The 144,179-nt window shown below is 36.3% G+C and overlaps 1 protein-coding gene and 2 long non-coding RNA genes across 3 annotated transcripts; 1 reads left to right on the top strand and 2 right to left on the bottom strand.

Annotated features, from left to right (window-relative positions):
• Nucleotides 1–11,685: 11,685 nt before the first annotated feature.
• Nucleotides 11,686–16,033, top strand: LOC128862518 (uncharacterized). The gene is made up of 3 exons (XR_008454490.1): nt 11,686–11,892; nt 14,833–14,996; nt 15,066–16,033. It is a non-coding gene; the product is annotated as an uncharacterized LOC128862518 (long non-coding RNA).
• Nucleotides 16,034–39,455: 23,422 nt separating this feature from the next.
• Nucleotides 39,456–70,826, bottom strand: LOC128861143 (myrosinase 1). The gene is made up of 6 exons (XM_054099061.1): nt 70,300–70,826; nt 55,239–55,428; nt 46,148–47,032; nt 43,189–43,336; nt 40,076–40,166; nt 39,456–39,878 (listed from the first exon to the last, which is right to left on the bottom strand). Exons 1-6 carry the CDS (start codon nt 70,365–70,367, stop codon nt 39,602–39,604), a joined length of 1,659 nt encoding a protein of 552 aa, XP_053955036.1. The 5' UTR covers nt 70,368–70,826; the 3' UTR covers nt 39,456–39,601.
• A 7,548-nt stretch (nt 70,827–78,374) lies between these two features.
• LOC128861142 (uncharacterized) lies at nt 78,375–135,327 on the bottom strand. Its single transcript, XR_008454341.1, has 3 exons — nt 134,886–135,327; nt 94,211–94,596; nt 78,375–78,456 (listed from the first exon to the last, which is right to left on the bottom strand). It is a non-coding gene; the product is annotated as an uncharacterized LOC128861142 (long non-coding RNA).
• Between the last annotated feature and the right edge of the window lie 8,852 nt (nt 135,328–144,179).

Here is a 144,179-nt window from a genome sequence, read left to right as displayed (position 1 = left end):
ATTAGACATGTATGGAACGCACCAAGTGGTGCAACCAATTCTATGATATTTGCCTATTAGCATAATAAGACTTGCTTTTCAGACTGCTAAAGGAGATGGGATTGAGAGTTATTTCTGTTATTTAAGGGTTTATGTGCGTATTGTTATATGTTATATGTGTTATTAAAGGGGACTTATTGTGTCAGAAGTCTGTTATTGTGGAATGTGGCAAGCTTTTTTATTTCTTCAGCTATTGTGAGAAATTTGATATCACGATGTATTTGGGCATTTGCGATGTAATTGGTGCGTTCTTAATCATTCTTAGGGTTTCTGACTGGAATCTTCAGTATTTCGATGTTAGAGTTAGCTGCATTGCTTCAGAGTTGTATGCCATAGGTACATATTGGTTTTAAGATAACTGAGTAGAGTAAGTGTTTACTTTTGAGAGAAACATGAACATTTCGATTAAGCAACCAGTATAGGTTTCGGAGTTTAATTCCAAGTGCTTTGCGTTTGGTGAAAATATGTGTTTTCCATGTAAACTTGCTGCCGAGGTGCATATCAAGAAATTCTGTAACATTATTTTGGGGAATTATTACATTATTGATTTTAACGGACGGGAAGTGTTTCGTTTGAGTGCAAAGTGCAGAGACGGGCAGATTTTGTCTCGTTAGTTTTTGTTTTCCAGACTTTAAGCCATTGAGCTATTTTATCAAGCCCTTTATAGAGTTTGAGGGAAACCACTTCGGGGTGGGAGTCTATAGCAAGTAGGGTGGTGTCATCTGTGAAAGTTCCGAAGACTGTTTTCATTGTGATTGTAGATCTTGTGTATAAAGCAAATAAAGTATTGGAATAGTAAACATAAGTATAATGGGTATACTGCCTTGGGCTACGCCAGCTAAACTTTAAAGAGTTCAGACTGTTCTTCATTTGGTTTAAGAAAGAAGTGTCGGTCTTTAAGGTAGGACTTAATAAAAGTATAGAAATGAATGGGTAGGCTGAGTTTTATTAAAGCTTGAGATGTGTCGAGAAATGCGGCCGTGCAATACTCCTTAAGCTCCCAAAAGCTTTGTGAATACCATTTACGAGTATGTGTACATCTTCGATGGTACCGTGTGTTTTTCTATTAATTCCGATTAATTTTCGGTCTTCAATTATGTGCATCATTCTTTTGGGAAAAAGGTATTCCATAACTTTAGGCAATGGGTAATAAGCTGATCGGACGATATGATTCCACTTTTTCTGCGCCTTTCCCTAGTTTAAGGATCATTTTTATTTGTGCGGCTTTCCATTGGGGCGGGAACAAAGCAAATTAATCTGATAGCATTGTAGATATACCTGAGAAAAGAGATTCCTTTATCGGGCAGTTGTTTGAGTAGTTCTCCAGTGATGTGATCATATAACCCTTTCCGACCTATGGCAAATCTAGCCAACCAATTGGTATGCATTTTTGGTCCCTATCACTTTGGTCAGTGTAGAAAATAGCTAAAAAGTTTATTTCGCCGAATCTTCTGTGTATCCTTTATTTCCAGGATACGCACAATTGTTGCGTTTCGGCCTGAATACAAATAAAAATCTAGAAATAAATACAAATGCACGTTGCAAGGTATGTTAATTTATTTTATTTTTATTAGGCACTTTTATTATTTTTCTGTATGATATTTCGCAAAACAATTTTGTCTTTTATTTAAACACAAATAAACTTTACATTTGGTACAAAATAAACGTGTGCGGGATTTACAACCAACACGCCTGCAACATCTTGCTAATGATAAATCATGCTCCTCTGGTATATGATTGTACCTATCAAGCTTCTTATCAATGCATGGCTGTTCAGATGGTCGATACTTTTTAGATACACTTGGAGTTTCTTCTTCTTCGGTATCGGAGATATACTCTTCACGTGGCCTTTTCGCAACAGCTATCAGTTGCTCAGCTAATGCTAATCTAAAACTTAGTAAGTCATGAGAATCCGCTCGAGATTTCGAATTTATTTTGCAAAGTTCTCTGTACTGTAGCCAAGAGTTGCAGCATGCAAGATCAATAAAATGAATGAAAACCTTAAACGTCCACTTACGAGTTTTGAAAAACGAACGGTATGCCTCCATTAATTGATCACATATATCTACCCCTCCCATAGACTTGTTGTATTCTCGCACTATCCTTGGAGCCGGTACTTCAGCATACCTCTTTTCCTTTTTTTCCCAGCGTTTTACATTGGAAACAGGCCCGCAACCATAAGCTGATGATGCCAAGATTACCGCTTTGGAATCCTTCCACTGGACCACGACAATATTATCCTCGCTATGACAAAATTCTTCCATATCACCCCTTTTCATTTGCCTTTCCTTGGTAAGGTGGATGTTTTTTATTCTGTTCCTCATTATAGTCCCTGTAGCATAAATACCACGGTTTAGTAAAGCCTGAAGGAGTGGTATTGTCGTAAAGTATCGGTCAAAAAACACTTTTGAACCTTCTGGAAGTGTTTCAACCAAACGTAAAACGAAGGCTTGACCTACGCCTAATTTCGTATTGGAAAGTGGTGTCGTCTTTCCTTGGTAGATTTCAAAATCGAGTACCAGCCCTTCAGATGTCGTTAATACTTCGTTCTTTAATCCCACTCCTCTAGGTTTGTTAGGAAGGCTTTGTCTCACGGGGCAACGACCAGTAAATGGGATCATTTGCTCATCTATGGAATAATTATCTCTTGGCTTATCTAGGAATGCTCCGACATGCCGATCATACAGCTTCAATTAATGGATTAATCCTCCAAAAAACATTTGATTGTTTCCCTGCTTCTGTCACTCCATTTTCGTCCATAACATGGAGGCGCATTCGCAATAGAAAAAAGCGATCAATGGACATTGTATCAGCAACAATTGGAAGCCTCGTTTTGGTCTCCCAGTACATGCGCAATCTTGGATAACGTATGCAGCCCATCGCAATATTTTTGCAAAAGAAATTCTTTATTTCACCAATTGTAGTCCCCAGTGGTTTTCCTTTCGAAAACATATGGTATCTGTTTGTGTATTCCGCAATGCGTTTGAAAAAGTCGTCATTAAAATATTTATAAAAATAGTATTTAACTTCCACAGAAATGGAAGCACTCTTTTCCAGATTTATTTGAAATGGTCTTTTCCTCCAAATTTCGCGGCGATTGCTGTTTTCATATGGTGGTTCCTCAGTACCTTCGCCATTCCCTTCGTCACTGTCATCACTTTCATCATTTGCTGATTCACTGTGTGCGCCAGGTAACTCCCAAGTAGCATCTTGAAGGTCATCATCGCTACTAAAGTCCTCCAAATCCGAGTCTAATAGTGCACCCAATATTTCGTCTTCAGTCAATTGCTCTGAGTGAAAACAAAAGCAAACAAATATTTCGTTAAATAAGTCCTAACACGCACAATTGTGTCACTTCAAACTAAACTGGCTGTACATTAATTAACGTCACAAAAATATACTTAATTTCACTTTTTAATTAAAACTTATTTTGTTCTTTTTATGATAACACATTTTTTAAATATAAATTTCTCTGTTTACACAATTTAAATAATTTTTCTAACTTACTCTTTCGATTCATTTTTGCAAATGATTGAAATGACACATCAAAATAGCAAAATTCGCGAAAAATAACAGACACCAATAACTGTTCGTTGTGTTTTTATTAAGAAAATAGCTCGCAAAATTGTGTATATCAGGTTGAATTGCACTAGTGCAGATATTTTTGAAAATATTAGGACTTAAACTTATACGCACAATTGTGCGTACACGGTCGGAAAGGGATAAGGGAGCTTTCTTTGTTTTGAGCCTTTTTATTGCTGTTTTTACTTAGTTTTCCGTAATTTTTCTTATGAGCGGATCCATTTGGATGAGTTCCAGGGTGTCTTTGACTTTTTGGGCAGGGCTTAGCAAGGGTTCGACTTCATATGGTACAAAGACTCGGGATAAGTAACGAGGAAATGTATGAGCATTTTCCAGATCCGATTTAGCCTACTTATTTTTTTCCATTTTGTTGAGTGATTGTGTTAAAATTGGTCTTTTGAATTTTTTGGCTGCTTTCTAAAGAGAGCATTCAGAGGATGGGAATGCATCGAGGTTACTGAGGTGGTTTTGAAATTGAATGTTACGTTCTTTTTCAAGGGGTTTTGAGTTCTTATGCGAGCGAGTTCAGAATTTTTTTGTCTTTAGGGTGTCTGTTTTGTTGCCATCTTTTTCTCGCCTGGCGTTTTCTTTTAGCTTTTTTTGAACCACAATATTCAGTTATGTCTTTATTCAATTTTATCAATACTGGAGAGGGATTAGAGGTTAATTCGTCACATGACTTACAGGTTATTTCACTTTCTGGAATACCTTTCGCAACGCAAAAGTGAATGAGATCGGGGATTTTGTTTGAGTCACTAGGTCAATAGGTCGATTGTGTCAATATGTTGGAGAACTTGAGGAGGTTGTGCTAAAGTTCAATTCTTTGATGGCGGTCAAGAGTTGCCGACTTTTCGGAGTAGAGAGATGGGATCCCCACTGCGTGTGTTTCGCGTTATAGTTGCCTCCAGCTTGAAATCTATTTTAAAGAGTTTTAAAGAATTTTTTGTATTCCTCCGTTTTGATAGACTGGTTGGGTGCGCTGTATATAGAAAAGATTGTGAGGGGACTGGGTAAATTCTCAACAACTATGCTTGTGGCATTTATAGCTTCCGTACAATATAAGTTAATAATGCAGTGTTTCATTCCTTTTTTTATGAAAATAGCAGAGCTTTTTATCGGAGTGCATTGTGTGATAAATGTTGTAATTTGGTATTCGAAAATAACTTTTATCGGTGAAATGAGTTTCAGATATAAAAAGGTTATCTATGTCATGGGATTTGATAGATTTCCAATGTGTGTTTTGATAGCCCATTGTCATTCCATAGGAGAATATTCATGGGTTTGAAGGGTTGAATTTTTGAGTTGTGAAAGTTATCAGCAGATTCATCATTGATGAGACCTCTTTGCAACAAGCTTACTTAAGAAGTGCGATCATTTCTTTCATTTCACTTGGGGACTCGGATATTGTTTCTTTGGACTGAGAGCCTGAGGGAGCATTTGTATTTTGTGGAATATTTTTAACTACGATACTTGTGAATAGGAGGGTGAGTTTGAATTGTATTTGGGTGGTTGTAGTTGAATTGTAGTTGGACAACAGGAGCAAATATTTCATTATTTCTTCTTACTGGCGGATATTTCAGTTTTTGCAAATTTTTATATACCATGCAGCCTTTGTAATTGGCTGGGTGATTGCCTTCACACAAAGCGCACTTAACGGTGTCACTTTTCATCTTACACGAATAGTTTACAGATAAATGAGCTTTAGCGCATTCTATGCAGACTGGTCTCTTTTGACAGAAAGATTTAGTGTGTCCATATTGCTGGCAGTTAGCGCATTGAGGGATATCACGTTTCGGATGTGGGGCCTCAAATATAATTTTTGTATATAGAAGACACCGTAAATATCCTTGTTATTTGGATCTTGTTTTAATTTAATGATGCAAATTGAGAGAGGTTTTTTAGTTGTTCTGTGTTTCATATTATACATATATATTTATTGCCTTGTGACCGAGATTTGCGAGTTGAAGAGAGATGTCTTCTGTGCTTGTGGAGTGATGCATGTTTTTTGAAATAACTTTAGAGATCCTTTTGTGTTCAGGCTTGTAAATATTATTGTATATAAAATTTTGTTTGTTTTTCTTCTAAAAGGTTTACTATAGTTTTGTAGACGTCGGGTTGAGTTTTAGAGCATACGAGGCTGGAGCTTTTTCTGTTAGGAGGTTCATCTATGGGATGATATTGTTAACTTAGTCAACTAGTATTGGGGGAGGTTTTGGCATTTTTTCCTGGGGTTTGGGATTTTCATCTACCTCCTCGATTTTTAATGGAAAGAATCGATTCTCTGTTGTTTCCGAGCTGCCTAGCCAATACTGGTCAAGTTTGGCTTGCTTTTGGTTTATTTTGAGCTTACCTGGGCTATCACGGGGTGCGTTTTTTTACTTCTACGGATTTGCAATCACTACCTTTAGAATTGTTGATAAAGCGGATGCAGTTGCTGCTGCGTGTTCAACGAATTTGGGGGCTGTCCCGAGGTAGATGGATGTTGCTTTTGCACATGCCTTCTTTTGGGTGGGGAGTGACCAATTGGCATGTTTATGTTTTTTTTTATAGGTTAAAAAGTTCTTTGCCAACTCTTACCAGAAACCATATAAATGTTTTGCATACTTTTAGGCCGATTTTTTCAGCTGGTGGGGTTGAGCTCACAGATGACTTGGGGTTTTGTTGGAATTTTTTTTGTGCACTATTCACTGCTCAGATTTTGAACGCCGATTTTTTATTGCAGCAATAACTGCTTTATTGGCCATAAAATTGGATTGGTTTTATGCACTTCCGATAAATAAAATTTCTTTCTAACGGAATAACACGATTTGCAAATTAGTTTCGCAATAATCACTATATTTTTATAATATGATACTATATTCGCGGTTGTTCTCTCACTTTCTTTTCAGTTCAAGGGCTAACAAGATTATTTAGGCTCATGTAGGAGTCCAAAAAGAGCTCATTAATGGCATCTTTTTGAGGGAAGAACTATGATATAAGATACTCTTAACTCATGAAAGAGTCCTTTAGTATTCTTTTGGCTTGCTCAGTTGCTTTTGCTTACTCTTCCTCTTCTTTTTGCTTGTTTATTTTTTGTACTGGCGTGATTATTTTACTCGGGGCATAGTGAAGGTTTGATTCGTTCATGAGTGCGAAGGTTTTGAGCAATAATTTCGGAGGCAAACAACTCACGACTGGGCCCAGCCGAACATCGAGAACACATGGAATTATTCAACTGGTCGCTACAAATTTGTACGATAATCCGCATCAGTACGCGCGCAAGAGAGCGGATGCCCTGGACTTCCAAAGCTATAGTGTGTGCAATATTTTGGCAGGATATTAGACTTCACCCCTTCAAAACTCAAATCGAATAAGCACTTAAGTTTTATGATTATAATTTACGTAAAAAATTATGAGAGGCAACTTTTACCATTAGTAAATCTTTTTTTAATTTATCTTTTGAATCTTATGGCATAAGACAGAAGAACAGAGTAAGCAAATGTTCGCCAATAATCTTTAAACGAGTAAAAACAGCGAATAGGCAGAAGATAATTGAATTATTGTACTATTTGCAAAGATGTGATTATGCATACTTCGCAGCAATTCGCATAAATTTTGAACTATCAGATAAACGTCTGTTGAATGTATTTTGCATATGTCCAGATTATCCAATTAACACAACTTACGAAAAATTAGCGATCTGTTGAATTTTAATTTTGTTAAGTAGCATTTAAAATACAGTAATAGCAATAGCAATATTTTTACACATTTACATAAAGAGCATATTTTTACATGAATTAATATAAGAAACTTGTTAGTATAATATGATTATTTTTTTAAGAAATCCTGATTTCTTTATATGATTGTATGCGCAGCATAATCAACTTTAAGTTCTCTAAAGTAATGCGAAGTTAAAGGCAGCTGTGCAAAGTATGCGTAATCAAACCTTTAAGAAGCTAATTTATTTATTTTTTATTTATATGAAATTAACTTAAAGCATAAATCATATAAACTAGTTGTGTTAGGAGCTAAAACAGCTAGACCTTACACTCAATAATTACATACAAATATATTTCTATTCTTAAATATAGATAATTTTTATTTCAGAACATTTTCTCCTCGAACTTCCCTTCCCGGACTTGTCAGTTTTGTGGAGGGCATGTCTCAATTCAACACATCCTAGACCTCTAACCACCAAACGGACTACTGCATTTGAAACTATGATACCAACCACTCTATTAAATAATGTTACCTTTGACAATGTGATTAAAGTATACAATTATATGAAATGTATTAATACATCAGACCATATCGATGGCTTAATATAGAAAAGGCGTATCTACATTTTTTTCGAAATCGCGTTTTTAATGTATTGTGGTAGACCACTGTAAAATACACCTCCCCTTAAAAAATTATGATCGCAAATAACGGATTTATAGTGTATACAAAAAAGCCCTAACTCATTCGAAGTTTTTTTTGAAAGAAAAAAGCCCTAAGTCATTTAAAGTTGAATTTAAAATAGACACACAATCAAAGCCACAACATTCTTATTGTTTTGCTTTTGTATTTACTTTAAAAGGAAAAGGGATTTCCCCGAGTTTGTCTAGCACAAGAATATTTTCTGTGCTAAGCGCGTTCGTCGGTGCGTTTTTGTTTTTTGTGTCAGTCCAATTAACGTTTTTGTGTTGGAAACAGTTTTTTTATTTGAAGTTTTAATAACATGAATTGTGCAAAAGAAAATTCTGATTCAGATGGTGTTCCAAAAAGGAAAAATACTGCTAACAAATCCGAATGGAAACAAAATGAAAGTAAAAAAAAAAGAATGGAAGGCGTGGAATATATGGGTATATCAAAAAAAGAACTTTATCAAAAACCTTCTAGGCAATTAGGAGAGCCATGTTCAGCACGATTTTGTGTAAAAAGTGCGGTGAGAAAGTGTTCGACGTTTAATGAGTCCACGCGAAAAGAAATGTTTAGTTTGTTTTGCGAGATGTCCTGGGAGCAAAGAGGCAGCATGTTGCAGGTCTTACAAGCTTTTCTGAAACAAAAAGGAAAACGTCTGAAAATTCGAGACGGAATCAGTCCATATCATTTCTTGAGTCATAATTCAAAGCGATTACAAGTGTGCCGTGAAATGTTTTATTCAACACTAGGAGTAAAGTAAAAGATGGTTCGAAATTGGATTAACAGTGGCGGTAAACACGGTACTCAATGCAGTCCCGATAAAGCTTTAATTTTGCGCAAAACTGCTAAGCGATCATCAGTTATAGGTCAGCGCAACACAAACCGACGTGACTTTCTAAAAAAATGGCTAGAGGAGTTGGCAAAAATGGAGTCACATTGTTGTCGAAAAGATAGCAAAAAGTTTTACTTCGAATCGGATTTTTCCTCATATCAGGAGATTTACAAGCTTTATGTCAACGAGTGTGAATCCGAAAATGAAAATGGAGGCCTAAAATTGTCGTACCCAATATTTACGCAATTAAGAAAGGGATTCAATTATTATATTTTTAAGCCAAAAAAAGATCAGTGCAATTTATGCGTATCACATAAAGCTAATAATGTTTCCGATGAGCAATACGAAAAACATAGAGAAGAAATCGGAAAAATGCGTGTAGAAAAGCAAAACGATATCAAAAATGCTGAATCCGGACTATGTGCAGTATTCTGTATGGATGTCCAGGCAGTTAAATTAGTGCCTCAACTAAACGCGAGTGCTGCATATTATAAAATGAAGCTTCAACTACATAACTTTACGCATGAATCTCAATTTGTTCAACTCATTAAGGAAGCTAGAAAAGTTCCAGCACCTCTATAAGCGCACCATTTGCGTTATGATTATTTTTTAAATTTCGAAAATATTTCAAAGATATACACGTCAATACAACCAGGTGAATATTGCACACTGAAACAACTCTTTAGATATATATATTTAAGCTTTTCTTAAATTACAGGCAGGGGCATTGGAGATCATACAGTAAGCATGCCTCGAGCCTTGGCGTATGATTCGTCAGGATCAATTTATTTTAAAACAAATGTTACAGATGAATATCAGTTACTCCCACAGAGATCGAAGTTTCCGATTAAAAATGTGTCCCCCGATTGTCTTTATAAAGAGAAAATAGCCATATCTAAAAAAAAGTGGGACCATTTGAAAGATGTAAAAAAATTTCTTCCAGCAGATTGCCACCATTTTTATGATAATTTACCTTATAAAACCTAATTTGTTTTCAGTATGATAACATCTGCCTTCAAATATGTATTTTAGTTTTAATTATTTATTTATTTTACTTCAAACATGAATTATTATAATAGTTTGTCCGAATTTAACTTACAACAAAAAGCCCTAACTTAAATTTATTTTGAAGGAAAATAATAACAAAAAGCCCTATCTCAAATAACTTCAAAGAAATTAAAAATAATAACAAAATTATACCAGAATTGAATTTGTTACCTGTTTTGAATAAAAATTGCAATAGAAATGTTTTTTGCATCTTAAGTTTTTAAGGTTTTATTCAGTTTTTTCCTTCTCCTGAAAAGTAACGAAAAGTGTAGATACGCCTTTTCTATATTAAGTCATCGATATTTTAAATTGTACAGTTAAAATAAGTCATTTTGTAAAAGTCATTAAGCATTGAAGCATTTAAATTGAGTTTGTGTTAGTAAATGTTTGTTCTAAATAAATGTTGTTCTAAGTAAATGTGTTATGCAGGGCGCATACTGTGAGATATCTGTGTTTGTGTTATTCATAAGATGGCCGCGTGTTATTTTCGTGTATTCTAACAGAAGGCGTCGAATTTTATAATGTCTGGTCGTGCAGATGTATTTTTTTTTCGATTTTTGTAGTCTGCTATATGGGGCTTTGTGCAGTTTACGTCTTTGTACCAGTAATGACTGGTTAGATTCCGTTCGAGGCGCTTTTGTCGTAGACGTGTTGTTGAATATGATTTCTAATATCGAGTAAGCTGAAATTGTCTGTGCTAGTCGGCGAGGTTGTTCCCAACAATATTTCTTTGTAGTGACGCCCATATTAAAATAATTTTTGGGTAGTAAAGTTTCTGATGTTGGTTGCGCAATAACTGCTGTTATTTATATCGTGAGCCTGAGCATACGCAACCTTTTTCTCCTGTGTTTTACTAGGTTTATTGCTTCAAATATGGTTATAATTTAGCCGATTATACAGAACTATAATATGGAATAATTGATATTTTAATAATTTCATTTTCTAAGGTATGCTATATGAAGTGCTGGGATTTATGTTAGATCCTTCAGTATAGTTATGCTATTTATTTGCAACTTTGTTGAACATTGCATGCTATTGAATCGGGGTTATGTTGTTCTTCTTGAGAATATGCATTGCATTATCAATTGCTTTTGGATTAAAAACCCATGAGGAATAGTAATGGGTATCATATTTTGTTGGCTTTAGAGATATATCTTCTACTGAGCAAAGTTCTATGATTCTGCTTATACCAGGCTGTATTTTAAGGGATATTTTCTTCTTTTTTAGCATATTGACGATACCATAAAGCGGGTTATCATGAGAAAAAATATGTCACGTTGGATCACATTTGATTCATAATGTAATACGTTTGAATAGGTTGATAGAGTCATTACGGAAATGCGTGATTTTTCTTCTTTTTATAGTTTTCGGCCCAAATGACGCATTTGGACTCAATGTAAATGTTTCTTAGATCGATTTGATACCGATAATCTGGAGTTTATACTGCCACTTAAGCCTTTATGATTGACCGGAAAACCGGAAACCGTTAAAAAGGTTTTGGAAAATTGGGTAAAAATCTGGAATACCGCGAAGCCAGCCGAGTCAGCCAATGTATGTGCTTCATAAATAATGAAAAAATGTTTTTTTAATAATAAGAGAATATTTTCGTTCATCTTTAAACAGTTACCTATATTTGCACCACCCTGTGCAACCTTATTTGCTTGTGCACTGAGATATTGAAAAATGTATATCTGTACGCTTGGATGTGTTTACTTATGCATTTTACCGAGCGGTAAATGTCAAAAAGTGAACACGATTTTTATAAAAGAGCCGCACGGCAGTTAGAAAAGCCGCAAAAACGAAAAAAAATTAAACTCGTAAAAATATACATACGTTCCGCAATATGATATTAAAATTGCATCAGCCTTTTCATAGTTTTTTTCTCTGTTTTTTACCTTACTAAATGAAGTTAGTCGATCATTTTTAATGAAGTAGTGATCGTTTGGAGCGCACGGAACAACGCATATAATTAAGCAGCAAACGTGAACACAACAACGGCGTAACAGAAAGTAAACATAAATTAACACTAGTTGGCAAATTTCCCATATCTTGAGATACGTAGATACATATACACATAAATATGTATATGAATGCATGTGTGTAGACACTTTTAAAAAATTACTTGAGATAAAATCAATTTGTTTGGCAAGTGTATTGATTGAATGAAAGAAATTATGCTTATATCACTTAATTAACACATCAGCTCAAAATATAGATCAAATTATGTTGTATGTGTCGCGAAAATCTATTATTTTCTACTTTCCGCGAGACGGTCACAAGTTCGCAAAACGAGTTAGTTACACTGTCGCTAAAATGAACTTTGTTGGGAGAAAACTTGACTATCAAAACCAAAATCTGTACTGCCTTAAACGGTGATGTGAAAAGTATTCGGATAAATTAATCTCGGTACGTGCGTTTGCATAGTCAATATCCAAATCAATAAAAATGTATAAGTAAACGACAATATTCACATTTTCATTGAACTCAGCATGTATAAGAAACTCTGGCTTTGCATATGGTTGGGGGAGTACTGTCACTATGGGTGCATATGACTTGGAATGAAAGCTGGAAGTGTCAGATTCATTTAATGGACAAATAACTGAGATAAATGGCAAATATATGAAGCTTTTGAACCACAGCTGGAATATTTTCAATGGAAATAGCCCCTTTCAACAAAATAGTGGTCCTAGGCATACTACCAAAACTAAAGAGTTTCAAGGAAAGAGCATTTAGATATAGATTAAATACCGCAGTGTATCGATCTTCAGTTTAAGAAGTTTTAAGCTGTATAAGATTGTTTTTAATTTCTAGAAAACCTCCTTAAATAGTGGGCTACGGAAGAAATTATAAGAAATCTATTATTTTTCTGAAAATATGTCGTAACACGAAAACCGTGCCGTACATGGCCGCCGCAGCCGATTGGTTTGGTGTGTGATTACCATTACACCAAATGATAGAAACGGTTTTTTCCTTATAGCGGTGGCCTCTCAGCAAGTAATGACAGTATTTCTGGAGTGTATTTCTTCCCTGAAAAAGGTCCCCAAAGCTCCTCATAAAAACCATCTGCCACTTGGTGACGGCATAAAACTGTAGGTGTGGAAAAACATTAAGGCGCACACACCAAAGAGGAGGAGGAGCCCGGCGAAACACCCAACAAGGCCAAGCATTTGTGTAATTTATTATATCGGAGAGTTACTGGAACTTGAATGATGAGGCTCTTGCTTTATCAAAGGTTTATCGGGCTCATCAATTCTCGACCTCCATATCAAATCCTTCAAAAAATATTCTTTCACTTTGCACAACTTAAAATCTGCTTTTAAAATTTTAAAATCACTTTCACTTCATTCTAAACTGTTTCTGGGTTAAAATAAAGTTTACTTTATTTATGAATATTTGAATTTTGAAAAATCTGACGCAACTTATGACACAAAACACCAATATAAAACCAACTTTTGAAATTTAAAATCACCATCAATTAACTTTAAAGGTTGTTTTAGTAGTTAAACCCGTTTTGACTTTTTCCATAACTATGAACCCTTGCTTAAGAATGTTATAATGTGCGTTGATCTATTCTACCAGATAGTAAATAATTAGTTACAAGTACTTTAACTAAAAGTAGAGGTTATACGTGTTTTTTTTTCCAAGCTTGATTTTTCAACTCGGCCGAACTAATAACGCGAACAAATATTGACCGATTGACTTAAAATGTTAACTATATATTTTCGCCGTAGCCGACTGGATTGCCGAGGCTACCATTTGGAAATGCCCAGGTACGAAACTTGAGGCATGAAACACCAAATGTAAACAAGAGTTTTTTTCTAATAGCGGTCGCCCCTCGGTAGCCCATGAAAATAAATTGTAAGCACATTTTATTCGGTCGCAGTCTCTTAAAAAGGCTTCATTAAAGCAAAACTGTGCAGACGCCATTTTCTTTCATACTCGTATCATTCGGTGGGTAAGTTGTATCAGTTGATTTAGAGAGTCAACCGGCGGTTGTTTCGGGAGCTTTTGAATCAAGGTGGTATGATTAAATTCACTACTTATGCACTGGTAAATGTTTTTTAGCTTGATTTAAAAAAAAAATTAACAAAATGAATGAATGAATTGATTCATTTCTAAATAATAATGATCCAGTTTTCGATTCAAATTAATTTACACTCCATAGTGGAAGTAAATTGCAACCAGTTTGTCTAAAATTGAAGAGCTTTTATTTGAATAAAATTCTGTAATAAAGGATCGATATTTAAAAACTTTCGAGATCCCGGAATTTCTGGGACCTGAAAAATAGCGGAATCGGCATTTGTAGTACATCTGCAGCTTAAAAAAAAACCGAAAAACATTTGCAAGTATATTATTTAAAAATATACAATGTTTTATTTATATAATTTATACAAAATTGCTTGCTCCTTTCAAGACACATTAAAAAAGGCTTTCTCCCATTATCAAGTTTCTGGACCCGCCAGTGTGCTTTGTAAATACCTACATAGATACATACAAAAATATTCCTCAGCATTTAAGTACATACATTTTTTTAATTTTATCCCATCTTCAGGGCACTCTTAAGTGACTTGAGTTAAGTATATTAAGTATATAAGTGAGTGTGTTTACATCATTTCTTTAAATTTAATTGAAGTACAGTAAAACAAATACTTTTAAATAAGTAAACTCTATATAAATTGTTTGAAATTTTGAGGAATCACATACTTTTTCACTATAAAATTCTTAGGTTAACACTTTCTGAGAAAGGTACAACAATCCGAAGAATAAGAACTTGGCATATAAGAAATTTAACCAAAAACTATTAAAGAAGAGACTAACGCCTTCGATACACTAATACAACCCTCCTCTATGCTCACTAATACAACCCTCCTCCAACTTTCCATTTTTCGAAACAGTGCTGTTTTCTCCTTTCAATCCAACGAACTCAAACTCATTTGCTTTTAATCCAGGTTTCATTTTAGAAAGCAGATAGAAATCGGGCATTGCAAGCGTCTGGTGAGTAAAGCGAGTGTTCTAATCTGGAGCGTTGTATGTGACTGAAAACCTCTTGGCAAACAATGTGCAATAGCATTGCCTTGGTGGAGAATTCATGACTTGCCCTCTCACAACAAACGTATGTTTTTCCTTCCACAAATTTTAGCAAGAACGTGAAAGTAATAATGCCTAATGGTTTAACTTTCAGGAAATCTGTCAAGGTTGCAATTCGAAACGGATTACCAATGTTTCTATATATATTGTCAACGGTTTTTGAAGTTGCGATTTGTGGAACATCCTCGAAGTCTTCTCGGCCAACTTGAACAACTCAAAAATACATTCACGCCACAAACCTTAATTTTTATTAACAACTATTAATAAATATCAATGCGAGTTTTCCAAGCTTCATATGAAATTTCACAACAGTTCGTTCTATTGTTAAACTCAAAATTTTTCTGGCGAAAGAAACCTATCAATGTAGCCCGATTTATTTACAGAAGCGAAAGGTACTGCATTTGAAAGCAAGTGATTTAGGTTGAACAACTGGTAATCGCTGGCGTGTGGCACATGCGTACTTTTTTAGGAAGATTTGTAAGTTTTGCAAATGGCGTCGCACTTGTGAGTTAAACAGTTATAGTATACAAACAGACAATCAATGGAGCGCATAAAGGTAAATAAAAGATAAAGATTTCCCACTCCCGAAAGCATTCTTCATGACGATCAATCGTTTGAACAAATTTTCGAAGTACTTTGTCCGATCTCGTTTCTAGGGAGTTTTTTAAATTGTGTGCTAAACAACGCGAACAAAGGAAAACTAAATCTCACGATGTATAACATAAAGGTTTTGCTCAATCATTTCGTGCACATCAACAATATTTCCTGACACAAAAACTGGTTTGGACAAGCTTCAGAAATTCGGTGACGTACCAACAGCTACCACGAGAAAGTTCATCGTACCAGTTTTTTACGGTGCTAAAGACAGCTGCTCCGTCGGAATGAGCTAGTGCGTGACTATCATTCGATATTGCCCGGATTCGAAACACCGAAAACAGCAGGTCGGTGGCAAAGTTAAAACATATATTTGTGTTCTTTCATGAACTTTATTGTTGTGGAATATGTGCAGTTTTTTTTTTTTTTTTTTTATTATGTTATATGTTATACCTACGTACCAAATTAGTAAAAAAAAAAAAAAAAATCTTAAAACTCACACAACTCTTTTAATTTTAATTCAATTACAGTCAAATATAGCTCATTCGACGCAAAATTAAATTTATTATAACAATATTGTACTAAAAAATCCTCAATATCGGATAATATCGTAAAAATTATATCAAAGTTGAAAAAATAGAGAAAAAGTAAAAAAATTCCAAATACTTCCGTCTACAGTCTCGTCAGTTGTCATTTCAAAAAAATTGTCAACACACTGTCAAAAAGGCTTGTTCTTGTTCTTTCGAACTAAAAAAACAAATTCGAAATCGGATGGAAATTGGCGAAGTTAGGAGTGATTCTTCACATCAACCTACTGAAAAACGGTTTTATGGCCATAAAATGAGATTTTGGGGGTGTATTGGAAATTTCTGCTATACCATTTTGTTTAGTTTTTCTATAGCCATAAGTTGTGCTAGGTCTCCATAAAAGTATAAAATCACTGTCGCACAGTGTTATGAAAGTAACCAATATATTTCCTTGGTGTATGTGGTGCATAATTGTGAGGAAGGTGAGTTTCGCTTAAGAGAATAATTGCAGGGGAGTAAGAATTAATAAAGATTTCAAGGTGAATATATGTAGTTGTTGAAATAGCCATTGATATTCCATTGTATAATTGGGAACTTAAGGATAGGAAAAAAGAAAAGTGAACTAAGTAGAGAGGAAGATGAAGTTAGACTTTTTTTTTTTTTTTGTCGGGACAACTAGCAAGTGCAGCACTCAGACATTAATTGAGTCCATTGTACTACACTTGGATTCCCTTTTAATTTTCTTTAAATCTACCCGATCTCCGAAGAAATCTGAGTAGATCTTGTGGTGCCAAGCAGCCAAGATGGTCGCTTCTTAACACATCAGTGCCAAAGACCTCAAACCTGATTCGAGCGAAGGCGGGGCAGACATACAGGAAGTGGTCCGCCGTCTCATCCTCCTCTTCACAAGTTGGGCAGAGTACACTGTCTGAGATGCCCAACCTTTCCATGTGCTTTGCCCACAGAAAGTGGCCCGTCATCAGTCCAACCAGCCGTCTGCACTCCCCTCTGCCTAATGACAGAAGGGTTTGCGACAGTCGATCGGACATGACAGATAACATCAGTTTTGTCCATCTGCAGCCTCTCTCAGCCTGCCAAGCTCGCTTGTGGGTGGTAGTTACCCATTTGCTCACCGTGGCCGTGATGGCCGCAGAGGGGAGTGGCAAAGCGGGCTCTGGGCCAAAGAAGTTGGCCTCAGAGCCCATCTTAGCTAAGGAGTCAGAGGTCTCGTTACCCGTGATACCCACGTGTCCCGGGGCCCGTGTTAGCATCAGGCTATTATGTCTACCGACATAGTTCAGCCTGGATTTACAGGACTTCACTACCCCTGATGTGATTGGAGGGCTGTCTAAGGCCATAAGCGCAGCTTGGCTGTCGCTGCAGACACATATAGATCTGCCTCTCCACCGTTTTTCACAACAAAGTTCATCGCTTCTTGAACTGCATACACCTCCGCTTGAAACACAGATGCATGCATTCCAAGAGCAAAGTGCAGTTTTGTCTCGCTGGATTCCACGTAGACCCCAGAGCCAGAGCCATGCTCGGTCCTGGAGCCATCCGTAAAAATGCGAAAACAGTGTTTACCGGGCTCATTTTCTGAGTCTCCCCACAACTGAGCCTCTGGTAGCACTACACTAGTTAGACTTGATTACGTACCAAAGTTCTTCGAGGGAGAGCTAAGAGAGTCGTCTGAGAAAGTTAATCTAAGTTGACGTATGGTGAAATGTCATTTGCCTTAGTGAGAACTGAGACAGTAGACATTTCGTCATCATAATCTGAGGTGAGATGTGTCTGAGAAACGGAATCATAGTTGTTATTAGAAATTGGTTTAGTATTAAGAATGTTGAAAACTGTTGAATTTATATTGTTAGAATTGGAAATGAATACAAAGGGGGATTATCGCTCTTAGTACTTGTTTTTGCTATGGAGTCAGCTGAGAAGCTGGTCTTTAGAATAGGGTGTGCTAATGGAATGAAAGAGGTAGTAGAAACTATAGAAGTAGAAGATTGGGATGCTATTGAATTTTGTGTTGCTGTCGATTCTTTACGAACAGAGACTTTCATCCAAGCGACGACGATTTTTTCTGGCAGAGAGTAGCTGTGGAATGATAAAAGTACTGCGCCAGTTGGAATTGGAGTGTATTGTGACTTCTTTTGGAATTTGTATGCAGCAATTAAGCCATGCATTTTTAAGCTATTAACGATTTCTGAATCGGTTAGGTTGTTTAAGAAAGGTTGCATTAATTAAACATATATCGGGAAGAAGTTTTGAAGACATGAATTTCTCAGCGATTTTTTTAATCTTAGTAAGCACTACGAGACTTCCATCACGCAACTCATAAATAGGGCAATTTAAGTTAATTTATTAATGTGTTTATGTAGGTAAACGAATAGGAATGCAAAGCGAGTACAACTACTACACAGCGGAAGAGATAGTGACCGTACGAATGTTAGTCGGTGACTCGTCCGCAAAACTAATACTGCTATGCAAGATGACGTTGCTCAATACCAGCAGCGCCTCCAGAATTGGGAAGGACTTCTCCGAAGCGTTTGATACCAAACGAGGTTTCAGACAGGGTGACTCGCTGTCGTGTGACTTCTTTAACCTGATGTTGGAGAGGATCGTACGAGCCGCAAAACTTAATCGCTCAGACACAATTTTTTATAAGAGCGTGCAATTGTTGTGGTATGCCGATGATATTGACATCATCGGCCTTAACAACTGCGCTGTTAGTTCTGCCTTCTCCAAACTGGATAAAGCGGCAAAGCGAGGACAAAACGAAGTACTTGCTGTCATAAAACAAACAGTCGGCGCACTCACGTATCAGCACCCAATGTGGTGGACAATGACAACATTCGATGAAGCGACGCTTGGAGTGTTTGAGAGAAAGATTATACGCAAAATTGTTTGACCTTTGCACGTTGGCAACGTCGCATATCGAAAAAAGTTTTGGAAAACAATATTGGACATTGTGTTGAAGTTTCAAAAGCTTACTTACAACTAAGCTGGAATCCAATTAGTTTTAAATATTTTATGTAAGTCATTTTGTACATCTAGTCTGTAAGCCATAGACTTAATAAATGAAACAAAACTGGCCCTCGTATTATTGCAATCTTTGCAATCTGTATTACTTGGGTGTACCGGTATGCTTTCTCAATCACGGCGACGTTTGCTTTCACTTAATTGTTGAGAAATATTAGCACCGTGACCACTGTGCAATGAATGACGTGGTCGACGAACTTTAATTGTGTGCAAATTTGCAACTTCAGACACTCAATGAGACAAAGTACGTCTATGTATCCTACGTCACACCAGATACATGCATATATTTAAATAAGCAGAGCAAGAACTAAGAGGGGGCACTTCAAGCATGCACACAACGACTTTGTGATTTACAAACAATCAGTTTAAGCAGATGAATGTGGAAAACTCATTATCGCAGGTGGAATAAGGGACAGCAGCACAAAAAACAAGTAAACCAAAACATGGTACTAAAATAAATGCAATCTACATGCGTATAAACTTATTTATATACATATACACGTAAGCATTCTATATAACCCTGACAGTTTTAGGCGGGGTTTCACTGCCAATTTATGTTATACGTCTGGACTTTCCTACAGTTCCTGTAATATTTTGCATTCGATTATTAAGTGAGAACTTTTTTTCATAGCATAAATGCAAGCTGAAGTTGTCATTACCAGTCGAAACGTGACCGCTATTAGAAACCACTATTTTTAACATTTCCTAGATTGATTTCCGGAAAGTTGGCAACGAACCCAAAACCCTAGCAAATATGTCACGCACATGTGTTTCTCGGCATGAGCGCATGAATTTAACTGCATACGTTTGTATAAATATACTATGTACTTAAGTAAATAAAATATTGTCGGCAACAGTGTAATGACTCTTGCTTTATTGATTGGAGGAGCTACTGCCGTACGAAATTTTTTTTTACACCTTTCACCGTACAGTGGAGGTAGCGCTAAACAACAGTTGTAAATATGCAGCAGGTGCTGCTCACGGAACGGCCGACGAACCGGAGGTTTTGCCGCCACAGCCGTCTGGGCTGCCGGTGATGTAATTTGTGAATATCTAACTAATTCACGAACTTGTTTACACAAATACTTGGATGCAAAGAATCACACTTGGATAAGGCAAATCCATACAAGGTGATAGCAATAGTACAAACACAAAACTTACATATAAAGGGTTTTTCAAAAGTGACGTCTAGATTTCATTTTTTATGTCATCTTTGACATTTATATTGAAACTTATTATGAAAATGGTCTATCTTTAAGAACAACACGTCGCACAATTCGTGACTTTTTGGTGAAAATAGTCATCCGAATGAGTCGACAATTCTAAGGTTGGTGATAAACTGTCACGAAACTGGTTCTGCCGAGAATAGAAAAAGGACTGGCAGACCTAAAACTGGACGTTCTAAATAATAAGGTATTCCTGAATCGACTGTTTGGAGGATTTTACCTCTAGACGTGCTGATGGTGAGCATTTAAATGATGTCATTTTCACATAAAATTGTTAAGCCGTATCCAACTCGTATAAAGCTATACGACTTTGTGGGAGTTCAATTGCGCTATCGGTCATGAAAGAACTAGGAAAATCTCCATTTAAAAGTTTAGTGTTCCTCTGTTTGTTTATTTTTATGAATCAACGATAGTTTATGTCAATACTGCCATAGCTGAGTTAAGCAAGTTGTAATGTTCTGTTGTAAGTCATGTACGAAATAATACAGCTGTGATTGGAATGTCAAAATATTATTCAGAATGTTAACAATCAAACTAAACAACAACACAACTACAAATCACTTAGATCACAAATCAGCTGCCCTAGTAACTTCACCTTGTATGAACTCGCCTTCGAACTGCACTTACTGCATGTAGATATACCCATACATATGCATATGTGTATGTATACATTAAGGTGGCCGGACGTACGAAAAAATCCCTTGAACTGCGATTAAGGGACAAAAATGGCAGGGCTCTTACTCTGTTATACGTTGCGAGTAGAATATTGTTCGTATTCTCAAAAACTGGTACCCTTAAATATTACATTCGGTCAAAAATTGTCAACTTTCGCGTCGCATTTTCTCTTTCGTAGCACTCTGTTATTCGATAGTAGCTGTCAAACTTTTTTTTTATTGCTTCGAAAAATATTACACCTGTCTATATTAACAATAAGTAATTTGTTTTAAAGATATTTGGATAGTTAAGTGATACTGTAAGGCCATTGCACTTTAGGATCATTTAGAAATATGTAGTACATTTGTAAAATATTTGCTATAATAATTAGGCATACATATAGTATAAGCATATTTCTTATTATTATATTACAAGAGGTCTATTGGGGTTTCTCGTTTTAGTCTCTTTTTATTGAATTTTTCTTCAGCAGAAAGCTTCCTCATCGTCGGATTTTTGTCTCAGAAATCTGCTAATGTGTCTGCTCGCAATTTGTATTGCTTCGTCAACTCTGTCGATGTTTAAGTCGCGGTGAATGTCAGCGTTTGGTATATACCATGGTGCATTTGTTATTGTCCTGTCAAACTAATGCGACATTTGCATTTTTCTCTTTACAATTGAAAAAAAAAAACGCAACAATTAAAAATTTAAATCAAATGCAAAATATTAATATTAAATTACTTATATAAATACTCTTTTATTTAAAAATTATAGAGAAAGTACTATAAGTAAGCAGCAGATACACCAGAAGCAGTTCATATATTTGCAAATTTCTGCAATTTCTAAAGTGCAACCTGATATGGTTTGTTGCGCCAACCCTGTGGGTCGATTTCGACCAGTAGTTTGTTAATATCTGCCTATGGCAAGAAATTTTAAGGTGATCGAAAGTTTCACTATATCAGTGACTGTATTTCAATTCACTCTTTGTACAGTCCAACACGTACATAAATGCTCAGCCGAAAACTTTGCGCATACTTCAGGCTGCAAGTTAAAATTTGTATGCAGAGTAGTAAACGCCAATATTTGAAATCAACTTTCTTCATTCATATACTGGCTCTTACGCCCTTCACGTTTATTACAAATGAAGGGAACTCCAGTTTTACGCCGCCTTCGAATAGCAGATGGTTTTTTATGGTGAGCCTTTTCCTGCCGGAAATACACTTAGAGGTTTGCCATTGTATGCATTGAGGGGCGACCGTTGTTAGAAAACACTTTTCAATTTGTGTTTCGTGGCCGGTGTTTCGAATTTATGCGCTTTCGAAGCCATACAGGCAATGTTTTGTATAATTTTCAAGTAAAACCACATTTGACTGCTGAATCAAGTTTGAAGCATCGGTGCCTGATTTTAATCTGCAGTTTTTATGGAAAAGAAAATTGATCTTGCGGAACGCCTAGGGATAGGTCAACGTATGTAGCATATTTTCCACGCTGGTCTGATCGACCTTATAGATGCACGCCTTTGTTGTAGTCACCCTAATGTATGTATAAGTATGTAAACTCGCTAGTAGGCGTTATGAGTTTTAGAATTTCGTTTATATTTTTTTTATTATTATATTTTAATTTTTGCATTTATAATTCTGACTTGCCACAGGTGTCTCGCCACCAGGTAATTCTTTGCCACAATAAGTGGTAATATCGTGAGCGGAAAATCTCGAATTTAGAGCTTTTTAACCACAGCCACTCAACATCTAATTAACTTCATAAGCGCAGTTAATCAATAGTTTAACGTAACAGCTGTGATTAAAAATAGTTATACAAGTACATATAAATAAATAAACATGTGCGTGCATTTGAACCTGACTTTGAATATTCATGGCATTGAAAAAAAAAAAAGAATAAACACTATCCGGGTGGCACCTACTCGATTTGCTGCTCAAACGTATCAGAGATTTTGATTCATTTATAATAAAATTTACATAAAATAAAACCATTTCAGATTTTTGCATGCTATTATCTACTTTGAAAAGTGTAAAACAAAATCCTTTATATTTATAAAATTTATAGATATTTTCTTGAGCTGCACTCCATGGTTTTAAATGCCGTGCCGGTGGCCTTTCTTTAAAAACTTATCGGAAATTGTTCCAGTAAGAAACATGAATTCCGTGAAATTACGCGCTTCAGCGATTGTGAAGTGTCAAATTATTTAAAAATGTTTCATAAAACTTGTGCACAAGGGTATTATAAATTTGTTTAGACAATGGTTGTAAGTAACAACATAAAGAAATCGGGATAGCTAAAGACATACACTTACTCCCATAAATTCTGTTACAAGTTAAGTCCGTTATAGATATGAAATTATAATACTTTTCTTAATGAAGTTAGTTTTGTTTAATCATGTAAATATAAAAAAAAATTAATTTTCATTTGATATGGTCACTATTTGCTTATACACAAGACTTAAAACGATTACGGCATTCAGCTATTTAAGCACACATGGTTTCCATGGGTATTGACGTCGCTGGTCGAAATAGAGGTTGTTTAAGACTCTTCATATTTCTCGAAATTTTGAATTTTTTCAGCAATTCCTGAATCTCACTTGCACTTTTACCACATTTATGAAATGCAATCACTGCAATGCTTAATTGCTCCATTGTTAACAAGCGAAACTGATTCTAATTTAGGAGTAGTCAATGCATATGAACAAAAGCAAAAAAACGTAACTTTTTTCTGCGAATTTGTTCTCGCCGTATACATTATAAAATTGATCACAGAATTTATGGCAAGACTAAGTACATATATTTCATACCATCAGATGATGAGAGTAGTAGATTTAGCTATGCCTGACTGTTCGACCGTCCGTATGCACGATAACTCGACTAATGAAATTTGGAGCACATATCTCTCTTTGTCCAAGGTAGTTTGGTATTGAGAAAGGATGAAATGATGAGTTTTTTTTAGGGAAAACATTACATAAGTGCGGAACTGGTTTTGTTTAGCTGTATGTATATTAAATTGTCATGTATGTCAGTCTCATCCGCAAATATTGCCGATGGTATGTCGTGGGTATATAGAAGATGTAGCAGAGGTCCTCAAATGCTTCCCCATGAAACGTCTGCGTTTATATTTTTTAGAGACGAATATGTATTTTCGTTTTTTACGCAAAAGTGCCTATCATTCAGTTATGATTAGATCACCTCGCAGTATTGTGTTGGCTCAAGTCCACGAGCTTTGGAGGAGCCCTTCGTACCACATACTTTGTCGAAAGCTTGCTTTACATCAAGAAAAACGGCTGAGCACTTTTTTTCTTTTCTGTGTGCTTACGAATCTGTCTTTGATGGAGTATGTTTTCTACAATCAAATTGGCGAATGAGAAGCAGACGTTTACTTTTAATGAATGAATGTGAGTAAATGCATTTTTTCAAAAAGCATCAACATCACTGGTAACAGAGATATTGGCCTGTAAGAAGATACTTCGTTAAATGATTTACCATGCTAAGGAATAATGGAAACTTCGGCAAATTTGCAATATTTAGGTACGTACCTTGTTATATAAACTGGTCAAATAGTCAATTCAATGTTTTGGCAGATTACGAAGGACTCCAGTCGTGGCTTTTTAAGCTTCCTTTTGTTTATTTTCTTACCAACTTCTTGTGATGTAACTGGAATAATATATTCATCTCACCCAGGGCAGTTGCCAATAGATTCTACTTCATCAGTGCCTGCATTAGGGCTGAAGACTTTTTCCAAATGCTCAGCAAATATATTCGCATTCTGCTCGCTTGGCTTAATCCAGTTTCTCTCGTCAATTTCAACAGGACCGCTGTAATATATATATATATACATTAGGGCGGGTCGATTTAAAAATCGCTCATTGCTCTGTGAAAATCGTATTCTAGGGATCAAAATAAGAAACTTTGCCTAAGGAACCATACCTCTAAAACGAATTCTGATATCCCCCAATTTCAAAATATCACCATTTTTGGCCTTTACATGAAACAATCAGCTAAATGGCTATGTTTTTTCTTTATTTTTATTTATTTATAATAATATTTATTATTTATTTATAATAATACCTATTTTTTCTCTTAAGAAATTTATTTAGTCAGAACATATGTAAATGAAAAAATTAATTGAAGTGAGTTATAGAAAAGAAACTAAAAAGTTGGACCCAAATTGGGGGACATCAGAATTCGTTTTAGAGGTATGGTTCCTTCGGCAAAGTTTCTTATTTTGATCCCTAGAATATGATTTTCACAGAGCAATTGGCGATTTTTTTGCCTCCCCACCAAAGACACTAAAAGTTCGACCCAAATTGGGGGGCATCAGAATTCGATTTAGAGGTATGGTTCCTTCGGCAAAGTTTCTTATTTTGATCCCTAGAATATGATTTTCACAGAGCAATGGGCGATTTTTTTGCCTCCCCACAAATCGACCCGGCCTAATATATATATATAATTGGCGCGTACACCCTTTTTGGGTGTTTGGCCGAGCTCCTCCTCCTATTTGTGGTGTGCGTCTTGATGTTGTTCCACAAATGGAGGGACCTACAGTTTCAAGCCCACTGCGAACGGCAGATATTTTTATGAGGAGCTTTTTCATGGCAGAAATACACTCGGAGGTTTGCCATTACCTGCCGAGGGGCGACCGCTATTAGAAAATGTTTTTCTTAATTTTGGTGCTTGACCGAGATTCCAACCTACGTTCTCTGTGTGAATTGCGAATGGTAGTCACGCACCAACCCATTCGGCTGCAGCGACCGCCGCTGTATTAAATTGGTCTATTGAAAAATTTAGTCGATATCCACAGCTGTGGAGCTGTAAGCCAAGCAGAAATGGATTGAATGCATAATTTTTAAATGTCTAGATCGCTATGTAGCTGTTTTTTTAAATTAAACTTCAATCTTTCCGATTTTCTGCTACGAAGTTTACGTTTTTCATCAGAAGCCTCTTTTCGTGTGGGTGTACTGTTCCACGTCTGCTCGCTGGTAGTGATGTAGTTATATTTGTCTGATTAATCTAGCTGAATTTAAAAACATTTCCAGTCAGTGAAAACATTGACTAGTCTTGTTTCCCTTTCGTTTTATGCTTCAAATTGCGATATTATTTTGACCATTTGACATTAACCGGCTTTTAGCGCTATCAAATTGGCTTCCATTTTTGCAAACTGATTGAAAAATTATTGCCCCTATATTTTCGGGCCATATATTGGGCTACAGGCAGGCCATTCTAAAATTGGTTTTTTTGCTGTTAACAACTCTTTTGTTGCTTGGGAAGCATGAACTGCTGCGTTGTTCTGCTAGAAAATCCACTTCTCATCGAAACTATCATCAAAAAAAGTAATAAGTACTTCGTCTAGAAGTTTTATATATTGACCTTATTTATTTTTGAGGATATGAAAAATATAGGCGTTTTGCTCTCGACACAGAACTCTCTCCGTAGTTACTTGTCATTCTCTCCTCCTTCTCTTCCATTTATCATGCCAATAGATTTGGAAACCTTCTGGACCGAGAGATTACTCTTACCTATTAATCTTCCCAAAATTGGTATGGCAAATGTCAATGTGGCTTGTTTGTGTCGTGTGGGTAACTTAGATTTCGGTACTCGTTTTACATATTCTACTAGAGACTAGAATCCGATTGCAAAATTTGTTGCACACGACGGATAGTAACTTCCAAATTAAGAGTTCGGTTTGCTTTATTTATAGCTAAACGTTTAATTTCCCGAACATCTCAAGCGCTAAGCTTTGGTTTTCTACCATTTTTTTTAGGAGGTTAAAATCAAAATGTCAGAAACATCATCAAAGGTGCCGTCGCACCAGTGGTATGTGGGGCATGCTCCCACTAACACTATAACAACCTCCTTATCGGCTGAGTTCCACCCTGGGACCGTGGTAACATTTCGTCAAGGTGGAGCCGCGTTTGTGTCTATTGGCACAAAAGGTACCTGCGTCCAGGTTCCTCTTACATGGGCGTATGGAGGTTATACGCTATCGATAGTATCCATTGCTTCCACTTCATAAGTGATTCTGCAGCAAATGGAACTTTGGAAAAGGTGTCGTAAGTATTACCGACATGTCATAGTCTGATACCGTTTTGAGCACTAAGCTCAGGCGTCTATTATTTGTCGTCAGTTCGTAGGCAGTCTACCTCCAGTCAATAGCTGCTGCTGAATTCTTCGCTGCGTGTTGCGTTGCCACTCTGCGCGTTGAAGATATAACCCTATCATAGTTGCAAAATTTGTTGCTGCATTCCAGCAAGTATTTGATGCGATCATCTTGGCGATTAGATTTTCCGGGCACAGCTGATCACTCAGAAGTGCTTCAAGCGTTAGGCGCTCCTCTCTGAAACGATCGCATTGGAAGAATACGTGTTCCGCACTTTCTATCGCGTTGTTGCAGTTTGGGTAGAACGGGGTGTCCTCCAGATTAAATCGATGGAGGTACTCCAAAAAACAACCGTGGCCACTCAGTGAGACAGTAGTCAACGTCTCCGTGTTTCCTGGTCACCCATTGGCTAATATTTGAAATAAGCATATGAGTCCAACGTCCGTTAGTTGACGAATCCCATCTGCTTTGCCATTCTTCTATCGAATGCAGTCTCTCTTCAGCTTTTTCTTGTAATGACGGCTTAGCCCGTCGCCTGCCATAGAGACAGCTTAATTCCTTTGCCTGGATGTCGGCTGGTAGTTTGCCCGCAATAACGCCTATTGCGTCTCTCGAGACCGTTCTGTGGCCACAAGCCACCCTTAGCTCCGGCCCATATCGGGGCAGCGTAAAAAACTACGGAGTCTACAACCGTCGGTAAGACACGTCTTGTGCTGCCTTGCGGGCCGCCAATATTAGACAACATTCATGCAAGCGCTCCATTGATAGCATCAGCTTTTGCGCTTGCTGCAGATAGGTGCTGCTTGTAGCTAAGTTGCCTGTCTATTATAACGCCAAGATACTTAATCGACTCCTAAGAGAGTATTTCATGGTTAGTATAGTATAGTATAGTATAGTATAGTATAGTATAGTATAGTATAGTATAGTGAGTATTACGTAGTTTTATTTTTTTCGGCTGCCAATTCCAATCCGGATTTTGCCAACCATAGCCTCACCTTTGCTGCTGCGTCATTGCTTTTTCTAGGGCATCCGTACTCTTCTTCCAAATGAAATTAATGTAAAACCAAGGTTTCTTTTTAATTTTGAAGCAATCTCTCGCATTGTAATACCGCTCTCTCCATGCTAAAATTTGCCCTTGCTCAAATTCAGCGCGTCATATTTTTTGTTTCTAAACCAAAACGACCTCATAAATATGAAAAAGAGATAAAGCGATCAAAAGCACTAAAATATATTTGGCGCTTCTGAATTGGATAGCTGCAACACACACCCAAGCAAGTGCAAGCACTTAGTACAAACTGTTATTAAAAAAAGAATTGATGATTAATTTTGCGCGACTGGTACATACATATATAAATATTTGTTCACTTTTTTTTCAAGTTCATATATGCATGTGCTTATATAAACACACATATACGAACATTCACGTCCAGTGAAAAACTTGAAATGGTAATGTTAAAAATAATTACTTAAAGATAACTTTCTAATATCAGTTATTGTGTCTTTTCATTAATAATTATGTATTTTTTTCATATTTATCCTGTAGAAACTAATGCAATGGCATTTTCGCATTCCAGCAAACGATATTTGTAAATAGAAATGTTTACGGCATAAAATATGGTAATAAAATATTTTGTTGTATGCAAATCATAGCAACCTTCAAAGCAGTTGCGTTTTTATAACCAATTTAATTGTATAATTATTGCTGAATTGTTTTTAACCGACATTAATAGTTGCACTAAAAATAGGTGAAATTCTGATTGCCAAATGCGAATCTGAAAAACTGATTAGTAATTTACCTTTTTTAATTCCCTTTTTTTTTGGAATAAAAAATTCATTTCAAAATTTATATTGTACTTATACAAAAAGCTCATTTGCTGGAAACGTGTCATTATCCCAAATAAAATTTGTTCAGATCTGTATGCAGAAATGATCATCAACTCTTATTTTAAGTATCTTATGTTTCAAATTAAAAGCGTTAAATCTTCTAACATCATCTCATTAGAAGAAAATGTGTTCATTTTTACTTAGAAAGGAATAGTGAATTCAAAACTTTAAAACCAGTTTTTCCATATTTCTGTTTTTTTTTTTTTTGGAATATGACGTTCTTCACGCAATTACGCGAGATGTGTGTGTGTATCTGCAAATATAGAAAATGTACAAGTTCATTAACCATGTGACAATTAAATTATTGTAGAAAAAACAGGTTCCATTCATTTTTTTAATTCGAGTATTATCTCATAGTCACTAAATTCTTCACGTGTTTGTAAAACCTAATACCGCACGGGGTCACGATTTCTACGCCAAATATGGCCCTGTTACTTGTTTTCTATAATATTTGTTTACTATTATGGAAATGCCTACAAACTCACTTTTTCGATAACTCAATCAATGTTGTAAAAATATAATATTAAAAAAATGTATAAACATAATCTTCTAAATCTATTGCATATTTACCAGGCATATACCTATGAAATGAGACTTTCAGCTATTAGTCCATAGATGTCACTAGGAATATTTTTAAACCTTCCCAAATGTCTTGTTTTTTTTCGTCTGTTATTGTTTGTTACGTTTCATAAAACAAAGCATTTTTGTCGCTCTTAAAAATGTCGAATTTCGGGCCTTCAAGCTACGATTTGCGGACATCGTTGATTTTCTGTTATCAATTGAAGAAAAACGCTTCTCAAGCTCATCAAATGCTTATAGAAGCTTATGGTGGACATGCTCTAAGTAGAGCAGTGCTTCAGGTGGTTTGAAAATTCCGAAGTGGTGATTTTAGCGTGGAGAACGAGGACCGTGGCCGGCCACCGAAAAAGTTTGAGGACGCCGAATTGCAAGCATTGTTGGATGAAGATGATGGTCAAACGCAAGAAATGATCGCAGAGCAGTTGGGAGTGACCCAAAAAACCATTTCCAAACGTTTAAAAGACATGGGCATGATTTTAAAGGTCGAAAGATGGGTGCCGCATGAGCTGACAATGTGAAAATGCACCGCCACATCGAACAAGAGCGACCCGGGAATTGGTGCAGACGTACAATTGGGAACAACTGGTGCATGCGGCTTACTCACCAGGCTTGGCGCCTTCCAATTATCATTTGTTTGCATCGATGGGCCACGCACTTTCCGAGCAGCGCTTCAATCTCACGAAGAAGCCAAAAAAATGGCTCGATGATTGGTTTGCGGCCAAGCATGGCATCCACAAATTGCCTGAGAGATGGGGAAAATGTGTCGCCAGCGATGGCTATTCTTTTGAATATTAAATGTGTAACCACTTTTTGTTAATAAATGTTTGAAATTGAAAAAAGTATCATTTCATAGGTATATACCTGGTACAGCATTAAAACGTATTGCGGTGTAATCACAGCTCTGAGTTAGAGCCCACTACTTATAGATTAACCAGAACAATGAAAATGACTGGTCTTGCAATTTAAATTCAAAGTTCTTGCTGCATGTAACATTTCTTTCCGTAAAGATATCATGAGTTTTGTAGCTATAACTAAATAATCAGTTTTATGAACTTTATCTTAGTTTATATATGTATATTCATAACAAATATTACATATTCTTTTGGTTATAATTTATAGTACTGCAACATTTTTTCGGGATAAAATATATGAATGCGGGAAACCATGGTTCTGATATAGGACGTGTGGCGGCCCTTTACTTTAACTTATTTTTATAGCTATCACCAGGCGCTGAAAATTGCAAAATGGATGAAACGAATGAAACTTTCTGCAAACTTGGAAAATATTATTGGAATGTATTAATATTATTAATTGATAGTGTCCATAAATATATCTAATTACTCAATTAATTTTGTCACTTTTAAAGGTTGGAAACCTCGAAAAGCGCTTCTTTTAAAGACCAGTAATTTTGAGTGGTTTTGATAGAAATTAGTATATTCAAACAGCAGGTAAATCTAATGTTAATTAGAGTAATGCTAAAAGATTAGAGTCGACTTTATGTTAAGTTGTATCATAAGTCCGTTTAGCGACATGCTCTGCCAAGAACCCACTTTTGGCCAACCTTAGTTTATTACTTTACAAAAGATCTATTACTGTCATGCCAAAACGCGTCAAACACGCGTTTTGACGTTTTGGCGTTTACCGAACTCATTGTTTACTTGAATAGCTTCAAAAATGAATAGAACAGTGCTAAAATATATGAAATGAGGCCAAATGGTAGCTTTGCTTGAAGCGCTTGAAGTAAGTCGAAGTCTCACATAGCTCAATGTTCTATTTGCAGCGCTTTTGACATTAGGAATTGAACGCCCCGGTCTTTCTTTTAATTTGATTTGGTTTAGCTTCATTTATGAATTTAGAGAGATTGTTTATTTACATTTGCTTTTCAAAAATGTTCGAAGAAATTTTAATAAAAGGCATTAAAAAACATACATAGATGTACTTATATATAGCATTCTTGGTTTGTTTCCTGTCTCTGGCAAGCTTGCCCAAAGCTGAAAGTGCCCATGTTTTTGTCGATCTAAATATCATATAATTAGCGCACCCAATACTTTCGTCGTTGGCGTGCTTGGCGATCATTTTGTACATTTTTACTATTAACAGAAAAGTTCATAATATGTTTTCTCACCTTCTAATTAACAACCTGATTCAAAAATGTATTGGGTATTCTTGCAGAGCAAGAACAGTAAGCAAACCCAGCCTGTGTTGTGCCAGCTTCTTAACACACATTAATCCCCTCACCACAGTACTATGAACACCTAGAAATTTAGATTTTTTTACGGATAGAAGTAACTCAATATCCCAAAAAATATTTTTGTATACTAGATTGCATTACCTTACCTTACATAAAATATGTACATAATATATCCCACTGCATTATTTATACGACTTTCGTTGGGACTATACCATATGTATAATATATGCCAACGGTAGTGCGCACGCCTGTACAGGTATGTAACGAAGGTTACTGCCAACTGGTTGAGATGAAAAGCAAAGCACTCGCTGAACTCCAGCCCGCCAATGAACGGAAAATACTAAAAACCACCTATGGGGCATTTTCTTATCTAAAATGAACTTTTATTTTTTTAGGAATGCATGATACTCATGGAAGTGAAAAGGTTAAAAGGAAGTAGCACTAGTAATTTTGGTTTTGTTTTCTATTTATTTAGTCTCTAAATTGTCAAATTTTGGTTAAACTACTCTAAACTATCAATCTTGGTTTATGGATTTTGACATTCTAGCGGCCAAAAACAAAAGAAAAATACATAACTCTTGTTTTTAGCTCTGCTGCTGCTACGTGTTTAATGTTCCTTGCCTTTTGCGCTTGGTAGCTGGCAAATGAGCTGGAATAGGTGAACAAGAGAGTGATTGCTTAAGAGCCTTGAAGCTGAAGTATTTCAAGACATTCCAGTTATTTGTAGAAAAACATCAAGACACACACCACAAATAGGAGGAGGAGCTCGGCCGGATGCCCAACAAAGGGTGTAAACGCCAATTATTATTATTTCTATTTAAAGTGTTAACATCGCTCATTTGCTGAAAAAAGGTTAAAGGTTTAGGTTATACTGGCTGGCCAAAAATATGCATCACTCAAGATGCGCGAACAGTACGCGAATTTTAGGAGTCGCTCGAGCTCCAGTTTAGCATAGTCTAGTTTTCGAGAGAGCCGGACAGTAGCATAAAAGATGTCCCAAGGTTTCTCTTGTACTCGGGTCATTACATTTCCTGCAAACGTCGTTAATTGTTAAATTTAGCTTGTAAGCGTGCGCTGCAACTAGGCAGTGCTGTGTTAGTATACCAACTAAAGTTCTATAGTTTCTTCTATCGAACTGTATAACCGATTTAGTATACTTGTCATTATACCTATGCGTGTTTACACATGATCCTGGCAACTTTTCAATTGATTAGGCTAAGCCATCTGCCTTTGTCATAATCCCACATTCTTTTTTATATTGTGTAAAAAATGCACAGTGGTATCTATTAACGGTATCTCATTAAATGAAAATATGTGTTTACTTTTACTAATCGAGTGAAGTAAACTGAAAGCTTTGAAACCCTTTTTCATGAAATTTTTATTTTTGTGCATTCTGACACTTTTTTTGATGAATCGTTTATAATATAGAAATACTTTTCCATTTTTGCAAAATAATACACATTTACTTTTTTTTTAATCAAAATCAGACACAGAAATCAGAATTTCGTTCAATTTTACAATTTAGTAGCAGCTTTAGTGACAAAATTCCATCACCTAACTTTAGAGCAGTCTTTAAGCCGAAAAGTCGACTCTAACTCGACCATGACTAAGAAAAGTACTCTGTTAATTAAAGACTAATAATAATAATAATCGGCGGCTTTAGGGGCTTTATTGGGTATTTGGCCGAACTCTTCCTCTTATTTGATTTGAGAGTTTTGATGTTTTCCACAAATGAAGGGACCTACTTATTTAGATCTGTCTTTAACTTGGCTATAATTATGCGCCTTTGAATTCAGAATTAACTTGGCCTTATAACCCAGCGCTACACATACATGTAATACCCTAGACAGATGGAGGGGTTAATCAGAATTACCGGTGCAGTTAATTCTGATTAAAATTATAGAGTGACAAACGGTTGCTACGTGGATTAGTGAACGGCTGATTCGCTTATTGGATAGTTTTGTCACTAAAAGATGGACCGCAGGTAACAAATATGGTTATTAGCTGCTCTGATACTAAAAAAAAATTATTTATTTAAAAAACTCGTAAACTCCAATTTCTCGAATATCTCCGAAATATCAAAACAATTAATGTAATTTCGAACGTGTTAGTGAAAACTAGCATTCAGTCCTTCTTGTTCTTTTCTTAAAAAGTTTCATTACCATTTCATCAACTGTTACTTTTCAGCAATGTTTCCATCGAAAATTCCAATAATTCGCTTAAATAAGTCTAGTTGTCAATCCGCATTAGTTGCACTTAATTTTGCAGATAATTTCAAATTAAGTAATTCATCCCTATTAACGCCACCGTCTTTCTAGACCATAAGAACTCTAAGGTCTCCTTTTATGCGTACAGAAAAGCGCATATAAAAAATTCGCATTAAAAAAGACTTCTCTTGTCTTGAGAAAGTAGGGATACGTTCCGTAATTTTCTAAAATTGCATAATATTAAAAAACTACTTAAAATTAACTTAAAACCGCATTAAAAAGTTTGCGAAATTAAAAGAAATAGGCTGCTTGATAAATTACTTCGAATGTCTTAAAGAAATTCATATAAAAGCTTGAAATAAACTTGTATTCAAACTTAGTTCATTTTATTTGAATGATAAGTAATATGGTTTTACATTTTTTAATCACTATCGCTAACTGAAAGAGCTTTGCATCGTCTGCGCAGTGGTTCCAAATCACCTTCATCATCAGAAGCGACTGTCTCTGTAATATATATTTGCGGTAACGGCGATGGACTTTTACAAACTTCATTCTCGTTCTGTGTAGCTCTATCTTTTCTGGCAATGTAATCAGTAATTAAACTTTACGATAATTGTCCACAAAATTGTTGGATGAAACACAAACCGCATAACTTCAAAATTGTATAAAAATAATCCGCATAAAACGAGACCTTACAGTGTACTAAATACACATATATATGCACGTGCAGTGGCTCACATAAATATTTTGCGTCAGAAGACGATTAAGTAAATCTTAAAATGTTTGTATTTTTGTATTATTTTGTTTATAAGCCTTAAGGCTAAATTTTGATGAAATTTTGTGTTCCTGCACTTTACCCACCAGATGGGCACAAAGACTTTCTAGAGGATTTTTGCCATTATTTAAGGGAGGTGCTTGCAAATGCTTTGCATTTAAAAATACCCACATTTGAACTTCACGAATTGTATGTTTGTGATTGTTGTCGTGTTGAAATAAAAGATAGTTCTTTGACATACCCATTTTTTCGGCACTGAAATTTAATTTTTCCTTAAGTATGGTTGCAAGGTTTATACCTGTTTTTGTTACTTCTGAGGACTCTGCGTATAGTCTCATATGATACTTGATGGTAGAGTGTTGTTTTGAGGATTTTTTGAGGTTGCTATATCCGTGTTTTGGCGATTTTCTTTTAATGTTTCTTTATTACGTTTTTCATCGTTTGGCGATCTCGACTAAGCGTATTACAAATGTATTTCGTCGTTTTTTCTTAATTGTGAAGATATAAAATTATTTTGTTTTCAGCTCGAGTTAGTTCTTAACCCTTTGACATTTTCGATATGCGGTCCCGCAACTAAATAAACGAAATTAACTCAAATATAATAGGACTATGAATAAGTTCGTGCGGTTTTACAACAGATGGCGTAACTTGATTATTATTCCATCGATCCACATTTCCAAACATTCATTGGAGAGCTACTGTCGTAAGGCACAAACGTCAGTATAAGTTTTTTATTTGAAGCGTAAACAACAATATTTTTACCACACTTGAAAATGTCGAATTTCGTGCCAAATAATGTGTTTTTGCGGGGAATTCTTCTTCATTATTTTAATATGAAGAAAAAAGCAGCCGAAAGTCATCGTATCTTGGTGGAAGTTTATGGTGAGCATGCTCTATCTGAGCGAACGTGCCAGAAGTGGTTTGCACGCTTTAAAAGTGGTGATTTTGGCTTGGAAGACGAAGAACGCGAGGGTGCGCCGCCAAAGTTCATGGATACCGAATTGGAGGAATTGCTCGATCAAGATCCGGCCCAAACGCAAGAAGAGGTTGCAAAAACTTTGGGAGTTGATCAATCAACCATTTCCAAACGTTTAAAAGCCATGGGAATGATCCGAAAGGTAGGCCATTGGGTGCCGTATGAATTGAAGCCAAGAGACGTTGAACGCCGTTTTATGGCATGCGAACAACTGCTTCAACGGCACAAAAGAAAGGGTTTTTTGCATCGAATTGTGACTGGCGATGAAAAGTGGGTCCATTACGACAATCCAAAACGTCGGGCAACGTATGGATACCCTGGCCATGCTTCAACATCGACGTCGGCGCAGAATATTCATGGCCTGAAGGTTATGCTGTGTATCTGGTGGGACCAGCTGGGTGTTGTGTATTATGAGCTACTGAAACCGAATGAAACGATTACGGGGGATGTCTACCGACGACAATTGATGCGTTTGAGCCGAGCACTGCGAGAAAAACGGCCGCAATACGCCGATAGACACGACAAAGTTATTTTGCAACATGACAATGCTCGGCCACATGTTGCACAAGTGGTCAAAACATACTTAGAAACGCTCAAATGGGATGTCCTACCCCACCCGCCGTATAGTCCAGACCTTGCGCCATCCGATTACTATCTCTTCCGATCGATGCAACATGGCCTGGCTGACCAGCACTTCCGTAATTACGATGAAGTCAAAAAATGGATCGATTCGTGGATTGCGGCAAAACCGACCGAATTTTTCACAAAGGGAATCCGTGAATTGCCAGAAAGATGGGAAAAAGTAGTAGTAAGCGATGGACAATATTTTGAATATTAAATTTGTAACCATTTTACGTCAATAAAGTTTCAAATTTCGAAAAAAACCGCACGAACTTATTCATAGTCCTATTAATATAAGTAAAATTAATAACAACACACACTAGTAGCCCCCCAGTTCAGCTAAAAATAATTCAAAAAGCCAAACTTGTTCAAGTAACGGTTCAACTTGAGAGTAAAACTAACAAGCTTTTATTTTGAACAACAGATTCTGCATCGCCGCCTGATGCTTCCAATTAACGGCTAACCTTATGAACGTATGGACGGGCGCGCTTAAGAAAATTAGAGATTTCTAAATTGGTATGACTTGCACATATAGCAATGGAAACTGCATGTCTCTTCGTTTCTTGAGTTAAGTTATAGTCCTCCACGTCTTATCTGGAAAAGACCAAAAAGAAAAATAATGGTTTCGGGAAGTTGTAGCCACATATTACATAGGCATGCCCGCAATTACCGTTAGCATCCTGTAAATACTGTAAGTACGGCATCTCATTTCCACCCACGTTTTTTGTTATAACTATTTACTTAATATCTTTGGAAAGACGCTACAATTATAATGTGCGTTTAAAAACGTAAGTTCGTCTACTTTACACATACCTACATAAGAAATTTCAACTTTTCACAAACAAGATACTATGCAAAATTCTTCCGTGGGCCACTGTATAAGTATATGAACCAAGTAATAGAGCGTTGGATAATAATTGAGGTATCTGAACTTTCGTTTTAGCAACCGTCATTTGGTAAACGACTTTTATATTTTCTTTAATCCATATTTATTCTATCTGAATTTAAATTCAAAGCGCATACTTGGCGCGGGTTATCACAATTCAGCAGAAAAAGATTTCAACGGTAGGTATAATTTGAATCTTTTGTGAGTTCAAGTGAGACACAAAGGGAAAAGTGATACACAATTTATCTTGAAAACTTGCCACATTTAAATTAGAACAAAAGGATTTTCAGTATGTGGTATAAATAACTTTATGATTAATACTATGCTTTACTTTTTATATATTTATGCCACTCAATACCTACATGCATTTATGCAGCAATAAATTTTATCTCAAGTTTATCTTTTCTATTCATCTAATCTACAATATTATCCTAATCTATTCAAGATATTATGCAAGTAAGTAATATATTAATATTGTTTACCTTTATAATTTACTTCAGCTTCAATGGTGGAACATACCTCAACTAGTAGTTTTTCTTTTACAGAAATTTTTAATTTTTTACTTCGTCCCGCAATCATATTTTTCCAATATGCAAATTAAATATTTTTAACAAGACTCACTCGCCACTAACTCACTGCCCTACACTTCAGTAGCGCAATATTGAAAAAACCAGAAGAAATTGAAACCACTGACACGTATGGCCTTACATATGTCGATATCTTTGAAGTTGCTAATAAAATTGGTGGCGAGGGATTAGAGAATGTATGTACCCATTGCCGACCTAAATGAATTTTTTTGAAAATTGCGTAATGGAAGAAGCAGAAATATTATAATCAATAGGCAAAAATAACAATCAGGATGTTGAAAGCGACGATGACGTTGCCTGTCGCATTGCTCCTCCCCTTAAAGGGTGGCGCAAAATGAATCATTCAATTTTGTCTTTGAATAACTTTTTTACTAAATAAAAACAGTTATTTCGAGTGATGGAAATCTTTATTTGACCTTTATGTGTTCCATTGCTTGTCTGTTGGTATACTGCAGATGTTTAGTCCACAAGTGTTAAATATGATTGACGCGCGACACCATTGGCAGAAATTATAAATCTTCCGATAGGGTAATTAATTTTGCGCCACCTTGTTCAACTGATTTGCTTAGACAATGACTTGACAGACCTTTCTTTGATTTCGTACTTTGTCATAACAATCTAAAGGTAATAAAGGTCACCGAAATATTTATGAAGATTTAAAAGAAAAAACGTTTCCAAATTTAATAGCTGATTACATACTTAAGAATTAATTTTAGAATAAAGATGAATTACTGTTAAAATTTGACTTTAATTTTTTCAGTCTAATAATAACGATTAGAATGTAAGGAAAGTTATTGATCACGCAAATCCGGACTGTTACCAGGGGTTAGCTTGTTTAGGGATTACCTGAAGCGTTTTAAACCCGATGAACTTGATTGCTGCGAAACTTGTAGAGAAAGCACAGTTGAAGACTTAACAGCTAGAGTGGATTAAGAACAAATACCTAATAAGGTGAGACTATCCGGTACCACTAGTCTAGGACCGTAAAAATTAGCCGATATACACATCTCCAGATTTTTAGGTTCAATTGATGATGTTTGTAATAAAAGGATTTTCCCCTAATTTTCAATTCAGTTATTTCAATTATACTCCAATAATTTTGTACCATCTCTGTAAAGATATTCCGGAAGTTCTGCAGAGTAGTGTTCCACATCTTTTTATAGAATTATTCACAAATACGGCAGTAACATTCCGCAACTACACGTTTAAATAGTCAAACTGAGATCTTCAGAGAAAATATTATACACTTGCTCAATAATTTGGTGTTGTCGCACTTTTGAACGTTTACTATGTGGCTTATGTTCAACGCTCTGCGACCTTGTTGAAATTCTATAACCCATCGATGTATGTATGAGAATGTAGAACCAGACTTCTATTAATTGCTTTACTTTCCAAACGAAAAATGTTATCACTACATATACGGTTTTTTTGGTAAAAATGTACGGACACATTAACTGCAAATGTTTTATAAACACATAATGCATTGGCTGATTGAAATATAATTTTTTATGATTAAATATTGAAGTGGCGTATACTATTTTAGCCCTCTAGTGGTTATAGAGTCTCTTTCAATACTTTTCAGCCATTAATTTCCAGCTAAATTTCATTTTCAATAAATAAATAAAAATTTTATAAATAATCTTAATATACAAAATGTATTTATTTCATTACATGTTTAATAATATAATACTTTAGTCACGTATAAATCATATAATTAAATATTACATACATACATATTTACAAAACACATCATATGGCAACATTAACTACAATGATGAAAACTTAAATTCGTAACAAATAATTAACAATTAACAACAATAATGTAATGCCATGCCAACTGTGACTAGCAAATGTATTGTATATAATATTCGCACCCGACTTCGCATCCACTTCGGGCAGCTGTGCCAACGCATTAATTTGAGTCTCATCCAAAATTGGTCGATAACTCCAATCGATGAGGTTGGTTTTGCAAATTTGCGCATAAACTCTGGCGGAAATCTTTGGTGTACGCGTACGGTTTGGATGGTTGAAGTCGACGTGGTAGAGGCCGAATTTTTCACTAAAAAGAAATGGGAGAGAAGTAAATGACAGATAAAAAGGAATAAATTAAAGCAAATTGAAATTTGTGTAATTGATAGAAATAAGCATTATAGTGATAAGTTTTTCAAAATAACGTTGACAAGTCTAATGGAGGAGTATTATAAAAACAATTTTGCTTCCGTTGGAATTTGGAATACCCTCATCTTTAATACTTACGTATAGCCAACCTTCCATTCAAAGCTGTCCATCAAACTCCAATAAGTGTAGCCCTGCACATTGGCGCCATCCTCAATGGCATCCAAAATCGCTGCAAACGAAAATAATAATAATGAAATAGGCGAAAAAATGTTTGCAAACATAAAACGAGGAAGAAAAATTTACGGAAATTGTGGAACAGAAAAAATTAATTTTATTGAAAGGGAATAGCAGTATGAAGCACGGTATAATTATAATTTGTTAGGTGCACATTTTGGCAATAGAAATAGCCGTAAGTACCACTGTATTCTATTACAAAGTGACCTAACTAGCTACCAGACTTGGCAAAACAAATTACTTGTATTCAAGGAAAAGTTTTGTGCATACAAATATGTTGCTTAAAATAACTAAGTTGATTGTAAATACAAGGTGGCGCAAAATTAGTCATACATTTTTTTTTTTTGCATTTTTTTTTACTAAATAAAATAAATGAGTTTGAGTGATTGAAATCTTTATTTTAACCTTTACGCCCTCCACTGCTTATCTGTTTACTGCAACACAGTGTCATATATGATTGGCGGACGGCGCCATTTGACAAATATTATTATTATTTTTTAATTTTGGGTGTTTTCCTATTTGTGGTGTCCGTCTTGATGTTGTTGTAAATCTTCCGATAAGGTGCTTAATTTTGCGCCACCTTGTACAAAGTAAAATATGTAGATTATGGTTTGTAAGTGAACGAAAACAGCGCATCATCCTACGCTGCGGTACGGAAAAGTTTAAGGACGTTTAGAACAACGCCTTCTCACTTAAAGTGGTTTTAAGCTAAATACACATCAGGCAACCGTTGCACAGCCATGTTGAAGCAACCGTTGCCTCGTGTGTAGCTGTGTTGCCAATTGATTTTCGTGTTGCTGCAACCGTTGCCTGAAATATCAAATAACTTTGATTTTTGGGATAGGTTGCTGCAACCGTTGCTTCGTGTGTATCATTGTTTACTGCTTATACTCGTTCAGTTCGTTGAAAACAAGCGAAGAAGAAGGTTCGTGCGGAGTAAATTAAAGTGAAAAAGGAAAAAATGGCAATTGAAAATAATGAAAATTATGTTAATTTTATTAACGAATATAAAAATTTGAGAGAGCTGTGGGATATAAGTAGTGAAAAATATAAAAATAAAAATTTTAGAAAAAAAGCATACGAACAATTAAAAAATGAATACAATAAAATTGATAAAAATTTGAAGTCCGCAAAAGAGTTTCCTGTTGCAAGATACCGCAAAGTTATTGCCAGTCTAATTTCTGCTGATATTGCCTCTCTCATTATGGTATCTTGTTTCGTTATTTTGGCCTTTACGAAGTCCAACAATTTTCTAAACATGGCTTCGTCCATCCTCATGTAATTTTTATAGTCCGCTGGCTCATTTTCCTTCAGTTCTTTCAGCAGCCTCTCGTTCGAAAATTCGATTTTTTTTAAAAGCCAATTTTTTCGCCAAATTTTCTTTCTCTTCTTTTGTTGCATCTCTTCTTCCTCATTTTCGTACAAAAGTTCGTCAATTATAATAAGAGAAGTAATTTTACGTATTTCGTTGATCATTTAAAAAATTTAATTTTACGTATCTTCCGCTTGTACCTTTCCTGCACCACAGTTATACACAATACTGAGATTGAAGCAACGGTCGCAACGTGTTTCTTAAACAAAGGCAACACGTTGCTCCAACGGTTGCCTCGTGTATATCTAGCTTTATATCTATAGAATACCGCTTGAAGGTTTTTACAAATTAAAATGGGTTTAGAAGGATAGTACTCTAGCGAATTTAAAAGAATATGCCATGCATAACCTCAAAACTGTTCTGAGTTTAGAGTTCGAATTCTATGCATCAAAAACCTTCGGCGAAATGTAGTCTAGTTACTGGTTCAAGATTTGGGTGAGCCTGCGTAATTTTTTTCCTAGTTCTTACCTTGAAAAAAAAAATACTGTAAGCACATAGATAATTAAGAATAAACCAAGTTACCGGACCTACTGATATCGTTCGGTTTTACAAGGTTGGTTCCAAACTAAGAAATCAAGTTCTGACTATTTATTCGGAACAACTAAGAATACAAACGTCACTGCACCAGTCGGACTATAATAGAATTCGAGCCAAGTAAGCAACATTATTATACGACTTACAAAGTATTTGATGTGGTACCAGCTGGTGGTAGCAGAAAGCTGGTGCGTTGGAAAGCTCAGGTAGAGATTGACTCGGCTTCACTTGGTATGGCATATCAAGAAATGACTACTGCGTCAATCAAGAAGAATAAGCATCAAAATAGGATTTTTTTTCCTGTCGTCGATGAATATTAGTTAGTTAGTACCATAATAATAATAAATAAATAATATGGTACATACGATAAATAGGCATTTTCATGATAACCACCATTCTAAACCATTTAGTCCCTTAACCGATGGGCATAAAATTTTGTCTAGACAACAAGCAAATCTACCATCTCTATCATACCTCTTTTTTAATACGAACCCTACGCATTGGGACCTTTTTTTGGATTCTGAAATAGGCGTCCAGGAAGTGCGCTCCATGGATGACTGAAATCATAAGCATTCTTATTTTAAATATCTTCGAGCACAGTTTATCATAAAATAAAGCCGCATTGTAGAACAATCTCACGTGCATACACCATTTTGGTACGTCTCTACCTTTCGCTCCCATTGGTAAACGATAGATAACATATTTAACAAAAATGTGTAGTTATTATGCAGGTACATAAGACTGTATCGCTTCATATTATGTATATATATATATATAATTGGCGCGTACACCTTCATATTGGTGGTGTCCGCCGTAGCCGAATGGGTTGGTGCGGAATTCACAGAGAGAACGTTGGTTCGAATCCGGTGAAACACCAAAATTAAGAAAAGCATTTTTCTAATAGCGGTCGCCCCTCGGCAGGCAATGGCAAACCTCCGAGTGTATATCTGCCATGAAAAAGCTTCTCATAAAATATTTGCCGTACGGAGTCGGCTTGAAACTATAGGTCCCTCCATTTGTGGAACAACATCAAGACGCACACCACAAATAGGAGGAGGAGCTCGGCCAAACACTCATATTATTTATACTATAAGTATATTTAGCTACTTACCAGATAGGTAAGAGTTGAGATAATCCACGCGTCCGTAGTCCGCAAGGCCGCCCTTATCACTAACACCATTTTCCGTCACAATTATTGGAGGATTATTGTATTCTCTCATGATCCACATGAGTAAATTGTACATGCCTTTGGGAACTACCTGTAATATTTTTTAATAAAAATATTTTTATTAGCTTTTGCAAAAGAATTAAATGTATGTGTACACATATGTATATAAAATATTTAAGCAAAATCAAATAAAAAATAGAATCTAGTATACCTAATTACATAACTGGCAAAAGCATCCATTTCACAAGTTTTACTTCCAAAAGTTCATTAACCTATCTAAAGCACCCCTGCTGCGAATTAATTTGTATTTTTCCAGCCATTCATTATACAGATTTGTGTCAAAACAACCAAAAACAGCTGCTGCTCAAAGAGCCCTTTTCTTCTATTACTTTCTTGTTACACCTTTGCAGCCACCTTTCCATTACAGGAAGCTACTTGCTGGCAAAACCAACCCCATTCAGTTGAAAAAGAAATAAAAAGAGCCAATTTGTTATACATTATTCAGATTCTCCAAAGAGTTGCTAACACAAACAGAAATAGGTGCACATTTGTATGTACATAGGTAAGAGCAACATCTTTCATTCTTAAAGGAGCATTTTACAAGATGGCACTGATTTTCTACAAGAGGCATATAATAAAACACATAAACTAAACTCATTGGAATGAGAGGTGTATGCAAGGTGGCGCAAAATTAATCACCCTTTTGTTTTTGAATACCTTTTTTACTAAAATAAAAAAAAAACTGAGTGATGAAAATCTTTATTTCAACCTTTACGCGCTCCATTTATTGTCTGTTTGTATACTGCAGATGTCTAGTTCATAAGTGTCAAATATGATTGCAAAAACTATACATCTTCCGATAGGGTGATTGATTTTGCGTCACGTTGTATTTATTTTATTTAAATACTTATATTTTCTCGAAGCAGTCATAGACATGCACAGATACTTATTACAGTTATTTCTTACTATTAATTTGTGGTTTGTTTTGCCCAAATGAAATTTAACGACATACTACATCGGGGTGTGTATCCCATGACGGCAAAGTGCAGGCAGACTGTCTAACGAAATGTAGTGCTACTAAGACCAAGCACCAGCTAACTCCTCTAAATCGATCACATCCATGATAGTAAGTCACTCTCGCTAAATAAAACCTAACTTACCTACAATAATAAGGTGAGACAATCATTACTCTAGACTGTTCTTACATTCATCAACTTTAAGGCTTTGGCGCCACAGCCATTTTAACATACTGGATTACGTTTGACCAAGGTATTTTTTTTAATTCTATGATGCTTAAAAACCAGCTTCATAAATTCTCATTCTGTTTCGAAATGGATGATAGAGTTTACATCAAAGTGAGTTTGACCATTATGATATCGAATCCGAATCTGACGAACAAGTTGATAAAAATCCAATTGTAAATGAATCAAAAAATGTCTTACTCTTACTACTAAAAAAATTTTCCTTACAATGGAATATTCGATGACGTTTAAATATCTCATTCACTCAAGAAAAGCGAGGTAGGTTTTCACAAAAGATTTGAATAGAATCTCGTTATGGAGAGGCTGAATAATTATAAATAAAATGCAGTATAAAAGCAAGAATAATGGAATACAAAATCGTTTAGAATGAATTGCCAAAATTTCCGGGACGTAATTTTAGATAGGGTGTGTGAAGAACCAGAAAGAGAGTGTCAGCTAGCGAAGTTTAAAAGTTGGGTTAAGTTAATGTAAATCAAACGTTAATAGAAAAGAGAATGGGAGAAAAAGATTTTTCTAAACAGAAACCTGCAAGCAAAGCTCCACAATTACATTAGCTTGACACCTGATTCTGTTGAATTGAACTGAGAGCTGAGTAGTGGTGTTGCAATATGCGCAGGTGATTTAAAAAGGTGGCTTAATAAACCATTGAAAATTGGAACAGGTGGTGTTATCACCTGAAATTCGGAATTTTTTATCAAGAAGCCTTTTTGATTTATCTTTTTTTTTCATGCCTCCATTACCCTCGATGGGAACTATCAACCACTGATTTACCTAATTTCGGTCGTACCCCCACTATTTGAATAATAGCGGTCGCGACACCGGAGTTGGTCGAAAAAATCCGCGCTATGACATCAGACGATTGGCGAGTTAAGCTGTGCGAATAAATCAGAGATTTCAGATCTGTGTAAATATTTCGATATACAAAATCTGTAAGATCGCGGCTTACTATTGAGACAACTAATATAATCGTTTGACAAATTCAAGAAACGCTTGACGATGTTCAATCGCAATCCGATCGACTTTTTGCGCCGCTTCACAGACTTGGACAAAATATGTATTCAACACAACACATCAGAAACCAAGGGACAGTAGAGACAGTGAACTGTTCGAGAGTCTGTTAGCCAAAGTCAGTAAATTTAGAGGCTTATTAGCCCACCCTGTCGAACAAAACCGTACGGCATAGCCTGAACTGAAATATTAGATAAAAAGGTGCGAAATGGCAACCAAAGTATTAACACAAGCGGCTCCGCACCATAAACTAGACTTGAAGCCATCAAATACTATGGTCCAATAACGCTAATAATTTGAATATCGCATTAAAATTTTTTAATATTAAAATCTCCCTAAAAACTAAGCACTACAAAAACAATTCAGTAAGTCTGGGTATTTTAATTAATTCAGACTGTTGTGCTTTTCGTTTTGAATGAATACGTTTTCCGCAAACAATCACGGTCCAACATGTTTACGAAAGTTAACAAACAACAAAATAGTTTGTATTTATATATAGTATGCTAATGTAGGCATTTTTGTACTATTAAATATTCGCAAAAAAAATGTAAAAGCCGGCATTTATACCAATTTTTTTGTTGCTAATTTTAAATGAAATCTTCGAATATTATATTTAAATTTTATTCACTTACCTTCAACCACGACGAACCTGAACCAGTCCAGCTGGGATCTTGATCCTCGATGACGCCCATATCATGATTATATGATGGTATAGGAAAGTTTTTACTATTGTTGTGATCATTCTTTGTCACACGTTTTGTTGTGTACGAATTGATGCCAAAAAAATCAGCAGTTCCGCGTATACGACGCACTTCATCGCTTGAAAATTCCGGCAAACGTGAACGCGTAAAACCCTGTTCCTTGCTCAGATTGCGTATGCGATCGAACATGACTTGTGGATAGTTGCCACTTTTCGAGAATATCGGATGTGCAAACCAACCCAAATAGAATTGCATAGCACGCTCAGACGCTTCACGATCATCCACAGAATCGGTTTTTGGCTCCATCCATGACGTATCCATAGTTATACCGATTTTACCCTTCTGCAACTGTTGATATTGCTCACGATACATGTGGACCACTTCGGCGTGTGTCTTGAGCAAATTGTGTGCACACAAATAACCAGGAATGCCAGGGTAGTTGTAAGAAGGTGCCATATAATCAACACCATAGCCAAATTCACATATATGCCAAGGTTCATTAATGGTCGTCCAAATCTTTACACGATCACCATACATATCGAATAGTAAACGTGCATAATCTTTGAAAACTGGTATAATTTCCGGGTTAGTCCAACCACCCAATTCTTGTAAACGTTGTGGCAAGTCCCAATGATAAATTGTGACCATCGGTGTGATATTATAGTGGAGCAACTCGTTGATCAAGTCACTGTAGTGACGTATGCCATCGCTGCTCACCTGATTCATGTAGCCGCCGGGCATGATGCGCGTCCAAGATATCGAAAACCGATACACGTGCACGTTCAGATCTCGCACCATTTGCACATCGCGACGCCACTGTACAGGGTAAGGGTGTGATATGGTAGGAAAGAAAGAAGAAAAAATATGAAGGTCAATTAAAGTAAATTAAGGTCTTTCGTTATTGATGGTTTGATATATGTATTTGAATTGATAAGAACTATTTTTCGTGACCAGATAGATAAATTTCAAAAAACAAAACATACTGCAATCACGGAACCTGTTGGTTTGATAAATTTTTAACTAAATTGTTACACTTCTTCTTCTTATACCACCATCGGTCTTGTTTAGATAAAGTAGCGCAGTTGTTTGCTAACACAAAAACGTGAAAATTTAAATTAACTTTTGCTTTCATAATTAAATTTGTATTTTCCTAGCTTTTGTGACGGAGATGCATAAGCGGTTCGGTCAGAGGGAGGAGAATTACTAAATTTTGTCTTTAACAGTCTTACAGAAATATACCACATCGAGATAACGTTGTCTTGTACACAGAAACATTCCTGGAAATTGTGTCGTGGAAGAGCTGGCTAAGATAGGAACTGATCTCTAGTCAGTCAATTCTGCGAAATATGTGGGAATCCCTTTATTCTCAGACTAAATCATGCAAGCCAATAGTAGATGGATCACAGAACCCAGTTGTGAGATATCTTACAGGTTTGGCCTAGAAGAAAAGAGCGCAGAGCTAGTAGGTGTTTATTCAAATTGTCATATCATTACCTAATTGGAGCACATAGTAAACGTATGTGGTTTCCCTCAAATGACTTCTGTCGTAGCTGAAGGAATGATAAGGAGATGGTGATCGACCACTGCCTCGCTTTTGCTGGAACACAATGTCGCTGTCTAAACTCTTTCTTCTTTGGATGTGTAACAAGTATCGGCAATATTTTATTGTTTATTCGAGAGATGAATTGGTACCACTGCATTGTGAGCTAGAGGTAGAACTTGAGTCCAAACTAGTGTTATCACAATAGGCCGCCAGGTCTAAGTGGTACGCTCTACATCTTTATGGGAAGTGGCAACCACCGTAACCTCAGCTAACCTTCATATCAAAAGGTCTAAGCGAATACCAGTCTTGGCTTGTAAAATGTCCTATCCTCGGGTTTTTTACCACGGCTACTATTGCTATCTGTTCGATTAGTCAGATAACAATAAAGAATAATGACATCGAGTAGTGGAACGCAAGACACACGTATAGCGTTACCCTGATTTGGTTACCGGGTACAATAACACTCTTGTAAACGAAATTACTGATGAGCATGACGGAAACGACATGACGCCACATAACGTAGTGGTGAAGGGTTTTTGTGCCACAGCATGTGAGATGCTGCACTGCTACAAAAAGATAGGGTTGTTTTTCAAGATTGTTCGTGGCTAGTAAGTGGGTGCTAAACTGACCTAATCCCACCTAACTATAGAGCTTATAGGAGGGCACCGAGTAAACAATGTGTGCATATATAGTATGTGAATAGTCTAATCAAGCAAAGTAGAGAGTTAGTTGAATGCGCTAAGATAGATCGATTCTCGCGACAGATACTAATTAAGTGAAGTTCGCTATTTTAAAGGTTTCAACAAAACTTTATGAAAGATCTGAGAAGTATATGAAGCTTAAAGAAGAGTTTAACGAAAGGTAAAAGTAATATTTAATTCTACGTAGTGTCAGGATACCTCCTCATTTATACATTTATGCTTTGAATACCTCGTCATTTATTATAAAAATAATTTGTTTGTAAATTTAGGGGTTTATAAGTTCATGCATATGTATTTACATATGTTTGTCTAGTATCATACTTACAAATGCTTAACTCGATGTTCTGAAAGGCAACACTTACGAGCCTTTAAATGTTTATTTTTTATATTACCAATTAATTTATCATAACTTGTCAGGGGAATGATGCCTGTCAATCATCTGCTGTACATACTTTTGTAGAATACAAATAAAAATGTTCTCGATCGAGTCTTCCATTGCACATTTCTAAGAGTAAATATTTTACATACTCATATTAAAATCATACAATTCCATTGCACATTTCTAAGAGTAAATATTTTACATACTCATATTAAAATCATACAACACCTATGCCCATTCTCCTTTAAGTGTATGTATGTATGTACATCTGTATATTTATTCCAATGCTTTTGCATTTTCATTAATTGCTGTTGTCAGTAAAACAGGTGTACTTATAAGTTCAAGTAAATTCGATTGCAGAGTTTTCATATGGGTGGACACGACCAAATGAGAAACATACCTTCTGCTCAAATATGAACGAGACGGTATCAATAAAACGGTCCGCGGATGACATATGCCAAAAATAAATTTTTTGTTTTTTGGTAGGACTGTTATAAGCTTACATGGCAAATTTCAGCGTGATATGTCACATAGTTTGTTTTCTGTGCTACTGTAAACAAGTCAAGCTCGAGTGTGTTCTTCGAATTTAACGATGGAAATTCAAAGAATTTGTTTGAAATTTTATTATTCCAACAAAATTTCGGCTTCAGACGCCTTAAAAATGTTGCAGACAACCTATGGGGACTCTGCTCTATCGCGTGCACGTGTTTTCCAGTGGTACAAATCGTTCAAAGAGGGCCGTACATCGGTTGAAAACTTGCCTCATGAACGTCGTCCAGCAACATCAGTAAACGACGAAAACATCGGAAAAGTAAAGGAAATTGTGTTTGAAAATCGCACAAGTCGCAAAATCGGTTAACGCTGAATATTATTTAGACGTTTTAAAGCGTTTGCGCGAGAACATTCGTCTTAAAAGGAAGGAATTGTGGAACAACAAGTCATGGTTCTTGCATCACGATAATGCACCAGCTCACACATCACGTCTTGTTCGCGATTATTTGAACAAAAATAATGTTAATATCGTTCCGCAAGCACCGTATTCGCCTGATATGGCTCCATGTGACTTTTTCCTGTTTCCCAAGCTCAATTTGCCCCTCCGTGGAAAACATTTTGAGACAATTGAAGTCATAAAAGAGAATTCGAAGAACATACTCGAGCTTGACTTGTTTAAAGTAGCACAGAAAACAAACTATGTGACATATCACGCTGAAATTTGCCATGTAGTCTTATAACAGTCCTACCAAAAACCAAAAAATTTATTTTTGCCATATGTCATCCGCGGAGCGTTTTATTGATACCGTCTCGTTCATATTTGAGTAGAAGGTATGTAGGTATGTATGTAGATCAATTGTGTTGCATATGAGTATTACCCCCCTGGCGGGTATCCCAATAAGTAATTAATTTTTTGTATTCAATTTATTGTCAAGGAAATAAAAAAAAAAATATTTGTACCAAATGTAGCTAATTTGGCTTTATATATGTATGTATACATAACATGAAAGCACATTCTTGCTTTATTTTAAAATGTGGACGGGGCTAGTGCTCAATTTCGCCCTTAGATAAAGAGTAATATGTGTACCAAAGCTCGAGTTATCGTACGCACGGACGAACGGGTGGACCAACAGACACACATACATATGTAGCTTACCCGACTCCTCTCATCATTCTGAGGAATTTGGTATATGTTATATGCGTTAATATCTGTCTTGGTTGCTTTATGCCTGTTACATGCAACCGTTATGTGGACAAGATTATAATATTTACCCCTAGGCACAAATATATATATACATACTAGCAACCCGCCCAGCTTCGCACGGGTATAAAATATATACCCTATGTAACTCACTGAAAAAATGATTAAAATCGATCCAGTAGTTTTGGCTTATTCATTATTGCCCGTGGCCCGCACGCGTTAAATTTGGAGTAAAACAATTCCCCTTTCTTTATAGCATGAAGATTTCCTGCTATCTTTGGGATATCTAAATTCATACCCTACATTTTTGCATATTAACTTTTTGCATTTTTACATATGTATTTATTTTATTTTTGCAACAATTACTATATTACAGAATGTCTTTATATACAACGTTCATAGCCTTCTTGTCATTAGACAATACAAGCATGTTTTCTCTAGAGGTTACTCTTGAAAGAGCGACATACAGTTGGCCATGTGAAAAACAGTCAACACTCAAATCTAAGCCTGCAACGTTGAAGGTTTGACCCTGAGATTTATTAATGGTTATTGCAAAAGATGTCTTTACCGGAAATTGTAAGCGTTTAAATTGGAATGGTAGATCCGATGGTATCAGAGGGATTCGGGGAATCAATACATCTTCTCCGGTACCACATCCTGTGAGTATTGTGCACTCTATTATGAAAGTTTTCAGTGATTTTACCATCAAACGCGTGCCATTGCAAAGTTTAGGTGGACTTAGGTTTCTTAATAAAATAACAGGACAACCTATTTTCAGCTCCATTTTGTGAGGAGGGAGTCCAGACGGTTTCAAAGAATTTAGAAATTCTGTAGGAAATTGAACAGCTTCTTCCAAATCGAGAACAGTATCGACCGAGTAGTATATTTTCGTCGGCGCATCAATCTTTGAAATAATCAAGTTATTTACTTTATCTACTTGTTCGTTAGTTGGTGACAGAATAGCTCTTTCTTTAAACCAAGATATTGTCTTATAACTTATGTTATCAATGTCTGGATAGACATTGTTGACTAACTCTTGGATGTTGTCTATCAAAACACAAAGGTTTTCTAGGTTAATCCTTCCCTCACTTTGTGTTAATTCTCCATTGCCAACTTTTAGCAGCATCTCTGGAAATAGCCTGTTCTCACGTGAAGATGACGAAATCCTCATATTAGTTTTAAGCTCTAATTTATTGACATACGACTAAAGGTGGGATCTTTTTAGCGAAGCATTTATTTCGTCAGCACGTGTTCCTCGAGTCACAACTGGTAGGATTTGATGGAAATCTCCTGAGAACAGAATTGTACATCCACCCATAGGTGCATTTTTGTTGCGCAAATCGCGCATTGTCCTATCCAGTGCTTCCACAGACGTCTTGTTTGACATGGTAGCTTCGTCCCAGACTATTAATGAGCAGTCACGCATCAATTTTCCTGTATTGCTCTGTCTAGAAACACTACAGACGCTGTTATCATCATAGGTGGCGATTTTCAGCGGGTGCTTCATTGTAGAGTGTGTGGTTCGGCCTCTTTCCAAAAGACTCTTTCCAAAAGAGTAGCGGCAATGCCGGATGACGCAACAGCTAACGCAATTTTTCCGGTAGATCTCAATTACTAATTACTGATGAAATATCTTCAAAAATATTGTTTTTAATTATATGCTGTAAAGAGCCATATACATAGATCTACAGTCCTGTGCAAAAAAAACCGGACAGCTAATTTACCCTATTTAAATTTCTATAGCTTGAGTATAAAGCTTCTTGGCGGTAAGTAGCTTTTTTTGTGTATTAATAGAACAGTTTTGAATTAATTTGTATCATAATTTAACCAATAAGTGAAATAGTTGATACGTGGCAAGTGTTAATATCAAAAATATGCCAAGATCGAAGCAAACGGGAGCTGTCGTTAAGGGGCAAATTATTGCACTATCATAGCAAAAATTGTCCGTACCGTCAAATTGCTGCTAAAGTAGGCTTCAGCAAATCATCTGTTGCCGATTTTTTAAAGAAATTTGCAGAAACGGCTTCAACGGAGCGAAAGAAAGGATCTGGACGACGAAAAAAGACGTCGCCTGCTGAAGACCGGATGATTAAGCGGATGTGTATCCAGGACCGTTTCAAATCTTCGGCAGACATCAGGAAGGAGTTCTTGGATGCAACTGGCATCGAAATAGATTCATCTACTGTGCGTAGGAGAATGATAAATGCCGGTTTTGTAGGAAGACATCCCGCAAAAAAGCCGTTTTTGAACGAAAAAATGCGTCAAAAACGATACCGATGGGCCAAAACTCATGAAAACTGGACTGTCGAGCACTGGAAGAATGTGATTTTTTCGGATGAATCCAAGTTTAACCTCTTTGGATCGGATGGTATCCACCATGTGAGGCGCAGATCTGGCGAAGGATATAAAACTGGATGCATACTGCCTACTGTAAGACAGTCAGTTGGTAGAATGGTATGGGGCTGCTTCAGCTATGACGGAACGAAAACACTGACTCTTATTGATGGTCGGGTGAACGGAGATGCTTACATTTCAATTTTAAATAGGCATTTAATACCTGTCATTGAGGAGCAGTATTCTCTAAGAACGGACGTTATATTTCAGGATGATTCTGCGCCATGCCACCGATTTCACAAAGTAAGTTATGATTTTTGTTAAATCTCCCGAGTGTTTTGTTTAAATGTCGAATCAAAAAACCAATGATTTATTCCTTATTTGTTGCAGGTAAAAGAATTTATGGGAAAAAACGGAATTGTCCAATTGGAATGGCCGGGTAACAGTCCCGACCAAAACCCAATTGAAAACCTCTGGGCCATTGTAAAGAAGCAGGCAGCTGAAAAAAAGCCGAAGAACAAAACTGACCTGGATAACATTATAATGGACACTTGGCACAACGATATTTCGGAGGAATTGTTGCAAACCCTGGTTACATCAATGCCGAGACGTATTAAAGCGGTAATTAAGGCGAAAGGCGGTGCAACCAAGTATTAAAACTTCAAATCATAACATTTATAATGAAATAATTAATTTTGTTTTGAATTAATTAGCTGTAAGATTATATAATAAGGATAAACTAATAATAAAACATTCGCTATTGACTATGCTAAAACAAATAAAGTATGAAAATATTAAAAACACGTATGAAATTTATTGATTTTATTTCATACTTTTGTATTAAAAACACAATGGAATATAACCACATTCAAACATATTTGATAAAATCCATACTACTTCAAAAAATGGAGTTTTCAGACTGTCCGGTTTTTTTTGCACAGGACTGTATATGAAAACAACAATGTATTTAAGGTATTTAATTGGATAAGGATTAATGTTGTACCCATTTGTTGAAATCGCTTCGAAAATAAGCTATTAGTTGTCGTAAAAAGTAAATGACAAAAAATGTTATTGTATGGAATTGATAGCAAACTAAACGCGCTCCGAATCAATAAAAACTATTCAAAAATTGTATTTTAATTATGTGCGATTTACTAATATAGAACCTGAAAATAGCGTTTTATTTCGCTGTAAAATTGTATGTACATATAATTACATGGAATTCAGTACATACATAGATACATATGTACATACGTCCGAAATGAAATAATGCGAGCGGTTCGTAAATACATACATACATACGTCACCATACGATGTAATTCAACATTAATGAGGTGTGGTGAGATTATCGCTTAACGCCTGTTGCTTCATTCGGTTGACAGCGAACACACACACAAACAGCTTTTTTTGGAAAAAGAGCTGCTTTTGTTTAAACAATTTTGGTTAAATAACAAATAAATCAATTATTTTTTTTGATGCAGAACGAAAGTAAATATTTCAAAGTTAAACTTCAAGAAAGTTTCATTTTAATTGGTTGATTCGTTTATGATTTATGGCCGTGAAAACAAAAAATTATGTTTTTTTGCCACATTTTGACCGATTGCCACGCCCCCTTTATATATTTCTTCACATTATATAGATATAAACCTTCCTCTTCAATCAATCTATCTTTAAAAAAAAACCGCATCAAAATCCGTTGCGTAGTTTTAAAGATTTAAGCGTATAAGGGGACATAGGGACAGAAAAAGCGACTTTGTTTTATAATATGTAGTGATATGGAAGTCTTATTCGCATGGATTTCGAATGTTTCAATGGCTATTTCTTTTTGAAGCTTCTAATTACATAGGTTACGAGGGGTGATCAAGAGTTCGCTGCAGGAGTGCAGGAGAAGCCCAATACATTTCTCAAATTTCCCATAAAGTTTATTTATACCTCATTTTAATTTTTATATATAATAATGGTGGTTCGAGGCCTAGCCAGGCCACGTGAAGAAAAGCACACCGCGTGTCCTTTCCCCATATCTTTTGCTTATTAGCATTTTTTTGTAATAATGAACTCGACTGAATTTCTACAAATTGTACCCACATTTTCCAGACGTTTGTTGTTGTTAGGCTATGCTGCATCGACTCCTGCTATGCCTGAAGTTCACTTCAGTAAATCCGATTCATAAATTCATCGCTGTTTTCGCTACATATATTCAAAGCTCAATTGACGTTCAAAGTGGTGGCCTGAATTGGCCCACATGAGCGCTGGTCGTGCCTAATTGGCTCCCTACCTTGCTTGAATAGACTATGCCACTTAAAAATCATTGTTTTTTTTTTTTGAGTAAGGTAATTATGGCACACATACTATACATACTTATATGTACATACCTGATGATAACTGTCTGAGGAAATATCACCATTTGACTGATCCACAATTTTTTCCGGATAAGTGTGCGTTAAATGATCCCATATCGATTCACCTTTGTCGGAGGCATTCCAACCACCTTCAATTTGATATGCTGATGTACCAACGCCCCAAATGAAGTCGGGCGGAAAGCTGCGTCCTTTTGGTGGGTGGCTGCAAATAAATTAATAAAAAATTCAAATACAAATTTATTTAGTGGCAATGTAAACAAAATAAAACTATAAATAAAATATCACATAACTAATGCGATTTTCAATACATCCGTCCAAAATTCAATCATATTGTCATTTGATAGAAAATAAAATAATTAGGAGCTAGTTGTTAAACTCGCTCCTTGCCTCTGTAAATTCAAACTCAGCCTTAGAGATCAGTCTCGCACTTTGAGTAAGAATTACCCAAATAAATTGTGGTGCCAGCTTAAATCCCATAACTTTTGCTCACCTCTTCTGAGCTCCTTTTTGAGTGTATTGTCTCACCTCCATGAAGACCTCAGATTCTTAGTTTAAAAGCAACAAACTCGCTCCGCCTATGTCTTTGTGACCGGAGATTCGTAGAAGCTGGATGCAATTTCTTTATGAATTTTTTACCTCAAAGGATGATAAAGCTGTCCTCAAAGCTCAGAACTGCTGTTGACTCATAGTAAACTTAGGGTGGCAATGATTTCATTGCAGAATTTAATCTGCAGATCACAGACGATGGCTTATATGGTACTTTCGCTTGAAGGATCGTTGGCCCCAACGATTATATCTTGTATCAATGCAGAGTATTCTTCAGAGTTTTCTCTTAAAGATAGAGAAGCTCCAATTCACTTTATTATTCAGTTCAATTTTAAACCTTTTTCAAAACTGATGGTTTTAATGATTTTATGCCTGCAAAGTTGAGCTAGCAAAGCAGCAAGTTCAATGTTTCCATATTTTTTCAGGATGGCACTCTCTGTCCTACCGGAAAACCTTTCCTAAATACAGTGCACTCGCGATAACTCGAACTAATTAAAACAGGCGCTGTTCGATTTATCGAATTTGTTCGACTTATCAATTGAGTGTGCTATGTTAAAAAAACAGTCATCGATCGATTGTTGAAAATGGAAGCCAGTAGAAAATTTCTGTGGTATAGTTTCGTTACACGAATTACATTTTGGTCCATTGGCTGGATCAATGGTGTCACATTCGGCGGCATAAACATAGTTAAAATTAAACCATCCTCGGACTTTAATTCGATTTCGTTGGGATGTGATGGGGCATTATCAATTAGAAGAAGAGCCTTCTCAGGTAATCCCCATCTTTCAAATTTTTTCTTACCTAAATATTAAAGTCATTTAACTTGGTTAAAAAAATTGTTTTAATGAATCTGGATTTTACCTGCGGCACGAACGAATTATGAAACCAGTCTTTGAAAATCGCCGAAGTCATCCAGGCTGATTTGGAATTTTTGTACTCCACCGGACAGTTAAAATTTTTGAAAACACGAGGATTTCTTGCTTTGTCAATAACGAGAAGTTTAAGCTTATGGTTGCCGGTAGCGTTAGTGCAAGCCATAAATTGCCTTATCTTTCTTTTTTATAAGACTTATGGTGGACTTGGCTACCCCATATTCCTTCGCTAGAGAAGTAACACTACGTCCACGTTTAATTTTGTTAAGGACTTCAGCCCTCTCTTTTAATGTTAAACACTTCAACCTTTTACGATCCATTACTCACGTGCACTGATATACTACAAATGACAAATTTAAAGCAATTTGGTCAATGCAAGATGTTGTTCCCAGAAAACTAACGGGATATTAACGCCGAAATATTCATATGGACAATACACTAGTATACATATAATTTATATACATATACTATTACATATGTATCTATGTACAAAATGTACATGTTTGAAAAGAATGTGTGTACAAATAAATTTGTTTTTTTGTTCGAGTTATAGCGCTTTTTTATTGTTCGAGTTACAAAGAAGTCAATAGGGGGAAAAATGTGTTCGAGTTAGCACGTCGTTCGACTTAGCGGCTATTCGAGTTACCGCGAGTGCACTGTATATTTAATACGGTTATTTAATCAGGAAAAATATAATATTCCTCTTTGCAACTACCAAAAATGTTATAAAAAAATTTAAAACTTTTGATAGTGGTATTTGTGTGCTATGAAACTCGGACCATCCAAATTGTCATATCCATAAATCTGATCGGAGTTAAAGATAATGGAACCATAGCATTAAAATTGAGTTGAACCACGTCGTTCGGTAACGCTATGGGAAGAACTATGCTTTGAATGAGAATAGTAAGCTCATGCAGTTGCACACTGAGTATATTTACTATTCCCAATAAATTTCATTATTTCATAAGCCGGTTAAGAATTGCAGACAAAACTATTTTTCATTCACTATCCGAGAAGCAGAAATGGAAGCCAAAAGATTCGAAGGATGAACCACATATAGGCCCACCCGGTGCGTTTCGATCAGGAAAAATATTTTTTTGAAATTGTTGCTTTCATCTCGAATTAATTTTTTAAATTACCTTATAAGCATATAAAAATAATTTATGTATTCATAGACTAAATTACACGCAATGTGAAAATAACAATTCCCATTATAAATTACTACCAACTCATTAGAATATTAACTGCAATAGCAGTTCAAAATATAAAACTATATTACATAATAAAAAAATAAACTAATATTCTCTCACAACACAATTTCATCACAATAGAAATATTTCTATCACCTATTAATCATTTTGCTTACAAGTAAATTTCAGAGATTAGCATGCGCGCGAGGGGTTTAGAGTTCATTAAAAACATATTTTTATTATTACTAATCTTTTTTTAAGAACGGTTTTAAACAAAATTCTCCCAGAAAAAAATTCTGGTTGCTCGCCTGGAGATCAGGTAATAGAAAAATTTGCACATTAAGTTGAATTAATTCATAATCAGTTAGTTAGAACTATGTAAAATCAATGAGTTAACTTAACGAGAAACCAGCTGAATATGTTAAGTAATATTTTAAGTTATATTTAATTGCTTTATTTACTAAATTCTTATTATTTCATTAAATATTTACATACTTAAAACTTGTGAGATCTTTATTCTCATTTTCCAAATTGAATATGAAGAATATACTGTAGCTATATATAAGTAAACTTTCTGTGAACTAGGTAATCGCACTGTGCGGAGCAGAGCTGTAAAACTATCGGCTATAGTATCGATAGTGGGTGCTATTTTATAAAATATCGATGGTTTTGTGACTATCGACACTGCCGCACCAAATTGGTTAAATTCTTTCATCACTATCGGCATAATCTTGGGTGCATGCTACGTTTAAATTCTAATGTGAGTATTTTACAGTTATAAAATATCTCCTTTCTTATTAGTTTAAGTTTTTTTTCATGTTGACAGGAAATCAATTACAGCCGTTACCGTTTTTGGCAAGGACATTTTTTTGTACACTGCTAGTTAAGTTTTTTGTGTACAGTTAATGTAAATATAAATGACCGACAGTCAAGCGTGAAGCCTACAAATGTTGATGGGCCTGAACCATCAATAAATTTCGCAGCTCTACTGCGGAGATTAACTTTCTGTCACAGAAAATTATGAGGTGTATATCATATTAAGCCCCAATGTTAATGAATACTGCTATCACTTTGGTGAACTACAATTCTTTGTCAATGGCGTACTCCAAACCTTGTAACTATCCTTCACCATACGGTCTAAGTGAAACATAGTCTAAATCGTATATTGTGATCGTACACTTGATTCCGGGTGCTGCCAAAAGGCAGGGAGCCGTCAGCAGTCCTACTAGAAGTCTTAGATATGCTCTGCTAAGAGATAGTAAAAAGTTAGTAAGCTTCTATGCCGTCAACCACGATTAGCTGGCAGTAACATTGCCTTAATTTATAGCCCAGGACTTAATAAGCCCATGAAGCTCGATTTTGTCTCACTCTCTCTTAAATCATCTGATATTGTCTATTGTCACGATTCATTGTTATATTGAAGCCACTTGAATATGCCGACGAATCTATGAATTTCTGAAGACTTAGAAATCAACTTTATATTTTGTTTTAAGAAGGAACGCAGTACAAAAGACATATTGAACACCAAAGCTGGGTACCCACAAAAATAATGAAGAACCTGATCAGAGTAAGTGAATTCGCGAGCCAAGATATAGCGAAGAAAGCTCTTTCTGGAAAAAAAACCCTCGGGTTTTTGTGCCCTCTGTTCATCACAGTATGTACCTCATCCAAACCCAGACCCTTCAATAAACTTAAGATTGAGCTGGGTTGGGCTGATTATATGTTCCTTTGATCCGGCTTGTGCTTTTTGAGAAGAGGGCCGAGCATTTCCTAATAGTTATAAGGGCATGATGAGAAAGACTAAGTGTGCTGCAGAATCCGTATCTGCGTTAACTCCTGTAACCTTTTATAGCCGACCCAAATTCGATGGAGGATATCGATTCTAAACACCTGATGAGATTCATCGGACACATTGGATGATTCGTCAACGAGGCCAAATATATCTAATTTTTGATTTTTGTACCTTTGGGCGCTGGCAAGTGTGAGCAGAGCATTCGATTTACAGAATCATATCCATAATGCACAGAATATTTATTCGATGACTCTACTGATTACATCATTTAATACGAACGGATACAAATTCTTCAGCGAAAAAATGTATCCAAGGCGGTATCCGCTCGAGATTCTATTCTCTGTGTTGGAGAGACCACGAATTTATTTCTTTTATTCTTTCTAATTAGCGCCGATTAGCTGAGAGAGATTTAAGGTCATAACTGTGTAAATGATAAAATAAAAAGACGCGCTAAAATAAAGTGAAGGCGATAAGGAATCTACAGTACTCCATATGAAGTTTTAACAGATGTTAAAAAAGTTCAAGGATTTAGGTGGTGTTTTTCAAATAGCGGTCAGAGCTAAAATTTAATGCATTCAAATCTAATTTGACCGTTTTCGGAAATAAAGAATTCCAAAAATTGTCAATGCTCGTAAGCTGTTGTAAGCATTTGATACTTACACATATACATACATATATAGAAAAACAGTCGTTTGAATTCTTCAGTTCGTGCCGAAAAGGTAATGTGTTCATAGAGTTAACAACCTGAGTGCCTGACATTGTCCATTGTATGTACTTGTAAATTACCCACTTGTATACTTTATGTATTTGTACAAACAAAAATCACTGCTAGTGCACGCACATTGGTACGTGCATACATATGTAGATTTTAGAAGCGGTAATGCCTCCAAATGTATTTCAATTGGATAATTTGCGTAAATTTTTGGATAAATCGTCAACCTGATTCATTGCGAGAGTTGTACAAATTTACCTTGAGTTCTTTGTTTTGCATTTGTATTGTACATATCTGCACGTTGAACCTATGTAAGTATGTGAAGCTGATAATGGTTGGTACATGCATTGTTGTGAAGGTCGTTGTAAGTGCCACAAATTACAATTAACTGGTAAACTTAATTTAAGATTATGACAATGACGTATACAATCGCTCGATTTCCTTAATAGAAAATGCTTCAATTAGATTTTAAGTGTATTTTATGTGTATAAAGTTATTTTTAGAATATTTGTACGCATTTGAGTACCACATGATTTAATTATATAATTAACACCGATATATTTAATTAACATGCGCTTCATATTATCGTCATAATAATGTTATATTTAAAATTAATGGATTTTACGCATTGTAGCGTAAAAATTCCTAGCGCGAAACATTAATTTTCTTTATACTTTTAATTGCCCGAATATTAGGAAGTGCAAAAAGAAGAGGCAATCGGTTCGGTCTCGATGAAAAAAGTTATGTAATTGAAATTATTGGAATGCGGTGAGGTGACGTATTTTGTAGTGCCGAGTGACTCAGGAACATGATTTCGCTTATATTGTAAGATTTCACAGATGTATAATTTCGCTGATTAACTAATTTATTGGCATAACACAACATACCTACATATATGTATATAATTGGCGCGTACACCCTTTTCGGGGGTTTCGTCGAGCTTCTCCTCCTTTTTGTGTTGAGCGTCTTGATGTTTTCCAAAAATGGAAGGGCCTACAGCTTTATGCCGCCTCTGAACGACAGATTGTGTTTTATGAGGAGCTTTTTCATGGTGGAAATACACTCGAAAGTTTGTCATTTGGTCAACTATTTCCATCAACCCGAACACTTCCAAATGTTAGCCACGCACCAAACTCCCCAAAATTATTATAAAGGCACTGCATATCGACAAGTTTTAACTAGTTGCTCATTTCTTTTTTAATTTAATTTTTTTTTTTTTTTTTTTTTTTGGCAAATATAGTTCATTCTACCAAGGGGCACAAAATTAATCAAAATAAAGATTTCTATCACTCGAAATATTGTTTTATATAATAGGACTATGAATAAGTTCGTGCGGTTTTTTTTCGAAATTTGAAACTTTATTGACGTAAAATGGTTACAAATTTAATATTCAAAATATTGTCCATCGCTTACTACTACTTTTTCCCATCTTTCTGGCAATTCACGGATTCCCTTTGTGAAAAATTCGGTCGGTTTTGCCGCAATCCACGAATCGATCCATTTTTTGACTTCATCGTAATTACGGAAGTGCTGGTCAGCCAGGCCATGTTGCATCGATCGGAAGAGATAGTAATCGGATGGCGCAAGGTCTGGACTATACGGCGGGTGGGGTAGGACATCCCATTTGAGCGTTTCTAAGTATGTTTTGACCACTTGTGCAACATGTGGCCGAGCATTGTCATGTTGCAAAATAACTTTGTCGTGTCTATCGGCGTATTGCGGCCGTTTTTCTCGCAGTGCTCGGCTCAAACGCATCAATTGTCGTCGGTAGACATCCCCGTAATCGTTTCATTCGGTTTCAGTAGCTCATAATACACAACACCCAGCTGGTCCCACCAGATACACAGCATAACCTTCAGGCCATGAATATTCTGCGCCGACGTCGATGTTGAAGCATGGCCAGGGTATCCATACGTTGCCCGACGTTTTGGATTGTCGTAATGGACCCACTTTTCATCGCCAGTCACAATTCGATGCAAAAAACCCTTTCTTTTGTGCCGTTGAAGCAGTTGTTCGCATGCCATAAAACGGCGTTCAACGTCTCTTGGCTTCAATTCATACGGCACCCAATGGCCTACCTTTCGGATCATTCCCATGGCTTTTAAACGTTTGGAAATGGTTGATTGATCAACTCCCAAAGTTTTTGCAACCTCTTCTTGCGTTTGAGCCGGATCTTGATCGAGCAATTCCTCCAATTCGGTATCCATGAACTTTGGCGGCGCACCCTCGCGTTCTTCGTCTTCCAAGCCAAAATCACCACTTTTAAAGCGTGCAAACCACTTCTGGCACGTTCGCTCAGATAGAGCATGCTCACCATAAACTTCCACCAAGATACGATGACTTTCGGCTGCTTTTTTCTTCATATTAAAATAATGAAGAAGAATTCCCCGCAAAAACACATTATTTGGCACGAAATTCGACATTTTCAAGTGTGGTAAAAATATTGTTGTTTACGCTTCAAATAAAAAACTTATACTGACGTTTGTGCCTTACGACAGTAGCTCTCCAATGAATGTTTGGAAATGTGGATCGATGGAATAATAATCAAGTTACGCCATCTGTTGTAAAACCGCACGAACTTATAAATAGACCTATTAGTAAAAAGTAATTCAAAAACATTGATTGATTACTTTTGCGCCACCTTGTACAGCAAAGATTATGATCTTAGTAATCCAAGCCTAAGGCTGTGTATATGATTTATATAAATTCAACAAATTTTCATCAACATTACAAAATTTTTGATTTTTTATCATTTTTTCCCTGAAGATGCTGCGCATTTTCTCCGTATAACGAATGCACGACATTTTTTCACAAGAACCAGACTACATTGCTCCAAAAGCTTTTACGTGCTATATTCGTATCACAACTCAGAATAGACACAGCACGCCAACTTTAAAAGCGCAAAAGCACAACTTTTTGTCAATAATTAAGGTTATAGAACATCATCTAAAATGCAACTGAAGTGAATTTCCTGCTTTCGGAAATGCAAATGACTATTCTAAAGTTATTATTTACACTTAGATACATTAGTTTTAAGTAAAGTTGTATAAATTTAGATTGTAGATGAAAAAATCGGAATATCAAGAATTGTCACTTTCTGTAGTGCAAGTGACTACTATGAAGTACATTTAAAAATATTTAAATTTCTTGCATAAGTTTCCATATTTTTCAAACCAAATCTATTAAATTGCACAATAAATCAAAGTAAAACAATCTAGTTAAATTTCTTCAAACGCACGCCCGTATTGCCTCCCAGTAATTTATTACTGCTACTTATCGTACAGAATGCACTTATTGTTTGCATTGCAATATAAAGCAAAATTAAGGTAATAAAAATGAGTTGTTTTACAGTATCCTCAATCTTTAATGCAATTCAAAGTGATAAGATGTATTCATTTTTTTCTGAAGCAAATCTAGTATAATAAATTTAATGCAATCTTATCTAAAATCTAAAAAAACTCTGAGACATGCATCCGACTATACAAGCTTATTGTTGTTTGCATTTTTTATTTTTTTTTTGTTCTTTAGTGTGAAGTGGGAAAAATAAATTCACTTTTGGTTAGCATAAATTAAACATTCGTTGTTGTTTGTATGAAAAAAACAAAATGTTTGACCAGAAACTTCACATGCACATATTTTAAAAAATACTAATGAAAAAATTCCTAATGTTGCAACTGTGTAAATACATACATGCATGCACACAGTACATAAAAAAAATTAATTATGACATCAATAAAAACAATAGAAGGTGCTTCGACCTTGAAACAAAAATTTGGGTTTCACTTCTCGTCTAGGTTGGTTTCAACTTAAACTTACCAGTGTACATATGTATTTATATGCACATCCAAATACATTTGAAGAAAAATATATGTAGCCTTATAAATAGAAGTTCAGTTGGATTTTTTAAAGAAAGCCAGCGGAGAAAGTTTTTGATTGCCATTCACTTGAGAGTAGACAGAAGCCACTCTTTTGCTAAGAATACTCTGGATAACACCCAAAAAACAAAAAACAATATAGATGAGGCAATTTCAAAGAAAATACCAGAAACCCTTTGAAACAAGTACTCCATTTTTTATTTCTTAATTCAGTTCGAAATATTAGTTTGGAGAAAAAGAAATCCATTATTTTCTCGGTAGATGGTTGTAGTGATCGATATCTCGTAAAGCATTAATCAAACATTTTAAAGTTTATACTCATTGTCAAGTGGACATTTAAAACTAAAATAATTATTTGTTGTTTTTTGTTTGTTCCATTCAGTTGTGAATTACATGGTGTTAACAATGGAACTCAATAAAGAGAAAATTCGGTACATTTACAGTTTTTCTTTGATAAAGGCGAAAATGCAAGCCAGACTGGTGTTTATGGTGTCAGTACTTTAACAGCTAATTAAGTGCAATTTTGGTTTCGTCGATTCCTTTCAGGCATTTTTGATGTTAAGGAAAATGTCGGTAATGTCGACATAACAGGGCGCAGGCAATTTTTTCACCCAGCAAAGGCATTTTAGTTCCCTCATGTGCGGACAGCTTACTAACTCTGCCTTTGGAGCTGCCAATAAATTTTTCAGATGTTGTTTATTTCATATCAAAGTCTGGTGGATGTAAGTCCACAAGCATTGAAAAGCTTGTTTTGGAAAAACAGACTAATGACTATAGCGGTTGGACCGGGGAGGATGAGCTTCCTCAACACTTACTCAATTCGCCAACGTTATGAATCTAATTCAGAACCAAATGCAAGTTAACGACCAAAACTATCTTTCTGGGGTTTCAGCTTATGATTATATCTCATTCGATAAGTACCGTCATACAGTCTTATTGGTCCATAAATTTTTCTTTCGAAGACCATTACCTGATTAATTTGAGTAGTTTTTAGCGCCCGATGACTATCTTAATTAAGATAATAAAGTCTTCATAATCACTGGCCCATTCTTCTGAAGATGAACTACAATAGAAACTGATGATGACAAGTTAATTTCTTATAAAAAGGTTTATTTAGCTATAACTAAAACCTTCTTCTCTATATCTCTGAAATGCTTTGAATTGCTTACTGATCTTCAAATACACCTCTAAGATATATAATTAAATTAAAGCAAACTCTCGCCAAGCTAACGTTTCTGGCTTTTTAAAATCTTTAAAATGCATAACAAAATTTGTTTTTTACATTTTTCGTATTTCTCTATGTACATATATTAATGAAATTTCTATTTATTTGGTCAAATATTTATGTATGGAAATACAACTGATTAAATATTAAACATCTGACACAAATTATTATTTTTTACGATTTTTCATAAGCGCCAAAATTTTTCAGTCCACTTAAGTGCCCGCTTCAGAGAGAATATACTGTATTTAAATTGTGTTGTTGTGTTGCCATGGTGATTGCTTTAATATTTCACAAATTGCGCAAACTTTATAATGTAGCCACTGACATTTTTTCTCAACTCATTTCCGGATTTACAAGGCATGATTGAGGGAATAGCTCTGCGACTAGCAACCACAAGTTTACTTTACTTAAAGGCAGCTTAATTTATGAAAGTAAACGATTTAATTATCTACATTGCTTTTCTCAATGCATGGTTCGTGATATTAATAATCTTAATGTCAGAAAGTGCGATGTATATAAAATTTAGCAGATTCGGTTAGCCGATTACTTTGAGTTACGGACTGTACTTGTATGTATTAGTACTCTATTAGAATACAAATGTAGCGCAAACTCGTATAACGTTGACAGATCTGAGCTGGTTTAGTCTCAAATTGGCGCTTTTTTACTGCAGTTTAAGAGGCCCCTAAACGGCAGCTGATTTTTAAGACAAGACAAAATGCATTCGGAAACTCGCCATTGCACTGTGAAGAGAGTTCACTACTCGAAAAAAATTTTATTGCATTATATTTTTAATCCAGCTTTTGGTTTCGCTTCTGAGAAATTTGAATCGCCCGCATAAACTTCGGATTACTAAACAACAATACGAATATGCCACACACAAGTAGATTTTTGCATGCGAATATCAACGAATTCGCAGTTGAAACCCAGTATAATAAAATATAAACATTGGGTCTGCAATCATAGCAGCATACTAAACATATATCATCGAGTAAAATTTTGAAGAATTTTGTTCAATTGGGCTAATTAGAGCTCAAACTCTTGGCATTCATATGCACTTTATATTATGTATGATATAACCAGCGGCCCAGTGGTGGGAATTTCTAACATTTTATTAAGTTTTTTATAATACAACTGACTAACACAATAATACATATTATTTATGACAAAAAGGTCTCATATATCAAGGAATAAAATTGTAACCCATTTAACCCAATGCTGTCAACTAAGAATTTTTCTACATATTTATGAAAGATAAAAGTCGACATATAGAGTACTTTATTGTTTCATAAAAGAAGATTTTAAAGAGACGTAGAAATAAATATTTAATGATTAAATATTCGGAGCAGAAATTTGGTCCGCAAGAGATAGTAAGAGATATTAGAAACTGGTCAGCATTGTTGTATTTACTTATTTAGCAGGCCCGCATGAATGTATGTTAGGAATACTCATATTTTTTTTAATTTATGTCTGGAATTTATATATATATATCTAATTTATGGAGTTAGTTTAACTCCTTATGTCCAGGATTCAGGAAATGTCAAGCAACGAAACATCGAAAGGAATTTTAATTTAGCAGCACTGGGTTAAACTCAAATGTATAATACTAAACTTTTTTTTTTTGCAACCACTTTTACCAATTCTAAAACATAAATTTTAGATCTACAGTATCTCTTATTATTACCATCAACTATTAGTGATCAATAAAGGGTGGTCCACATAGTGGTTTCTTTTTAAAAATTCACAAAAATGGACAAACATCAATTTTCTTCTGTGTACTACTGATTTCTTCGAAAGATCAAACATTTCCATTATCGATTTCATGGGATGCCACAGCTAGCTTCGTAGTAACGTGTCCTGTTAAATTAATTTTTCAGTGATTTGGTGACGGTTTCTACTTGTTAGCATAGCCGCCGAGACGAAAATATACGAGTATACCTATACTTATATATATGTATACTAAGGTTCCAAGTTGGAACAAAGAGGTACTGCGCTTCGTCACAAAATATAATATGATTTTGACTTCTTTTCAATAAGCACACTGTTTGGGCTACACAGCAATAAGCTAGCAATAATTATCAACTTTGATTCTCTTCAGCGGAGATATGATTCTGAATTTCTCTCAAGACTTCCAGCGGGAAAGAACTGACACTATCAAAAAAACATATGATTAAAAAAATATATATATGGACCATTCACTCAAGTGTATGCAATGAAAAGCAATTTCAAAAGCCAAAATGATAAAAAAAATTGTTTACCTCGAATCTGGAAAGAGTTGACGAACACGCTTTAAAAACATTACTCTAATGAATTCATGAACCCATATAATGGTGCGTTAAATAGAAAAATTCTAATTCGAAACCAAAAATACCGAAGGCCAAAATAAGGAAAAAGAAAAGAAAAATGTCGATGAATATTAAGAGAATCTCAAAACCGGAAAACGCGCTTCAAGCAAAAAACTCTCAATAATCTAATCAATTTCCGACTTTGCTTTAAGATTCAAGGGGCCGAAATGAGGAAAATAGGCGCAAAACAAGTTTCGAGGTAAAAATTAACAAAAAAATTTCAAAACCAGAAAAATTCGGAAAAGCAATAATGCCAATCAATATACAATATGCATAGCTCTAATTTTTTCACATTTTTCATATAACTTTCACCAGGGTATGCGCGTACTTATGAAAGCGGAATTCTTATTAAAAAGGACATGCTTTTTGCTTTTACTTTTGCTAAATACACTTTTGGGCCCAAAATCATTGACCCAATTTTTCGAAGTGTTACTCTGCAAATGCTTGTCCAAGTGGCACATCAGACGGCGGTAAATTTGGTTAAAACGCAACATGATGCGGTGCTTCCCATCTAAGCATTTCTGCCATTTCCTTGAAACAATTCGCTCAGCGCAATGGTACTTTGTCATGAAAGAAAATCAAAAACATTTTTGGAGCAAAGGACAATTCAATTCGATTACTTATGCTGACTTTTACAATACCATTCCCACTTGCCAAATTAAAAAAAACCAATGAAGTTCATTCACAAACAAAACTATAATGTAGTTTGAAGGTGCATAAATTAACAATGGGGGTAAAATATTAGTTAATGCGAAAAACATATAATGTTTTAAACTGAATATTGTTAGCTGAGGTAAAAGCGAATATATTAAAGGTGGTGGCAGGAAACCAGCTGGTTTGTTTTTTTTTTCTTTCTTTCAAATTTGTAATTTGAAATTTATGAATATTAATGAACTTAAATTCAAAATATATATAATTGGCGCTTACACTCTTTTTCGGTGTCTGTCTGTCCTCATCCTCCTATTTGTGATGTGCGTCTTGTTCTTGTTCCACTAATGGAGGAGCCTACAGAGATACAAATATTTTTTATGGGGAGCTTTTTCATGGTACAAATACACTCGGATGTTTGCCATTGCCTACCGAGGGGAACCGCTATTAGAAAAAAACATTTTTCTATCTTTTTGGTGTTTCATGCACGGAGGTTCGAAAAAACTCACTTTCGGCTACGGCATCCGCTTTTTATAAATAAATAAAATAAGCCGAAGGCCACACTTGCTACTGCTTGAACTATTAAGTACAATAATTATTTATAATTATTTTACTTCTAAATAAATAAAATAATAAAAAAGTGCGCAATTTGTTTAAATAAATAAATCACTTCTTTGTTTTTTACTTTGTCGTTCTAAATAGTGCCACTACTTTTAATGAATTCGCTTTGGCACAGGTCGAAATCTAAACAGAAATTCATAAATTCCATAACAAAAGAAATTCATAATATCTGAACATTGATTCCGGTTTGTTAGGTATATAACCTGTAAAATTATTATTCTGCTCGAACATAAATAAACCAGTACCTTTCCACATTCCGTGCTTTATTCTTCTGCGACTTTATTTGGCAGATCGTCAAGGATAGGAAAACTATTGCATGTATGTAAGTATGTAAAATGTTGTAATCGAGTTATAAAAAACAAATTTCCAATTTTCATTTTATAGGTTAAAAAGGTTTCAAACGTCTCAGTAAAGCGTCGCCAATAAAAATCAACAACAAATTTTAAATAGTCACACAAGTTTTTTGTTTAACAATTAGTAATTAAATTTTTTAATATTATATTTGCTGGATTCGCATGTAAAAATCACGAATCGATAAAACATTGTGTTAAGTGCATGCAATTCAACATTCAATCTCCCTTGTCCACATTTTGATCTTTTTCAAGTTACTATATTATCCTTGCGGCCGCCGTGGCCGAATGGGTTGGTGCGCGACTCCATTCGGAATTCAGAGAGAGAACGTCGGTTCGAATCTTGGTGAAAGATCAAAAATTAAGAAAAAGTTTTTTCCAATAGCGGTCGCCTCTCGGCAGGCAATGGCAAACCTCCGAGTGTATTTCTGCCATGGAAAAGCTCCTCATAAAAAATATCTGCCGTTGGGAGTTGTCTTGAAACTGTAGGTCGCTCCATTTGTGGAACATTAGCAAGACGCACATCACAAATAGGAGGAGGAGCTCGGCCAAACCCCCAAAAAGGGTGTACGCGCCAATATACATACATACATTATCCTTGCTTCACCTTTCAAATTCCATTTCATGAACATATGATTCATTTTTTTCTCACAGCTAATTGCAAAAAAACCCATTTGAATTTTGAAAAATCCACTTGTTATAATATTTACATATTTCGCCGCCTAAAAATTCCACAGTAGCTATTAAAAATGTTGTTCACCTTAATTAACGTAAAATATGTACTTTATATGTACACTCACTTTTCGAAATTGTTTTCAGTTCTTAACTTCAATTTATGTACATATGTGTACATATTTCTTTTATTACTAATAGCGAACTTTTTTTCAATAACATACTTACGTTGGCAGACAAAAACTTAATGTGATGATGCAGAAAAATGTTAACAGGTGCAGATATAATTTCTCCATATTGCTGACAGGTACACTGAGACAATTCACTTAATTTTTTTTATATTACGCTTTGTTTAAATTTTGCAGCAATCTTTTGTTTTCTTTATAAAAATTGTACAATACGTTTTTTTTATCTTCTTGTGGTTTGATAAACGTTATAAGTGTTTATTCTTATTGTTTCCCGTTTTCCTAAAATACTCCTTTTCAATATGCTTGTATATTCTCACTTTTTGCTGAATTTGTTTGCACCTGGTACTTTTATTCAGAAGCACAACTTTTCAAGTAAAAAGCAATATTATTTTTATTCGCTCCAATATCTGGCCGAAATTTCTTATTATACGCTTTTCTTCGACACTTTTAAACCGAGTATTCGAATTTAATCTAGTCGAATTTGGAATTGCCGATCCTTACTCTAACTGCAACGTATTTTAACGTTTCTTCAAGCCAGACTGTATGCGGCCAAATGACATTAACGCTTTTAAGTCCTCACATTTTAAACTAACTGCCAGCAGCGACAGTAGCAGAAGTAACAGCAGCAGCTACTGCTACACAAACGACCCAGACGCAAAAAAACCTGTCGAACAGCGATCGTGTCAAATCTTCGTAGTCAACTTTGCGTTTGCTTGCTAGCGAACACAAAAACGACAATACGTAAAGAAAAACCAAACGTTAGAAAGGCGTTAAGAACTGCTTATTGTTCATTAGATAAGTATGCATGTTATTATGAATTCTTTGATTGGTTATACGAGTATTAGCGGTCAATGTCGATCGCCTGATTTCTGGGTTTGTTTTCATTGATATGTCGGAATCCCGGAATATATTTTTTGGCTTATTTAGCAGACTTCTGTAGTTCATTAAAAATAAAGAAGGAAGTGTAAAGTAAGTTTGCGCGAAATGAAACTTTTACATATTGTACCATATATGGTACATGTGTATGTACATATGTATGTATTCAATGCTCTTTTTAGAAATATAAGATGACCAGATAAGAACTTGATAAAAGCAATTTCAATAAAACAACGAAGGCGTGAGGTTTCATACTGATTCTGGCTTTAAACCAAACTGGCCAAAATAAACAAGACTGAGCTAAACTAGAAACAACAGAAGCTTTGTTCTGATAACTTCGAGTATATTTATTCAGTAGGCCCCTCTGGCCTCGATACGCTGTTTTGCGTGATATAAAAGCTTTTCGAAAGAGTGTTACAGGTCATTGACCGGAGTGTCCATATCAGGCGATTACGGAGAGTGATTGATGGTTAAAATGGGCTTTCTAGTCAAAAAATCAGTCAGAAAAGTGGGTCGATGAGGTGGTGCATTATCATGCAATAACCGCCAGTTTCCTCCTTCGCGGTATTCAGGGAGAATTCGATGAATGCGCTGCAACAAACGCTTCAAAACCCCAAGACAGAATATTGCATTGACGATTTGGCCCATTGACACGAACTTCTTGTGGACAATTCCCTTGGAATAGTAAAAACAAACATCGACTTCTCCAAACGCGATTTACAATACATTGACGCTTAGTTTCAGGTTCATGTTGCAAACCCGTATGTTCATAGTTATTTATGTGCCCACAACCATCTCTGAAACGTGTAAACTGCTCATGAACTCTGGCACGAGAGAGACAATCATCGCCATAAACTTTTTTCATCAATTCAAATGTTTCGGTAATCGTTTTACCGATTTTAAAATAAAATTTGATAAAATAGCTCTTGTTCGAAACTCATTCTTATACCTATGACCCAAACATCCTGACACTTTAGACGTAATAACTTCGCTTCCACTGAACCAAATGTCCCCAAGCTTTCACTGGAAGTCAGCTAGGGGTGTAACTTCCAACTCACATTTTTATGATACCAGTCTTGTTTATTTCGAACTTCACCTGGTACTTATACACAAGTATTCCTGTGATTATGTATAGTAGTAAAGTCCTCTCTCGACGAACAAAACTAACGCGAGCAATATGGGATCGCTACCGAGAGCTAAGAAAGGAAGAGAGACGTATTATCAGAAAGAAGAAACGAGAGGCGAAAATACACGAGTGTGAGGAGCTTGAGATGCTGGCCAATAGGAACTACGCCCGAAAATTCTACCAGAAATTTCGGCGGCTTACAGAGGGTTTTAAGACCGGGGCGTTTTCCTGTAAGAACAACGACGGCGACCTGTTCTCTGACATCCAGAGCATACTTAAATTATAGAGGGAACACTTCTCGAATCTGTTATATAGTGATAGCTGCGCATGTCAGAGAAAATGTGAAGATCCCAATACCCCAATCGTTGACGATGAAATTGTCGTACCGTGGGCGCCGACGGGCTGCCAGCTGAGCTATTCAAACGTGGCGGCGACGAGCTGGTAAGGTGCATGCATCAGCTTCTATACAAAATATGATCGGATGAAAGCATGACCATCGATTGGAATTTAAGTGTGCTCTGCCCAATCCATAAGAAGGGTGATCCTGCAATCTGTGCCAATTACCGCGGGATTAGTCTTCAAAATATCGCCTGTAAGGTTCTAGCGAGTGTATGGTATGAAAGGCTGAAGCCCACCATCAACCAACTAATTGGGCCTTACCAATGTGTCTTTAGAACTGGAAAGTCTACCATTGACCAAATTTTTACAATACACCATATCTTGGAAAAGCCCCATGAAAGGAGAATCGACACACACCATCTTTTCGTCGACTTAAAAGCTGTATTCGACAGTACGAAAAGGAGTTTCCTGTATGCCGCGATGCCTAAATTTGGTATCCCCACAAAACTAATACGACTTTGCAAGATGACGTAGCTCAAACCAGCAGCGGCGTCAGAATTGGGAAGGACCTCTCCGAGCCGTTTGATACCAAACGAGGTTTCAGACAGGGTGACCCGCTGCGTGAGACTTCTTTAACCTGATGCTGGAGAGCCTCGTACGAGCCGCAGAACTTAATCGCTCAGGCACAATATTTTATAAGAGCGTACAATTTTCGGCGTATGCCGATGATATTGACATCATCGGTCTTAACAACCGCGTTGTTAGTTCTGCCTTCTCCCAATTGGATAAAGAGGAAAAGCGAGGACAAAACGAAGTGATTTCGAGGTTGTAAAAGACTTCGTTTATTTCGGAACCAGCATTAACACCGATAACAATGTCAGCTTGAAAATCCAACGCAGAATTTCTTTTGCCAACAAGTGCTACTTTGGACTAAGTAGGCAACTGAGCAGTGCAGTCCTCTCTCGACGAACAAAACTAACACTCTACAAGGCTCGCATCATGCCTGTCCTAACGTGTGGCGCAGAAGCGTGGACGATGACAACATCCGATAAAGCGACGCTTGGAATGTTTGAAGATTTTGCGGAAGATTTTGGTCCTTTTGGTCCTGTATGAGCTTTACGACGACATAGACACAGCGCAGCAAATAAAGATCCAGCGTCCACGTTGACTCTGAAAGTATTCGATGCAGTAGGTGGCAGCAGAGGAAGAGGAAGGCCTCCTTTGCGTTGGAAAGATCAGGTGGACCCACCCAACATATTATACTTTTATATTCATATGTATGTATAAACGTACTTAAAAAAAAAAGTAAAGCGAAGTAGTCCATGCCCTAGCATACGGCAATTAATAGAGTCTTTGAAAGCGTTTGTTGCACCTATATGGCTACATTTAAATATCACTTAGTAATTCTAAATACTCGTATTTCCCCACGCTTTAAAAACAATGTTCATTATTTATATTGATCACATAAAATTTTGCAAATCTTACTGGCTCGAAACTTTTCATTGACAATAATAATGTAAGGTTTTTTAAAATATCTAGAACTTTCTTTTCAAATGGTACCAAATTAATTACCATTATATATATATATATATATATAATTGGCGCGTACACCCTTTTTGGTTGTTTGGCCGAGTTCCTTCTCCTATTTGTGGTGTGCCTCTTGATGTATTTCCACAAATGCCGACTCCGAACGACAGAAATTTTTATGAGGCGCTTTTTCATGGCAGAAATACATTCGAAGGTTTGCCATTGCCTGTCGAGGGGCGACCGCTATTAGAAAATTGTTTTTCTTAATTTTGGTGTTTTACCGAGATTAAAATTTTTTTTTTTTTTTGTTCAAAGTAAATTTTCACAATTTGGAATATTTGTTCTGGCGTTAAACGATGCATAATGACTTGCCAAAACATACTGAACAGAAATGCGATTCTCAGTTGTCAAACCATAGTTATCGGTATGGGCAGTTCTTATGCAGCTAAAAACAACACCCGATATAATGAATAAAAAAGTTTAAATTGTGAAGTTTTTTTGTTCTGCTTAAGTACTTTTAAAATTTTTTCCTTCTTATAAAATTTTACGCTCCACTAGTTGAGCCCGCAAATCTAGGCGATTTTACTTCTTTAATTTAAATAATATATTATTTCTAGAATTAATTTATATAATTAAAAAAACATACTAAGTTTTAAAATAATTTGCAGAATAGTTCCCGTATGAAGCAGGAAATACTTAATAAAAAATCTTAAATTCAAACCTTTATTAAGATAATGATTTTTATTAATTGGTATACCTACTCTTTCACTAAAACGAAAAAAAAATTGGAGCATTGAACTAACCTTTAAAAAAGTGGACCCTTGAACCAACCTTTAAAAGTACAAGCAAAAAAAGGAAGTAATTGTTTAAATAATCTTTCGGTAAGCCCGAAAAGCTTGTGGCTGCATGCAGACAACTTTTTAGTTTTTAGCCAATAACGCCAAAGTAGGTTCATCTTTTATAAGTTCAACCGATACCCTCAGATACCAGCTGAGATCTTTGTAAATGTTTGCTATACCTATGTACATATATATCATATATATATAAACGATTCAGTCATAGCAGTCGCTGTAAAAATAGCCATATTCTGGCCTACTGAGGGGGTTATCAGAAAATTCTGATTATTATTTCTTATGTACTACACCACCCGAAAAAATTATAAGACCAACTAAATTTCTTATGTTTTTATTATCAGTTTTGGCTATTATTTATGTTTTTAAACTTTTAACGATAAACGTTTCAAAAATATCCATTTGAAGCCGTCAAGGCATCGATTTGATTAAGTTTTTTATAATATTTTGATCAATTTTGACCATTTAGCATTAATCGCACTTCTAAGGCGTTTAACGCTATTAACGGTCATCCATTTTTGAAAACCGTTTGAAAAAGTATTGCCCATGCATTGACACTATAGTTGCATTTCCATGTAGTTTTTGTAGTGGTGGACCAATCACATCAGTTCATTTTCCCAGCTGCATCGGTAGTTAATGAATAACTTGTGGGCTTTTGTCGCGACTATTTTATTTATTCTCATAGTCACAGGATGACTGTATGATCCTCAACATGGAATACAATTTGACTATTTGAGCATTTTTTGCTTTACGCTGAACTTGGAAATAAATTTCCCCAACTTGAAGACGTAATTAGGCGGATCTGAAAGGGAGTGTCAAAAATATACGTATTTGTGCACTTCAACACTTAATTTGATAGAATAACACAAATTGTTTACGTCTTTTAAAACACCCTTTACTTCAATAAAACTAACTTTCATTGAACTGCTCAATATCAGCAACACAAATCTATATGCCTACTATTATTAGTTACTTAAATAACATTATATGGATATGGACAGTCATAAAACTATTGACTAATCTATATATTATTGTATTGATTTACAATACACACCTTTTGCTGGCTAAAACAGACCTTGCCGTATATTGAGCCAGTACTTATGAATAAAAACGTCATAATTAAGAGGAAAATCAGCTCACGTGATGCATGCCTAATTTAGCCACAACCAGCAAAAATAACACGCCCTTTTATATGCATTCATATGTTCACACTAGGGATGATAATACCGGTATTCTGGAAATCCCGGGAGTATCTCGTACTAATCCCGAGATTCAAGAAAATTTTATATATCGCATTGAAAAAATTAAAAACTTGTTTATTACAAAACCTGATTACAATAAAGTTGCGGATAGTATAGGACTATGAATAAGTTCGTGCGGTTTTTTTCGAAATTTGAAACTTTATTGACGTAAAATGGTTACAAATTTAATATTCAAAATATTGTCCATCGCTTACTACTACTTTTTCCCATCTTTCTGGCAATTCACGGATTCCCTTTGTGAAAAATTCGGTCGGTTTTGCCGCAATCCACGAATCGATCCATTTTTTGACTTCATCGTAATTACGGAAGTGCTGGTCAGCCAGGCCATGTTGCATCGATCGGAAGAGATAGTAATCGGATGGCGCAAGGTCTGGACTATACGGCGGGTGGGGTAGGACATCCCATTTGAGCGTTTCTAAGTATGTTTTGACCACTTGTGCAACATGTGGCCGAGCATTGTCATGTTGCAAAATAACTTTGTCGTGTCTATCGGCGTATTGCGGCCGTTTTTCTCGCAGTGCTCGGCTCAAACGCATCAATTGTCGTCGGTAGACATCCCCCGTAATCGTTTCATTCGGTTTCAGTAGCTCATAATACACAACACCCAGCTGGTCCCACCAGATACACAGCATAACCTTCAGGCCATGAATATTCTGCGCCGACGTCGATGTTGAAGCATGGCCAGGGTATCCATACGTTGCCCGACGTTTTGGATTGTCGTAATGGACCCACTTTTCATCGCCAGTCACAATTCGATGCAAAAAACCCTTTCTTTTGTGCCGTTGAAGCAGTTGTTCGCATGCCATAAAACGGCGTTCAACGTCTCTTGGCTTCAATTCATACGGCACCCAATGGCCTACCTTTCGGATCATTCCCATGGCTTTTAAACGTTTGGAAATGGTTGATTGATCAACTCCCAAAGTTTTTGCAACCTCTTCTTGCGTTTGAGCCGGATCTTGATCGAGCAATTCCTCCAATTCGGTATCCATGAACTTTGGCGGCGCACCCTCGCGTTCTTCGTCTTCCAAGCCAAAATCACCACTTTTAAAGCGTGCAAACCACTTCTGGCACGTTCGCTCAGATAGAGCATGCTCACCATAAACTTCCACCAAGATACGATGACTTTCGGCTGCTTTTTTCTTCATATTAAAATAATGAAGAAGAATTCCCCGCAAAAACACATTATTTGGCACGAAATTCGACATTTTCAAGTGTGGTAAAAATATTGTTGTTTACGCTTCAAATAAAAAACTTATACTGACGTTTGTGCCTTACGACAGTAGCTCTCCAATGAATGTTTGGAAATGTGGATCGATGGAATAATAATCAAGTTACGCCATCTGTTGTAAAACCGCACGAACTTATTCATAGTCCTATACTTGAAATAGGTATTTGGTAATGATGGAATTAGGGATAATTCACCTTCAATGGCTTACTTTGGCTACAACCTTGTGATAATTTAGGTATTTTGTTTTGAGGGCGAAAGCGGATTTTCATAAGCACGTTTTGTGTATAACAGGTTCACGTCAAGATTAGAGCACTTCACTATAAATATTTTGTTTTTTTTACGTACACTTTTTAATGCAATAATAATAATTACTTTTGTTCAGCGTCCGACGCTTATTTCTACTATATAACGCCAATAGAAAATTAGAAAAAACTCAGAAGGTACCTTCTAAGTTTTAACTAATTCTATTGTAATAATATTTTATCATAAACAAATGGTATGAAACATGTACCGAGCAGTAGTTTCATAAAAAATTCATGATTTCTCAACGAATGGGCGGGACACATTCATTTATTAAGATGTTGCTCTAACTATGAGGTTTTTAAAATCAGTTCATGTTCAGTATTCAGGTTGGTGCGTAATAGATAGATTTTATAAGAGGTTTGCACTTCGACCTCGTAGTCTTTTGTGCCCTATAGGTACTCATCACAATACCTCATCCAGACCCAGTTCCCTTTTTAAGGGGACAGATACGACCATATTTTCCCTGATTTTCATTAAAATTATTTAAAATGAAGAAGTTAATATATTTTTTTCAAAATTGGCATTCAGTTTATTTATACATAACATATATTTAAATAATATATTCTACAATACATTTTTTTTTTTATTTTAATCATTTAAAATGGCGGATGTACACTCAATTCTTCCAGGAAGGTCGCAGCGGGGCTTCTCAATCGGCGGGCATTGTAGCATCGGCGTCAGTGACCTGAATACAAAAAACCAAAAATTTGTTTGTTTATTAATATCATAATTTCTATATGAATTAAACAAATGTGGAAAACAAAATCGCGGAATAAAATGCTTAAAAAAAATGAATTTTGGGACGAATTTTCCTACTATTTTTGCTTCGAAACAATTATTTTTTCGAAAAATTTTCGAATTGTAAATTCACATAGAAAGTAATATCATAAAAAATATGAAAATATAACGAAAATTATAGTTTTGAGCAAAATGCGTCTAAAGTCGTCAACGTAACTATACCTCTCCCAGCGCTCGAGCGCAAAGAATAGAGTCGTCACGGTTGGCGATCTATAATATAAGAAATACCTAAATTTACTTTCTAAAAATTGTTTGACACAATCTTAAAAGATTATATTAACATTTTATGAACAAAACAATAGCGATGTGTTGGATTGAACGTATGGCAGCAGTTGACCGAGATGTATCAACCTTTTCCGCGCTATAGCACTACATTGAAGGAGAAGGTGCATTGAAGTCTCCTGAGATTGGTCGCAGAAACGACAAGAATCAGTGAACCATATCGCGATCGTGTGCAGATGACTAAGTAGTCTGCAGTGGCCTGTGGGAACGCCCGTGATCATTTTCAGTTTATCTTTGGAGAAGGTTATGAGTCTTTCAGACCTCTTTTGGTTATACCCATAGTCTGATGCCAGCAAACCTGCCTTAGCCCTTGCTCTTCACTCCTAAACTTCTGATTGATGCTATGTTATCCCACAGCAAGGAAAGGCTCGGAACCTATTAACGGCGAGATTTGTGCGTGAATATCATTAGTTCCCGGGAACGAATATCCAAGCATGAAATACCAAATGATAGTAACAGTTTCTAATAGCTGTCGCTCCTCTGTAGGCAACGGCAAACCTCCGAGTATATATCTACCATGAAAAAGCTTCTCATAAAAACCGTCTGCCGTTCGCAGTCGGTCCCTAAATTTGTGGAAAAACATCAAGACGCACACCACAAATAGGAGGAGGAGCATAGCCAAACACTCTAAAAAGAGTGTAAGTACCAAATATATACTAATATATAAATATTATCTTAAATTTTAAATTGTTTTATTTCATGTTTTCAGTTATTGAAATTGCATTCAAATTAAAAAAAAAAATAAAAACCAAGGTGAGTCCTGGGGTTACTTAAAAATAATCTGAAATCTCGGTACTAAAATTGGCATCCCTAGTTAGTCCAGTCATCTGGTAGTTTGACCTAGAAAGTTTTGCGGGAGCTTTGAAACTGGATAATTTTTATAGATTTTGGAATGCTCTTTTCGAATTTCAACTTTGCCACCTCGTATCTGCAACGCTAGCGCCGCCACATTGAAAAAATTGCGCCTAAAAACAGTTTTTTTACAATATTTCCATTCTGACGCATTTTGTGAGAAAAACATATGTATACAAAATTAAACTAGAGATAATTTCCTACATTTTATGTTATTACGATTTTTTTGTAAAATAGTTTTTGGCGTATGAGCGCCACAAAGTACATTTTAATATGCGCTTTCGAAAAACTCATTTCCACACCACCTGGAGGTAGAGTAAGCGGCGCGTTTTTTATCGTAGTGTCCCCTGTAGGCCTAATCCACATGTGATGCACATTTTCGAAAATTTAGTGCAATCTCCTACGTTTTACCGTTCCTGATGGACCAGGCGTTGCAAGTTCATCTTGGGCACCGATCAAGACGTCGGAGACTAAAATCTCGCCCGCATCATCTGCGATACGATTATCAAACTCATCACAATCCTCCTCGTTGTCCGTTTCATCAAACTTTTGCTCTAAAATAGTCGCAGTTTTTTCTTCTTCATCGTAATCCAATTGCACTTGCGAATTTTTACAAGCACCACTACAATTTTTGCATAAAACGGAGCATTTTAACTCAGCTTTTCTGCCTTCAGGCCTTCTGACATCCCCTTTTACATTTACAAGAAATAAGTTTTAACAAGGATTCTGGAGCTGCGGGCTCGAGTATTGTAACAAGGAATTTAATTGGTATACCTAACCCATTTTTGTTTCTGTTCCATCCCCATTGTTCTGCATTTTGTTCATTCCCGTATCACTGCTGAACCTGGTGATAGGTTCGGAATGAATGCTGTCGTGCTGCTGCCTCTGTTGGTGGTAGGGACGCAATATTAAATTTATTTTTATATGCTGATTTTGTGAAGCATGCATATCTGTTCTCATTTAAAGACATGATTTTCTTACTTTTCACATCACTGTAACCGTATAATTCAAGAAGAAAACGTTATCCTGCTTTAGCAATAATCTCTGGATCGACGTTTGGATTTTTAAATACCTGAATAACCTAGTTTAAATTAGGATTTTTTCGGAGTACATTAATGAATTTCATTTTTCCTTAATAAAAGAGTGCACATGTTGTATCACAGCCACTGAATGCATGCAGAAATAGAAAATATTCTGCAGCTGTTTGAACTATAATAAAGCGTTTTTCAGTAAGAGCGCTTCAACTTTTTTTTTGAATAAAACAAAAACGGTTTGACTTTTTTAACTATTTTTTTTTTTTTATTATCGAGTTTGAACATATACATTTAAGTATGAAATTCGATTTCTTTTGCTTGACCACCGCGTGCACGATTTACGAAGTCCAATCGTTGAACCCAATTTTCGACCACTCTTTTGCATAAATCGGCCGAAATTCCAGCAATTTCGCGTTCAATATTGGCTCTGAGCTCACAAATCGTCGCCGGCTTGTTACTGTAGACCAATGACTTCACATAACCCCAAAGAAAATAGTCTAGAGGCGTCAAATCACATGAGCGCCGCGGCCATTCGACCGGTCCATTTCTGGAAATAATGCGCTCATCGAACTTACTCTTCAACAAATCAATTGTAGCGTGTGCTGTGTGGCTTGAGGCCCCGTCCTGTTGAAACCACATGTCGTCTAAGTCCATTCCATTCAATTGCGGCCAAAAATAATCGTTTATCATGTCGCGGTGTCGATTTCCATTCACAGTAACGTGGCGATCGTTCCCGTCAACGAAAAAATATGGGCCAATTACGCCGCCGGCATGTAAACCGCACCAAACATTGATTTTTTCGGGATGCAACGATGCCTCATGAATCACGTGTGGATTGCTTTCTGCCCAGTAACGCATATTTTGCTTGTTGACAAAGCCATTGAGCCAAAAGTGAGCTTCATCACTGAAGACCGTAAAATGGCCGCAATGCTCTTAAAGTAGCAGCAACAGAACGATTATTTTCATAAAAAATTTGCACGATTTGCAATCGTTGCTGAAGTGTGTAGCGTTCCATGATGAAACGTATACTAATGAAGTTTACAAATGACAAGCGAAAAATAAAAAATATTGCGTCGTTCGCCCTCCCTATCGGAAAAAAGTTGAAGCGCACCTATTGAAAAACGCTATACTTTCAGTGGGATATATTTGTTGGGTAATTTTACCTTTTCCTGGTTTGAGAAAGTACACGTTTGATCGCGGGCATACAGCTGCCAAAAGAATAAGAAGATCTATATCTTCGCCGACCACTATTATGGTGTCGAACGCTGGTGAAACACGTATTGCGGTATTGATGATTAGCGTATCCGCATCTTCCGCTTGTGAGACCATGAAATTCTCAGCTTCAAATTTTGTTTTCAACATTTTAATGAGGCGGTTCTTGTACGCATAATTTCCCAGAAATTTATCTTGTGACACAATTGGAATCATAGTCTCATCAAAAAGTATGTCTACTGAAGCAGTTATTCGAGATCGTCGGGATCGCTCCGCAAATTTAGTACTACAATTTGCTACATTTTCAGGATATCCGTCGAATACGATTATGGGTTTATATTTAGACCGAACGTACATGATGTAGTTACTGCAAATAGATGAAAATTGTTCACCACGATGCCAAATGACTCGGTGTAATAAGTGCCCTCCGTCGATGGCATTGCATCGCCAACATTTATGTCTCCAGAATGTTACTTAAATGCCTTGTACATTGAAGATTTAACGCATTGCGCGTGTCTTTATCATTGAAAAGCGATAAAGGAAATGGAGCAAGTTCGTACGTAAGAAAGTTTTTAAGTTCCTCTTCAGATTCTTTTGCAATGCACATTCTTTGGAAAATTAACGATGGAACAATGTCACCTTCTATCACGATGCCTGCATTCATAACACCAAGCGATTTTATTATGTCATTCCGTTTGAATTTTGCTGTATAAAAATCGCTGCCAATGATTTTAGAAATGCCAGTACAACAAATTTCTTGAGCCATGTGGGAGTTTATCTTTTCGTCTCCGACAACCAATACATCAATTTTTTTACATCATCATTGTCGCGACTAACCCGCGAACTTCTCATTTCGACGTGCTGCTCAGAACCAGAAAAAGCAACATTGCAAAAGTTTTCATCTTCGTCGCAAATATTGTGCAAAAATACTATTCCTAAAGTCCACTTGGAAAGTACGCTGTCGTTAACTTACTCTACACCCAGGTGGTGTGGAAATGATTTTTTTCGAAAACGCATATTAAAATGTACTTTGTGGTGCTCATACGCCAAAAACTACTGATTTTACAAAAAAATCGTAATACATAAAATGTAGGAAATTATCTCTAGTTTAATTTTGTATAGATAGAATTTTTCTCATAAAATGCGTCGGAATGGAGATATTTAAAAAAAACTTTTTTTAGACGCCATTTTTTCAATATGCGCTAGCGTCGCAGTGGCAAAATTGAAATTCGAAAAGAGCATGCCAAAATCTAAAAAAATTACCTAGTTTGAAAAACTTTCCAGGTAACTCCCTTTTTTTTTACCAAATAACTGGACTAAGTATATAGATTTGAATTCATACATACACACATAAATGAAGCCCCGTTAGTGTCAATCTTTGGAAACAGTTTTTTTTTGGGGGCTTTTTCCATTGCTAAGAACAAATGTAAAAATACCGGCCAAGGGAAAGGTTTCACCATAGCACCTAAGCAAAAATAGCAGAGATTAAAGATATACATTCCTAAGTTATGTATGTACTTTTATGTATAAGATATATCAAAAAACCTTAATGTAGGTATCAACATATATTATTTATTTAAATGTGTTTTTGGAAGCAATGATAATTATGTGAAATTGAATTTGAGAGATGCTTCTGAATGTGCGGCTTTGCATAGCACTAGCGCTATAAGAATCAGCCGGTTTATTTGTTTATTTATTAACTAGCAAACACGGTCCCCTTCGCTGGGCACACTAAAATAGAATAGATATGGTTTAGAACAAAAAATATATGGTTTTCATATTATTTATTTCTTTATTCTTTATTCTTTATTCAAGCGCTTTGGCATAAACAATATTTTTTGTTTTTCTATTTGTTTTTGAGTAAATATAAAATATAAATTGAAAATCAGGAAAAAAAAGATTGTTTTTAAATTTCAAATCATCGCAAATGAATAACTAAGAAACAATCGTCTTTTTTCCTGATCATCCATGAATTTTTCCTTTCAATTTATATGTTTTATTAAGCATTGGAGCTTTTATAACCATTATCCATTTATATTTTGCAAAAAAAAAACACATAATTTCATTTGAACATTCGGATTTCACATTAAATTCTCAAATTTCGTAAGAAATTATTCACTGTTCCAAAATCCACTCCAAAAAAATTCACAAAAAATGTTTACACTTTGCACTTACGTCTTCTCCTTATGGCGTCCAAATCAGAAAGAAATATTGACACATTGTAACTCACACTGTCAATTTGACAGTTCAGTTCCGCCCCAAGCGTTAAAAACGTAAACGGCATTATGGCTGGTTCAAAAGAACGCTGTACGCGTTGCCGGAGTTACAACCAAACTTTACGAAACCCATTTTCAATACTTACTTAACAATGTGCGTAAGTTTGGTTTAATTCGGTGCAAAGACACGGCGGGTCCACGTTTTGGCATATATTTCAAGACCCTAGACATCAATAGGTATGAAAATTACCCCGTATTAAAGCACTTATCAACAGCTTCAATTTGATATCCATATTGTACAAACACATTCTAGGGTCCACGTTTTGGTCTCTATCTCGAGACCCTAGTCACGGAGAGGATGGAAATACTCTGAACTAAAGCATTCACCAACAGCTTCCATTTGATACCCATACTGTACATACACAACCAAAGGTTACCAGGGTCCACATTTTGACCTATATCTCGAGACCCAAGGCACGAAGCGGCATGAAAAATACTCTGTACTAAAGCGTTCACCAACAGCTTCAATTTGATATCCATATTGTACAAACACATTCTAGGGTCCACGTTTTGGTCTCTATCCCGAGACCCTAGTCACGGAGCTGCATAAAAAATATTCTGAACTAAAGCATTCACCAACAGCTTCCATTTGATAACCATATTGTACATACACGTCCGAAGGTTACCCGGGTCCACGTTTTGACCTATATCTCGAGACCCTATCTACCAATAGGTATTCAAATTATACGGAAACCATCTTCAATACCTACTTAACAATGTGTGTAAGTTTGGTTTAATTCGATTCAAAGACACGGCGGGTCCACGTTTTGGCATATATTTCGAGACCCTAGTCATCAATAGGTATGAAAATTACCCCGTAATAAAGCACTTATCAACAGCTTCAATTTGATATCCATATTGTACAAACACATTCTAGTGTCCACGTTTTGGTCTCTATCTCGAGACCCTAGTCACGGAGCGGATGGAAATACTCTGAACTAAAGCATTCACCAACAGCTTCCATTTGATACCCATATTGTACATACACATCCGAAGGTTACCTGGGTCCACGTTTTGACCTATATCTCGAGACCCTATCTACCAATAGGTATCCAAACTATACGGAAACCATCTTCAATACCTCCTTAACAATGTGTGTAAGTTTGGTTTAATTCGGTTCCAAGACACGGCGGGTCCACGTTTTGGCATATATTTCGAGACCCTAGTCATCAATAGGTATGAAAATTACCCCGTATTAAAGCACTTATCAACAACTTTCATTTGATACCCATATTGTACATACACAACCAAAGGTTACCCGGGCCCACGTTTTGACCTATATCTCGAGACCCCAGTCACGGAGCGGCATGAAAAATACTCTGTACTAAAGCATTCACCAACAGCTTCAATTTGATATCCATATTGTACAAACACATTCTAGGGTCCACGTTTTGGTCTCTATCTCGAGACCCTAGTCACGGAGCGGCATGAAAAATACTCTGAACTAAAGCATTCACCAACAGCTTCCATTTGATACCCATATTGTACATACACATCCGAAGGTTACCCGGGTCCACGTTTTGACCTATATCTCGAGCCCTATTTCCAAAATAAAATATAATCCATGTTACTCGTGGATGATGTAGCTTTCGAATGGTGAAAGAATTTTTAAAATCGGTCCAGTAGTTTTTGAGCCTATTCATTACAACCAAACAAACAAACAAAGTTTTCCTCTTTATAATATTAGTATAGATATAATATATAGTACGAGTATACAACACTAAAACTGTAATATACAACACTAAAGCTAAATTGGAATAGATGCGAGTACCAGCTGAGAGAGCCTACGACTCAATGATAAAAAGTCACACAGAAAACTTTGCGCACCCCTCACAAACAATGCGTACAAAATATAATAATATTTATAAATGCAAACTTTTTGAATTTGGGAAGCTTCATAAAGCATTGCATAAAAGGTATATTTGGTTTTCGAGCGGGATAATAATTAGTGCAAATTGTGTATGCAATTTGGATATTGATCTAAGTTATTCAGGTTTTTCAGATTCTTCTTTGTCTTTGGAGCATTATCTGTGACGGAAGATGACGTTCAAGAAGCGATTGCAAATCTGAGACCTTTATCTATAACCGATCCTGATAGTCTAGCACCTGTTTCCCTCAAAAACTGCTTCTCGGTCTCAAAGCCATTCTTGTAGAGTAGAATAGAGTTCGTAAATGAATATAAAAATAAGCCACTTGATTTCTTGAGCAACGTTATTTTAAGCGACGAGAGTAAGTTCAACATTTTTTAATCGGATGGAAGGATTCGAATCTGGAGAAAACCCAATACCGAATTCGAAAAGTCAAAACAGTAAGTACAGTGAAACATGGTGGTGACTCCAAGTATACTGCCCACGTGGTGCGTATGTGAATCATAATCATGTGCCTCAAATCCTTCCAACACCACCACAGTCTCCAGACTTGAATCTCACCGAACATTTGTGGGATGAACTCGGTAGGCGCATGTCGCTAAAATTAACATAACTATTAAAACGCATCTAAAGGAGGGACTCCAAAAGGAATGGTGAAATTTGAGTCCAAATATGACTAAAAAATTAGATAAATTTATGACAAATAGATTTAAAGAAATTATCACGCAAAATATACTAAATATTAAAATTTGATTGAACTTAATATTTTATTTGAGTAAAGCCATGTCAAGTGATCCTCGAAAATTTCACTAAGTCACGGATTTTAGGGCAAGATGTCTCATTGTGTAGTCAAAGTCATGTTAACGCTGTTCTATAAATATTTCGCGCAAATTCCAATTTTAGCAATAGTTATTAACAATCAAAGTTTTAAGCAAGATTAAATTAAAAAATTAATTACTCCGAAACTACAATAGATAATGGCGTGAAATTTTGCATACCGTTCAAGTATTGTCTGTACTATTTTTCAAGTGTTAATAACTCCTTTTATTGTGACAAATAGATAAATAAATAATAGCTTTTTGTAATCAGTTGCATTTTTTTATGTTTTCTTCACGCTGTTAAACAATCGGACTTACGGATAATTTTGCGGAAAACGTTTACCTTCAATAATCTGAAAATAGAATTTTGTACTTTTACTCCATTTCCGAGATATTGGCTGTTTTGTAACTTGATGCGCTCGACGGTGGCATTGCTGGCATCGGCTGATCGGTCGCGCGGTGGCTTGAGGACCGCGCAAACTGAAGCAGCGTGCACGTTTGAACATGGACAGGATTTATTGCCTATTGACTGAATTCGACACTGCTTTGTGACAGTTCGATTTAAGTGGTGACTGGTGACAGAGCATATTTGCATATTTCAATATTATGGTAATTATTGTTCGACCGAGCGTATGCTCTAATCTGTTTATGAAAAAAGGCCATAATTGTGTCCGACGCAATTTATTTTTGGTGACATCTAAGTGGAATGATAAATTTGAAAAATATATTGGTCAATATGTTTGTAAAATGTGTCGCAAAGAATTATATCAGGGTGCGAAAACTACTGTGAACGCACTAGATGAACATTGTCAGAACTGTCTGCTTGAAGATTTGAAAACAAGATTTGAATTTCGATTGAAAATTATTTCTTTTCAGAGTGAATGGATGTTTGCTTGTATAATGTGCATTTCGTTAGATATTTACATACTTTCCAAATTTTTTGTCTTTTATTGCTGTTTTTAACCTCAAAGGACAATTGAATGAATTTATAACAATAACTTATGAATAAAAACACTTCAATTTTTAATGTGAAAGTTAATAAAACATTTAAAATTGCTGACTCCGCTAGAGTAAATCGCCACGTTTCTTTTTTCAATCCTACTCAAAGTACAGAAAGTGAGACGTCGGATAGCTCTATAGATTCTTTTGACGATTCGGAGGATGAAAATTTCGAAATAAAGAACATTGATCATTCTTTGAAATTCGATAAAGTGAACAAAATTCTGCAAGAACTAGGCGAACCACCTATTAAAAAAAAAGGTATTCTGATTTATGCGATAAGGAACTCAAAGAAATTGTTGCAGACGTCATTAATTCCGAAAAAGGAACAGAAAATGTAGAATTAAAAAATCAGAAAAAAACAGAAAATCCATACTCAGCTTTTGTGAAAAATATTAAAGACGCTTTGCTTGAAAAGAACAGTATCAACCATAAAATTCAAATACTCACAACAATTGGACCGTGAAAAAAATTTGCGATACATTTTCTGTTTCAAAAAGAATGGCATCGAAATCTAAAAAATTGAGAAGAAAAAATGGCTTTGCATCTGTGCCAGCTAAAAAACGTGGAAAAAAATTTCAGACTTGTCTGTCGAAAAGTGCGTAATTTCTACTTGTCTGATTATTCAAGTAGACTGTTACCTGGAATAAAAGACTGCAAAACTGTTTTTAATAACGGTAAAAAAACAAAAGAAAAAAAAAATTGTTACTTTTTAATCTGAATGATCTACACGAACAATTTAGAATAGAATACCTTGAGACATTAATTGGTCTATCAAAATTCAAAGAACTTCGGCCTCGCGAATGCATTGTCGCTGGGCAAAGTGGGACGCAAAGTGTTTGCGTTTGTAAAACGCATCAGAATGTGGCTTTGAAAATTTATGAAATCAGGCATGAATTAAAAAAGTGTAAAGTAAATTTCAAGGAGAATATGGGCGATTTGATAAAACAGTGTGTCTGCGAAAAATTCGAATTCAGTCAATAGGCAATAAATCCTGTCCATGTTCAAACGTGCACGCTGCTTCAGTTTGCGCGGTCCTCAAGCCACCGCGCGACCGATCAGCCGATGGCAGCAATGCCACCGTCGAGCGCATCAAGTTACAAAACAGCCAATATCTCGGAAATGGAGTAAAAGTACAAAATTCTATTTTCAGATTATTGAAGGTAAGCGTTTTCCGCAAAATTATCCGTAAGTCCGATTGTTTAACAGCGTGAAGAAAACATAAAAAAATGCAACTGATTACAAAAAGCTATTATTTATTTATCTATTTGTCACAATAAAAAGAGTTATTAACACTTGAAAAATAGTACAGACAATACTTGAACGGTATGCAAAATTTCACGCCATTATCTATTGTAGTTTCGGAGTAATTAATTTTTTAATTTAATCTTGCTTAAAACTTTGATTGTTAATAACTATTGCTAAAATTGGAATTTGCGCGAAATATTTATAGAACAGCGTTAACATGACTTTGACTACACAATGAGACATCTTGCCCTAAAATCCGTGACTTAGTGAAATTTTCGAGGATCACTTGACATGGCTTTACTCATTTGAGAAATTGTGTGAACAATTTTGTCCCTTAAAAATATGAATAATTCTGAGATTTTCCATGATTTTTCATTCGTGGAGTGAAGTTTTTTTAAGTTTATATTAGTTTTAAATAAAAATAAATTTGTGTATTTTCTTGGAATATAATTTTTGATTTTATTCATTTTTTTTTTTCAAGATACACCTTATCGAATGAAAAATTAGTGGTTGTGTGAATAATTTTGTCTGTGTGTATCTGATCATACTATAAGTTATTATTTCTAATGGCAAGCTCTCCCATCTTGTGTTGAATTTTCTGATCATGTTTTCGTCAAGTTCGTTGTATAATATCCGTTTTTACTTTGGTGTTTCATAGACAAAATCCGAGGATAGAGAGACCTCTTTTTTGATATATCATCTACTATTTCGTTCCCTTCAATGATTTATGGCCTGGACTCCAATAGAAAAGTAGCTTACAATTCACTGCCAATCTTCTCCCTGCTCTGAAAACCGATCTTGGACGTTATACTAAACAATGTAATAGCTTTAATTTCTACCTGACCGTATATGTAAAAGTTAACCTTGTAGTTGGTCCCAGTAGAATCACAAGCAAAAACCTCAGCCTAGAATACATTGCAGTGACCGAATAGCCAACTGTTTGGTGCGTGACTTCCATTCGGAAGACGCAGGTTCGCATCTTCGTGAAACACCAATATGGAGAAAAAAATTGTTGCCAATAGCGGTCGCCCCTCGTAGTAATGGCAATCCCCCGAGTATATATTTGCCATGAAAAAGCTGTTCAGAAAAAATATCTATCTTTCAGAGTCCGCTTAAACACGCACACTACAAATAGGAGGAGGAGCTCGGCCAAACACCCAAAAAGGATGTAAGCGCCAATTATATACATATATGTGGGAGCTAATGAATAGCGAAAACGATGTGTTCACTTGTACGGCTCGATCCAAAAAGAACGAGACCGAAAATTATTTCATTTATTAGCTCAACATTACAAAGCAAAAGAATGAAAAGTTAAAAGCAAATGGAAAGTCACACATGGCTGCATTTCAAAGTATTAAGAATGAATAAAAATATATGAACAAATTAAAGGATAAATATTAAGAATGTAATAAGCTTCATCTAGTTGTGGTGTCCCCATATATATGTATTAGGCCGGGTCGATTTGTGGGGAGGCAAAAAATCGCCCATTGCTCTGTGAAAATCATATTCTAGGGATCAAAATAAAAAACTTTGCCGAAGGAACCATACCTCTAAAATAAATTCTGATGTCCCCCAATTTGGGTCGAACTTTTTAGTTTCTTTTCTCATGTAAAGGCCAAAAATTGTGATATTTTGAAATGATTGTATGGGGGGGAGTTCCAGGGGGTGTGCCACTGGCATGGGTGGATCGGCCGTCCAAAGTTAGTGCGGGTCGGTCATACATTTGGACTCGATTGGAGCACTCTAAATGGGTTAAAGTGGGATTTTTCGTTCGACCCAAATGTATGGTTCCTTCGACAAAGTTTCTTATTTTGATCCCTAGAATACGATTTTCACAGAGCAATGAGCGATTTTTAAATCGACCTGCCCTAATATGTATATATACATATATCTATACAAAATTTATGAAATGGGCGATCGCTAATCGATAAAGATTTAATAAATAAAACTCACCCAAATTGGATGCACATATGACACCCCACTTTATTTATATCCGATATAAATATTATTGAGATCGGATAAAAACTACGTTGACCTGCTTGTACTAGCTATAATTCCCACTACCTAAGAATTTTTTTCATTCCAAAAACTAACAGCCGGTCCAAGTTAAATTTTTTCTTAAAATGTGCACGGGTGTATAAAGTCCGGTCCGGATCGAGTTTAGCACCACCTTACTTGTTTCATATTATTATCGCTTTGTTTCAAAAACTAGGTCTAAATGCTTATTTACTTTCTCTTACACGTTGAATATCTAGTTTACGAATCAAACGGAAACCTTGTACAAAAAACCTTAAAGATATACATATGTATGTACATAAGCGTGGATTTTTTACGAAAAACCCCTATGTGACTACAACTAAGTTTACAACTAAATTACCTTCCAATACGAATGCTGCACCATACCATCACTGAGTACCACTCTAAGTTGTCGGTTTTATGACAGCAAATTATGTGAACAATGTTTTTTGTTTCAAGTTTCGATTTAATTTTTATTTAAATGTCTTTTCATCTGTCAAATTCAAATATTGATGAAAGTGAAAAAATTTAAGTAAAAAATTAAGGAAAAAAATTACAATTAATATTACTTTTAGGTAGTGAGGTAGTGATTTGACACCACGGAATGTTTAAATTTATTTGTGCTTAGCAGAAGCTACTGTTTTCTGATATTCGTATTTAGTACCTAATATTTACTGTAATAAAATTTGCACAATTGACAATCTTTATTTTTACTTCCACATCTTTAACATCCAACGCTTGTCAATTCGTACTCCAATCAAATACTCGCATACCTCGGCAAATCGAGTGGTTGTGACGATGAAGGGTCGATTTTTTAACAAAATGGTCTCGTAAAATAAATACATCTAGGACGGTCTTGCTTCGCGGTCTAAGAAAATGTGTATCTATAACATTTTATTCAACTACTGATTTTTTCCTATAGTTCAACAATTTCAGATATCGACACTTAATACCTAACATGCCTTTATTAGCACGTCTCAAAAACAAAAATGTATCCGTACGTCATGCTGACTGACCCCTCGAATTGGTTGGGCGGGAAGATAGTCATCGTAATATCTGATGAATAATTCGAAAAACTATATTATAAATTAAAGTAAACCTCAGATGGCCCTTGCTTTCATATAAAAATGTATACTTTTTTTTTTGTTTGTAAAATTTTTACCTATAAGGAAAAAATTGGTAAAAATTATTCTCTCAAACCTTGTCAAAATAATGTCCAATGTAACTCAAAAATCACGATGAAGGTCGCTATTTCTTATATACTATTCCTTACTATGCTCCGCAGGATTTATTTTGCAGACATTGGATAGAGGTGACGTATTTTTGACTAGCGCATTCCCAGAATTATTACGGAATTCAAAGAGGAACGTAGATTCGAATTTCGGTGAAACACTAAAATTAAGAAACCGTTTTTTCTAATAGCGGTCGCTCCCCGGCAGGCAATGGCAAACCTCCGAGTGTATTTCTGCCATGAAAAAGCTCCTCATGAAAAATATCTGCCGTTCGGAGTTGGCTTGAAACTGTAGGTCCCTCCATTTGCGAAACAACATCAAGACGGACGCCACAAATAGGAGGAGGAGCTTAGTCAAACACCCAAAAAGGGTGTACGCGCCAATTATATATGTATGTATATATATATATATATACATATATAAATATATATATTCCCAAAATTATATGCCGTAAGTCAACTACTGAGACCGGGTATTTCTTTGTAAAAAAATACAATTTGTTGCGTTTTTTCTTGATGTGAGCTTTCCAGCGCAGTTTGGCATCAAGCGTTATACCCTATTAAGGCTCGTCGACGCATGGGATTATCGACGCATCGATGAAGATTGACTTTTAAGTAGTGATTTTTAGGGAAAACACTATTTGCTTGTGCTAACTTGCTTTTGCAAGTATGACAGTGTCATCCGCAAATGTTGCAGCAACTTGCTGATTTGCCGACGGTAGGTCATCAGTATACGAGATCGTACAGAAGATAAAACAGACGTCGCAAAATTCTCGCCTGCCGTGATTATCTCATGTGATTTTTCAGCATTCCCATTTCAAGCGCAAAAGGGAAACGAAAAAATGTAGTCCTCTAAGCGCAAGCGGAAAGGCTAAAATATTTGGCGGGACAAAGGAAATATGCACTTACTACGGAAAAGTTATAAGTACGGCAGGCAAAACTAACTTAATGCAGAATTTAAAACGCATATATCCCTATCGTCTCATTGCAGAAAAACTTCATGCATCAGCAAAGTTGGACGCATTTTTAATTCGAGAGGCGAAGACCCAGATGATTCTAAGCGTCAGGAAGAACATGTTATGTATATCATTGCACTAGACGTGCAACCATTCAGTATTTTGAATAATACACGACTCCGTGCATTGATACAAAGGTCTGAAAAGAGTCTTTAAAAAGCCAACTTTAGTGTGCCTTAGAATGTGTTAAGTGTGTGGCAGTATGTTAAGACAACAGACGGTTGGGCCTTATAGACAAATTAGGGCTATTTGATTATTTGAACTCAGCCGTTTTGTCAATATCGATGCTCACACTGTGATCTTCTGGAGGTTAATCATTTACCATGTTTCACAAACACTGTAAATTTGATAGTTCTAAATATCATAAAACTTGGAATTCTTGAACCCATTCTGGCTAAAGGTAAATCTATTGTTTGCTTGAAGAAACGCACCACTACTGTAATATATATTGAAAACACGCTTGGCCTGATTCAGGAGGTGTCATCTCGATAGAACAGTGTATGCCAAATGATAAAAAAACTTTTAGAAATAAAAGAAGCATTGTCACCTCTCTTCTTTAATTTTTGAAGATTTTTAATAAAAAACTTTGTTTTTTTAACCCTAAATAATATAAATTTTACTCTTATTAATTTTAATCATTAATCATAATTTTTAAACAAGATGTATTGCTTCTCGAACACTTAATTAACCTTTGTCCGAGCAGTGATTATTTGCTATCTTTCTTCTTTTTGAAAACTCTTTATCAATCTCAAAACTAAATGGTTTTTCTAGGCCTATATCTTTACTTACGCTGGTATTTGCATTGTTTTCATCTAAAATCGAGTAAATCGTAGCAGACTTTCATGATATCACTTGATACGGTTAACACAAATGTATTTCAGCCAGCGTTCGGTCGGTTCTGTAAGTCTATTGGGAGACTTTTGAATGTATCCACAACCGTTTCAGTTTTGGAATACAATTCTTTTCACTTTGAAGAGGAATTCTTCCTTTTCCAATTTTACAACTCTTAAGTCTTAAATAATATTTTCAACGAATCTCCTTGAATGTAGGTGTATTTCCGCGTTTCTGATGATTCATACAAGTTTAAATTTGTCAACACATCGACGTTTGCATCTTCGTATATGTACACCCAGTTGCATAATTATAAGCGCACAATAAGTTTACTAAAATAGTTGCTGTAAAATTATAAAAGCACATTACGGTGATTAAATTAAAAATATGATATTATTATATTAATGCAGAAATTTTAAATTGTTTTGCCATTTTATATCAAAATGTCGCGTGGTACTTACAATAACTTACAGAAATGGAAAAGGTAAGTTGCTTCCGAAAGAAAGTAATTCCGGGAAATAGGCCGTTTATTAGGAAATAAAAAAAAGACATAAAATTACGAAGCTACAAATCAATCTACAATCAGCGTGGACGAAAACAAATTTAAAACACCCGTGAAGTGCGGAAAGTTATTCGCGCGTCGCAAAACAGTACAAAGAGCTTACGTGATATCAAGGTTGAATGCTTCTCTGGCCACATTATTTTGAGTTTTATCTGTTTAGGCAGTATTAAATTCTCTCAAATGGAGCCACTTCCAAAACTTACCGCTGACCACAAAATGAGACGGAAAACTCTCGTTCGCTATAATATGGATCGTTTTGGAATTTATTAGCTTAACATAAATAAAAAAAACTAAATAAAATTAAAAAAGCAATAATAATTTACGAAATCGAAAATGAGCGTTGGCTACTCCTCATACAATCGGGGTGGTTCAAAACAGCAACAACACACAAATGAAATAGCAACAGCAACAATAGCATCAACAACAACTGGAACAGCACCTGCAACAGCAAGCCAAGCAACAACAAAAACAGCAACCATTGTTTATAACCCCTTCTCTTCCATGGAATACACAATGTCTTTCCCCAGATATCAACTCGCCAAACCCCTTGGAAGATCAAGAACAAATCACGCAGCAGAAAATTAATTTACTACAAGAACATCTTAAGTTGCTACAGAAAATCTAAGAAATCACTCCCCAATCCGCTCTAAATGAGTCTCCCCAAAATCAACAGCAGAGTTTCTCTCCAACACCTTCAACCAGTAAATCTGCTCCAAAAAAGACCACGTGATAGGCCAGGTACGCCAAAAATATTCCAAAAGCAAACTAAACTTGACCAGTATTGGCTAGGTAGCTCCGAGTCCTCTAAAAATCGTTTATCTTCCCTTGGAATTGAAAGAGAAAATGAAAAAACCCTAAGCCGCACGATAGTCGGTTCTACGTAACCGGAACGACCCGGATTTGTATCCGGCCAACGACTGTCAGAAAAAATCCCGAGGCCTCCACCAATAGGTGTTGATAAAGTCAAGCATATTACCCCTTTGATGAAGCTCTTAACTCAAAATGCTCCTGGCTCTTACGATTTGAACCTCATTAACAATGAGCCCGAACAATAAAGATATATAATATATGAGATCAAATATCTATTTAACTCGAAAATTGTGTTTGAACCCCACGCCCGAAACGCGAGTTTCCCCAATGCGGTATGCAGTAGGGTCACGCAAAAACCTACTGCTACAGAAAACCCGTTTGCATTAAGTGCGCTGGAGCCCACTCTTCCTCTAATTGCTCGCGTAAGGCGCAAACAGACGATGTTAAATGTGCGTTATGCGAAGTCAGCAAATTATAAAGGCTGCATGACATATAAAAATCTACAGAAGCTCAAATACACACCATTGACAAAAAAGGATGAGAACCCAGCACCCGTCGCTCAAAATACACCAAAGCCCATCCCTGCTACTCAAACGTCCAGACAAAGCCCTAACTTACTTTCATATTTCTAAGTTGTTAAAAATATCCCGTATTGCAACAAGTCTCATCAATGATGAACCTACTCGTTGCCCTCACGACACAAAAATCATGCCCATGAATATCCTCCTCTTATACATATTAGAAATAAAACTGCTTCTCCAATCACACGACATTGATATTTTTCTAATATCCGAAACTCATTGCACCGATAGAAGTTACTTTTATATCCTAAATTACAAGTTATTTCACAATGTACCCTGATAAAAAAGTGCATGCGTGCTCTGCTATTCTCATAACAAACACCAGTCATCAGTTTACAGCCCACCCAAGCATGCTATAAAATCTGAGGAATATGAAAAATTCTTCACAATCCTCGGCAACAGATTTTTTGGAGGGGGAGGCTATAACGCCAATCACACGCAGTGGGGATCTCGACTCTCTACCCCAAAAGGTCGCCAGCTGTTAGCAGCGATAGCAAAATTGAACCTGATCTCAGCCTACTCAGGTTCTCTAATATATTGGCCAACTGGCATAAATAAATAGCCGATTTAATTAGCTTTTGTGTAGCAAAGGTATACCAGCTAGTGAAATAACATGTTACTCATGTTATGAACTTTCCTCCGACCACTCTCCCGTACAAATAACGTTGAATAAATACTCAGCTGACTCTCTTGACACATACTTCCGGAATCTTGCATCCTCAGCAATTGATCCGAAGCACCCTCTCAGGACCAACGAAAATATAACTAATACTGTAGAGCATTTTAATAGCTTCGTTCAGCAAGCAGCTTGGAAATACACACCTTTCGTAACTAATCGACAACGCTCACAGATATCTCGTATAGTTGAAGAAAAACTGATAGAAAAACGCCGGGCGAGAAAGCATTGGCAACAAACCAGATACCCTGGAAACAAAAATACTAGCTTACACAAGAACTCGAGGAACTTCTCCCAAATGATCGGAACTCTCAACTACAAAACTATCTTAGTAACTTCGATGCATCCTCTGTCTCAGATTACTCTCTTTAGAAAGCAGCAAAAAAGTTCAAAAGGCCAGCCGTAGCACAATCACCCTTTAAAATGGAAAATAGCAAATGGGCTAAGTCGGATCTTGAAAAAGCTCAAACATTTGCTAGCCACTTATCCCGAGTTTTTACCCCCCATGTTATCGAACCCTCGCTAAGTACTGCTCAAAAAGTTAAAGACACCCTGGAGCTCATCCACCAGATGGACCCACCCATACAAATATTTTCAAAAAAACGAAATGAAAGAAGCGTAAAACCAAGAAGAACCCCGAATATGAAATCATCAATGGAGAAGTACTCAAGCAACTCCCAGCAGAAGAAATATCTTTTCTCACATAAATACATAATGCTTCAATATTAACTGGTTTTGTTCCTCCCCAATGGAAGGTCGCACAAATAAAAATTATCCTTAAACCCGGAAAATGCGTCGAAGAAATGGAATGTTATCGACCCATCAGCTTGTTGCCTATTATCTCAAAAGTTTTGAAGTCAATATTTCTCAAAAGAATGTTGCCCATAATTGAAGACCGAAAATTAAACCTAAATCACTAATTCGGCTTTTGAAAAACACATGGTATCATCGAATATAAATGCATAGACTCGTAAATAATATTCACAAAGCATTTGAACAGAAGAAGTATTGCACAGATGCATTTCTCGACATATCTCAGCCTTCGATCGTGTCTGAGTGATGGTTTACTTTGTAAAATAAAGGCTTCTCTACCCACAAATTATTATATCTTTATCAAATCCTACCTAAAAAATCGGCTCTTTTTTGTGAAACAAAGTGGTGTACCCCAAGGCTGTATCATGGGTCCCATTTTTTACTTGCTTTACACTCACGATTTGCCAATTACTGAGAAAACTATCGTCGGAACTTTTGCAGATGACACCGCCTTACTCGCAATTGACTCCCTCACTAATGTGGCTTCTCTTAAATTCCAAAAAGGACTTGGTGAAATCACTCAATGGCTCAAAAACTGGAAAATCTGTTCAAGTTACCTTTACACTCACGCGAAGTACTTGCCCACCCGTTAAACTCAATAACACAATCACACCCCAAAGTAATCTTACAAAATATCTCGGAATGCATCTTGACTGCAGGCTAACATGGCAAACCCATATTTTTATTAAACGCAAGGCATTAGGATGAGATAGCTTCGATGTCTTTATTGGCTGTTAAGTCACAGTTCCTATGTATCCCTCAAAAATAAGCTCTCTTTGTACTCAGCTATCCTAAAACCAGTATGGACATATGTCATACAACTCTGGGGCACCGCAGCTAACTCAAACATCGAAATACTCCAAAGATTCCAATCGGAAACTCTTAGAGTGATCGCAAATGTACCATACTATATCACAAATGCCCAAATTCACCGCGATCTCAAAGTTCCCCCAATAGCTGAAGAAATCAAATAGCATACCTCATCACACAATATGAGATATCAATCGCACTAATTACAAAAATGACCACCAATCCCATTTCCTTTAACAGGTTGAGGAGGAAATCAACAATATGTAGATCTCATGTGCTTAAAATCAAAAATTGAGGAATGGTTGCACAACTAGGTGTTGCATGTCTCGCAGAGTATCTTAGTTTTAAGTATAAATATTGTTAAATGTTATTAAACAGATCGCAATAAATAAATGGATAAAAAAAAGAAAGAGAAAAACAGCTTTTCAAAAATCTGTAAGTTTTTCAAATTTTACCAATTTTGAAAAGAAATGGGCAGATAAATTTAATAAGTATTGGAGAGACTTGCATTTAGAGCCGTAGTATTTTTCAAAAAGAAAATTTGACGATGGATCCTTGATGGTGTAGGGAGCTCCTATCCACTTCCCATCAACTGCATGAATTCCGAAGAGTGCTCAAGCTTAATTTCAAATAAATTGCTGCCATCTCACCATCTATATTCTGACGAAAGTATTGTTTTCCAGTAAGACAATGCGGCCTGTCATTCATCTCTTCGCACTTTGAATTGGTTGGCTGACCAGTGTATCCCTTTTCTTGAGTGGAAAACGTGTGGGGTGCATGCTGGGACCATTTTGTGGAGGAAATAAGCAGGACTCTACAAAGAAAGAGTTGAAAGATGCATTTTCATGACATTATTCATTCATGGGACTCCCTCAGCACGCAATTTTTGCAAAAGTTATTTGATTCAATGCCGAGCAGGATCTTTGCAGTTATTGGAATTGAAGTTAATAGAAATACCACAAGCACATTAGTAGAGAGAGCAAGTAAAAAATATTTTAGAATAATCTTTTGTGTGTTTATAATTATGAAACGCAGTTTATAGCAGTGTATCGTGAACAATCATAACCTGTGGCTATCCAAAGACAGTACTGACGCAAAGCGATGCATTATCCAAATTTTGAAACGGCTGCGGTACAGGTTGCTATTGTTCAATTGGATGAAATATTTTAGGGAAATTTGTTTTCAATATAGGTAACCATTTCAGGGAGTAGCACTCACAAAGGCTTTGAGATATAAGAGCGGCTCTAATGTTCATATGCATATACTGCTAAGCCCTTTTCAATTCAGTAATGTCGCTGGACTGCAACGTAAACTTAACATATACATAGGTAACTGGAGCACAATTTCAAAGTAAGCCGAAGTTCTTTTCCCATTTCTTCGGATTTCTTAAATAATTTATTTACATACATATGTATGTATGTGCATAAATGTAATCTCATTATCTTTTGACGTGGGTTCCAGTTTCTGCGAAATCTGTAATTTCCCTTTTATTGTAATTTAAACGGGCAACAAGCAAATGGCAACAGCTACGTAAGTATAAATATTCTCAGCTCACGCAGGGTTTGCCACAGCTTGATTTCAATTACATATATTTGATTAATCTATTTGTATTACATATTGACAAGCAACAATAATAATAATTCCAAAGAATGCCCTATAAAATGGAATGGCAGCTTGGTTAAACAGAAGTAATATACATAATTAAATGGAATGGCAACTTGGTTAAACAGAAATAATATACGATGCTTCCCATTTCGGCATTTTTGTTTTTTGCCTCAAAATCGATTTTTTTAATTATATAAGAACATTTTTTGTTTAAATGCTCATAACTTAGTCAAAAATGAACCGATTTTAATGATTCTGGGTTCAAAATAATCGTAATTACTTACACAAGCGACTTCAGTTTGCAAAAAAGTAGTTAAAATTTTTTTATTAAAAAAAAAACAAAAAGTGCGTAACAGGTGTTTAACTCAAAAATTCATTACTCAAAAATCACTCATTTTAGCTACTGGGCATTCAGCTCAATTGAAGTTTGAGGTGTCCTCTTGATTTGGAAAAAGTTAAAAAAAAAAAAATACACTTTTTGAAATATTGAATTTCGAAAAAATTTCAAATTTTTGTTTTTTAGCAAAATAAAAAATGTTCAACTACCTTTTTGCAATTGTTTCTAAATGAAGTCGCTCGTGTACGTAATTACGATCATTTTGAACCCAGAATCATTAAAATCGGTTCATTTTTGACTAAGTTATGAGCATTTAAACAAAAAAATTTCTTATACAGTGCACTCGCGGTAACTCGAATAGCCGCTAAGTCGAACGACGTGCTAACTCGAACACATTTTTTTCCCTATTGACTACTTTGTAACTCGAACAATATTAAAAAGCGCTATAACTCGAACAAAAAAACAAATTTATTTGTACACACATTCTTTTCAAACATGTACAATACATTTTGTATATACATACATATGTAATAGTATATGTATATAAATTATAGTATACTAGTGTACTGTCCATATCAATATTTCGGCGTTAATATCCCGTTAGTTTTCTGGGAACAACATCTTGCATTGACCAAATTGCTTTAAATTTGTCATTTGTAGTATATCAGTGCACGTGAGTAATGGATCGTAAAAGGTTGAAGTGTTTAACATTAAAAGAGAGGGCTGAAGTCCTTAACAAAATTAAACGTGGACGTAGTGTTACTTCTCTAGCGAAGGAATATGGGGTAGCCAAGTCCACCATAAGTCTTATAAAAAAGAAAGATAAGGCAATTTTAAAAGCAGTAAACAACACGTTTTTGGGTCCTGGGAAGAGGAGAACTTTAAAAGCTTCTGAGTTTCCTAAAATGGAAGCCGCTTTATACAAATGGTTTCTGTCCCAAAGAAAAAATAATTACCCAATAAGTGGACTCATCTTGAAAGAAAAAGCGAAAGCTTTTCATACCCAGTTGTGTGGGGAAAATTCTACATTTTTTGCCAGTGACGGGTGGCTTCAAAACTTTAAGAAACGTTATGGAGTACGTTTGTTAAAAATTTCTGGAGAAAAACTGTCATCACAGCCAGAGCTGGTAGACCCTTTCAAAATGGCTTTACAAGAAAAAGTAAAGGAAATGGAGATATGTGCCGACCAAATATATAACGCCGACGAGTCTGGATTGTACTGGAAACTTCTTCCTGAGAAAACTTATGTTTCGTTGTCGGAAAAACAAGCACCGGGAAGAAAGTCTGAAAAGCAGCGTTTTACATTTATGGCATGCACTAACGCTACCGGCACCCATAAGCTTAAACTTCTCGTTATTGGCAAAGCAAGAAATCCTCGTGTTTTCAAAAATTTTAACTGTCCGGTGGAGTACAAAAACTCCCAAATCAGCCTGGCTGACTTCGGCGATTTTCAAAGACTGGTTTCATAATTCGCTCGTGCCGCAGGTAAAATCCAGATTCATTAAAACAATTTTTTTAACCAAGTTAAATGACTTTAATATTTAGGTAAGCAAATATTTGAAAGATGGGGGACTACCTGAGAAGGCTCTTCTTCTAATTGATAATGCCCCATCACATCCCAACGAAATCGAATTAAAGTCCGAGGATGGTTTAATTTTAACTATGTTTATGCCGCTGAATGTGACACCATTGATCCAGCCAATGGACCAAAATGTAATTCGTATAACGAAACTATACTACAGAAATTTTCTACTGGCTTCCATTTTTAACAATAATTGCGATATAACCGAATCTATGAAAAAAATTAATTTAAGAGACTCAGTAACTTTCTTAGATGCAGCTTGGAGTCGGTTAGAAAAGGAAACTGTATCCAAATGTTGGAAAAACATTTTGAGTTTTGCCAACTTAGGCGACTCTGATGAAGATAATATTCCATTGAGCATTTTAAAAAAACAATTGTTGGAAGAAAACCAGATAGTAACAGACTCTCTTCTTAATAAGCTTAACAATTTAGCCCCACAGGTATTCTGACTGGAATATACGTTTTAAAACTTTGACTTCTTTATGAAAAACATAATTTACAGGTCGAATTTACGCTTCATGATGTTAACAAATGGAATGATGGTGCCGAATTTACCGACACAGAAGTAATAATTGAAACTAGTGATTCTGAGTCCGAGTTTAACAACACAACTGAGACATGTGAGCGGATAGCATCTGAGAAGGCAGTTAGCTCTATCAATAAGGTAATTCAGTGGGCCACAACTGAACAAGTAAGCCCCGCAAAGGTTAACACTCTTCAATTGCTGCGTGAAAAAGCCATATTCAACATTGCTGCAGGCAAGAAAAGACAAACACACATTACAACTTTCTTTTCGGCCTAACTTTTCTGTTAAAGCTGACTTTTTTGTGTAACTGACACAAAGACTGCCAAATATTTGATGAAAAATATTGAAACGAATTAATTATTTTAAACATATTCATGTTCATATCCATATGTAAATAAATAAATAAATTTAATTGAAAAAAATCGATATCGATGACAATTTTTTTAACATAGCACACTCAATTGATAAGTCGAACAAATTCGATAAATCGAACAGCGCCTGTTTTAATTAGTTCGAGTTATCGCGAGTGCACTGTATAATAAAAAAAAAATCAAAATTGAACCAAAAAACAAAATTGCCGATAAACCTTTAAAAAAAATTTTCGGGCGAACAAAAAAATACGTGTCTCATTATTTTGACCAGAGAGCAACATATTTGAGTTACATCGAAATCAAAGAACATGTCCCGAATGGCCCGGTTGAATTGAAATGGAAAGCATCATACATAATGCTATGTGTTTTAAATGGTACTCTCTATAAATTTATGCAGGGCTATCTAAACATAATTGTCAAACGGGCTACTAATCGCGGCCTTTCGGTGAATCCCTTACGTCTTATTCACGAGTTACATGTGTAAGGATGGCTTTTCAATCGTGACTGTTTTATTCATCATTGTCCGAATTTACATTTCAGCTAGGAATTCATTTTAAAAGATATTTACATGTTTAGATAAATGAGAGTAACTAATAGACTAAGATAATAATTTAGCTACATCGCGGGGATGTATAATATTATGGATGGTAACTACTTGAATAGGTCATTGGATTTATGACCTTACACATGTTTTTTTTTTATAACGAGGTGTAAAAGCAGTCGAAAGCTTTAGCCAGTGTGGGACTTTAACGCCACTAAAAACACCTCAAGTCTGACATTTCATCCTACAGGGATACCGTTTTGGTAATTACGTCTGGAGACTGTCGTTAGCAATAAACTCAATCGTCAGTTATATTCGTCTGCTGTTCGTCTTGCTACATGTAATCAATGCGATAGTTGTGATTGCTGCCGCGTTCGCCTCGCATCATTCCTTCGCCTTTAATCAATGTTGCGAAGTTCCACGACAATTCGTGTTGCAAAGGCTTGTACCGCCCTCCATTTTTCATTCGGCGCAAGAATTTGTAGAACTAGGTTATTGGGCGTTAGAAGCATAAAAATCCCCACGTTCGACCGTCTTCTCTTCGTCCAAGCATTCTGAACAATAAAGACTACCAGCCAAATCTAGGCGATCCGTGTTTTCGACAGATCCACTCGTTAGTCCGTGGGATCAACCTATGCGTCCACCGGCCTTTTGATGACTGGTCTCATTTTGATTGCCAGTCAGCTATCGAGGTAAAACGTTCTGCTTATTTGAGTTCCTCTGTCAGCTTCGTACCATGCGAGCAGTATAACCTCTTCTATAAATCTTTAAAATGGCACTTTTTGCTCCAGCCCAGATTGGAGAGGCGTACAGCATTATGGAGTCTGTCACAGTGGTAAGAACTTTTATCTTGACGCCCTGTGGTCCTCCTATGTTCTGTACATGCCAAGATATTTTATAGACTTCTGAGATTCTATATCGTGGCCACCAACTGATATTGACTGCTTTTCTTTCTGCTTGTCCTGCTGATCAGCACCATTTCTGTTTTTTGAGCAGCTAGTTCCAGGATGGCGTTATTCAACCACCTTTGTATTCTGGTTATGGCATCATTACATACGTGTTGCAATCTATCTAAATGCTTATCAATCACTACTAATACGATATCGTCGGCGTATCCCAATATGGTTGTATTAGCGGGCATTTCGATTTTAAGAATGGCATCATACATAGCGTAGGGTTGGTCCAAAACAGATCCTTGCGGTGCACCACCTGACACGCTATAGCTCTTTGGGTCCTCCTCTGTATCATATTGCAGTACTCTAATGTTATAACTGCATATTTTTTTGTCGCTCTGGTGCTACTGAATTTATTAACAGCCTTTTTGGTCAAATCAACTAACATCCCTATTGCATCCACAGTAGGTCTGGCCCTGCGAAAACCAAACTGATTGTCTGAGAGACCTCGTGGTCCCTCCAGATAGTCCGTGCTTCAATAGCAAAAGCTTTTTAAAAAATGCGAGTCTTCATTGTGATGCTTGTCGCGCAATGCACAACGGATAAAAACTAATCCGAAACTTTATTAATTTCAATATTTATACAGAATCTGCTTACAACTACATTCATAAGTGAAGCTTAAATCTTAGGTTAATTCTACGTATGTCTTAATTCTATTGAAAGCGGACCATACTGGATATGTGATGTCCACTTCCTCCATTAGCAAAGTGTCAATGACATGTTTGACACTTTCGCTAATGGTAAGCGCTTATATTTATGGTTTATGTTTTGGGAAGTGGCTTGCGCTATTAATCTATGGTTAATTGTTTACATACTGGGTTAGTGGTGTGTGGTATAGGAGGCGTTAACTCCCCCTCTTCTAAATTGAAGCGTCCCGTCTTCGAATATAAAGCAGACAATATTATTACAATTAAAGTGGTAAATGTCCACCAAACAGGATTTCGTTTTATTTCTTGCTTTAATGGTGTGAGTATATTAACATTGTTTAGTTTTAAATCAATATTTTTTGTTTCAATGTATTTATTTACAAAAAAAGATTTTAATTTTCCTTCCCTTAAATATCTTAAAATTTTTCCTGTAGGATTTTCATATTTTCTGTTGTCAATTATAACATTATCTTGAAAAGTTATCAAATAAACTCCTTCTATAGTGTGATTATTAATTTTATGCTTTCCTGATGCTATTATAGCACCATCTTTTACAATATTTCTTAATTCATTTGCTTCATTTATTTTTGTGCAGTTGGCATGTTTATTATTTAACATATTGGACAAACAAGTGTTATTTCCTTTTATCATACAAAAAGCATTATTTAATTCCTTTTTACAAAATTTGACTGAATAAAATTTATCTCCACATTTTATTATTTCATTTTCAATCAACAATTTTCCATCATTTTGCGCTACAACTATTGCTTTATACAATTTACAAACATTTTTTACTTCTGGATACTTAATGTAAACAACTATTAAATTACTTTTTTGTACAATTTTAAATTCCGAAACATCTATAAGATCTGATATTGTTACATTTACTTGCTCCTTGCTTATTATTTCTTTTATTTCTGACATATCTAAAATTAAAGGGTTTAATATTCTTACTTTTGACAAGGTAATTGTTTCCACTATATTTTCAAGCTCTGTAATTATTAATTTATTTCTTTGCCTTAAAACAGTTTTTTCATTAGAACTGCCCTGTAATTGCTTAGTTAATGGCTTTGCCACAACCGCGTAATTGTGTATAAATTTTCTATAATAGCCTGTCAGTCCCAAAAATCCCCGCAATTGACGCAATGTCTTTGGTATAGGATAATTCTGTATGGCTTCAACCTTTCTTGGGTCCGTTTTGATTATATTCTTTGCCACTATATATCCCAAAAATTCCACCTCCCTTTGGTAAAACTTAGATTTTTCTGAGGATATTTTCATATTTGCCTCCCTTAATATATTAATTACCAAACTCAAATGTTTTTTATGGTCTTCCAAATTTTTTGAAAAAATTATAACATCGTCGACATAAACGTGACAAAACTTTCCAATATATTCCCTTAATACATTATCCATAGCTCGTTGAAAAATACTTGGTGCATTTTTCAATCCGAACGGCATTCGTAGGAATTCGTACTTCCCGTTATTTACCGAAAATGCCGTTTTCTCTATATCACCTTCTTTCATTAATATCTGGTAAAATCCATACTCCAAATCTATTGTAGAAAACTAATTAGACTTTCCCAAATTCGAAAGTATAACCTCCGGATTAGGCATTGGGTACCTATCAGATGTGGTTTTTTCATTAATTTTTTTGAAATCGATGACCAATCTCAATTTAGGACTTCCGTCATCATTTACTCCTTTCTTTGGAACCACCCATACTGGAGAATTGTATGGACTTTTACTTTCCCTAATTATATCCTTTTGCAACAGGCTTTGAACCTCATTATTAACAAAATCATTCACTGACATTGGGTAAGGGTATTGTTTTGACCAAATTGGCCTTTCTTCAAAAGCTCGTATTTCCGCCTTTACGTCGGTACGAAAAGGTAAATCTAAATTAACATCACTATGTGTTATTGAAATTTCCTCAATCACCTTATTTTGCAAACCTTCGATCGACTCCCCTTTCCTATCTACTTCAAAGGATATATTTGAGGACTCCGACCTTAAATTATTCAATGAATTCCCAATTTGGGAATCTTCATTCTTATCTTGATTTTTCAATTTTTTTATTTTCGCGGTATCTACCTCAGCTAACGTTTTAGGAGTTAGGTTTTCCGAAATATTTTTTTTGCAAATTTTTATTATTTTTTTTGTTTCGAGTATAATTTTTGGCAGGCCCCTTCTGACCTTTTTCCCCTACTGGTTTCTGATTAATTTTCTTCACACCGTTTTTGGTATTTCTTTCATTATTTTTCCCTTTTGGTTTATTGATAACATCTTCGACAGACGTTTCAGGACCTTCTTGTCCCGAGGGGTTTGTATATCAAAATCATCAAGAAAATGAATTTTTTCTGTTTTGTTATTACCATAGATCAACACCCAATTTGGAATATCAATCTTGGCCTCGATTTTACTCAAGAAATTGATTCCAATTAAGAGATCACTTTCCAAATTTTCAATCTCGTAAAATCGCTCCTGAACATCAAATAAATTGATATTATGGAAAAAGTTTATGATGGTCGAACCATGAATGGTTCTTACCCTCTTCTTATTTTCTAAAACATTTTTGTTTACATAGAGCCCGGCCCGTATATATGAGCTTGTTGCTCCCGTATCAACTAAGAACTGGTACGTTTGTACCGGTTTGGGCCTATTTGTGATCTGTAATGATGGATCAACGTCCATTGGCTCTGGACGATTTTGTTTGACCTCATTTGCTTGGGTATTCCTTGGTGGATACCTTAAATTGTTCTGAAAATTCGCACCCCTACGAACGCCCTGAGGAGCGTTTCTGTTTATTGTAATATTATTATTACTATTATTATTACTCCTTGAAAAATGCATTGCGAATTGTGCTCGCATTTGATTGGCATCGAGCTCCTGCGCCTTGGCAAGAGCATTTGGTAAGTCAAGTGGTGCCAACGTGAAGAGGATCTGGTCCAACGGAGGGTTAAGACCTGTAATGAAAGTTCGAAGACCTGTTTCCTTGTTTTTGGTATTAAGCTCCTTTGTAATTGCGGAATTCGTTCCGTGCGTCATTATCGTTTTGTTAATTAATAACGTCAGTTTTTTATTGACCTCGTTGTAGAACTCTATTAGGGTACCAGGTCCTTGCCTAAGCACACTCATTTCCTGTTCTATTATGTGACACGGCCTCTTATCAGCGAAGGCAAAATCTAGCCTACTCAGAATTGCATCGAAATTAAGAACCGTACCGTGGTTCGTTAAAATATCGTTAGCGTCCTGCGTTTTGTTACGCAAGATAGTCAAGGCAGCAAAATATTTTTTGCTTCCCCTAATATACAATGACATTGAATTGTTAGCAGCCTCGCGCCAGCTAACATAATTGTTGATTTTTCCTCGAAATTCAGGAAGAGATTTTATGACATCTAAGCTTTCCTCACAATTAATCGTTGAATCTGTTGATTCTGTTGCATATTCAGCAACATTATCGGAATTACTTAAAGCCTGCAACTGACGTCTAACTTGTTCTACCTCGCTACGCAGCGAGGCGGTGCTAGCAGCTAGAGTTGGGTATTTCCCGAGAAAATCCCAATCTCGAGAATCGGGATTTCCCGAAATAACGAAAATTTCAATTCTCGAGATGCGGGATTTCCCGAAAATAATTTTTGAGATTTCTCGAGAATTCTCGAAAATTCGGGAAAAATTCCAAAAAATTAAAAAAAAAAATCTAAAACCAGTGTAAGAGCAATGAATTTCATAAAATATTATTTTTATTTATTTTTATTAAAGTATAAACTACATAAAAAAATATTTGAAAATATTACTATTTCAATTATTGCAAATAAAAAAGTGAAACAAAAATAATTACAAAAAAATTCAAAACAAAAATAATTCAAGATTATACTTATTAAAATAGGGGGAAAAAGTGATTGTAAACATTATTTCCCAAAATGGTGTTTTAAAAAACACAGACTGTCAATGGCTTCGTCTGACAATCGCGTACGCTTTTTGGACCCGCTGTAGAAAAATTCCTCTCATTTTGAGTCGATGTTGGCTTAACAGTGTTAAAAGCCCCGATCAGTCTTTCAACATTTTGTGTTTTCTCTCCAGTTTTTTCATATAGTTTTAGCTCGTTTCTAAGCGACGAAAACATCTGGTTCGCCGCATGTTGCGCAATGTCTGCTTTCGGTTTTGAGCATTGCTGAACGTATTTTTCAAGCTGTTTCGCCATATCTTCTTCATCGACGTTGTTGGTTGCCAGCTGAAAGCTTTGCATTTACGAGCTCATATACTTTTTCAGCGGGACATGATTCCTGAATGCGAACCAGGCCAAGGTTGTCAGATTGTCCATCGTCATAATATATATGGATGTTCATGTAACGTCGGTTTCGCACGCTTGTCCACTCGTCGATGCTCAAGCTGAACTTACGCTGTACAGATTTAAAATTTTCAATTTTGATCTTCAAATCGCTTTTCATTTTCGTGCAGTACTTCATAACCAAACCCAGAACAGCTTTGTGACACTTTGGAAGATGAAATCCTAAGCGGCTGATACTATTACGAATGAACTCACTTTTTGTTATCGCGTTTATTGGAACTCCATTTTTTGCAGCCAATTTTGCAACAATTTGTTCAAGCGATTCAGGCGAGGAAAAAGTATTGAAAAAGTTGTGAAGAGTTCGGGTCTTCTTGGCTGGTGGCTGTTCTTTTGGAGCCTCATGTTCCCTTCGCTTCATGTTGTGTATCCTCTCCATGTGACGGTGAAGTCCAGATGTTGACGATGACTTACATTTAATGATTTTATTGCATTTCAAACATGTTGCTTCGTCGTCAAATCGCTTGAAAAGCTGCCACACTTGGTCGTATTCGTATTCTGAACTCATGATTTTTAATGCTAAAAATTCAAAATTTGTTTTAAATTTTGTTTTTTAAAGGAAGTAACTAACCGGTACTCACAGTCAACGATACGTCGATTCAAAACTTAAAAATAAGTAATATTTGGACCACAAAATATTTTATTATACGGTGTATAATTTATACTTAATCAGGTACCACAAAATGAAATGCACCCGCTCACTAAAAAATTAATTTACAAACGTCGTCTGTGCAGTCTGCGAACAAATTGAAAGTGCTTGACTATTTTCAAAGCATTCCTAATTGCTTAACTGCTGCTACATATAAGAAACACATACAACTAAACTTCATTAGCTTGATGTTACAGTGCTTTCCCTCGACATAGCATAGCAACGCATCTAGCATTTACTCTGTAGTCACCCTAAAACAAAAAAAAACAAACAAACAAACAAATGAAACAGTTATACTGTTGTGGCTTTTCGCATAGCAATTGAAACTATGGTGTGAATTGTATGTGATTCTGCGAAACAGTATGTAGTGTGCGATTCCTTGTAACATAATGGCCGTTATAGTTTGGTGTTTCCAGGTATTAATCACATGTATGTGTATTCTTTTACTTTTGAAAGAATTGTTTTTTCTCTTAATATTTGACAACAAAAATTTAAAAAAAAAAATGGATTTCTCGAGAAATCTTGAAACATTCTCGAGATTCGGGATTTCCCGAAATGCTAAAAATTTCAATTCTCGAGATTCGGGATGGAAAAATATCGAGAATTTCCCGAGAATTCCCGTCGGGAAATTCCCGAAACCCAACTCTACTAGCAGCTATAAGTCGCGACACAACATCCATATTGGACGTGCTGTTATTATTATTCACTATAGACATATCTGCAAATCTACTTCTCAACTCTTCCGCTTTATTTTTGGTAAAATTTGAAAAATTTTTAATCACTTCTTTATTTTTTTCACAATTTTTGTGGTTTTCTTTACACTTTTCACAATAGTGTAATCTCTCGTAACCTAAGCTACTAGGTCTATTGCCCATATGCTATACTTATTCTTAATTAATTAATAGTTTACAACTTTTAATTCTTAAAAATTTAATTTCTTACTCATTATTGGAAGATCCTTTCAGGTCCAACTTGGTGATGTCGTTTGCTTGCTAAAAATGTTTGCATACAGATGGATTCTATTTGATTTTCCCTCAATTGAGTGCGTTTTTCCTCATTTGCCTTTTTTCCTTGTAGAATTATTTGATATTATATTTTAGAATTGCTCGATATTTTGTTTTATTATTTTTTTAGACTAGGATGCTTTTTGGTTTTCTCCTTTTTTAGTCTTTAAATTTTTTCTCCCTTTTCCGGTTTAGGGGTACTTATTTATTTAAATTATGCACTGCTTTTTTAATTTATTTGGTCCACCAGAACTTAAACAGCTCCTGGCAGGATCGCCAATTAACTTTAGCTTCAATAGCAAAAGCTTTTTAAAAAATGCGAGTCTTCATTGTGATGCTTGTCGCGCAATGCACAACGGATAAAAACTGATCCGAAACTTTATTAATTTCAATATTTATACAGAATCTGCTTACAACTACATTCATAAGTGAAGCTTAAATCTGAGGTTAATTCTACGTATGTCTTAATTCTATTGAAAGCGGACCATACTGGATATGTGATGTCCACTTCCTCCATTCCAAAGTGTCAATGACATGTTTGACACTTTCGCTAATGGTAAGCACTTATATTTATTGTTTATTTTTTGGGAAGTGGCTTGCGCTATTAATCTATGGTTAATTGTTTACATACTGGCTTAGTGGTGTGTGGTATAGGAGGCGTTAACTTGCATACACAGAGGTCTGTGTGACGATGGCTGATCCGGCTGCTTTCCCGGTTTTAGGGGAAGGGAATCTACCTTCGGTCAAGCACAAATTATACAGGTTTGCAAACACGGGCGGATTTGAGTATGCCATCGGGCTCAGATGCTTTGTTGTCATTAAATCGCTGCAAAGTGTTTAATACTTCTGGCACCGAATGAATCTCATCATTTTCACCCACTTGCGAACAAGTTCTGCTGCTTTCCTCCAATGAAGGAAAGAGTGATATGACCACCTTTTCCAGCAGTTCTGGGCAAGTTTGTTGAGGAGCTTCGGGACCTCTTACTTTGGGCATGACTGTTTTATAGGCAATACCCCATGGGTTGTCATCCGCGTCGTTTGATCGTTTTTTTTGAAACATCCATTTTTACTTGCTTCTATGGCTTTCCTTAACTTCAGTCGGTGTCCTCTAAATTCTGCCCGTAGTTCTTCGAACACGTTGAAGGCTTTTATGGCCTTCCATATTTTCGCTTGTACTCTCTGGCACCTTGGCATTTTAATGGTCTTGCAGATATCTATTGTGATGGGGAGATGATCGCTATGCGCGTATAATTTGTCTGTCCCTGTCCCTTTGACATTTATCGCCGTAGCTCGATCTGCGAAAGCAATATCAATCACTGACTGTCCGTTGTGATTCTCGAAAGTGTGAACTCCGTGCTCATTCTATAGCACCAGACCCAGGGAAGCGAAGAACTCTTCCAATAACCGTCCTCACGCACTTGTTTTTCTGCTACCTCATGCCAGTGATCATGCATTAAAATCTCCAGCGAGCAATATTGTGCGTTTTCCCCTGAGCTCTATTTATATTAATGATAGCATGCATGCAAATTGTTCCTGTAACCATCTCGGTGGTGCGTAACAGGTCACTATGTACATGCTGTGCAGCTTTACTCATGTGAAGTCTGCACGCATAACTCTCATTCTACATTGCGGTGCTCTGTTCCCAAGCACGCAGATTGCTGCCAGTTTCTGGTTATCACTTACCCAGTTGTACGACTCTTCTGCTTTATATGACTCAAACAGCAATACCACATCAATATGTTCTTCAGCGACAGTTTGCCACAGCAAATTTTGTGAGATCCTGCTATGTTTATGTTAAGCTGTAATATTTCATGTTCGTCAACGTGCTGCATCTTGGTACCGCGGACATTTAGGGCTTCCTGCTGCATGCGCTCCAGCGCAAAGAGCACATTTTTCCTCCTGCTTACAGCTCGCGGCTTTGTGTCCGGTTGATCCACATTTCCTGCATTGGTTTGCTCGATCCGGCTCTTTACATGTTGTGACCATATGACCACGGGGAGTTACATACATATGTATAAAATACCCAGAGTTCAACTCCCCTCAACAGGAGGTGCTCCGGTGATGCTCTCAGACAAGTATCTAAGACTATTCCTTGACAGAAAGCTAATGTAGAAGCTTTGATGTATGTAGAGACCCCATCAACAAGTATGAGTACTCTTGCCTAGAGTTAAATTCTGTATCTATTGCACAATTATAAAACCAATTTTTATAGGGTTCAAAAGACTGCCCTCATTGGAATCAATGGGGCGCTTCGGACCACCTCTTCAAGCGCTTAACGCAATGCTGAGTATGGTCTCAGTGCGCATCGATGCACGTACCGCGCTCAGATTGAGGTGTTCCGAGTACAAGCTAGACTTAAGCTGCATAAAAGCTTTGAGTTCATTTCTGTGGACTGTCACACCGGATTCATCCAAACCATCATTCGTCTATAAACTATCATGCGTTCACAAAATATCTCGCGTTCATAAAATATCATGCGATCAGTTTTCACCTGTAACCCTTTTGACCCGACATTCGCGCAATCCTGGTATAAAATTGTTTATCGAAGTTGGTTAATTAGGTGATGTATAATTTAAAAATTACTAAAAATCTGAGATGCAATAAGAGGTTGGCACGGTGGGTGGTGGTAAACCGTTGTACCACTCGGGATGTTATATTTATACATAAAATTCACGTATGGTAAAGTGCGAAGCGCGTTTTGCAAAGCGGTACTTAGCACTCTTTACATATAGTCTAAGTCCGAGTCTGAATTTTTTGAGAACTGCAATTGGTACAACAACGTTGTGTAGTACCTTCAACAGGAAGGTGTATTGCCTTGCGTAAGGCAATTTGTGTTGTTCGTCCAGGTTTTCACCGACGAACGGCAGTAGTTTGTATGCCATCCTGAATCAATGCCTCAGCTAAAGTAACTAAAAACGATTTGAATGGCATCTTTTTCCGGTTGAGGTCATTATGAATAACCCAAGCGTTCACTGCTGTCATCATTAACAGACAGTAAAACACTTTCTTCCACCGCTTATCCGATTTCCTATCGTATTCATAAAGTCCAGACATCTGATCAGCCAAGTCGACTACTCCCATGATCTCCCTATAAAATTTTATTTGACTTGGACATTGCACTAGAATTTTTCCCCCTGTTTTCAACGTTTTTGTAACATTGGTGACAATTACTCAATACAAATACGATACTTCTTTCGTGTCCTATCTGATCTATCTTGAATGTCTTGTTATGTGGTTTGATATTGTGCAGTTCCAAAGTCCATAAACAGTTTTTTTTTCATCAGAAGTATTCGAAATAATATTTATTTTCGATGCGCCGGGGTTCGAAGCGACGTCATCAATGTCGCTTTCAGTATCATCGTTACCGCTGTTAGAGCTCAAGACACCACTAGACAAGAATCTCTCGTCAGCATCCTCATTTTCTTCTATATTTTTGGCACCTTATCACTGAATATCTTAGAAAAACTCCGCGAACACAACCGCGATTTTAATTTTCACTGCTTGTCAATGCACAAAAACAGACTCCATTAGTACAGACAACAAAAAGTGTAACGGAACTTATCAGTATGTTTAGAAGAAGAGATGATCAGGTGAATAGCATAAACCAGCAGAAATTCATTGAGTCATTATTGTGACATTTAATCTTTAAGTGGTGCACATGTGTGTACCATTCGGGTCGAAAGGGTTAAAAAAAAAAGAAGTTTTTTTCGAAAATCTGTTTTTACGAAAATAAACGACCATTACTGGTTTCAGCTAACGCCGGTTCTTGCTGTTCTTCGAGCGTACAGTGAAGATATATTATATACTAGCAACCCGCCCTGCTTCGCACGGGTATAAAATATATACCCTATGTCACTCACTGAAAAAATGATTAAAATCGATCCAGTAGTTTTGGCTTATTCATTATTGCCCGTGGCCCGCACGCGTTAAATTTGGAGTAAAACAATTCCCCTTTCTTTATAGCATGAAGATTTCCTGCTATCTTTGGGATATCTAAATTCATACCCTACATTTTTGCATATTAACTTTTTGCATTTTTACATATATATTTATTTTATTTTTACAACAATTACTATATTACAGAATGTCTTTATATACAACGTTCATAGCCTTCTTGTCATTAGACAATACAAACATGTTTTCTCTAGAGGTTACTCTTGAAAGAGCGACATACAGTTGGCCATGTGAAAAACAGTCAACACTCAAATCTAAGCCTGCAACGTTGAAGGTTTGACCCTGATATTTATTAATGGTCATTGCAAAAGATGTCTTTACCGGAAATTGTAAGCGTTTAAATTGGAGTGGTAGATCCGATGGTATCAGAGGGATTCGGGGAATCAATACATCTTCTCCGGTACCACATCCTGTGAGTATTGTGCACTCTATTATGAAAGTTTTCAATGATTTTACCAGCAAACGCGTGCCATTGCAAAGTGTGCGGTTCGGCCTCCTTCCAAAGGAGTAGCGGCAATGCCGGATGACGCAACAGCTAACGCAATTTTTCCGGTAGATCTCAATTACTAACTACTGATGTAATATCTTGAAAAATATTGTTTTTAATTATATGCTGTAAAGAGCCATATACATAGATCTATATGAAAACAACAATGTATTTAAGGTATTTAATTGGATAAGGATTAATGTTGTACCTATTTGTTGAAATCGCTTCGAAAATAAGCTATTAGTTGTCGTAAAAAGTAAATGACAAAAAATGTTATTGTATGGAATCGATAGCAAGCTAAACGCGCTCCGAATCAATAAAAACTATTCAAAAACTGTATTTTAATTACAGTATGCAAAATTCGTATTAGTACACCCCCTAATAAATAAAAAAACCACGTATATTTTCAAATTAATTTTAAAACAAATGCTTGAAACCGTTTTATTTTATAGATAATTAACTAAAATAAGGCCAAATAAAAAAACCGCTCACAAAGTGTATTGAAATGCAAAAAAAAAAATAAGAAAGAAAAAAATGAACACTTTTCACAGAAGCAAAATTCGTATTAGTACACATGTATTTTTAATGATTTAAAGAGTAAATAAAAAATAGTTCAGAAAATTAATATTTTGTAGGATACCCTCGTTGCCTTAGAACAGCAGACAATCTCTTCGGCATAGATTCCACCAATTTTTTTGTGAGATTTGGAGAAATCTTCTTCCACTCTGATTTGAGGACTTTTTTTAAATGTTCTCGGTTCCTTATTTGATGATGTTCCTGCTGCTTTTTGAAAATCGACCATACATTTTCTATGGGATTAATATCCGGGCTTTGTGGTGGTGTTTTGAGATAATTTGGACAGTTATAAAGCATCCATAACCTTGTATCCAACGCCGTGTACTTAGGGTCGTTATCTTGTTGGAATATACATGTTTTTTTGCAACCCAATTTTTTGGCACCTTTGCGTAGATTCTTTTTTAAAATATCAATATATTGCCTCGCAGTCATAATTCCATCAATAAAATGCAACTTTCCTACTCCGTTTGCCCCGAAACATCCCCATACCATCAGAGAACCACCACCGTGCTTGAAAGAAGGCTGCAGATTTCGTTTTTGAAGGCGAGTATTACACTCTCTCCAAATTTTTATGCGTCCATCGGACATTTTTATATTAAATTTACACTCGTCTGAAAAAATTACCCTTTTCCAAAATCGCATATTTTTGTTTAAATATTGCCTGGCGAATATAACACACTTTCTTCTATTGACTGAGCTTACATACGGTTTTCTAACCGCGGTTCTGCTTCTAAATCCCAATTTTTTTACATAATTGCGCACTGTTTGAGGTGTAACTTTGATAGAAAAGTATTTTTCTAGTTCTGCAGCTAGTGAAACTCCACTGACGGTGGGGTCTTTTCTCATAAGGCGTTTCAAATAAGTCTTGTGCCTCTGCTCAAGCTTTGCCCTGTTCACATTTCGAAGCTTTTTGTCAATCCTTCCACTGTCTCTAAAAATTTTGACTAAGTTTTGTATTGTAGACACACTTTTCTGCAATGTTCTCGCAATTTCGCGTAAAGACTTTCCGTTTTTGTTCATATTTATTATTAATCTCCTAGTTTCGTTTGACTTTGGCGACATTGCAAGCTAACTCCGCGAACTTGAACAAATGGCTACTAAAACGCAACTGCCCAAGGTTAAACATTGAATCGTTTCGAAAATAAAGGTAAATACCAACAAATTGTTTACAAATTCAACGCATACTAAGTGTACTAATACGAATTTTGCCTGCAGTAGAAATAGCTACACTGCTACTAAAGCTATTTTTTTCACTATGCAAATGTTTCGGAGTTTTTGTTATTATTCTATTTTTTTATGAATTTTACAATACTGCACTACGATTGAAATCAATTGCTTTAAAGTAAATTTGAAAATATACGTGGTATTTTTATTTGTAAGAGGGTGTACTAATACGAACTTTGCATACTGTATGTGCGATTTACTAATATAGAACGTGAAAATAGCGTTTTATTTCGCTGTAAAATTGTATGTGCATATAATTACATGGAATTCAGTACATACATGGATACATATGTACATACGTCCGAAATGAAATAATGCGAGCGATTCGTAAATACATACATACATACTTCACCATACGATGTAATTCAACATTAATGAGGTGTGGTGAGATTATCGCTTAACGCCTGTTGCTTCATTCGGTTGACAGCGAACAAACACACAAACAGCTTTTTTTGGAAAAAGAGCTGCTTTTGTTTAAACAATTTTGGTTAAATAACAAATATATCAATTTTTTTTTTGATGCAGAACGAAAGTAAATATTTCAAAGTTAAACTCTAAGAAAGTTTCATTTTAATTGGTTCATTCGTTTATGATTTATGGCCGTGAAAACAAAAAAATGATGTTTTTTTGCCACATTTTGACCGATTGCCACGCCTCCTTTATATATTTCTTCACATTATATAGATATAAACCTTCCTCTTCAATCAATCTATCTTTAAAAAAAAACCGCATCAAAATCCGTTGCGTAGTTTTAAAGATTTAAGCGATTACGTGGACATAGGGACAGAAAAAGCGGCTTTGTTTTATAATATGTAGTGATATATATATTATACAGAGAACGTTAAATATAGAGAATTCTCACGAGCTACGAATAGTGTGAATTGTCAAAAATGAAGTGAAACCGCGAACACTATTTCACCTCGCTTAACTCGAAGGCGGGGAAGTTCTTAACAGACCTGATTACAGTGAATTATGTACAAGTACATTGGCTCTGCTCAGTTTTTGGTTTCTGTATGAAATCAAATTGACAAATGCCGACGGCATTTTGCAAGGCATTTGCTTGTGCATTTTTATGTTCCCTTGGTAAACGAAAATTTATTCAATTTGTATTTTCAAACAAATACAACCAAATAAAGATTTAAAATCCAAGATTTAAAATCAAAGTAACTTTAATGCACACATTTTGTTATGTGCGTTTTAATAAATTTGATGAAAATTTTTACTAATTTTTCGAGTCGAAATTAATTTTAGACAAAAATTCAAAGAGCATTGAATATATGTATGTATATCAATATATGTATATATACATACATATATTTTGTTAGTTATATTTGTGCAAAAGTTCAATTGCATCTTCAATTCTTATAGTGTTAGAAATGTATGTATGTGCACATGCACTGCAGCAACAATGACCTACCTCACGACGCATTGCCTTATCATATTTATGTGCATTTGAATATGCATTTTTTGGTCCTGTGCCAAACGAAAATTTTTTAAATTTACCTATGTATATTACAGGGAATAATTCATATATGTATGCATTTTATAGATAGTACAAAACTTTAAAATTTAAAATAAATAAAAGAAAACTTCAAAGAAACGTATTTGCATACATATATGGGACAACTAAGTTCTATTGCATCTTTAATATAGTGTTGCACGCATATGTATGCACTGAAGCAACATGACCTACCTCACGAGCATGCCTTATCATATTTCATGCAATAATTAGGATGTAAATATTCGAATGATCGAATTCCTGCAAATGCTAAAACAACTTCTTCTACATATGCATCGACGCATGTGCATGTGCGTATGTATATGCACACCTGATCCCTAACTATATCTATATATCAATCAATCAATCGATCAAATCAAAAAATTCTGTATACAAAACGCTTCATTACATTTTCATTACCAGGCACACAGGAAGATGGCATATGCAAATATAAATATTGAATTCAAGCAAAACAATGCTTATTAATATACACATATGCATGTACATACAACCGCACACACAGGGCATTCGCTTTATTCCTCAAAATGCGTATGTCGTTCAAAGCTAAAATTCCATGCCTAGCGACTACAAGAACAAAATGCAGTCATAGACGCAGGCGTAGCGGCCATCATTCTAGTTGCCATAGCGCTGAACAGTCGCGGCGGCGCCGAACAGTTTCAACTATTGTACTGTGCAACAAAAACTCATCTTCAAAAAATTCATTGATAAATTCGAGCTCATAGTTCTAAGAGCAAGAACTTTCATTCATAAAACGAGCCGCCCATATGCCAATTTTCTCGACAATTCGAAAATAGTCAATATTGGAATATTTCGCGAAGAATTATTTGCCAATATTTGATAAATCTTCAATTTTTGTCAAGTCGAGTGCCCGCGGCATCGTACATATGTATGCAAAAATATATGTATGTATGTAAATATGTGTATATGTACAATGCTGTGCCTATGAATATGCGCTGCGCCATGAGTGCGCGCTGGATTTCTTGCGAAGTTTTACCGTTTTATCTTGAGCTGTGGCTGGTGAGCACACATACACACAGCATATACATATGCGCAAATGTATATAAATTCACAAATTTACATTTGCATATGCCATCTTCCTGTGCGCCTAGTAATGAAGCGTTTTCTATAGAGGATTTTGATTCAGTTGGAAGGGATTCAACAAAGTTTTACAGACACCAGACAGACAGACATTACATATTTATATAATTTTGGATGATTTGGAAAAATTCAAATATATAGGTCATATTAAAAAGCTACCTAACATTCTTTGCTTCTAATCACCAACAAATTCTTATCGACTGCTGCTAAATTTACATAATTCAGCCCCTCACTGTTAATTTTTGTTGAAAAATGTGTCTATGGTGAAATTGTCTTCGCGAGACGAGTACCCCTCAAAAATGAACACTTTCCTGTCATTAAGACTTCTCTATATTTAACGTTCTCTGTATTATACATGTATGTAGATATATATAATTCTTGACAGTTGTTAACTGTTAACAGCAACAGTTTAAACAAAAAAAAAAATGTAGAATTAAATTAATATTGAAATTACTTAGTGAATTTTTATGGATTTCGTGAAAATTATCAAATAGTTAAATAATTTTTTTTTTTTTTGCATACAACCATCTATCATACATAGACTAACATTAACCTCCCTCAACATAGTTTTTTTTTCTTCACCTCATTATAAATATTTTGTAATTAATTAATTCATTTTTTTGTTAAACGAAACCGGAATAGAATTAAAGAAAAAAAAATGTTTTTTTAAATAATAAGAAAGCCGAAGTTAATTTATCATAATAAAAAGGAATAGCCTTATTGTAATTTAAAGCACCAAAATCTAGCAAGAACCAAATAGCGAGGAGGCCTTCTACGCGTCGTTGGACTGCTATATCGACACCAAAAATATGTAAGTGCAATTGCTAATTCTTTTCTTTATGTTAATATTCACTCTCCCTCTCATTTAAATTCATGTAGACGTATGTATGGAAGTATAGTAAGTAGCAATTCGCAATGGCAGTTTTTGTTTGTTTGAGAGAACCGGTTTATACACAATAATGTACATCAATACGTACGTACATATATGTATATGCTTTGGTCTTTTCGGTTATTCCATTTCATTCCTTTTATTTCCTTCTTAACATACATTGAATATTATTTAATATGTGTCTTCGGGTTAATGATCACATATAAAGACTTTTCCAATAACAGGTGTTATTTTGAATAGGAGGTTAATAATTTCGGTAGATGTCACTTTTGGAGATGTCATTTTTTGATATTTGACAAGTAGAAACTACGCCATTAATAAAAATTGAACGATACACGCATAAACAACGCATTGAGGTTATAAAAATTCACTATAAAAATGGTGAAAATTTGGCAGAGACGGTTCGTAAAACACGAACATTTTTGGGTCATCGTGAAGCACCTTGTCGAACCGCAATACAGAAATTGGTGAAGAAATTCGAGCTGTTGGGACAAGATAGTGATGTGAAGAATAAAACCTGTGCACGTCGCTCAAGAACAATCGAAAATATTGATGTTGTAACCGAAAGTGTTGAAGAAAACGTCATTACACCGTATTTTGCATAAAGATTTGGGTCTTAAGGCTTATAAAGTTCAGTTAAGACAAGAACTCAAGCCGGCCGATCATCAACAACGTCGTGTCTTTGCTGATTGGGTCGTTGAAATGCATGAAAATGATCCGAAGTTCATCGAAAAATCATCTTGAGTGATGAGGCCCATTTCCACCTCGGTGGCTTCGTCAACAAGCAAAATTGTTGGCTCTGGGGCTCAGAAAATCCAAGAGTTGTTTTTGAAAAAAGTCTCTATCTTCACCGTGTGACTGTTTGGTGCGGTTTATGGTCCGGCGGAGTCATTGGACCTTACTTTTTCGGAAGCTGGTGCAACTGTTACGGTGAATGGATTGCGCTATCGAGAGATGATTAACGATTTTTTATGGCCGGAATTGGATGGTATTGATCTGGACAACGTTTATTTTCAACAAGACGGCGCTACGTGTCACACAAGCAGCGAAACCATTGATCTTTTACGGGGAAAGACCTCCAATAACACCTCTTATTGAAAATCTCTTTATATATATTATAGAAAATGTTTAGATAGGGCAGTTTTAGTTGATTAATGTCACCCACAAAATAATGTTAGTACACCATTGTTTTTGAATTGTTATGCTCTGATAGTGTTAATAAATATTGTAATGCAAATGATTCACTAGATTTCGCATAATTTTGGTCTGATTTCGGAGGATGTGTAGATCATCTAATGGGGCTTTATTTACATCTACAAAGCCAAGATAGGAAGGGTATAAAGCAGTCTCACGACATAAGCATGCGCTGCCAGGCTTAAGCATTCCTAGGCCTTTTAGGACCGTAGTTATGTATGTTGGCAGATATTAGTTTTCCCCGTGCTCAATTTATTTAATTTATCTTGCGAGGCAATAGTTAAGATGGTAGCTTGGTTCTGCTGCTGCGTTTTCGAACCCACGTACTGAAGCTCCGGGACACAAGCCAGCGCACACGGCGCAGTGGTAGAGCATCATCACAAGCAAGCTTACCAGAACTCATCTATGGTCACTTAACAACTGTAGTGTGTTTCAAGCGGAGGTAGCTACAATAAAAGAACACTGTTAGGGAGGTTAATAATTACTCCGACATTCCATTAGGCGGAGAATGCTCTCTTTTCTCTTCACTGCTCATTTAGATTCCTGGAATCAAGTGATTTTTAGGAAACTGCTAGGATTAGCTAGCTAGATAAGGCAGAAAGAAAAATGGGCCACCGCCAATGGCACCGCTCCAAAATACGCACCACGCTGTTACTTTCAAAGGACTAATTAGCTTCAATCACGGGCAGTGTTTTCCGATTCGGTAGTAATTTAATGTGTTAAACTTTAAAGATGAAAATATGTGGGGTTATTTCGCTCCACCACAGTACTTACTGCTTAGCTTTATGGGTACTGCGCCTGAATTAGTCCCAGCTACATTAAAGTAATTCGCTTGCACACACATGTATTCATAACAATAGTAGCGTCATAGCAAAAACCACATAACTCAATACTCCCACATTACAAAATTTACAAAAAATTGAACAAATTTCAAAATCAGTCTATACTATAAAGGTGAATGTCTGTACGTTGTCCGCACATCACTACGAAACGACAACACCAAATGACGTAAACCAGGCCGCGCCACCACTCCCATTCGTCACTAATAATCGAATATTTTCTTAAATTTAATCTAAAAAATCTTAGTTTTTCCTATTTCCCACTATTTATAGCACACTCTAGACTTCATAATCCGCATAAGCTGTTCAACTAAAGGGTTTTTCAATAAGGGCGGGTAGATGTTGAAATGGAATAAAATGGCGTTTGCTGTGTGGCACGTAGCGCCATCCTGCTGGAACCACATGTCGTCTCGGTCCATATGGTTCAATATGGGCCATAAGAAATTGGAAGGGCCACCACGTCTACCGAAAAATGGGCGCAAAGCGCGCAACGTTTGCGTTAATGAACACTCATTTTGATAATAAAGTTTTATCATTTGAACGTGCTGTTCAATCGTGTAACTTGCCATGATGATTTGCCATAAACAACTGAATAATAAACAAAAGATTTGACAGATGTCACCAAAACAAAATGGCTGCCACAGTTCAAAAACGGTTTGAGATAGAAGATTAATAAAAATAATTTTGCTTGATATTTTTCTGATTGGTTGTTTTGATTTTATTCAACAAGGCATAGCAACGGATGCCGGGTATTGTAATATTATGGTTATTACAATAATAAAAAATTATTTTCAATGAAATTATTGTTTGTAATTCTTTTATATACATACATATCCTAAATCCCTCAAAACTACTCCTACGCGGGTTAAAGCTAGTTTCACTATAAACTACTATAAAGATTTCGAAAGAGAAAGACCAATGACTCATGGAATTATTGAAGAGGCTGAACGAAGACGAAAATTCCGTTCTAAAAGGTCGTTGACTGTCTGAAAAAATATGTATGGCCTTCGAGCGATGTCAAGATTGACGAGTTTTTTCAGGTTCGGCATCTTCGAAAGGAAGAAGTTTTTCGGTACTTAGACAGCGTCAATGTCAAAAAAGGAAGATTTAAAATTGCTCATGTGCGCACGCAAAAGTTGAAATTGGTCGGACGGGCAGAAAGCGTCGTTCACATTTTATTAGTTCCACAAACTGAGAATTTCGTTTTTGGGGAGAAAAACCATATACTCACACGTGGTGAACGCGAACTGCCGGGCCTGAGTGTAACAATAGTGCAAGAAAATGAGCTGATTCATTCAGCCTAGATTTCCAAGCACAGCATTCCAGTCGTTATCCATCCTATTGATTTAATCTTGCGACATATGATTTCTATATTTTTCCTAAGGTAAAATCTGAATTAAAAATAATAATATTTGTGTCTGTTGAAGCTTGGAAAGAGAATGCAGCACACATTCGGTAGGAAGATGACTTCTAGTATTGTTTGTAATATGTAATAGAAGGTTTGCATAGAGCACGGGCGTTCATTGAAGTCGGTTCTTATACAGAGTGGTTAAGTTTCAAAGGCCGGTGTTGATTTTGAATAGAATACAATCTTTTTAGGAAATTATTATCATTTCTCTTTATTATGATAATATTGGTATGGCTCAATTACGTATGGAACAAAATATCGGCCAAATGACCGCCGCGGCCTTGGCGGCACACCTCCATCCGATGGTCCAAATTTTCGGTGACGCTGAGGCATAATCTCATCATATCTCATCCTTTAGCTCTTGAATTGTTGCTAGCTTATCGACGTACATCTTTTCTTTTAAATAACCCCAAAGAAAGAAGTCCTACGGTGTCAAATCACATGATCTTGGCGGTCAATGGACATCGCCGCGACGAGAGATTATTCGGCCATCAAATTTTTCGCGCAAAATAGCCATTGTTTCGTTAGCTGTATGACAAGTGGCACCGTCCTGTTGAAACCACATCGTCCACATCCATAACTTCCAATTCGGGCCATAAAAAGTTCGTTACCATCTCACTATAGCGAACACTATTCACAGTAACTGCCTGACCGGCCTCATTTTGGAAAAAATACGGCCCAAGGATGCCGGCGGCCCATAAACCGCACCAAACAGTCACTCTTTGTCTGTGCATTGGTTTTTCGGCAATCACTCTTTCATTATCATTCGCCCAAATGCGCGATTCTGCTTATTGACGAATCCACTGAGGTGAAAATGTGCCTCATCACTGAAGATGATTTTCTTCGAAAATTGGTCATTCACTGTTGCCATTTCCTGCCACCATTCTGGCCATTGACGACGCTTGAAATGGTCAAGAGGCTTTAGTTCTTGAGTCAATTGCACCTTGTAAGCATGTAAATGCAAGTCTTTATGCATAATATTCATCAACGACGAGCGTGAGAGGTGCAATTGTTGGGCGCGACGACGAGTTGAGGTGGACGGCTCTTCAACCACACTATCGCGAACAGCAGCAATATTTTCTGCAGTACGAGCTGTACGGGCGTACACTGGTGTTTTCACATCTCCTACAGACGTGGTTTGCTCAAACTTTTGCACAATTTTTCCGATTGTATGCACATTTGGACGATTAAATTGACCGAAAAAATCACGAAGTGCGCGATATGCATTTTGATTTGAACGCCCGTTTTCCTAATATGCCTGAATAACTTTAACGTGTTGCTCGATTGTGTATCTTTCCATGGTTCAACTTGAATTAGTCTGAAAGTGAAAAATGTCAAATGAAATGCAGAAAAAAACCGGACGTTTAGGTGTGTTTTACATTCAACATCGGCCCTTGAAATTTAACCACCCTTTACTTATATGTGTAATATAATTAGACAAGCAAAGGTGGGTGCGGGTACACTGTATTTTAAATTAGAATACTAAGTAGGTGAATCGCTAATATTTGTTGCTCTCCAAGCAAAAACTATTCAAATCGAATAGGGGATTTTACCAAAAAACCGCAGATATCTGTAATAATGTGTACATTAATAAATATTCTTTATTATATACAAACGGTTGTAATTTTTTTACTCATTAATGCTTATAATTTTAATTCAGGGCCCAATTAACTGTCTACGTGGACAATGTCGCACAAAACGGGAAATGAGAACTGTGATTAATTAAAAGTAAATTGCACGGTCGACATAGAGCGGGAGCATTTATGCCTTACGCAAGTGCGAAACCCATTTCTGACATGAAATACCAAAATGATAAAGATCCGGTAATCCGGCAGTTCATAATTAAATGCAAAAAATATGGGGAATTGTATATACAGTCTTGTGACTTTTTTGATAATATTCGCAATGTATTTCGTGCTACATTTTTTGTTTGTTAATTTTGAAAATTAAATATAGTTGTAAGTATAATAAAAATCTTTGAGTTCAAGTTTCAAACTTTGCCTAAACTTCAAAAAAATGCACGAAATTTTCATCAGAATTTCCATCTTTTTACTCAAACAATTTAATTTTTTTTTGTGGTATGTCATTTTATAGCGCATTTACGTCTAGTGTGACAAAATGCAAGTTTGAAATTGCTGAAAAAATTAATAATTTTTCTGCAGTTAGTCTGTGCATGTTCTTCTCTTCAAACGTTCAAGCGTTGCATGATAAGTCTGTTGCAGTGTGACTCACAGTCACTTGCCATTGCACTTAATTGTGAATTATACATTATAATAAATGTATATACTCTCATAATTGGCGCGTATATCCTTTGTTAGGTGTTTGGCCTAGCTCGTCCTCTTATTTGTAGTGTGCATCATGATGTTATTCGACAAGTGGAAGGACTCACAGTTTTATGTCGTCTTCCAACAACAATACAAGGAGGAGGTTTCATGGCAGAAATACACTCAGAAGATTGGCATAGTGGTCGCCTCTGGGCCGCTATTAGAAAAAAAATGTCCATCATTTTGGTTTTCCATGACCACAATGAGTTTCGAATCCGAGCCCTATCGAATGATAGTCTCGCACAAATCCATTCGACTATTACCCTAATAATCACCTCTAAACAATCAAAGTCTAGTGTTGCTTAAATAAAGTAAAACTTATGTAAGCAGCCAACGATGCACAAATTACGATCAGCGATAATTTGTTTTATTTTTTGTCTTTATATCTTTTGCTATGCTTGTGCAACAATGTAATAAAATAATGCAACAGGGAAGCAATTAAGTTTTACGAAAAACAAGTAAAGAGCTATCTAATTGCGAACCGAACCGAAATTCATATATATGTATTCTATATGTAAAATAACATGTACTATATACTTAACTTTGGAGGATGGTTCCATATGTAAAAGTCCAAGTGGAGAAAGTTACTATCGTCATTCACTTGGGAGTGGCCAGAAGGATTCTTCTGCATATGGGTCAAGCAGTCACAACTTCCGTGATTAGCCCAAGTATCCTCTAGGTAGCTTCCGAATACCCGTTCGGAAGTGAGCTAACGTGAGAAGGCGAAGCATTCCAGGATAACTGGTTGTGCGCTGGGTTTGGAACCCGCCATGTAAAAATTCCCCCCATGAAAAAATATACAAAGCCTCGGATGAGAACTTATCAGTATAAGAACTGATCACGACTCCTGTAAACGAAATAAGGAATACGATTTGCACCTGGAATGTCCGGTCCCTTAATAGGGAATGTGCCTCTGCCCGGCTGGTTGATATCCTTGTGAGAGTACAGGCCGACATCACTGCCATTCAAGAAATGCGATGGACGAGGCAAGGCAAAAATTATTGGATCTTGCGACGTTTACTACAGCTGCCATGTAAATGAGCGCAAATTCGGTGACGAATTTGTTGTGGAAGAGAGACTTCGTCGCCAAGTACTGTCGTTCACACCCGTGGACGAGCGTCTCGCAATAATCCGCATTAAAACGCGATTTTTTAACATCTCGCTCATTTGCGCCCACGCCCCGACGGAAGAGAAGGATGATGCGAGCAAAGATTTCTTTTATGAGCGCATGGAATGTTCCTATGAGCGCTGCCCCGCCACGACATAAAAATCGTGCTTGGTGACTTCAACGCACCCTGACAAGGAGGGAATTTTTGGTCTCACAGTCCAAAAATTCAGCCTGCACAACCAAACATCCGGTAACGGATAGAGGCTGATCGACTTCGCCGGGGCCCGAAACATGGAAGTCTGCAGCAACAGATTCCAGCATAAGAAGATACACCAAGCTACCTGGCTGTCTCCTGATCGAAAAACGCGAAACGTGATAGATGGAAGACACGCTTCTAGTGTATTAGATATACATATGATCCTAGGACCCACCTTTGCAGCAAAAAACGTACATCTACCTATGCAAAAAATGTTCATCATCGAAAAGCTACAAGCACAACAGACACCTAGAAGATTCGCCACTCGACTCTCACTCCTACTCTCAGAAAGTACTGCCCTACAAACCAGCATACACGAGCAATGTCATGCTGCCGCAGAAAGAAAAGATGCTGCCTATAGAGCCACGTTACGATCGGGCGCAACGCGAGCCATGTGGGATCGTTACCGAGAGCTAAGAAAGAAAGAGAGACGTATTATCAGAAAGAAGAAACGAGAGGCAGAAATACGTGAGTGTGAGGAGCTTGAGGTGCTGGCCAATAGGAACAACGAACGAAAATTCTACCAGAAAGTTCGGCGGCTTACAGAAGGTTTTAAGACCGGGGCGTTTTCCTATAAGAACAAAGTCGGAATCTGGTGACTGACATCCGGAGCATACACTCCTCGAACCTCTTAAATAGTGATAGCTGCTCAAGTCATAGAGAATGTGAAGTTCCCGATGCCCCAATCGTTGACGATGGAATTGTCGTTCCGCTACCAGACCATGACGAGGTGAGAATAGCGATAACGCGGCTAAAGGATAACAAAGCCGCGGACGCCGACGGACTGCCGGCGGAGCTATTCAAACAAATATTTATAATACGCCAAGGTAAAGGTTTATCTGCCTTGGATTGGGTGGAAGATGCAGGCATTACCTGCAAGAGTTCAACGTTACAGAGGTATCATCTGTTCTGCCTTGCTTTCCCGTTTCCATTACAGGTTTCGAAGTTGACGGAGCTTGAGAAATTGTCTTAGCTAATGCTTCGTTCGATTGCGTTCGATGCGTTCCTAATTTGCACCAGGTTTAACCGTTTTCAGAGACTTACTCGCTACCAGAGTTCTACCTGAGTCTATTGAGAGATTGTCCGCCATCTTCCACAACTTGTTCAGTTGCTTCGGATCGTTTCGACGTGGGTAATCGCTCTCACCCACTTGGCTCTTCATTGACATAGCCAATGAGCCATTTTTCACCACTAGTAGTGCGCTTCCTCCGGAACTCTGGGCATCAGTTACGGTCATAAAGGGATGTGGGGCTCGGGTCTGCACATCCGATGCCCGAGCCGCCAATTGCTCGACGGGAGTATTTCCCAAAAATCGGTTACCTCGTGCGGAGAGATTCTTATTTAGCCTCTACATGACAAGAAGGAAATGCATTTTATACCTCCTGCCAGGTCGACGGTAGGGTAATCTCCGCATAAAACTGGGATGGCCACCAATTCCACCATTTCGCGGACGGGTGGATACCCAATTCTTATATTGAACTGCCCTCTTAGTTCGTGGTAATTTAGTCTCCACAACATGGGGTTAAATCCCCACTTAGGCCTCATCCCCGATATGGGAAGTTTACATTACTGGAATTGGGTCAGCGCAAGGAGGACGAGCTAGACGTGAAGTGTCACTTTTATCTTTCTCTACAGATCAATACTTCACTGTCAAATCGCTAATTTTGCCCAAAATTACGAGCGACTTACTAACACAGACTATAACTATTTCGACGTGGCTGCATATCCGAGTTTTGTTCTAGCCGATCTGCAGGTTATGAAGCGTGGGCGTGTCGATATATTGGTTGGACGTTATGGATCAACTTATCTGTACAGAATTTTTCGTAAAGGTACATCCGGCACCCCTATAGCTCAACTGACGGTCTTTGGGTGGACTTTGTTTGGAAGCATGAATTGATCTGAGCCTGATAATTCACGCTTACAGTCCTGACATTGCGATGTCCAATTGGATCGAGCATTAAACAGGTTGTGGGAGTTAGAGGAGGCGCCGTAAAAAGAGTATCTTATGCATGAGTAGTGTTACTGCGAAGACCACTTTGACACAACGAATCGAAGTCAACCTAACGGACGGTTCGTGGTCGAATTGCTGCTGGAGCCCGATGTACCTATAAGAGTGTCGCGAAACTATGCCATCCAGAATTTGCTACGTCTTAAAAGAAGACTCGCTTGTGATGCCGATCTTCGTCTACGCTACAATCAATTCATGAAAGAACTCATTGACATGAAACTTATGCAGGCCGTGTCAGAGACTGTGAATTAAACGTATTAAATGCCTCATCATCCTGTTTTAAAGGAAAGAAGTATTACGACCAAATTGAGGATTGTATTCAACGCGTCCGCAAAATCTGCTTCCGAGAATTCGCTGAATGACGCGTTATTTGTAGGACCTCAACTGCAGGAAGATTTGTACATGATCTTGCTTCACTTTAGAAGGTACTGCTATGCTGTAACGGCAGATGTCGCCAAAATGTATCGTCAAATCTGCGTATGCTCAAAACACACCGATGTGAAACGCATCGTATGGCGTATCCACCCGTCTCTGACCATCCAAGATTTTCGCATGGTTCACCTAACGTACGGAGTGGCAGCTGCGTCTCATCTAGCTGTCTGATCAATTCAACAGACGGCAAGAGATTCATCGAATGGTTGTTGGGCTGGATTTTCACATGAATGATCTACTTACTGGTGCGTCTAGTAAAGAAGAACTTCGATTTCTGCAGCAAAAGGTCTCCGAAATATTGAGGGAAGGGGGGTTTGAACTTCGTAAGTGGGCATCGAACTGCCTTGAACTAAACGCAAGCATTTCCAATGCATCTACTAACATATCAAATTATGTCGTCAACGATAAGGATGTTCACGATTTAGGTATTATCTGACAGAGGGAGACTACTTCACGTTTACCATTAATTTGAGAGAACCGACCAAGCGCATGTTCTTATGAACTGTAAGTACGCTCTTCGATCCTCTGTCCCTACTTGCTTGGGCCTGTGGTTTCAAGACATATGGCGCACTACGGTAGGTTAGGATGCACAGCTGGTCTGATCTCCGCTACCCGCTTTTCGCTTTGACTGACTCTACCATATCATTGGCATGGTTACAACCTCACCCCAGCAGATGGGTGGCATTTATAGCTAACCGCATCGCTCATATTCAAGAAGTTGTGCCTCCCGAAAGTTGGAACCACATCCGTTCTGAACAGAATCCCACAGACTGCGCTTCAAGAGGTATAACCCCCTCTGAATTATTACGCCATCAATTGTGGTGGACTGGTCCTATTTTCCTGAAACGCACTGAACAATTGTGAACCAAAAGATATCTAAAGAGCACACTACAAAACTGGGCATACGAAATAGCATTCGAGCCCATATGACTAACTCTACGAATCACTGGTCCATGATGACAAAATACTCATCATATTCTAAGCTGCGTCGAGTCATCTCCCACATTTTATATTTTTTGACCAATATTCGTGTTAACAGGCGACTCAATATTATAAAGCGTTTTGGTACACCGAGTTGCCAAGAGTTATCTGAAGCTGAGCTTCGCCTAATGAGGTATACGCAACGGTTTTATTTTTCTAATGAAATTTCTCTTTGCAGCGCTAAGAGACCAATCCTGCTTCGCAATAGTCTTTTGCGTCTGCATCCGTTTCTGGAATTGTACGCTTGCTATGTTAATAGCAATAAATAAATATATAAACTCACTATACACGTCGTTATTGTACCGTAATATGTACCATAAGGCCATAAAATGCACTTGGTTGAACCGCAATCTTACCACACAAGCTATGGCTGACCTACTTGCCACTCGCACAACCTACGCCCCTACTTTTACTACTGCTGTCGATTTCGCTGGACCTTACTTCTACAAGTTCAGCCAAGGAAAAGGAGCTAAGGCTACCAAAAGCTACATCTGCTCGGTCATTTATATGTCCACTGGTGCGATGGATCTCGAATTTGTTGGTGACCTGTTAACATCAGTGTTCCTAAATGCGTTTAAAAGGTTCAGAAATCGCAGAGGCTTTTGTAAGGTCATGACGTCAGATAGCGGAACAAATTTCGTTGGATCCGAGAAGGAGTTTCGCAACGCTTGGCTGATACTAAACCTCGCGCTTTCTTTGCTGATTCGAAAATCGAATGGCGCTTTAATCCACTGGCTGCACCCCATATGGGAGGTTACTGGAACACTTTGGTCAAACGTGTCAAGCATCATTTGAAACGAGTATTGGGAGAAGTTCTACTATCATACGAAAAGTTCAACACACTTCTGACTGAAAGTAAACTCTCGCCCACTCTGTGACAACTCTGCAACTGCTGGTGACTTAGAACCCGGAACCTGAGGGTCAAGGGTTCCGTGAAAATCTTTGCCAGCGGTGGCAAGCAATTTCTGCCATGAGACAACATTTTTGGCATCGTTAGAGAGACGAATACCTCGTCAGCTTATAACGTCGCACCAAGTGATTTCGCTCTTCACGCAACATTGAAATAGGTGATGTGTTTGCGGTTTTCGACGAAGTGGACGCTGGCACGAGTTATCAAATGCCATCGTGGTACCGATGGATGCGTAAGAGTAGTTATGTTGGAAACACGGAAAGGAGAATTGATTCAGCCTATAGTCAAACTTTGCCTTTTACCAACGAAAGGAGATTTATTTTATCAAGAATCTAATAACTTATCGTAAATGTTTTTCGAAGCTTTCCATTTTCGTTTTATTTATTTTTTTTTTTTTTTTAACTTATCAAGATAGTTCAAGGGTGGCGGTATGTTGGAGCAATTAAGTATTCGATTAAAATAAGTCCTTTGTTCTTTTAGATTAGGGTTTTTCAGTAAGAGCGCTTCAACTTTTGAACTTTTTTGAATAAAACACAAACGGTTTGACTTTTTTAACTAATTTTTTTTTTATTATCGAGTTTGAACATATACATTTAAGTATGAAATTCGATTTCTTTTGCATAACCACCGCGTGCACGTTTTACGAAGTCCAATCGTTGAACCCAATTTTCGACCACTCTTTTGCATAAATCGGCCGAAATTCCAGCAATTTCGCGTTCAATATTGGCTCTGAGCTCACAAATCGTCGCCGGCTTGTTACTGTAGACCAATGACTTCACATAACCCCAAAACGGGACGGCTTGTTAAATGGACCGTAAAATGGCCGTAATGCTCTTAAAGTAGCAGCAACAGAACGATTATTTTCATAAAAAATTTGCACGATTTGCAATCGTTGCTGAAGTGTGTAGCGTTCCATGATGAAATGTATACTAATGAAGTTTACAAATGACAAGCGAAAAATAAAAAATATTGCGTCGTTCGTCCTCCCTATCGGAAAAAAGTTGAAGCGCACCTATTGAATAACCCTACATGCATAGAACTTACCACTTTTGTGAAATATGCTTTTATTATAAGCACTTTAAGGGTTTTCAACTCTTTTGTGATAATTTTCTGTGAAAATATGTAGACTTTGATTGAAAATAAATATGTAATATATATAAAGGGAAAATTCTGAAAAATAAGTATTGTAGATTTGTATTTGTAAAGAAATTGTAATTTGAAACTCTTTTGGATTCCCGCATCACCATTTCTTGATTTCATTAGTCTCAGTAGCCTTAAGTTCGAAAGTAATGCAAATGCGCTAATAAAACTTGTTAGAGCGATCATTTTAACAAAAATATATTATGGCTTGCCAATTTTCGGATCTACTTTAAAAAACTACTAGTAAAAAATTTCATCCAGAAGCTAGTCTTTCCTTAAGAGACTTCCGCGCAACCCCAATCCTCAACATACTTGCTGAAGCCGGATTACCTCAACTAAAGGAGCAAATATCTTACCTTTCAGGACGCTTACTTTCAAAACTCTGATACTCAGACGGTTTGCCTCCTAATGCAATCACAAAATATATATAAAATTAAACGAAACCGTCAACTAAAAAAAGTATCAGCCATGCATAATATTATCTACTTCACCAAAAACTGGATATGAATTTAAACTTAAGGGCTTTTTTCAACCCACTTTCAGCTCCTGGGTAACTTCAAAACCGCTCATTTACATATATTAAATCTTACAAAGCACAAAAAGGAGAACAGAAGAGAAACAGGAGAAAAGGAAAACTTTCAAATATATGTAGCTCTCTTGCAAGCTGGAGATTTGTATAAACTGATGTATCGAAAGAGAGTGAAGTTATCGGTTACGAATCCACGATGATGGGTTTACTAGCTCCACAGGCCCCTGTTTTACAGCTGGGACAGCAGTCATCCTCCACGCTAGCCGTTTAGCAAAAAAACAAGCGCACTAAGTATTTAATCTGCTCTGACTCCCTATCCGTGATTCAATCAGTTTTAAATGTGAATGAGTACAACCCAATAATACCCGAAATAAAAAAAGGAATAAATAATTGACGTGTACATTTGTTTGAGGTGTTTGGCCGAGCTCCTCCTGCTATTTGTGGCGTGCGTCTTGATGTTTTTCCACAAATGGAGGGGCCTCCAGTTTTAAGCTGACTCTGCACTGTAACTATATGTGTCTGTTTCTCATAAAAAACATGAGAAGCTTTTTGATGGATGAAATACCCTCGAAGGTTTGCCATTACCTGCCCAGAGCGCCATTTCTTCCACATAGATTCGATCCTACGAACTTCCGAATGGTAGTCATTCACCAACCCATTCGCCTAGGGCAGCCACTTGACCCTTAATTTAAGATTTTTCAAAAGTTGGAATTAATTGGTTTGCGCACTAATGACTCAATTATTTCAAATTTTTTAACATCAATAAATACAAAACAATAAACCCTGGTCGGTCGGCAACTAAGATTCCCGTTGAACTACCTAGAAGGCTGATTGTCATACAAACACGCCTTCGTCTTGGCCACACGCGCTAAATACATACATACATAAATATCTTCTCGACAAACCTCAACTATCCACTGCAATCAATACCTTCGAACTTACCTTAATCCATATACTACATCAGAACTTCAATGTATTCGCCAACAAATAAGCGATAACGATTTAGAACAAATACTGAAATATATTCATACCACTAACATAAAAAAATTATCAAATTTCTGCATATGTAAATTAAATATCTATTTCGAAGTGTGATGCTCTCTTATGCACTTTTAGATAAGTAAGTAGTTGATAAATATTACTAATTCTAATTTAGTAACCATCGGCTGTCGCAAGTGATTAAATCACTGTTAAGGCTTCTGCAAAAAAATCATAATAGCAAACAATAAATAAAATAATATTTACACCAGAGTATCACTTCGCAGTCACGAAAAATTTAAATGAAATGCAAAATTTAATATACTTTCACTGTAACTGTTTTCGATTTAACTTTGTAACGCTGCTTATATGTGTGCGTGTCAGGTGCATGACGCTAATCCCTACAAGACAGTGCTGAGCAGTGTTGCCAATTTAGCGACTTTGTCTCTAGAACTGACGACTTTTGCTTGAGTCTTGGCGACAAAAAAAAAGCTTTGACGACAAAAATGATTTAGCGACTTATCTGGCGACTTTTGGAGAGCAAATCAAAACCGTTTGCGGCAATAGATACTTTGCTGTCAACTTGATTACCCGTGAATGCCCTTTACCTTCCATACTCTAGAGTAACAATTTACTGGCTGTAGGTAAAATAATGCACCACCTATTGGTGTGTTATCGTTGATAAATTATCGATCTATAATTAAAATTTGTTTTTATCTTAAAATTTTTTATAAAATTAACAAACATCATACGTTGTATTAAGAAATAATAAAATATATCCAATATATTGTGTGAAATTAGAGCAGAGTCAGCGTTTCCCTAACTTTCCCCCTAATGATTTTAAGGATGGCCCTATATAGGGGTCTTGCCTTGATGATTTTATAATCATCAAGGATTCCCTCCACTGATGTCACCCAGGACACGTATTGGGAAGAGTTTCCCTCGAACACCTGAATATCCCTAACTGAATCCGGTAATCTACCAATCTCCCTTAAGTCGTCCTCATTCACCGGCCCCTGTAGAGGAATTTCAATTGGTGCTGCCACGGGTCCCCCCACGGACGCTGCCTCAAGCTGGCGAATGCGGTATTCGGCTTTTTTCAGCTCAGCCATGAGCGCACCCACAGAGCCATTTAACTCAGTAACCGATTGGGCTAAGGAATCCATAATTAAGTAAATTGACTCACCGACTTTTATTTTCACTCCTCTTCAAACCTTTTTCTTCTCCTTCGCTGCTTCTGTCACTTGTTATTCTCTTCCGCTTATTTCTATCGCACTTGTTGCTTTGCTTAATTCAACTCACAGGCTGATTGGTTGCATCGAGATATCCAAAATGTTGAGCTAGAAATGCGGAAAGTTTTAGTATTTTGTCAATTTTTTTTTTATTTATTTTTTTTTATTTTATTGGTTAAGGTCACGGAAGGGACGCGGGAACCCTTTTTAGTCGTCCTACAATCAGATTGTAGGCAACCTACTTAGGACGCTTCCTTCACACGATTCTCGGAAACCTAAACAACTTCTAATTTAGCTGCCAGAGGCCAGAAATAGTTGGCGTGTTCCCATGTGAACAACAACGTGCACCCAGATAGGGCGTATCCAGTCCACTGGCTGCAGCTGCTTTATCATGCCGAGATCGTTGACGTTACCCAATTTACTTATGAACATGGCTGTAATTACACTAGCCAATTAACATTTTTCCTCTTTTTTTTTGATATTTACGAATCCGGGCAAGGAGTCGAACCTTGTGCAAATGGCACCCACGAATTCGCCACAGATTTAAAATACGTAATTTTTCTCAAGCATCTTTTTGTATTCTTTTTTGTTTTTTGACAAATATATATTATGTTATTTCCTTCTGACGAGGAGTCGAACCTTGCACTATGAATGTTTCACGGTGCCCACCGATTCTCTGCGTAATTATTTTAAATTTGTTTATTTTTGCAGCCTTTTTATAAAATAAGGCATTTAATTAATTAACCAGTACTTGGACCCATGCAATCTTCAATGTGGAAGGTGTAGCATGACTACTATTGCGGGCACACAAGACTGTAACCGACCAACATTATAGTCGCAGGAGTCCGTCCTAGTAGGCGTAGGCATACGGCATCCTGTGGCAATTCTAATGTCACCGAGCGCAGACGAAAAATTGCTGTGGTGCAGTAACATTTTATTTTATTTCCTTGACAAATTTTAGCCATCTTCTATCATCCTCGTGAAGCTCGCATTGCGGCTGTTATTTTGCACAAGTGCGGCTTCACATTGCGGAAGGTCATTTTCAAGTGTTCGTGATTTTTCGTTTTGCGTCGTGAATCGTCGAGAATTTTTTTCAAACACTTAATTTGATTTAATTTGAATTTATTTCAAATTCAGTTTTAATTTCAGTTTATTTTGTTAACTCCATTTTCTAATTTATTTATTAAATTTAATTTCATTTGAACTTAATTTATTTTGTGTTAATTTACATTAAAAAATTTAGCTATGATCCCAATTTTGGTTTCTTGTGTAATTTTAATTTAATTTTAGTTATAATTTGATTTATTTTATTTTACCAGGTTTAATTTTATTTTCCATTTATTTTATTCTATTTCATCACATTTTTTTTTTTTTTATGACACGGCGCACTCACTTTTTCACTTTCACTTTTTTTCCACTTCCACTACACCACAAGGACTCCCTTGCGGAGATCCTTGTTAGGTACCCCATCTTTGAAAAAAAGAGGGGTCCCTGCTCGGGCGCCAGTTAACGTGTCCCGCAGGACATCGTTTAAAAAATTAAAGTTGCGGGCCAACCACTTGGCCCGTTACGTTATACTTACTTTCGGGATCCCAGAATTAATTCTCCTTTTTTAGGTATTTGACAATATATTTTATTAATATATATTAGCTGGTTGAAGAATTCCGATTGAAGATTACTGGTTCAAGACTGCCCGGGCAGCGCCACACTCAGAACCTTTTATACTTAAGCTAACCTTATTCCTACCCTAACTCTGCTGACACAGCGGTTCCCACGATGTTGTGCATTTCAGGTGAAGTTGCTGTCTGCTGGATGCGCGTGTGGATCACGTTGCATTAAGCAGACGCACTGTCAGCATATTTCAATAGACAGGTGTGCTTCTGCTGCAGGTGAGCGAGTTAACTGTGGTGTTAACTTATATTATTAGAATAAATTTAAATATGTAAACGTATAATATAAAATTTTAAAATACTTAGTTTGTAAACAATAAATGAATATAATAATATAAATGTAATTTCGTTTTCGTCGTGTAATTTCGAATGAGGAGTTTAAGCCATTTGTGCTGATGAGTTTGTGATGACAACAATAAGGAGTTTAGTATGCCTTTAGAGCACGGCAGATATATTTTTCAGTTATAAGAAATTGCTATTGGTAAAAGAGAGATAGAATATCCCACCGACAAGGGGAAACTATCAGAACTTTCCCACGGCTAGAACAAAAATGTGTAGTTGGAGGAGGATAGTGATGATGATAATAGGAGTGCTTATATGATAGTCAGCTGTCTTGTAGGGATATCTAAAATCATCGTGACCTATCGTGAGATTGAGACAATCTTAGGCATTAGTGGGACCAGGTGATGAATCATGAATTTACGCGTATGAGCCCGAAAGTAAACAGCAGTCGACTGTATGGCTGTTTCAAGATGAGCCAAATCCAACAAAAGTTGTTCGCGCACGAAGCACTTCCAAGCAAATGGTCGCCTGTTTTTTCGGAAAAACTGGAAATGTCGCAACCGTACCACTAGAACAACGCAGAACAGTAAAATCTGAGTGGTACACAACCATTTGTTTGCCAGTTGTCTTCCAAGAAATTGGGAAAACCAATCGCCAAAGACGGATCACTCTTCACCAGGACAATGCGAGCTCTCACACATCGGCTCAAACAACTGCATTTTTGAGCACCCAAAACATCGAATTAATGGGTCATCCGCCGTATAGTCCTGACTTGGCACCGAATGACTTCTTTTTATTCCCGTACGTAAAAACAAACTTAGAGGTCAACATTTTTCGACACCTGAAAAAGCGGTTGCGGCATTCAGAATGCATGTTTTGGAGGTACCTCATTCAGAGTGGCAAAAGTGCTTCGACAATTGGTTCAAACGCATGCAAAAATGTATAGATCTTCAAGGAGAATATTTTGAAAAACAATAAAGTGATTTTCGATGATTAAAATTTGTTTTTGTTCTCTAATCCCGACATATAAAAGGCACCCCTCGTAATTGTTTTCGATTTAACTTTGTAACGCTACTTATAGCTCCTGGTGATGCTCAAGCATGCATGTCCTGCAGCTTATATGTGTGAGTGATTCTAAAATTTTAAAAATAGTTTTTAAGTTGTGTATAGTAAAAAAATATATGGTGTAATAAAAGCATATTGCAAGATTTTGCAATTTTAGATAATGTAATCGCCAACAGAAAATCAAAAGCGTATCGAATTGAATGGAATTGTGGCTACGCGGAATTTCTCAGTCAATATTTGCATTGTAGGATGCATTAAAGGATAGGGGGGACAGATGGAGCGGGAATTTATTACTCTTCTGCAAACTTGACAAATTTGTTTTACGAGTCTTAGCAGTTTGTCGAGGGAAAGCGGGACAGCGGTAGAGAAAAAAATCTGTACTATCTTCACCCTCCAAACAAGGTGTACACAGTGGATCGTCGATTATGCCTAGGTGACCATATGTCATCCTCAAGTATTGTGTCACGTAATTAATCCTATTAGCAGTTATGACATTTATTACTGGTGTGACCGCCTGTTCTCGCAATACTCGGTCCTCAAATTGGCTCCTGTCCAATTTGGAACTCCAAGGAATAGCATTTTGCCAATTCATCAGATAGTTCGTTACCTTAAATACCACAGAATCTCGGCACCCATTAGAGTAGCTGTATTGCTAATTATCCAGCCTATTTCTTTAAGAACACTTCCTATTGAAAGGCTGTGGTCATCATACCTAAAGCAGTAAAACATGTGTCCAAATGCCACCCTACTTCAGCACCATTTTCAGTCTGGGAACCATCGGAGTAGAAAATTTCTACCGAAAATTTCAATCCTCCTTGAGAGATTTTCCTGATGATTATACAAATAGCACCCGCGTAAGCTTGAATGTGCGAATATTCTTGCATTTCTGTTACTCCATACTTCCTGGCAAAGCGCATAGAGTCCAAGCCAGCCCTGTCAGAAGTCCACTAAATATCAGTAAAGGCGTCCATTGTATACTCACCTGCTTCCAGTCAAGGCTATATTGACTGTCCTTCAAAGAGCGGGGCATGCCCTAAAAATACCTATAAGAGCCCCCACAAGCTTATCTTCCCTACTTCCAGTTTAGTTTGGAGACTCCTCCCGCCGCTTGCATTAGGAATCCACCTGCTACCACCAGGTTTTCTGAAAGAGTCTAGCCTAACCATTAGATCCTGTTGAAGTGCCTTATACAGCCTCTTTCATGTTGTCAATATCACTTCCGGGGTAACTAATATATAAGAGCTAATCAACGGAATTGCCCCATGTATTTCTTCTGTGCTTTTCCCCGCTTACTTCCTCTTAACGGGCATACTTCCTTAAAACAAACAATCACAATACTCGCTACCTAGCCCACTATTGGTGATAAAAGTAGGTTTGTTTCCCCTTTTTGTTTGGCCTGTGCAGAGGAAAAAATATAGTCTACTAATACAGTAGAAGCCCGATAAGTACAATTGGAAAATTTCAGCAATGATTGCACTTTGCGAAAAATTGCACTTTTGCGAATTTCTCCTGTGGATCGAGGAATACCTAGGGAAAAATATTTTAACTCTATTCAATGCAATTAATGAGCTCAAAAGGTCGATATTCAAGAAAAATGAACACATATTTATTGAAATTAATACAAAGAGATCAATGCGGAAGGACATATGAGTGTGTGCTCCAAAATTCAATTATTTTTTTTTTGGAAAAACTTTGTTATTTTCGATTGCGTTTTCTCGTAACACTTTTCAAGTGCTTTTGATCGGATATCATGCAAACAAGCGATCTGATTGAATGACAGTACATCGTTCTGTTCACCCCATTTCAAAATTGTATTGACACAGCCAAAAATCGATTCATGCTGGACTTTTTCGGTTGTTTCTTCTTGAGTAGTATCTTCGGGTTCATTGGCTTCACTATCACCTTCATCTATTCCTAATTCCAAAACCCAATTGCGGATTTCATTTGTGTCTGCTTCACCCACATAGTTTTCGACCATCTCATTTAACCGTTGTAATCCTCCAACAAGAAGGGGGTCGTCAATTTCGATATCCAATGGCATATCGTCTGGATTAGATTCAATAATCGCGTCAACTGTTGGGCTTGTACCCAATACGCTTTTCCAGCATTTAGCGATCGTTTCAGGGAGCAATTTCCCCCATGCTTGGCTCAACATGGTCACGGCGGTTTTCAAATCAATTTTCTTCAATAGTTCATGTAATGAAGAATCTTTTTCACTAATTATGGTTTCCATTGGCAATGTTTTGTATTGAATTTTTGTCAAGTTAATAACACCTTAATCCATTGGCTGTAAAATCGCTGTGCAATTGGCCGGAAAATACATCTCTTCGATCTCACCACAAACTAATTCTTCTTCGGGCGGATGAGATGGAGCTTGATCCAGCAAGAGTAATGCTTTGGGTGGAACATCATTTTCTTTGGCGAATTTTTTCACTTCTTCGACAAAATTATCAAAGAACCACTTTTTGAAAATATTCCGCGTCATCCAAGCAGTCTTGTTGCTAGCATAATTCACCGGTAGACGAAAATTTTTAAAACAACGCGGATTTATAGATTTGCCGATCATTAATGGTTTTATTTTGTGGCTGCCATCACCATTTGCACACAAAAGAACACTGATTCGATCTTTTAAAACTTTGTTGCCTGGAGCACTCTTTTCATCTTTCGAAACGTTTGAAAAGTTTCCAAAAGAGCCCCGTTACATATCCTTTTTCAGCGATTTTCGCCGTCAATTTTTCCTTAAATGGCTCAATGGCTTCTGGATCACAAGATAATGATTCACCAGTCACAGTCAAATAGCGAAGTCCGAAGCGTTTCTTGAATCGCGAAAACCATCCATCACTTGCATTGAATTGTTCTCCATCCTTTTTTATTTCATCAAATATTTTTAATGCTTTGCTTTTCAATATCAAGCTAGAAACAGGAGCATTTCGTCGCCGCTGATTCATGAAAAACTGGTACAAAGGCTTCTCGAGCTCTGGATGATTGGCAAACCGCAAAGTTTTCCGTTTATTTCCAAGTGAAAATGAATTGTATGCATTTTATTTTAATGAAGGGGATTGTTTTTTTATTCGGCAAATCGTTGCGCAATCAACTATGTATTCGAATGCAAGATCTCGTTGTTTAACGCCTTTTTCAATTTTTTGGAGAATCTCATCTCTTTCTTTCAATGTAAGGAAATGTAGATTCTTTTTCCCTTTTCCCATGATTTTATTTGATGAAAGCAAAAAAAATGATTCAAACTCCGAACGATTGTTTTACTCTCAAGAACCAGCTTGAAACTAACGCGTGTTGAATGTCTTCGAACAAGAATTCTTTTGCGCCCGAAAATTGCAATTTTTTATTGCTCTTTTCGAGTTTTCTCAAAATCGAATTGTACTTTCCGCGAAATTGCAGTTATCGGTATTGCACTTATCGGGCTTCTACTGTACGTCACATATAAGTAGATGATTACTTTTTCGCGAAAGCGAGATTTCCCATACAAAATTTCTCTACCGAAATCTGAGATTATAAAATAATCCTAGATAATAACCATACTTTTTGACATACAACCCTGTGTTTTCTGTGTTATCGATAATTATTATTACAAATGTAAAGAAAAACGTCAAAGTAAAATCTAAATAAAATGGATACCGGGAAAGAAAACTGGTTTGTAGACATAATTCTAATAAAATGTTTGTTAGGTATTATTAACCATGCATTCATAAAACAGAAAAAAAGCGTGTGTCCTCTTATTACTTATTGTAAAATGTGCTGCCATAATTTTTTGAAACCTCAGTAAACGTCGTTAAGGATTTCCTCCAACTGTTTATTATTACCAGCCAATTACGCAATTAAATAAGTTATTCCTTCTCCTCCTAAATTACCAAATTAAACACCAAAATAATTTATATGAAGAAAAGCCTTTCACAACAATATTGACAGCCGATTATCAATTTTGCAGGTAAGCTGCCATATGTGGACGGGTAGATAAATTTTATGGATCTATTGGTAATTAATGCATATGTGAACGTACTTTAACAGTTGACTCCCATCGGACTTGGAGCAATACCATTCGATTTACCTTCAATCAAAGGAACTTGCTCCGTAGCGCTTTGATTATAATTGATTGGTCATTAATATCTGCTTTCGCATTATACTTCCCCTTTGTAGGCCCAGGAAACATGATTTTTCGATGTGAATAAGTGGTTAATGCCGTGCGAGGTAGCTTCATATGTTTTACTAATATGTTAATTGAGATTTAATGGGCTTAACATGGAGGCCAATAACTTTAATTATTAATTCAATAATTCACACAACTAACCCATCATAATCAACCTAACTAATATTATGTTCAAATATAGGTTAGGTTAGGTTGAAGCGGTTGTCCTGTGGGACACACTCTGGCTCATAGCCCATTGTGATGCCGCGTGGGGAGCTTGTCCCTATCTCTCCTAAAACCAGTGTGTGTTTTTCAAAAATTTTAAAATATCTCTGATTTCTATAGTACTGAGGTCTTCTAGCTCATTAAAAAATTGTCTACCCAGAATAGTAAACCTGCGTCTGGATAGAGCAGGGCAGTGGCACAGTAGGTGCGAGATTGTCTCTTCCTCGTCCTCATCTAGACAACTTCTACAGAAGTCATGTGTTTGCACACCCATCCTTAGGACGTGTCTGCCTATTAGGCAGTGCCCCGTTTTGACTGAGATCAATGTGCTAAGACTGTGTTTATTTTGGCTTAGCAGAGATTCTGTGCGTTTAGCATTTAGAGTCGGCCAAAGTTGACGGGCGATTTTGCAGGTTGCTTCATTTCGCCATCTTTCGTTTGCTTTCTTTACAATTTCTTCAAGGATGTGTAGCTTACATGTTTGTAAGGGTATCCCTATGTCATTATCTATGTGCTCGTCAGACAATTTAGTCCCGAGTCTTGCTAGTTCATCGGCTCTACAGTTACCCTCAATGTCGCGATGGCCAGGAACCCATGTTACCTTTAGGTGAAATGACTCAGCCATCTCGTTAAGAGATGTGCG

The sequence above is a fragment of the Anastrepha ludens genome, chromosome 4, assembly GCF_028408465.1.
Source record: "Anastrepha ludens isolate Willacy chromosome 4, idAnaLude1.1, whole genome shotgun sequence".
Classification (NCBI taxonomy): Eukaryota; Metazoa; Arthropoda; class Insecta; order Diptera; family Tephritidae; genus Anastrepha; species Anastrepha ludens.
This window is presented reverse-complemented; position numbering and strand designations above follow the sequence as displayed.

Excerpts from the sequence above, each read along its gene's own strand:
- LOC128861143 (XM_054099061.1), bottom strand. The coding sequence starts at position 70,367 with ATGGAGAAATTATATCTGCACCTGTTAACATTTTTCTGCATCATCACA. Across the intron at positions 47,033-55,238 it reads CCTCAGACAGTTATCATCAG|TGGCGTCGCGATGTGCAAAT; the intron begins GTATGTACATAT and ends TACCCTGTACAG. Across the intron at positions 43,337-46,147 it reads CAGGTTCGTCGTGGTTGAAG|GTAGTTCCCAAAGGCATGTA; the intron begins GTAAGTGAATAA and ends AAAATATTACAG.